This window comes from Perca fluviatilis, chromosome 14 (genome assembly GCF_010015445.1).
Source record: "Perca fluviatilis chromosome 14, GENO_Pfluv_1.0, whole genome shotgun sequence".
Taxonomy (NCBI): Eukaryota; Metazoa; Chordata; class Actinopteri; order Perciformes; family Percidae; genus Perca; species Perca fluviatilis.
The window spans coordinates 19511595-19645190 of record NC_053125.1 but is presented as its reverse complement, the minus strand read 5'-3'; the positions used below and the strand labels follow the sequence as shown (position 1 = coordinate 19645190).

At 40.3% G+C, this 133596-nt stretch overlaps 5 protein-coding genes, 4 long non-coding RNA genes and 1 pseudogene across 17 annotated transcripts; 4 read left to right on the top strand and 6 right to left on the bottom strand.

The window, feature by feature from the left end:
• Positions 1–5965: 5965 nt before the first annotated feature.
• On the bottom strand, positions 5966–11167 carry LOC120572477. Of its 3 annotated transcripts, XM_039821817.1 has the most exons (9): positions 10482–11167; positions 9729–10034; positions 8873–9142; positions 7791–7895; positions 7660–7675; positions 7478–7545; positions 6553–6603; positions 6161–6211; positions 5966–6074 (listed from the first exon to the last, which is right to left on the bottom strand). In XM_039821817.1, exons 1-9 carry the CDS (start codon positions 10546–10548, stop codon positions 6058–6060), a joined length of 951 nt encoding a protein of 316 aa, XP_039677751.1. In that variant the 5' UTR covers positions 10549–11167; the 3' UTR covers positions 5966–6057. The 3 variants fall into 3 exon arrangements, with proteins under 3 accessions (XP_039677751.1, XP_039677752.1, XP_039677753.1); XM_039821818.1 differs by lacking the exon at positions 6161–6211; XM_039821819.1 differs by lacking the exon at positions 7791–7895.
• An 82-nt stretch (positions 11168–11249) lies between these two features.
• Positions 11250–21712, bottom strand: LOC120572475. 5 transcript variants are annotated; one of them, XM_039821811.1, is made up of 11 exons: positions 21560–21711; positions 17338–17466; positions 15593–15721; positions 14447–14715; positions 14030–14335; positions 13184–13447; positions 12806–12913; positions 12686–12701; positions 12517–12599; positions 12210–12260; positions 11250–12128 (listed from the first exon to the last, which is right to left on the bottom strand). In XM_039821811.1, the coding sequence occupies exons 4-11, from the start codon at positions 14598–14600 to the stop codon at positions 12016–12018; spliced, it is 1095 nt and encodes a 364-aa protein (XP_039677745.1). In that variant the 5' UTR covers positions 14601–14715; positions 15593–15721; positions 17338–17466; positions 21560–21711; the 3' UTR covers positions 11250–12015. The 5 variants fall into 5 exon arrangements, with proteins under 5 accessions (XP_039677745.1, XP_039677747.1, XP_039677746.1 ...); XM_039821813.1 differs by having other exon boundaries at positions 15593–15673; XM_039821812.1 differs by having other exon boundaries at positions 17338–17418.
• A 29908-nt stretch (positions 21713–51620) lies between these two features.
• On the bottom strand, positions 51621–52313 carry LOC120572481. The gene is made up of 4 exons (XR_005641456.1): positions 52213–52313; positions 52013–52063; positions 51858–51923; positions 51621–51646 (listed from the first exon to the last, which is right to left on the bottom strand). It is a non-coding gene; the product is annotated as an uncharacterized LOC120572481 (long non-coding RNA).
• Positions 52314–57113: 4800 nt separating this feature from the next.
• Positions 57114–58061, top strand: LOC120572523 (tropomyosin-2-like). Its single transcript, XM_039821860.1, has 2 exons — positions 57114–57286; positions 57632–58061. The coding sequence occupies exons 1-2, from the start codon at positions 57114–57116 to the stop codon at positions 58059–58061; spliced, it is 603 nt and encodes a 200-aa protein (XP_039677794.1).
• A 7236-nt stretch (positions 58062–65297) lies between these two features.
• On the bottom strand, positions 65298–66411 carry LOC120572480. Its single transcript, XR_005641455.1, has 6 exons — positions 66282–66411; positions 66100–66115; positions 65890–65987; positions 65690–65740; positions 65535–65600; positions 65298–65323 (listed from the first exon to the last, which is right to left on the bottom strand). It is a non-coding gene; the product is annotated as an uncharacterized LOC120572480 (long non-coding RNA).
• A 4885-nt stretch (positions 66412–71296) lies between these two features.
• On the bottom strand, positions 71297–72908 carry LOC120572479. The gene is made up of 7 exons (XR_005641454.1): positions 72779–72908; positions 72597–72612; positions 72387–72484; positions 72187–72237; positions 72032–72097; positions 71755–71820; positions 71297–71536 (listed from the first exon to the last, which is right to left on the bottom strand). It is a non-coding gene; the product is annotated as an uncharacterized LOC120572479 (long non-coding RNA).
• An 11605-nt stretch (positions 72909–84513) lies between these two features.
• Positions 84514–90342, bottom strand: LOC120572522 (annotated as a pseudogene).
• Positions 90343–91349: 1007 nt separating this feature from the next.
• Positions 91350–116031, top strand: LOC120572473 (Fc receptor-like protein 4). 3 transcript variants are annotated; one of them, XM_039821809.1, is made up of 13 exons: positions 91350–91435; positions 91569–91595; positions 93972–94283; positions 94421–94699; positions 94869–95171; positions 95898–96161; positions 96737–96997; positions 97312–97431; positions 97547–97562; positions 114380–114459; positions 114612–114662; positions 115108–115167; positions 115557–116031. In XM_039821809.1, exons 1-12 carry the CDS (start codon positions 91378–91380, stop codon positions 115137–115139), a joined length of 1803 nt encoding a protein of 600 aa, XP_039677743.1. In that variant the 5' UTR covers positions 91350–91377; the 3' UTR covers positions 115140–115167; positions 115557–116031. The 3 variants fall into 3 exon arrangements, with proteins under 3 accessions (XP_039677743.1, XP_039677742.1, XP_039677741.1); XM_039821808.1 differs by lacking the exons at positions 91350–91435; positions 91569–91595 and adding an exon at positions 91613–91995 and having other exon boundaries at positions 97315–97431; XM_039821807.1 differs by lacking the exons at positions 91350–91435; positions 91569–91595 and adding an exon at positions 91613–91995.
• Positions 98768–101020, top strand: LOC120572478. The gene is made up of 4 exons (XR_005641453.1): positions 98768–98835; positions 98988–99038; positions 99663–99722; positions 100119–101020. It is a non-coding gene; the product is annotated as an uncharacterized LOC120572478 (long non-coding RNA).
• Positions 116032–121200: 5169 nt separating the features above from the next.
• On the top strand, positions 121201–133163 carry LOC120572474 (high affinity immunoglobulin gamma Fc receptor I-like). The gene is made up of 12 exons (XM_039821810.1): positions 121201–121279; positions 122449–122550; positions 122686–122712; positions 122878–123144; positions 123551–123805; positions 124069–124332; positions 130578–130679; positions 130806–130821; positions 131466–131545; positions 131698–131748; positions 132225–132284; positions 132681–133163. Exons 1-12 carry the CDS (start codon positions 121216–121218, stop codon positions 132686–132688), a joined length of 1296 nt encoding a protein of 431 aa, XP_039677744.1. The 5' UTR covers positions 121201–121215; the 3' UTR covers positions 132689–133163.
• The last annotated feature ends 433 nt before the right edge of the window (positions 133164–133596 follow it).

Below are 133596 nucleotides of genomic sequence, written 5' to 3'. Positions count from 1 at the left end.
AGACATAAAGGCTATAGTTACATAATGGGTGACGTGGAAGCTGTAATTACATGGTCACATCTCTCTCTCTCTTTAAAGGTCTGTGCTAAATTGCTCTCCATATTTGTACTTTTTAAAATCCAAAACGTGAATGTAATTTCAACAGCAGCACAACCTTACTACATAATATTTGTCTTATCTGATGCCATCACTAGGCTGATTTAAGAATTGAATTTAGGCTGCTATATTTAACAGTGACTTCATTTCATTCAGGTGTGAGGATGGTGGATCAGGAAAGACAGGGGAAGGCAACAGGTAGGACTAACATTAGGGGCCCTATCTTGCACTCGGCGCAATTGCCTTTGTACACCGACGCATGTATCATTCCTATTTTGCACCCGACGCACAGCGGACTTTTCCCTCCACAGACGCACGTTGGTAAATTAGGGAATGTATTTGCGCTCCCGGGGGCGGTTCAGTGAAAAGAGGAGGCGTGTTCCGGCGCAAACGTTACTTTGTGCTATTCTGCAGTTTCAGAAAACAATTCCACCACTGACCAGGAAAAACCTGGTCTAAAGTCAGTGGCGCTAGTCTAAAGTCAGTAGCGCGTTATTCAGATGCTATTTTTGGGGCGCATGCTTGGCCATGATGTAGCGTGTGCACAATGCGCATACACTTCTCTCATCTAAATGGATGCAGCAGTTCCCATTTTTGCAAACCATACATAATTACAAAGGAAAATATTACTGAAAATGCGCTTCAGGTGTTTGGATAGGTCAGATAGGTCTTCGCAGCATTCTTTGTGGCTTGTTGTGTTTTACACAACATTTCCATGAATCATGGATGTGTTGATGACATAAATGAGGAAATATTAGAGGACTTAAGGAGACGTGATGTTGAACTACGGCGGGATCTGGTCCGGGGATTAATCACGATCCCCCCCTGATGGGAAGCGGGGTGGACGGAGATGGAGTGGTGGGAGGAGGAAGGGGCACAACAGGAGCAGGTGGTGCGTTTGGAGGCCCACGCTCCATGGCTGCAGCAATCCTCTCCAGACTTGAGGAGATGCACCGGCCGGCCGCAGCAACATCGCCACTTGCGCCAAGACGGGCATTTATTACTTTGCTGCATCTCGCATCGGTAGCTCCCGCTGCGCGTCCCAGGCAACCATTGGCCATAGCAATCCGTCATGGAACAAGCGCCCTGCTCTTAAAGGAATGTGAGATGACGCTCTGATTGGTTTATTGCACGTTACGCCCAAACCACACCTAGCTACTTCAGACCAACCCATTTTAGAGTTGCGTCGGGCGCAAGAGTCATTTATCCCGCCGGTAAAATAGCAACAGCGCCCGAGATCCGCCCACAAAGCTACTTGCGTTTTGCGTTTCATACTTGCGTTTCAGATCGTTAAAATAGGGCCCTAGGTGTGTAAGTGTAGGGGGAGCCACTTTATACCAACAGATTCATTTCTTAATTTTATTAATATGGAACAACTAATATGGAAAATCAATTACATAATTTTGGTTTGACAATATGTCTTAGTGGAGAAGAACACAGGCAAGGAGTGAATGAGACAGACATGAGGTGGGAGATGGCATCAAGTAGAGATGAGACCAGTGATGACATCAGGTAGGCGTTCTATTAGACCACACAAAACTAAATGTCCAGTTCTGTTGACCAATCTATTCACTGAGTCCTTTTTAAGGGGAAAAAAAGTGCAGACAGAGATGGAAAATATTAGCCTGACGTGGTCATACTCAGATTCTAGTCAGAATATGAGTCTGAAACCGCTCCATTGGGCTGTGATTATGGGGCGTGTTCCAACCAAACCAGGAAAAAAAAATGCCTCTGCATTCATTGGATAGACCTACATCCAATCAGAGCAACGGAACTCAACTCAGCTGTCAACAGAACTCAACACTGTGTATCGTCTCCATAGCAACCACTCTTTGCACAATGCATTCGTTCTAACTTCCGACTTTTAGACCTTTTTGAAGCTGGATATATCATTTGTTGCGTGTAAATATAAATGTGGATAACGTTAGTGATAGTGACATGCTTGCTACAGTCGCATTTCTAGAGATGAATCGGCGAAAACACGTTTTATTTCTCTGATTCACGGCTTTGTTCTAGCGCCTCGCCTCTCTTCAGTCTCTCTCTATGTCTCTCCACCATATAATTCGCTTTTCTCTTCAGTCTCTCTCTATCTCTCTCTCACCCATATAACGCTCTCTCTCTTCAGTCTCTCTCTATCTCGCTCCACCATATAACGCTACCATGCTTTCGGGCAGTTGTTGAGGCTCCTCCGCTGAGGATTTTAAAATGAATGCGCTGTCGATATCTTCTGTAACAGACGCGGGGTGGAATCTACACATCTCAACAAAATCAACCCAAGCGTTCTTTGGTGACGTGGTTGATTCTGTTACTGTTGATCATCTGTCCGACAATCTGATTGGTCCGAACAGAGCCTGTTCGGGCAATAATTTCTTCTCAACGGAGCGACTCCAGACCGAACTTCCCGACCTCAAATTTTGTGGGCAGGGCTAAGTTCGGCTGGCATCCAGGCTAGGAAAATATAACAATTAGCCTATGTCTGACATAGTAAACAAATCAGAACACAAATGTAAACACCTGCAACGAATATGCTCGAATGCCATCAATGATGATTTATTTATTGTAATGAAAATACAGTACAAGAAAAAAGTAGGCTACAATAATGTGGTTGCCACGGGGGCAACCAGGGGTGATGATTAGGTTGCCACTTGTCACAATTTGGTTGCCAAGGGCAACCGTTAATGTTGAGGCCATATTTATATATATGTATGTAAATACATATATATATATATATATATATATATATATATATATATGTACATGTATACCATATCATTATTTATAATTATGGTAGGCCTACAGTGCTGATATACTTTAAAATAAACCTTTATTATTTAAAGCCGATGTCCGGCACACTTATTTATTTGTTTTTTGTGGGGGAAGGGGGTGGGGGTGCAAAATTGTTGCTGCATACCCCTCTGACACTGGGTATTTGCGCGCGCCAATACTCTGCGAAGAACACAACACAGGACTTTTTAACCTGGAAACCAGAAGTTGTGACCAATTTGAAAAGTAAACAGCAAGTTTCACTTTACCGAACAAACGGAGCTACATCACATTCTTTGTCATGTGTGTAACTGGCAGTGAAGTAATGTAACAAATGTACTAATTTTAAACCAAACCACAAACATTTTCTAAAATATTTGATGTAGTTTTGTGCTTAAAGCTAACTAAACTGCAAACAACGTGCTTCAAACCGGGACTATTAGGTTTAGATAAAAGGCTAAAAAAAAGCTATAGAGCAGAGCATTAAACATTGCACACAGTTGCTGAAAATATTTAGGGAGTTTGCAGGTGGGATATATTAAAGGTGCAGTAGGTAAGCCTTATAAAACTAACTTTCTGTCATATTTGCTGAAACTGACCCTATGTTCGAGTAGAACTACATGAAGCAGGTAATAAAAAAAAAAGAAATTCTGGCTCCAGTATGATTTGCAAAAATCCACGGCTCCCTGTTGCACCAATCAGGGCCCGGGGGGGGTTGTCTAACTGTGTGTCAATCACTGCTCATGCACACGCATTTAGGCCCCGTCCACACGTACCAAAACGATCTTTTTTTACCCGTCTTCCCTGGATTCGTTTCAAGAATAGTTGCGTCCAAACGAATCCACTTGTAAATGACTCAATACGCTACTTCATATGCCAGGCCTATAGGCAGCGCTGTTTCTGCTACAGAAATTCACCAAAAAACGGAGAAGAGAGCATAGTCACTTCTCCACTTCCCATCATAACATGAGTAGCTAGATTATCATTTTCTCTTAATACATCCGTGGACTATAATAACTTTCACCACTTCTCATTTTATAAAGGCTGCCGCAAGAAAATGTGTCTTTGTTTACGTTGTATAATGTGCTGTTAGATTGCTTTTTATTTTGCATGATTGCAGCACGCTAGCAGCGAGCTAACATTAGCGCGCTAACGTTCGCTAGCTCTAACATCGGCAGTTAAACAAACATCAATGATCCATGAATGATTTGTTTTTAATAATTTATACGTTTTTCTTGCAGTAGCCTTTCTACAATAAGCCGTGGTAAAAGTTACTATAATCCGTTCAAGGAGTTGATAAGCAGACAGATTAGCTAGCTAGTTGATAAGTTATCTACTTCCACTTTATAAACAGATAGCCATATCAGCTAACGTTAACGTTACTTCGCTGCTGGAGCGGTCAGCTGCTTTAGCAATGTTTAACGTTGGCTACATAATGTTAGCAATATATCTTGTGTAGAATCCAGAGGGAAGGGTCAGGGAGCAGAGACACAGTATTTAGATGAAGCGAGCTGGTTTGACCATGGAGATGGGAAATGCTCGCTTAGCTTCACCGCAGTTGTGTGCCGTGGGAGAGGGTGTAAAAGAGGGGTGTGGCGATGACATCATCGATTCGGATCCGTATTTACCATCCAAACGAAGCCAAACGAGAGCCGTTTTCGGATTTTTTCACCCTGAGACCTGGTTTAAAAAAAGTGCGTTTTCAGGCAGTGCGTTTGCAGGATTCGTCTGGACGGTCGGCCCAAACGATGCAAAACATGTGCGTTTGCACAAAAAAACGTTTCCGTGTGGACGGCCCCTCATTCTCCCTTGTGGGTGGAGGGGCCTAGGAGACTGTTTTGGGCTTTAGCAGAAAGGAGGGAGGGACTGAGAAGTTGTCGATGTTCAAATTTTTTGGCTAAGTCCTGGATCTTCCCAATCCTACCTACAGCACCTTTAAGTCATTTCTTTGTGTATGCACTGTGATCAGCTAGTGAATTAAATGTGTCAACTTCTATTTTAAGAACCTTTATACGGCCAGCACTCCAATTCTCTCAATATATCTCAACAATGTTTTATATTTCATCACATTTTTAAGTTGTCACTTTGGACACATAAGCTGACTGTTTACTTGGTGAAACCCTAAAGTGTATTACCATCAGTTTCCTGCCATTTCTTTTGAATGGAGAAGTGATACTGGGACAGTTAAATGACACTTGCCAGAGAGTCATCAAAGAAAGAGAACCAAAATGTAACAGACATGTTAAATGACCCACCCTGTCCCTTCACATCCTTTACAATAGCTCTGAAACACAAACCAGACGAGTTCAAAAGTGTACATGCATATATTTTTATTTCACAATAATATTTGTACCAAGTTCAGAATGCTCATTCATTTTTGACATACAACTAATTTGCTGACATACATACATAATTAATCTAAATGTAATTACGATACAACAAATAAAATATAACGCACATAGGAACATAGAATACTTTACATACAACGAGGATGTAGCCAGAATGGAGAAAAAATATTTAGAATTAAACATTTAAAATAGTTGAAAGTAACACTCTTATCCAATGATATAAGACATTAAATGTGCTCATGCATTAAGTTATGCATCATGCATGTACATACTGATGCAGCTGAAATGACCTGTGATCACATGAACCACCAAGCGGCGATTAACTGGAAGGAAAACCACATTGCACCACCAAGTGGCTAAAATTGTAAACCAGCATGGGGAATCATCAGTGTGAAAACAAATACTGACATCACTGACACTCTTTTGAAACACACTTCCTGGTGCTTATAACACTGTTAAAGACCTTTAAAAGATAGAAAATAAAAAGTCCACTTTGAAATACACATGAAATACACCAAGCGATGTTGGTCAGCATGAGTGAGAAGTCTTCGCAGTTCCTCTTTCAGAGAATAATTGCAGTAATGGCCACATTTAGACAGCGCTAACACCACAGTGACACAGTAATTCAAAATGTCACAGATCAGAGGAATGCAGTGCACTTGTATCTTTTAGGTGGCAATAATCTGGATTCTAAATATTTTTACATTTTTTAGAGTGTGTATGTAAATGTATTCTAATCTGGGAACATGATATTTCTATGCATATTTTGCATTCATTTGAATGTTTTTTTTTTTATATATTGTGCACTTACTCCGCTTGTCAAGATCTTGATCGCGATGTGATTACTGTATTAATTTGGTGGTCCACCTAAAATAAGAATATTTTTCATTACTTGAATTTAAAATGAACCACTGACCTATTAGAATGCTCGATGATAATCAAAGCTACTGTACCTGTTCCGGCATCTTCAGAGCCTCTCATTACTTCATAGACACAACCATCACCTACATGTCAGAGATAATCAAGGTATGGTCAAAAAACATTGAATGTTTGTGAGTGTACGAAAACACTTTCCAAATCATTTTTATCCAGATAACTAGTAATTACACGTCAATTTCCACCAGATATTTAGTAAAATACTTTTACCGAGATACTTACCAAATTCAACATTATTTAACTGTTGCTTTTATGATCATGTACTCATTTTTTTTGTTTAAATTTGATTAATATATTAAACCTATTTTTTACGAAAGTTGTGGTAGTTAAGGTCTATTGAATACATTATGTCTGTTGCCATACTTTTTTAAGTACCCATTGGTCACAATTTGTAAAATGTATACTGTACCTGTTCCGGCATCTTTAGAGCCTCTCAATGCTTCATAGACACAACCATCACCTACATGTCAAAGATAAACAAGGTATGGTCAAAAATATTGAATGTTTTTCAGTGTACGAAAACAGTTTCCAAATCATTTTTATCCAGATAATTAGTAATTACAAATCAATTTCCACCTGATATTTAGTAAAATACTTTTGCCAAGATACTTACCAAATTCAACATCATTTAACTGTTGCTTTTATGATCATGTACTGTTTTTGTTTTGTTTAAAGTTTAGTAGTAGTGTTAAATTGTTTTTAATCAAAGTTGTGGTAGTTAAAATCCATTCAATTACTGTATGTCTGTTGCCATACTTTTTAAAGAAGCCATTGGTCACAATTTGTACAATCTATACTGTACCTGCATCTTCAGAATGTGGAATGTTTGTGAGTGTATAAAAACAGTTTTATTTGGCAATTTTCTTTTAAAATACCAGCTGAGTGGAATACCAAAGGTATAGGGGTTGTTCTCGATATTTAGAACATTAACATAGCAAGAAAAAACAAACATTTGACATGAAATATAATACTCACCGTCACTCTCTCACTCGCTCTACCACACACCCCACACACACACACACACACAATGGCAGTGCTGAGATCAACGTACACACCAACGAACAAGTATATACTTCAGGCCAAAAGATTTGCGTGGAGCCGCCACAGGACCATAAATCAAGCTTTAGGCTGCACATGCATGTTAGTGGATGTAAGTTCCTTGTGTGTCGGTATTTGACGCTGAGGGCCATGACAAAGCATCGGTATTTGACAAATTTGGGAATGGTCTGTGAGAGCTGTGTGGAGGCAATCCCACAGCACTTTTTTTTCTGAATATCAAGTACAGCCCCTTTAAAATACTTATGAAAGCAAACAGAAGTGGATGGAAGGCTGACCATGGAGAAGAGACGAGTACACGGGCTGTTGAGTTTCATTTTGGTTGACCGTTTGAGACTGGGTGGCCCTGAAACATAATTAGCAGTCCTTTTTAAAAATGAGTTACAATAAAGAGTAAAATACTGAACAGTATATTACTGCTGTTTAGTTGTATGAGAGAAGAATTGAAAGAAGTCCCAACCTGTTACAACATGGATCTGTGAAAGAGAAAAACATTTTTTGTTACTTACTAAATCATTGACTTCAGAAGCATTCAGTGATTTTGGATAATCAGAATGTTAGCCATTTAATATTATCAGGAAGAGGTCTCACCCTTTAACTTTGTATAAAAAAGCAGCGAGAGCAGCAGTAGAAAAATCAGTAAAATTACAATAACCGGCCCAATAATCAACGGTACAAGAGATGAGGAGTTGGACACTGCAATTATAAATATATGAATACAATTAAATAACACTTTCCTTATGAAGAATGTTTAAAGTGTATTGTACAAAATTAAAGCAATTTATATTTTATTTTCTTCCTGCACAACCCATTCTCACTCCGAAGTTGTAAAATACGGACGCTTGGGCAGTGGCTGTTAGCGTCAGATAAGCACCATTCAGCGTGTGTGTAGGACGCTCCGGGCAGAGCAACAGCTACGCTACGCTTCAAGATGACGTAGTATTTGGAGCGACAACAGTAGCGAGTAGTACGAAAGCCTGAAATTCCACATAGGGAGGTTGGTCGGGGTGGTTGATAGATCAAACAACACAAGACTTTCACCCTGGAGACCGGGGATCATGTCTCGCGTGTCACGTTTCAATTCAATTAAATTCAATTACATTTTATTTATAGTATCAAATCATAACAAGAGTTATCTCGAGACACTTTACAGATAGAGTAAGTCTAGACCACACTCTATAATTTCCAAAGCCCCAACAATTCCAGTAATTCCCTCAAGAGCAAGCATTAGCAGTGGCTATTGCGGCAGTGGCTATTGGAACAGTGGCGAGGAGAAACTCCCTTTTAGGAAGAAACTTCGGCAGACCCAGACTCTTGGTAAGTGGTGTCTGACGGGGACGGTTGGGGGTGTGATGAACGATGGCAATAATAGTCACAATAAAGATAATGGAACAGTGACTACAATGGTAGTCGTAGTAGTTCATGTCATAGCAGGGCACAGCAGGGCGTTACAGGATGTAACGTGGGACAGCAGAGCATGGCTGGATGCAGTGGACGCAGCAGGACGCAGCCGGACATTGCAGGGAATCGCAGAGCGTAGTGCGCATAACACGTTTTATTTACATAAAACGTGTTTAGATATGACGCTGTAGGAGACTTTCTGCGTCAATAACAACGCCAAAGGCGTCCGAATTTTACAAGATGGTAGTGAGAATGTGTTGCCCTGCCCCTACCTGATGCTTGTGGGCTACACTTCACTGTTTCGGTTGCAGACATCTTGCTGACAACATTGGAAATCGTGCAGGAGAATTTGGTGTCTTGGTCCTGAGGTTTGATTGTGTATTCCAGTCCGGGGCCTACTATGGTTTGATTCCTCACGGCCCATTTGTAGGTGATGTCACTGTTGTTGATGTCAGAGGTTGCCTGGCACTCCAGCAAAACTGTACAGGATTTGTTTAAGGTGTGCCACGTAGAATTTGAAACAATTCTGACAGTTATGGGCTCTAATGGAACAGTTTGGAGAGAGAGAGAGAGAGAGAGAGAGAGAGAGAGAGATTTCAGCTAATCTCCATCAAAACAACAACAAATGCATCTTTAGCAGAACTCAGAACTAGACCCACAGAACAGAACATTCAGATCAGAATATTTTCACTGAACAAACTCTTTTGTTAAATTCTATTTCGAAACTAAGATCCACAATCTGGTGGGTTGTCTGTGTTTGCTTCCAAAACACAAATCTGTAGCCCAAAAAGCAGATTGTCGTTTAAATATCAGGAAAGAAGCAAGGGAAGTCCCTGACTAAGGACGGACTCAGTGACTACACACCATAAGTATAAAAGCATAACTAATATAGGCACAAAGAAACGGTGGTGTGTGGGCACAGTCTATAAGATTTGCTATTTAAATAAATATGCAAAATACATTATTATATTATATTTAACATTATTAAACTATGATGGTCAAGAGAGAACAGAAAACACGCAAATAAAGAAAACCTCTTCATGAGTTCTCTCTGCTACCATTATTATGACATCTGTTCTATAAGAACAAATAAATCAACAATTATTAGGTTACTTGGTTATGTCTTACCATGAACTTTCAGAGTGACAGTGACTGTTCCCCTTTGGCTGTCAGCCACACCCTCTGAGAGAAAACTGAAATTACCAGAGTCTTTGAGAGTCAGTCTTCTCACTGTTAAACTAAAGTTTGTGGGGTTTAGGTCTAATCTGCCTTTGAACTGATGTTCTCCAGAATAATTATCTTTGTCTGCTATTATTGATCCTTTATATTTCCATCTTGCTGTTGTGACCCCTTCAGTTGGTAAGCATGATGAAAACTCTACGGTGTCTCCAACGTTTTTATGGATGACACGTTGACAACTGGAAGCCTTCACATCTGAAACACATGAGCAAACAACAGACTGAGTATCATCCTTTTGTCTTTGTCAAATTGATCTTGTAATTATGGCTGATGGGTCACCACTGTTTACATGGTGAGAGAAGAAAGAGAAACACAAAGAAAAACATTTGGTCATTAAGAAATTAGAATTTATTAGAACAAAAAAAGAACATCTGCCATCTTACACAGAGGTAATCCTTTCTAAGGCAAATAAATGCATTATATTATTTGAAAATATAAAAATAACAAAAATGTAATTAAATTAGCATACGTGTAATTGAAAACATACAAGATACGGATGATATGCAGACATCCTGGAAATACTGTAAGGTCGCCATACATACAGTACAGCTCTGCAATTATAAGCTCATGCAAGAGTGCCACAGCCAAACAAATATTTCTTATAAAAAACTGCACAGCCTTACTGAGCAGAGTGGTACGTACCATAGACCCCAATCAGCAGCAGAGCACTGTATGTTAAGAAACGTGAGTATCGGATACCACCAGCCATCTTTGTAGGAAAGGGGAACAACTTCTGTTTCCTCTTCTGGTCTATCAAACTCTGCTGTGATGAGTAAAACAATTGACAGCAGGCAGAACATGCAGTCTGGTTGGGCCTGATAAAAAGTTGAATGAGAGTTGAAGAAGAGTTCCTTGGTTAGATCATTTGCAAATTTACAGCCAGCTGTTTTAGTGTACAATTTAACCATCACACTCTTTGACATTGGAAGGTGAATGTTAGATTTGCTGCATCCCTGACCGCATTATTAATTAGAAACTAAACTATACATTGTATTAATTTCCGCCTAAGAAACTGAATTTATAGACTTTTGTAAAGATACATATTTGATCTAGATGTGTAAAGCTTTGAGATTAGGGTCCACTTTTATCACATCCTGTCATCAGATATTCCTACAATTCAACAAAGTAGTGCTGTTTCTGTTAAGCACATGCAGAAGTGGTATGTGCTCTGTCTTCATAATTTTCTGTTATAAACATTATTTTACGATTGTTTCATGTTGACTTTAATGTAGTTCCTTTGGATATTTACTGTAACTGAATATATTTGGTGAAGCCAAGAAAGTGTAACACTACCAAGTTTACTGAAATGTCTTTTGAAAGAAGAAGTGACCCAGTAAAAATAACATTGGCATATTAAATGACACACCAGACTCTTCCTATTCTTTAGAAAAGCTCTGAAACACAAACCAGTTTAATTAAAAAGTGCATCAGTTTATTTGACAATATTTCCATATGGTGAGAGCTACTTTAATGATTTCTTAACATCAAAATGAATTTCAATTGACAGAGTACTTACTGTATAATACTATGTAAAACTATGTATGATCTCTTTTGCGCATTTGCGCAATAAATAGAAGAGATCATACATAGTTGCCTTATTTAAACAAAAAACAGGTAACATGGTATGCCAAAAGTTATGAAAACTAAAAAACCATTACATTATGCATTCAATCGCTGATGCATCTGCAAAGATATTTAGAGACCACATGAAATAAAAGCAAAAATGCAGGGCACCACCAAGTGGCTGATAATGTTAACCTGCAGACATGAGAAAGTGTATAAACATACTCACAGCTTGGTTCTTTAAACAAAATGTACAGAAGATTTTCCCTTTATGATAAACAGTAAGAAAGTACAGTTATAAAAGTATAGACACAATTACATATTATGTTTTTAAACTACAGTACTTTATATGTGAACGTATAATACTGCAAAAACTGGCCTAACATGAATGTAGTTGTTCATGTCATGTCATCTGTGCACTTTTCTTTATGGACCTGACACAAAATAACAGTCAAAAAGCTGGAAAACAGACATGCTGTGGAATACTAAATAGCCAGTAAATTGAATTGCATACTCTTACAGTTTCCTGTAGTGCAGTTATCAAAGATGATGTTAGCTAAAATTTTTATTTTAGACCGAGCAGATGAACAGCTGATGCTAATGTACATGGGGTTTAACGTTGATTCACATTATAGTAGATTGAGTTCTCCACTGGATCAGTCCTCTTGTCACCTTTGAGCTCAATCGATTTAAATGTGGCATAATTGTATTCTTCTGCATGTTCATCTAAAAATATGAATGTTTTCATTATCAATCAATCCGTTAGAAAAATGGCTCCATTATTATTAGAAAATGTTTGTACTGTACCATTTCCATTGTCTTTACAACCACCGATTGATTCGTAGATACAATCTTCACCTACAGGTCAGTGAAAATCAAGCCAAAGTCAAATTAGTCACTTCATCTCTGACATCTCCTTGACTTTGGGTAACATTTTAACAACTGGTTTAGTAAAATTCAACAGTGTTAAACCTGCAGCAGAGGAATGTTGAAAAGTGATTTTGGAGGAATATCCTTGAGAAACAAGGTCCAGTTGTATAGATTGGGGCATTTCTTTATTTAAAACCTAGCAGTGATATTAGAAAGAGTTGTAAAATCATTCAGAAAGGCTGACCTGGAAGAGGGGAGGCGTATACGTGCTCTTGAGTTTCCTCGTTTGCGTGTGCATCCTGATTGGTGCTCTGAGACTGTGGGGTTCTAAAACATTGGGGAATTGCAGTACATTTAGCAGAAAAACATTAAAAGTATTGCTTTAAAGTGGGAGAAAAGACAGTTGCACCAACCTGTCACCGCACAGACCTGCAAAAACAAACATTTTTTTTTTTTTTCATGTTTTTAATATTGCAAAATGTTCTTATAGTCAGTGCCATACAATGAGAACTCCTGAGAATTGTATTTCTCACCCTTGGACTTTATAAAGTGATACACTAAGAGCAGGAGAATAATAAAAGCTCCAGTGGTGACCGCAGTGAACAGCGCCAATAGAGATGACTTGCTTTCAGGCCTGTAGACTGCAGAAAGAAACTATTATTAAAATAGTATGCTACTGTAACATCAATTACTGATTTTATAGTTACAGTTAAATAGTTAAATATGCATTTTATTGACCGCAGAAGAAAGTGAATTTAACTCATCCAAATGTACACGTATTTAGTACTTTAAAAAGGCTGTACTAGGTTTTGGTCAGGAATATCCCAAAACTCTCAATTTCCTCATACGAATATATGTCAGTAGCATGGCAAGAAATATGAAACCTGGCTGAACTGTGTAACTGAACGTACAGTGTACAGATATGTTGACAGCGTTGCTGAAATCTCCAGATCCAGACTCACACCAGTACACTGAATCACTGTATAGTAAGCGCTCAATGTTGCATGTGGATCCGTTCATTACTCCCCAGCCATAACAGCGTGAGAGTTGGTCTGTTGCAGTAAACATCATCACTCTCCACTGGGTGGACTTTCCCTCACACCTCAGTGACACAGACTCAAATAAGTGTTGCACTCTATCAGGAGTCACTGTGAGAGAAGCTGCTGAGTTGAAATCTGAAAAACAAAAACATAAAATTGGGTGAAACCAAGCAAAAAGATATTTTACAATTAAGGACACCACAGTGAAAATGTGCCTTTAGCTTGTGTTGCATCCATTCAATTGTTAAAATATTGTCCTACATATGAAGGCAAAATAACAACATTTACAGACATTTTTGTATGTTACATGCTCAGTGGTGTCTCAGTTTTCAGACCAAAAATGTTTAATTACTAAATTATGTGTTACAGCAATTGTGATGTCATTTACTTTAAAAGAGGTGAAAAAAAAAATATTTTAAAAAAATTAAAAAAAAGGTTTTTATATTTTTTGGGTAAAAGGATTGGTGTGGGTTGTTATTTTTTTTTTTTTGGGACCCTGAAACATTTAGTGCTGAGTTCCTCTTTAAAAAGTCAATTACCAGTATTCCGTCTTATGTGTAGGTTTAAAAAAGAAAAAACATCTTGCCTGATGCTGGCAATAGTAGAGAGGTCATGGGGTTACCAACATCAACACCTTACATGACTGGGCTCAGTACATTTTTATTCTGAATAAATATGTTTTGTGAGAGAAACAAAGAAAGAAACAAACATACTGACCTCTAGACCAGACAAACCTACGTTTACTTTTTTGACTGTTATAGGCCGGGCTTCCTCTTTTAGCTGTACAGTAATATGCTGCAGTGTGTGGCTGTCCACGAACAATGTAGGAATCATTTTCAGACCCACTGTCCAAACCAGGTAGTAGCTCATGGATGTAGGTTGTTTCTGATTTGAGTTTGGGAACATCCTTATACCAGTAGAACCTCCATCCTGCAGATGGATGTTCAACCTTACAGTTCAGAGTTACAGAGTCTTCAGGATTCGGCCATAGTGGAGACACAGTGAGGACAGGCTCAGGTGTAGCTGTTGGGAAGGGATTTTTTTTAGTGGTTTCTTTTCTTAAAGCGCTATCATAAAATATATGAACTGTTAGAACTGACATTTTTTGTGTAAATTAAATATAAAGAAACTTACATTGATATACTGTCAGTTGTAAGGCATCACTCCACTCTGTTGAAGACAGTTGGTCTTTGTTTTTGCCCTTACATCTATAGGATCCACTGTGGTAGATAAAAGCTTTAAATGTATATTCTTTTTTGTCTGGTTTTTTGAGCTGGTTGTTGTCCATTCGTACTCCCACTTAGTGTCTCCTCCGTTCTGTATCTCACATATGAGGCTGATCGTCTCTCCCCTGTATATCTTCGGCCAGTTGGGTTGCAGGGTCACAACAGCCCTGTTTGTCTCTGTTCATATTAAATATTATTAACAATAAAATGGTAATAAGTAAGTAGCAATAATAAACTTTATGTAGCACTTTCTTTACAAGGTTCCAAAGTGGTTTACAAAAAAAAAAAAACTGTGATCATAATACGAATATAAACTTCACAATTAAAATGAGCAAAAGGTATTTGCTGAAACAGAGAAGGTTCTATTGGATAGGTATGAATATTAAAATGAGACCTGCACAAGGGCTGTGTCTGTGCTATGGCAAGCTCTAAAACCTGACGGAAAACTATTAAAGATTATGACAGTTCTTAAAAGAGATTCAGTAGACATGACTTTCTCCAGCACCTTAGATAAAAATCATTATTTTGAAAGTGGTCTGTAATTACTGAGTAATGGGGGATCCTGATTCCGTTTCTTTTTTTTTTAGTATCAGTTGAATAACTGCATATTTGAAATAATTTTGAAAATTGCCAGAAGTCAAAGAACTGTTTAAAATGAATAAAACAAAATGAACACATCTTTTGAAAACCTGTCAGCTCTGTCAGTTTTTTGGTGCACCAAGACATTACTGTAAGATATCTTAGCCATAGGGCAGCAGAATAGCAAATGTCATTGTAATGGGAATGTGCTGACAATGTGCCTATTTGTCATATAAAAAGGAGAATTTATTGGATATTATTAAAAATAAATAAAGTGTGATTTAAAAAAACTACAATTAGCTTTAAAACAGCTGCAAACACACAAAACACAAAGACAGGTCTTTCCCAGATGTCATGCAAACATTTGAAATACTGCTACTTACTAACCTATACATCACTTCTGCTATTCAGAGGTAAGCAAATATTGTACATCTCAAAGCATTGACCTGCATGAATTAACCAGAGGAGTACGTACCATGGAGGCAGACCCCAATCCGGAGCAGAATGCTGTATGCTAAGAAGCAGCTCAAGCATCGGAGGCGACCACCTGCCATCTCTGTGGGGAGAGAAACAACGTCTGTTTCCTTTTTTGGTCTATCAGACTCTGTGGTGATGAATAAAGAAAAAAAAATGGATGGGCGGAAAGTGGGACAGCAAGCCAAACATGCAGTCTGGCCGGGACTGATAAAAAAAGTGATCATTAGTTAGATCTTTGTGGAAAAATTACAGCCAGCTGTTTATTAAATTGTACCATTTTACCATCACGGTATATTATATTGGTAGGTGATAAAAAGTAAACGTTAGATTTGCTGCATCACTATAATCTCTGGTAATTGCAACCCTGTCCACTTTATTAGATATGCTAAATTCATTTTAGCTAATAAACTGAATAGAATAATTTTTGAATTTGTTCATAAACCCTACAGTGTGCCTCGGATTGTTTTTGAAGGATACTTGCATTTGAGACCTGATTACATGCAATGAGCCTTTCATGAGATGGAAATTTTCACAGTGCATCTGAAGTACGCAAAGAGTGCCTGTATGTGATCACCACAAAGACCCAGCAGCGCTTCTACAGTTATGTGGAGATTATGTAATGCGAGAAATGTACGGTGGCCCTGAGAGGCCACAGCACGCAACAATAAGACAACACGTGCAAATAAACCACAGCACGCACTAATAAGACAACACGTGCAAATAAGACAACACATGCAAATAAACCACAGCACGCACTAATAAGACAACACGTGCAAATAAGACAACACATGCAAATAAGACAACACATGCAAATAAACCACAGCACGCACTAATAAGACAACACGTGCAAATAAGACAACACATGCAAATAAACCACAGCACGCACTAATAAGACAACACGTGCAAATAAGACAACACATGCAAATAAACCACAGCACGCAACAATAAGACAACACGTGCAAATAAGACAACATGTGCAAATAAGACAACACGTGCAAATAAACCACAGCACGCACTAATAAGACAACACGTGCAAATAAGACAACACGTGCAAATAAACCACAGCACGCACTTACAAGACAACACGTGCAAATAAAACCACAGCACGCACAAATAAGACAAACGGCGCAAATAAGACAACACGTGCAAATAAGACAACACGCACTAATAAGACAACACACGTGCAAATAAGACAACACACACTAATAAGACAACACGTGCAAATAAGACAACACGTGCAAATAAGACAACATGTGCAAATAAGACAACACGCGCAAATAAACCACAGCACGCGACTAACAAGACAACACGTGCAAATAAGACAACACGTGTAAATAAACCACGCACGCACTTATAAGACAACACGTGCAAATAAACCACAGCACGCAACAATAAGACAACACGTGCAAATAAACCACAGCACGCACTAATAAGACAACACGTGCAAATAAGACAACACGTGCAAATAAGACAACACGCACTAATAAGACAACACGTGCAAATAAGACAACGCGCACTAATAAGACAACACGCGCAAATAAGACAACACGCACTAATAAGACAACACACACTAATAAGACAACACGTGCAAATAAGACAACACGCACTAATAAGACAACACGCACTAATAAGACAACACGCACTAATAAGACAACACGCACTAATAAGACAACACGCAGAGGTCAGCAAATATTGTACATCTCAAAGCATTGACCTGCATGAATTAACCAGAGGAGTACGTACCATGGAGGCAGACCCCAATCCGGAGCAGAATGCTGTATGCTAAGAAGCAGCTCAAGCATCGGAGGCGACCACCTGCCATCTCTGTGGGGAGAGAAACAACGTCTGTTTCCTTTTTTGGTCTATCAGACTCTGTGGTGATGAATAAAGAAAAAAAAATGGATGGGCGGAAAGTGGGACAGCAAGCCAAACATGCAGTCTGGCCGGGACTGATAAAAAAAGTGATCATTAGTTAGATCTTTGTGGAAAAATTACAGTCAGCTGTTTATTAAATTGTACCATTTTACCATCACGGGATATTATATTGGTAGGTGATAAAAAGTAAACGTTAGATTTGCTGCATCACTATAATCTCTGGTAATTGCAACCCTGTCCACTTTATTAAATATGCTAATATTATTTTAGCTAATAAACTGAATAGAGTAATTTTTGAATTTGTTCATAAACCCTACAGTGTGCCTCGGATTGTTTTTGAAGGATACTTGCATTTGAGACCTGATTACATGCAATGAGCCTTTCGCGAGACGGAAATTTTCACAGTGCATCTGAAGTACGCAAAGAGTGCCTGTATGTGATCACCACAAAGACCCGCAGCGCTTCTACAGTTATGTGGAGATTATGTAATGCGAGAAATGTACGGTGGCCCTGAGAGGCCACAGCACGCAACAATAAGACAACACGTGCAACAAAACCACAGCACGCACTAATAAGACAACACGCAAAAGACAAACATACGCAAATAAAACCACAGCACGCACTAATAAGGACAACACGTGCAAATAAGACAACACATGCAAATAAACCACAGCACGCACTAATAAGACAACACGTGCAAATAAGACAACACATGCAAATAAGACAAAACATGCAAATAAACCACAGCACGCACTAATAAGACAACACGTGCAAATAAGACAACACATGCAAATAAACCAGCCACGCACTAATAAGACAACACGTGAAATCAAGACAACATACGCAAATAAACCACAGCACCGCAACAATAAGACAACACGTGCAAATAAGACAACATGTGCAAATAAGACAATACGTGCAAATAAACACAGCACGCACTAATAAGACAACACGTGAAATAAGACAACACGCGTTAATAAAACCACAGCACGCACTTACAAGACAACACGTGTAAATAAAACCACAGCACGCACTAATAAGACAACACGCGCAAATAAGACAACAGCGTGCAAATAAGACAACCGCGCAAATAAGACAACACGCACTAATAAGACAACACGCACTAATAAGACAACACGCACTAATAAGACAACACATGCAAATAAGACAACACGCACTAATAAGACAACACATGCAAATAAGACAACACACACTAATAAGACAACACGCGCAAATAAGACAACACGCGTGCAAATAGGACAACACGCGGCAAATAAGACAACACGCACTAATAAGACAAACCCGCACTAATAAGACAACACGCAAAGACAAATACGCACTAATAAGACAACACGGACTAATAACACAACACGTGCAAATAAGACAACACGCACTAATAAGACAACCGCAATGCAAGACAACACGCACTAATAAGACAACACCCGCACAAATACAACTGCAAATAAGACAACACGCACTAATAAGACAAACACGAACTAATAAGACAAATACGCACACAACACGCACTAATAAGACAACACGCAAATAAACCACAGTACCCAACAATAAGACAACACGTGCAAATAAGACAACATGTGCAAATAAGACAACGACGCAAATAAACCACAGCACGCGACTAATAAGACAACCGCGCGCAAAAACCACAGGCACGCACCAACAAGACAACACGTAATAAACAACATCGCACGTGAAATAAACCACAGCACGCACTTATAAGACAACAGGTGCAAATAAACCACAGCACGACTAATAAGACAACACGTGCAAATAAGACAACACGTGCAAATAAGACAACATGTGCAAATAAGACAACACGCGGCAAATAAACCACAGCACGCACTAACAAGACAACACGCGGCAAATAAGACAACACGTGAAATAAACCACAGCACGCACTTATAAGACAACACGTGCAAATAAACCACAGCACGCACTAATAAGACAACGAGCAAATAAACCACAGCACGCACTAATAAGACAACACGTGCAAATAAGACAACACGCAAATTAGACAACACGCACTAATAAGACAACATCGCAAATAAGACAACACGTGCAAATAAGACAACACGCACTAATAAGACAACACGTACTAATAAGACAACACGGCAAATAAGACAACACGCACTAATAAGACAACACGGACTAATAACACAACCGCGCAAATAAGACAACACGCGCACTAATAAGACTACACGGCAAATAAGACAACACGCACTAATAAGACAACACCTGCAAATAAGACAACACCTGCAAATAAGACAAACACGCACTAATAAGACAACACGCACTAATAAGACAACACGCACTAATAAGACAACACGCACTAATAAGACAAACACGCGGCAAAAACCACAGCACACAACAAGACAACACTCGCAAATAAGACAACATGTGCAAATAAGACAACACGCTGCAAATAAAACCACAGCACGCACCAATAAGACAACACGTGTAAACAAAACCACAGCACGCACCAACAAGACAACACGCGGCAAATAAGACAACACGTGCAAATAAACCACAGCACGCACTTATAAGACAACAGGTGCAAATAAACCACAGCACGCACTAATAAGACAACAACGGCGCAAATAAGACAACACGCGCAAATAAGACAACATGTGCAAATAAGACAACACGCGTAAATAAACCACCGCACGCACTAACAAGACAAACCGCGCAAATAAGACAACACTGCGCAAATAAACCACAGCACGCACTTATAAGACAACACGCGGCAAATAAACCACAGCACGCACTAATGAGACAACATCGCAAATAAACCACAGCACGCACTAATAAGACAACACGTGCAAATAAGACAACAGCGTAAATACCGACAACACGCACTAATAAGACAACACGTGCAAATAAGACAACACGTGCAAATAAGACAACACGCACTAATAAGACAACACGTGCAAATAAGACAATACACACTAATAAGACAACACGCACTAATAAGACAACACGTGCAAATAAGACAATACACACTAATAAGACAACACGCACTAATAAGACAATACACACTAATAAGACAACACGTGCAAATAAGACAACACGCACTAATAAGACAACACGTGCAAATAAGACAACACGCACTAATAAGACAACACGCACTAATAAGACAACACACACTAATAAGACAACACGCACTAATAAGACAACACGCACTAACAAGACAACACCTGCAAATAAGACAACACCTGCAAATAAGACAACACGCACTAATAAGACAACACGCACTAATAAGACAACACGCAATAATAAGACAACACGCACTAATAAGACAACACGTGCAAATAAACCACAGCACACAACAATAAGACAACACGTGCAAATAAGACAACATGTGCAAATAAGACAACACGTGCAAATAAACCACAGCACGCACTAATAAGACAACAAATGCAAATAAACCACAGCACGCACCAACAAGACAACACGTGCAAATAAGACAACACGTGCAAATAAACCACAGCACGCACTTATAAGACAACAGGTGCAAATAAACCACAGCACGCACTAATAAGACAACACGTGCAAATAAGACAACACGTGCAAATAAGACAACATGTGCAAATAAGACAACACGTGCAAATAAACCACAGCACGCACTAACAAGACAACACGTGCAAATAAGACAACACGCGCAAATAAACCACAGCACGCACTTATAAGACAACACGTGCAAATAAACCACAGCACGCAACAATAAGACAACACGTGCAAATAAACCACAGCACGCACTAATAAGACAACACGTGCAAATAAGACAACACGTGCAAATAAGACAACACGCACTAATAAGACAACACGTGCAAATAAGACAACGCGCACTAATAAGACAACACGTGCAAATAAGACAACACGCACTAATAAGACAACACACACTAATAAGACAACACGTGCAAATAAGACAACACGCACTAATAAGACAACACGCACTAATAAGACAACACGCACTAATAAGACAACACGCACTAATAAGACAACACGCAGAGGTAAGCAAATATTGTACATCTCAAAGCATTGACCTGCATGAATTAACCAGAGGAGTACGTACCATGGAGGCAGACCCCAATCCGGAGCAGAATGCTGTATGCTAAGAAGCAGCTCAAGCATCGGAGGCGACCACCTGCCATCTCTGTGGGGAGAGAAACAACGTCTGTTTCCTTTTTTGGTCTATCAGACTCTGTGGTGATGAATAAAGAAAAAAAAATGGATGGGCGGAAAGTGGGACAGCAAGCCAAACATGCAGTCTGGCCGGGACTGATAAAAAAAGTGATCATTAGTTAGATCTTTGTGGAAAAATTACAGTCAGCTGTTTATTAAATTGTACCATTTTACAATCACGGGATATTATATTGGTAGGTGATAAAAAGTAAACGTTAGATTTGCTGCATCACTATAATCTCTGGTAATTGCAACCCTGTCCACTTTATTAGATATGCTAAATTCATTTTAGCTAATAAACTGAATAGAGTAATTTTTGAATTTGTTCATAAACCCTACAGTGTGCCTCGGATTGTTTTTGAAGGATACTTGCATTTGAGACCTGATTACATGCAATGAGCCTTTCATGAGACGGAAATTTTCACAGTGCATCTGAAGTACGCAAAGAGTGCCTGTATGTGATCACCACAAAGACCCAGCAGCGCTTCTACAGTTATGTGGAGATTATGTAATGCGAGAAATGTACGGTGGCCCTGAGAGGCCACAGCACGCAACAATAAGACAACACGTGCAAATAAACCACAGCACGCACTAATAAGACAACACGTGCAAATAAGACAACACATGCAAATAAACCACAGCATGCACTAATAAGACAACACGTGCAAATAAGACAACACATGCAAATAAACCACAGCACGCACTAATAAGACAACACGTGCAAATAAGACAACACATGCAAATAAGACAACACATGCAAATAAACCACAGCACGCACTAATAAGACAACACGTGCAAATAAGACAACACATGCAGATAAACCACAGCACGCACTAATAAGACAACACGTGCAAATAAGACAACACATGCAAATAAACCACAGCACGCAACAATAAGACAACACGTGCAAATAAGACAACATGTGCAAATAAGACAACACGTGCAAATAAACCACAGCACGCACTAATAAGACAACACGTGCAAATAAGACAACACGTGCAAATAAACCACAGCACGCACTTACAAGACAACACGTGCAAATAAACCACAGCACGCACTAATAAGACAACACGTGCAAATAAGACAACACATGCAAATAAGACAACACGCGCAAATAAGACAACACGCACTAATAAGACAACACGCACTAATAAGACAACACGTGCAAATAAGACAACACGCACTAATAAGACAACACGTGCAAATAAGACAACACGCGTGCAAATAAGACAACACCGGCAAATAAGACAACACGCACTAATAAGACAACACGCAATAAGACAACACGCGGCAAATAAGACAACACCCACTAATAAGACAACACGCACTAATAAGACAACACGCGTCAAATAAGACAAACACGCACTAATAAGACAACACGTGCAAATAAGACAACACGCACTAATAAGACAACACCTGCAAATAAGACAACACCTGCAAATAAGACAACACGCACTAATAAGACAACACGCACTAATAAGACAACACGCACTAATAAGACAACACGCACTAATAAGACAACACGCACTAATAAGACAACACGCACTAATAAGACAACACGTGCAAATAAACCACAGCACACAACAATAAGACAACACGTGCAAATAAGACAACATGTGCAAATAAGACAACACGTGCAAATAAACCACAGCACGCACTAATAAGACAACACGTGCAAATAAACCACAGCACGCACCAACAAGACAACACGTGCAAATAAGACAACATCGCAAATAAACCACAGCACGCACTTATAAGACAACAGGTGCAAATAAACCACAGCACGCACTAATAAGACAACACGTGTAAATAAGACAAATACGCGCAAATAAGACAACATGTGCAAATAAGACAACACGTGTAAATAAACCACAGCACGCACTAACAAGACAACACGCGGCAATAAGACAACACGCGTAAATAAACCACAGCACGCACTTATAAGACAACAACGTGCAATAAAACCACAGCACGCAACAATAAGACAACACGGCAACAAAACCACAGCACGCACTAATAAGACAACACGTGCAAATAAGACAACACGCGCAAATAAGACAACACGCACTAATAAGACAACACGTGCAAATAAGACAACGCGCACTAATAAGACAACACGTGCAAATAAGACAACACGCACTAATAAGACAACACGCACTAATAAGACAACACGTGCAAATAAGACAACACGCACTAATAAGACAACACGCACTAATAAGACAACACGCACTAATAACACAACACGCACTAATAAGACAACACGCACTAAAAAGACAACACGCAAATAAGACAACACGCACTAATAAGACAACACGTGCAAATAAGACAACGCGCACTAATAAGACAACACGTGCAAATAAGACAACACGCACTAATAAGACAACACACACTAATAAGACAACACGTGCAAATAAGACAACACGCACTAATAAGACAACAAGCACTAATAACACAACACGCACTAATAAGACAACACGCACTAAAAAGACAACACGTGCAAATAAGACAACACGCACTAATAAGACAACACGTGCAAATAAGACAACACTCACTATTAAGACAACACGTGCAAATAAACCACAGCACGCAACAATAAGACAACACGTGCAAATAAACCACAGCACGCACTAATAAGACAACACGTGCAAATAAGACAACACATGCAAATAAGACAACACGTGCAAATAAGACAACACGCACTAATAAGACAACACGCACTAATAAGACAACACATGCAAATAAGACAACACGCACTAATAAGACAACACGTGCAAATAAGACAACACGTGCAAATAAGACAACACGTGCAAATAAGACAACACGCACTAATAAGACAACACGCACTAATAAGACAACACGTGCAAATAAGACAACACCCACTAATAAGACAACACGCACTAATAAGACAACACGTGCAAATAAGACAACACGCACTAATAAGACAACACCTGCAAATAAGACAACACGCACTAATAAGACAACACCTGCAAATAAGACAACACCTGCAAATAAGACAACACGCACTAATAAGACAACACGCACTAATAAGACAACACGCACTAATAAGACAACACGCACTAATAAGACAACACGCACTAATAAGACAACACGCACTAATAAGACAACACGTGCAAATAAACCACAGCACACAACAATAAGACAACACGTGCAAATAAGACAACATGTGCAAATAAGACAACACGTGCAAATAAACCACAGCAGCGCAACAAGACAACACGCGGTAATAAGACAACATCGCAAATAAAACCACAGCACGCACTTATAAGAACAACGTTACGCAAATAAACCACAGCACGCAACAATAAGACAACACGTGCAAATAAACCACAGCACGCACTAATAAGACAACAGCGCAAATAAGACAACACGCGGCAAATAAGACAACACGCACTAATAAGACAACACGTGCAAATAAGACAACACGCACTAATAAGACAACACGTGCAAATAAGACAACACGCACTAATAAGACAACACACACTAATAAGACAACACGTGCAAATAAGACAACACGCACTAATAAGACAACAAGCACTAATAAGACAACACGCACTAATAACACAACACGCACTAATAAGACAACACGCACTAAAAAGACAACACGTGCAAATAAGACAACACTCACTATTAAGACAACACGTGCAAATAAGACAACACTCACTATTAAGACAACACGTGCAAATAAGACAACATGTGCAAATAAGACAACACATGCAAATAAACCACAGCACGCACTAACAAGACAACACGTGCAAATAAGACAACACGTGCAAATAAACCACAGCACGCACTTATAAGACAACACGTGCAAATAAACCACAGCACGCACTTATAAGACAACACGTGCAAATAAACCACAGCACGCAACAATAAGACAACACGTGCAAATAAACCACAGCACGCACTAATAAGACAACACGTCAAATAAGACAACACGTGCAAATAAGATAACACGCACTAATAAGACAACACGTGCAAATAAGACAACGCGCACTAATAAGACAACACATGCAAATAAGACAACACGCACTAATAAGACAACACACACTAATAAGACAACACGTGCAAATAAGACAACAGGTGCAAATAAGACAACACGCACTAATAAGACAACACGCACTAATAAGACAACACGCGCAAATAAGACAACACGTGCAAATAAGACAACACGCACTAATAAGATAACATGCACTAATAAGACAACACGCACTAATAAGACAACATGTGCAAATAAGACAACACGTGCAAATAAGACAACACGGCAAATAAGACAACATGCACTAATAAGACAACACGCACTAATAAGACAACACGCACTAATAAGACAACACGCACTAATAAGACAACATCGCAAATAAGAGAACACGCGTAAATAAGACAACACGTACAATAAGACAACACGCACTAATAAGACAACACGCACTAATAAGACAACAACACGCACTAAAAAACACGCACTAATAAGACAACACGCACTAATAAGACAACACGCGTCAAATAAGACAACACGCACTAATAAGACAACACGCGGCAAATAAGACAACACGCACTAATAAGACAACACGCGTGCAAATAAGACAACACGTGCAAATAAGACAACACGTGCAAATAAGACAACACGTGCAAATAAGACAACACGCAACAAGACAACACGGCGAATAAGACAACACGTGCAAATAAGACAACACGCACTAATAAGACAACAGCGGCTAATAAGACAACACGTGCAAATAAGACAACACGCACTAATAAGACAACACGTGCAAATAAGACAACATGTGCAAATAAGACAACACGTGCAAATAAGACAACACGCACTAATAAGACAACACATGCAAATAAGACAACACGTGCAAATAAGACAACATGTGCAAATAAGACAACACGCACTAATAAACCACAGCACGCACTAACAAGACAACACGCACTAATAAGACAACACGCACTAAAAAGACAACACGTGCAAATAAGACAACACGCACTAATAAGACAACACGTGCAAATAAGACAACACTCACTATTAAGACAACACGTGCAAATAAACCACAGCACGCAACAATAAGACAACATCGGCAAATAAACCACAGCACGCACTAATAAGACAACACGGCAAATAAGACAACACATGCAAATAAGACAACACGGTGCAAATAAGACAACACGCACTAATAAGACAACACGCACTAATAAGACAACACATGCAAATAAGACAACACGCCAATAAGACAACACGCAAATAAGACAACACGTGCAAATAAGACAACACGTGCAAATAAGACAACACGTGCAAATAAACCACAGCACGCACTTATAAGACAACACGTGCAATAAACCACAGCATGCACTAACAAGACAACACGTGCAAATAAGACAACACGTGCAAATAAAACCACAGCACGCAACAATAAGACAACACGTGCAAATAAACCACAGCACGCAACAATAAGACAACACGTGCAAATAAGGCAACACGCACTAATAAGACAACACGCACTAATAAGACAACATGTGCAAATAAGACAACACGTGCAAATAAACCACAGCACGCAACAATAAGACAACACGTGCAAATAAGACAACACGCACTAATAAGACAACACGCACTAATAAGACAACACGTGCAAATAAGACAACACGTGCAAATAAGACAACACACACTAATAAGACAACACGCACTAATAAGACAACACGCGCAAATAAGACAACACGCGCAAATAAGACAACACGCACTAATAAGACAACACGCACTAATAAGACAACACGCTCTAATAAGACAACATGTGCAAATAAGACAACACGCACTAATAAGACAACACGCACTAATAAGACAACACGTGCAAATAAGACAACACGTGCAAATAAGACAACACGCACTAATAAGACAACATGCACTAATAAGACAACACGCACTAATAAGACAACATGTGCAAATAAGACAACATGTGCAAATAAGACAACACGCGCAAATAAGACAACACGCACTAATAAGACAAAACGCACTAATAAGACAACACCTGCAAATAAGACAACACCTGCAAATAAACCACAGCACACACTAATAAGACAACACATGCAAATAGCCCACACCACAACGGAAGTGTTTCCAGGGGACACTTTTAAGTGATGCACATGTGCCTCAACCATTGGCTTTCCGGTACATAGACAGACCAACAACAGGACAATTTTAACGATTTTCGCCTTTTTATTCATCACTAAATTCACTTCTGAATACGTTTTAGGCGAGAAATGAACTCTTTAGATTTCGAATATAGGCAGTCTTGCGAAAATCGTTGCCGAATTGACAATTTGTTTCAAAGTTTTCGGAATTGAGGAGCTCCATAAAGTGACGCGACAGCCAGCTAGCGCCTACCGGGGCGTCGCTCAGACAGTCCTGCTCAGAGACCCCGCTCTAAGCTGGAGGTCTCTCAGACCGCTCTCATAAATAAGAGGCTTTTATTTCCCCGTTGATGGATTATTTGTTATTTGTTTAAGTATCACAACACATGTCCATTTTAAGAGTAACCTGTGGTTAGCTGCATTTTCGGAGTTACACTCCACAAGCGCTTGCAGGCTTAACAACCTTGCTGGCCGGCCGTCACACAAACACACACACACACACACACACACACACACACACACACACACACTCGCCGATACATAAAAATAAAATACTGAGCACCCTACATGTGCCAGACTACCAGTAGGCTACATTCATTTAAAATTAAACATTGCAGTTGGTGCTGAGTGGAGTGTCTGTCATGGTGTGATTGGTTATGTTGGTGGAATTGATTCTTAATTTCCCACGAAGCTGATCGCGGTTACGTGCCAGTTTAACTACTCATCTCCAATCCTATCTGTATTTGTGAGAAGTGGCGCTGTCCTGAGTTGAAAGCCTACTTTACGGCTTTATTATCAAGTTAATAGGTGTGTGTGTGTTTTTTTTTGAAGGGAGTGCGCCCGTGAGCACCCACTTTGGAAAACATAAATCCGTGCCTATGCAGACACACACACACACACACACACACACAGACGGCCAGAGCGCAGCAGGCAGATGCGGGAGACTTGTTTAAATTATGACATAGGCTATATACATTAGATTTGGTATTTAGCTCATACTTTTTTGTTGGTGTATTTGTTTTCTGATTTATTAGAAGTTGAGTTTCAGTCTGTATGATAAATGAACAGTTGTACATAAAGTGGTAACATGCTATGACATGTTATGTAGACTAAAGGGGAGACACCAACCTTTATAATTTGAATTGCTAATTTCCATCTGTTGTCCCTAGGCATTTACAGTGCACTACAATAATATATAAATGATAATTCCACATAACACTAAGGGACACCTAGGACATGCCAGTGCATATGCCTACTTCTTTTTATAATTTAAACTGACTTAAACTAATACACTAATACTAGTAGGGATCGCGTTCCACTCTTTTGAATAAGTTAGGGGTGTTAGAGCTAAACCATAAACAATAAAATTAAAGCTAATAATAATTTAATTAATAATAAATCATTTAAACAATTCTCCTGAAGAGAAACGGGTATCTCTCCCCCCCCCTCCACCCCCCACCCCCACGCTATGGCTGTGTGTGTGTGTGTGTGTGTGTGTGTGTGTGTGTAGGCGCCGATTTATGTTTTCCCCCGTGGGTGCTCACGTGCGCATGCCCTTCAAAAAAAAAGGTTTGCATTTCAGAATTTAAATAGGCTTTCAACTCAGGACAATGCCACTTCTCACAAATACAGATAGGATTGGAGATGAGAAGTTTAACTGACAACCGATCAGCTTCGTGGGAAATTAAGAATCAATGCCACTAACGCCCGCTACGCACCAACTGCAATGTTTAATTTTAAATGAATGTAGCCTACTGGCAGTCTGGCATAAGTAGGGTGCTCAGTAATTTATTATTATGTATCTTGTGTGTGTGTGTGTGTGTGTGTGTGTGTGTGTGTGTGTGTGTGTGTGTGTGTGTGTGTGTGTGTGTGTGTGTGTGTGTGTGTGTGACGGCCGGCCAGCAAGGTTGTTAAGCCTGCAAGCGCTTGTGGAGTTTAACTCCGAAAATGCAGCTAACCACAGGTTACTCTTAAAATGGACATGTGTTGTGATACTTAAACAAATAACAAATAATCCATCAACGGGGAAATAAAAGCCTCTTATTTATGAGAGCGGTCTGAGAGACCTCCAGCTTAGAGCGGGGTCTCTGAGCGGGACTGTTGGCGACGCCCCGTAGGCGCCTTGGCTGCTCGCGTCACTTTATGGAGCTCCTCAATTCGAAAACTTTGAAACAAATTGTCAATTTGGCAACGATTTTCGCAAGACTGCCTATATTCGAAATCTAAAGAGTTCATTTCTCGCCTAAAACGTATTCAGAAGTGAATTTAGTGATGAATAAAAAGGCGAAAATTGTTAAAATTGTCCTGTTGTTGGTCTGTCTATGTACCGGAAAGCCAATGGTTGAGGCACATGTGCATCACTTAAAAGTGTCCCCTGGAAACACTTCCGTTGTGGTGTGGGCTATTTGCATGTGTTGTCTTATTAGTGTGTGCTGTGGTTTATTTGCATGTGTTGTCTTATTTGCAGGTGTTGTCTTATTAGTGCGTGTTGTCTTATTTGCAGGTGTTGTCTTATTAGTGCGTGTTGTCTTGTTGTCTTATTAGTGCGTGTTGTCTTATTAGTGTGTGTTGTCTTATTAGTGCGTGTTGTCTTATTTGCAGGTGTTGTCTTATTAGTGCGTGTTGTCTTGTTGTCTTATTAGTGTGTGTTGTCTTATTAGTGTGTGTTGTCTTATTAGTGCGTGTTGTCTTGTTGTCTTATTAGTGCGTGTTGTCTTATTTGCAGGTGTTGTCTTATTAGTGCGTGTTGTCTTATTAGTGCGTGTTGTCTTGTTGTCTTATTAGTGTGTGTTGTCTTATTAGTGTGTGTTGTCTTATTTGCACGTGTTGTCTTATTAGTGTGTGTTGTCTTATTAGTGTGTGTTGTCTTATTAGTGTGTGTTGTCTTATTAGTGTGTGTTGTCTTATTAGTGTGTGTTGTCTTATTTGCACGTGTTGTCTTATTAGTGTATGTTGTCTTATTAGTGTGTGTTGTCTTATTAGTGCATGTTGTCTTATTTGCACGTGTTGTCTTATTAGTGCGTGTTGTCTTATTAGTGCGTGTTGTCTTATTAGTGCGTGTTGTCTTATTAGTGCATGTTGTCTTATTTGCACGTGTTGTCTTATTAGTGCGTGTTGTCTTATTAGTGCGTGTTGTCTTATTAGTGCGTGTTGTCTTATTAGTGCGTGTTGTCTTATTTGCACGTGTTGTCTTATTAGTGCGTGTTGTCTTATTAGTGCGTGTTGTCTTATTAGTGCGTGCTCTGGTTTATTTGCACGTGTTGTCTTATTTGCACGTGTTGTCTTATTTGTGTTACGGGGCGAGGGACGTTGAGGACCCAAAATGCAGAGAGAGCAGGCAGGCAGGCAGGAGGTTGTGGTACTCAGGAATTTAATAACAGAAGGCGGCAGTACAGGGACTGGAAACTCACAAAATAATAAACTGACACAGAAAACAGACATAAGGCACAGGGAAGAAACACAAAGGGCATGGACAAACGATCCGACAAGACACAAAGGGATTCACAGAGGTTAAATACATGAGGTAGGGAGCAAACAAGGAACAGGTGGTAACATCAGGTGAAACACATCAGGGCGGGGCAGGACAATCAACAAAGGCGGGAAAACTCAGGAAGTAAATTGGACAAGACAACCCAGACTATCACAATAAAACAGGAAACAGGAACACAGACAGAAAACATGACATAAACCAAAAGCAAGGCAAAACACCGAAACCATGACAGAACCCCCCCGTCAAGGGGCGGATCCCAGACGACCCTAAAAAACAAAATGGATGGGACGGACTGGGGCAAAAAAAAAACCAAACAAAAAAAACCACCCCCCCACCAAAACACCCCCCCCCCCCAACAAACACACCCCCCCAAAAAAAACACCCCCACCCCCCCCCACCAAGGACAGACACAGACAGGACAGACCCAGACACAGACACAGACACAGACGGGACAGACTCAGACACAGGCAGGACAGACTCAGACTCGGACAGACTCAGGCTTAGGGGCAGGGAAAGTAATGGGGACACAGATAGTGAAGGGGACAAAGACGGGCACGGTGACAGGGACAAGGATGGGCACGGTGACAGGGACAAGGATGGGCACGGTGACCAGGACAAGGATGGGCACGGTGACCGGGATGGAGACGGGCACGGTGACAGGGATGGAGACACGCACAGGAATGGAGACAGGGACGGCGACAGGGATGACGACAGGCACAGTGACAGGAATGGAGACAGGCACAGTGACAGGAATGGAGACAGGCACAGTGACAGGGATGGATTTGGGGGCGCCTGAGACTGGCATAGTCTTAGGGGCGGTCTCTGGGACGCCGAAGACCGGCAAAATCCCAGGGGTGGTCCCAGGGGCGCCAGGGACCGGCAAAGTCCCGGAGGTGGTCCCAGAGGCCGACAAAGTCCCAGAGGCGGTCCCAGAGGCGGACTCATGGGAGCCGGAGACCGGCAAAGTCACAGAGGTGCTGGGCATTGCTGGGACACTGGGCAGCTTGGGGACACAAGAGAGCTCGGGGACAGTAGAGAGGCTACCAGCTAGCTGGGAATCAGGGGGACTGTCAGCAAGCTGGGACTCAGGAGAGCTGCTGGCTAGCTGGGACTCGGGGAAGCTGCTAGCTAGATGGGACTCAAGGGGGTTACCAGCTAGCTGGGGCTCAGAGAGATCGCTAGCTAGCAGGGAATCAGGAAGGCTGCTAGCTAGCTGAGAGTCAGAGAGGCCACAAGCAGGCCGGGGGTCTGGGAAGGGACTGCACGTCAACTCAGAGTCTGGAGAGCTGCACGTCAGCTCGGGGTCAGGAGAGCTGCACGTCAGCTCGGGGTCAGGAGAGCTGCATGTCAGCTCAGAGTCAGGAGAGCTGTACTTCAGTTCAGAGTCTGGAGAGCTCCACGTCAGCTCAGAGTCTGGAGAGCTGCACGTCGGCCCGGGGTCGGGAGAGCCGCACGTCAGCGGCGAATCTGGGTGGCTGCACGTCAGCTCAGAGTCTGGAGAGCTGCACGTCGGCCCGGGGTCGGGAGAGACGCACGTCAGCGGCGAATCTGGGTGGCTGCACGTCAGCGGCGAATCTGGCACACAGATCGGCCCAGGCTCAGGCACCCAGGATAGGTCAGGCTCAGGTCCGCTGGGCAGCTTGGGCTCAGGTCCAATGAGAGGCTGATTAGGGACATTGCGCTGAGAACCGTGTCGTCCCTTCCTCCGTCCACGGCCTCCACGGGTCCCTGTGAAGACAGCCATGCGGGTTCCTTCATAGGACTGCTGGTGGTTGGGGGCGTACACTGACCGGGTAGCATCCGAGCAGTCCGATGAGAGTTCTGGGGGAGCCAGTAAGGTGGCAGGCTGGCTGACAAAGCATGCACCGACGGCCACGGTGTTGGCCGACTGGGGAGGAGGCAGGCTGGTGGTGGGTGAGTCACAGGAGGTGGTTTGTAGGAAGCAGTCCAGCTGGTGCTTGAAGCCCTCCAGCTGGGGAACCAAGTGACTCACCCAAGGTCTCTCTGATAGCCACTGCCGCTGAATGGCAAGCTTCTCCAGGAAAGGAGGACGCCCGGTCCCGCTCAGAGCAGAGCAAACACCGCAACAGTCCAGCCGAACTCCAACACCTTCTTAGTACACAGGAGTCTCTCCGCTGGGTCGTGGTCGGATTGTTATGTTACGGGGCGAGGGACGTTGAGGACCCAAAATGCAGAGAGAGCAGGCAGGCAGGCAGGAGGTTGTGGTACTCAGGAATTTAATAACAAAAGGCGGCAGTACAGGGACTGGAAACTCACAAAATAATAAACTGACACAGAAAACAGACATAAGGCACAGGGAAGAAACACAAGGGCATGGCCACAAAACGATCCGACAAGACACAAAGGGATTCACAGAGGTTAAATACATGAGGTAGGGAGCAAACAAGGAACAGGTGGTAACATCAGGTGAAACACATCAGGGCGGGGCAGGACAATCAACAAAGGCGGGAAAACTCAGGAAGTAAATTGGACAAGACAACCCAGACTATCACAATAAAACAGGAAACAGGAACACAGACAGAAAACATGACATAAACCAAAAGCAAGGCAAAACACCGAAACCATGACAATTTGCACGTGTTGTCTTATTAGTGCGTGCTGTGGTTTATTTGCACGTGTTGTCTTATTTGCACGTGTTGTCTTATTAGTGCGTGCTGTGGTTTATTTGCACGTGTTGTCTTATTGTTGCGTGCTGTGGCCTCTCAGGGCCACCGTAGAAATGTGTTGTATGCATCTTCATAGTTTAGCAAACATTTACATTTTTAAATCTATAATAGCTCATATATTAAATTATAATCTAACAAATCTATAACTCAGAATCTGCAAATACGTTAATTACATGTCTAATATCTTCTTAATACATTTCTCCTGTGTTGTTCTTTCACATACCGGTAACTAAGACTAGAAGTGTATAAAATAGGCCAATGTCAAATCATTCCAAGGGACGTACATGAGGGGGTGCCCGGTATATTCTCTCCCATAGCGGTCCTTGGCTGGAAAAAGATTCAGAACCTCTGAATAAGGAACTGAGGTTGTTGCTGTTGATTGCAACTAGACTATATACTGTATATATTGTGACACATGGTGGCAGTGCTGCCTAGAACCAAAGAACGGACATTTTAGTTCAGCCATCAAAGAACCTCACTGTTGTAAGGGTGGACATCTTGATCAGGGTATAATTACTAGGAAACTATTGTTAGTTTGTTAGCAGGTATCCTAACCTGCTCCATTAGTTTATAATTGCAAAAAAGCAATTGCCGATGTCCATCTCTGGCCTTTCTCACTGAAATTAAGATGCTTACTAGAAAGGACGCATTAGTCTACTTTTTTTTCCATCCATGGTTTATTTAGACTTTTACAGTTACAAAATCCATGCAATAAATTAATCTATAATTATAATACATATGTAATAGTATACATATATGATATTTAGATTTACAATACAGTCATATCAATAAAGAAAGACAATTATAAACCACACCCACATCCTTCCCTCCCACTCACCCCACCCACCCATCCACCCTCCCAGCTTAGGCTGTGCTAAACTAACTACAGGGGGACAACAAACAAACAAAACTGATTAAAAGAAAACAGCAACCAAAAAAAAAAATAGTTATGTTATGGTCAAGAACAAGTGTGTCAAGCATCAATATCACCAGGCTATAGGCTACATCATGGCAGTTACTGGATTATGAAGACTCTGGAGGCTGCAGGTCAAGGGAGTCAACATAAGAAAGACTGCCAGATTTGATCTAATTTTGACACAGCACCTCTCTTCAAGTATCTAATCTTTTCAAGTTTTAAGAACAATAGCACATCTCCTATCCATGAGGAATGTGCGGGAGGACGCTTAGCTTTCCAGTGAATTGAGATTAACCTCCTAGCTATGAGAAAAAGAAATGCAACAAAGTCTGATTTAGACCTGGATAATTTGACAGTGTCAGGGAGATTACAAGGCAAGATTACAATTACAAACAAGATTACAAACAAGATTACAATTACAAACAAGGCCGTAACAGGGCATGGCACACCAGTATGTGTATAAAGAGAGACATGTCCAAAACATATGAACCAGAGTGCCACGGTGCTGACGACATCTGTCACAAATTGGATCAGTGTTGGCATAAACGCGGGATAGTCTAGCCTTGGTCCAGTACACACAGTGTAGAACAGGGGTCATCAACTAAATTTTTTCAAGGGGCAGAATTTTTCTAAGCAGACACTCTGGGGGCCAGACTTTGAAATAAAATGAATTTATACCTAATACGCCTATTCTTGTTCGAAATGTTCACTTTCTTACTGAATTAATGCTATATATATATATATATATATATATATTTATTTATTTTCTTTTTTACATGTATTAGTGTGAGCAAACTCCTAAAAAAACATGGAAACTCCATAATGATAACTGTCTCTTTAACTAGAAGAAGATCTCAGACTAGGAGGCAGTTCACTGAGGAGTGATGGTTAAAGTCTGTGATTATGGAAACATTATTGTAGTGTGCAGCGTCCTGATTGGTGGAAAATGCTTGCAGAAAGAAATGGCTGTTATCATGTAAATATGTCACTGTCAAAGAGGCTGAAGGGAAATGTTGATGTGGAAAAGCCAAAAGCCCAGCTTTAATGATGAATGACTGATAAGCAGGCTATGCACTCGTCATGTAGGCCTATGCCTAAGTTGCAATGAAAGATGCTGTTGCAAAATAATACAACCAGCATCATCATCATCACCAATGAAGAACTCGAACATAACGATCGCGTCATTCACGTGCATATTAAGTAGCCACTTATAATATCTCCATAGAGTTACGGCTTCGCGCCGGAGTTTGGTTTGTTCTGCCAGCAGTGAGGTTTACAAGAATATGTCAACATTTCCAGATTCCCGGCAATCTAAGATAAACAGTTAGACTAAAACCGACAGCTTTTGTTTTAGCTTGTTTGTAAAAATTCGCTATTTGCAGAGTAGAGCTGTGTTAGAGTAAAACAGCCGGTGGACTGAGCAGACTGAGCAGATTGAAATATCGCTTACTACTGTTTATGCTGGTCTACACAGTGCATTGAAAAGTAGTGACTTTTACTCACGAAGGTTTAATTGTAGCCTATTTACAGAAAAGAGACCAGCGTGAGTTCATCTGCCCCAGCGGCCGTTGGTAACTCTGTATCGTTCCCAGTCAGGTGCTGCGTGTTTTAACCTTTAACGCACACACATCTCGGCTCAGCGGGGGTGTGTGTAACGTACTTATACCGCAATCTCGGCTCAGCTGTTGTGTGGAGCTCGGGCTCGCTGTAGCCTACAGAATCCCGGCATAAAAAGAGATGCAAATACAGGGGCTGGGGTTTTTGCTCTAAATGATAAATAACAGAACGCATGTTTTCCTCTTTACATTCTGTGAATTCATGATTATTCTGGCGGCCAGACTTAGGCCCCGTCCACACGCATCAAAAACGATCTTTTAACCCGTCTTCCCTGGATTCGTTTCAAGAATAGTTACCGTCAAAACGAATCCACTTGTAAATGACTCAATACACTACTTCATATGCCAGGCCTATAGGCGGCGTTTCTGCTACAGAAATTTACCAAAAAAAACGGAGAAGAAGAGCATAGTCACTTCTACTTCCCATCATAACGTGACTAGCTAGATTATCATTTTCTCTTAATACATCCGTGGACTATAATAACTTTCACCACTGCTCATTTTATAAAGGCTGCCACAAGAAAACGTGTCTTTGTTTACGTTGTATAATGTGCTGTTGGATTGCTTTTTATTTTGCATGATTGCAGCGCGCTAGCAGCGAGCTAACGTTAGCTCGCTAACATCGGCAGTCAAACAAACATCAATGATCCATGAATGATGTCTTTTTAATAATCTATACTTTTTTCTTGCAGTAGCCTTTCTACAATAAGCCGTGGTAAAAGTTACTATAATCCGTTCAAGGAGTTGATAAGCAGACAGATTAGCTAGCTAGTTGATAAGTTATCTACTTCCACTTTATAAACAGATAGCCATAGAGCACCGCACTTCGCTGCTGGAGCGGTCAGCTACTTTAGCGATGCTTAACGGCTACATAACGTTAGCAATATATCTTGTGTAGAATCCAGAGGGAAGGGTCAGGAGCAGAGACACAGTATTTAGATGAAGTGAGCTGGTGTAACCATGGAGATGGGACATGCTGCTTCACCGCAGTAGTGTAGCGTCAGCGTAGTAGGGGTGTAAAAGAGGGGTGTGGCGATGACATCATGGATACGGATCCGTATTTACCATCCATACCGGGCCAAACGGAGCGTGTTGGATTTTTTCACCCTGAGACCTGGTTTCAAAAAGGGCGTTTTCAGGCAGTGCGTTTGCAGGATTCGTTCGGACGGTCGGCCCAAACGATGCAAAACATGTCGCGTTTGCACAAAAAACGTTTCCGTGTGGATGGCCCCTAAAGCTTTGGCGGGCCGGATGTGGCCCGAGGGCCGCCAGTTGACGTTGACTGGTCTAAACTAAACTGTCTCCGCCCATGACGGTCAACTTCTGTCGGCTAAACTCAACTGCAACGAGCGACCGGCACCTCACTGTAATTTTGTAGTTTAGCACACAAATTATTGTGCATACGTTTTCGTATGATATCATAAGATCCAGTTCATAATGAATGCGTTGCACTCTGATATGTACTCAATGCAACAGTGTTTGCAGCTGCTTGGAGGATTCCATCACACACGTAACACACACACAGATCAAATGTTTTGGCTTATCTAAGCATGGCTGCATATTTGCCAGACTGCCCGACAACATACCCATTTTACTCATCACTGGTCTGAACAGCACTTATTATCAAAATATTTGATTTGCATAGCTTGGTTCCCATAAGTAAAAAGTAAAATGGCCCAACAATGGCAAATGTCTATCACTGTGATCATGAGTGGCAAAACATGACTTGACATGATACGTGTGTGTGACATTATTATCAGACTCCCACAGTATAACTCCTTCAACATCAGCAGACTCTTAAAGCTTGTTGATGAAAAATACTTCTCGGTTTAGCACAGAAATATAGAAGCAAACTGTATTGTCGGTGTTGAAGAAATGATAATCGATGCAGTAGCACAGTAAAACCGTTCACTTTCTTACTGAATTAATGCTATATATATATATATATATATATATATATATATATATATATATATATATATATTTATTTATTTATTTATTTTCTTTTTTACATGTATTAGTGTGAGCAAACTCCTAAAAAAACATGGAAACTCCATAATGATAACTGTCTCTTTAACTAGAAGAAGATCTCAGACTAGGAGGCAGTTCACTGAGGAGTGATGGTTAAAGTCTGTGATTATGGAAACATTATTGTAGTGTGCAGCGTCCTAATTGGTGGAAAATGCTTGCAGAAAGAAATGGCTGTTATCATGTAAATATGTCACTGTCAAAGAGGCTGAAGGGAAAAGTTGATGTGGAAAAGCCAAAAGCCCAGCTTTAATGATGAATGACTGATAAGCAGGCTATGCACTCGTCATGTATGCCTAAGTTGCAATGAAAGATGCTGTTGCAAAATAATACAACCAGCATCATCATCATCACGAATGAAGAACTCGAACATAACGATCGCGTCATTCACGTGCATATTAAGTAGCCACTTATAATATCTCCATAGAGTTACCGCTCCAGCGGAGTTTGGTTTGTTCTGCCAGCAGTGAGGTTTACAAGAATATGTCAACATTTCCAGATTCCCGGCAATCTAAGATAAACAGTTAGACTAAAAACCGACAGCTTTTGTTTTAGCTTGTTTGTAAAAATTCGCTATTTGCAGAGTAGAGCTGTGTTAGAGTAAAACAGCGCGGTGGACTGAGCAGACTGAGCAGATTGAAATATCGCTTTCTACATGTTTATGCTGGTCTACACAGTGCATTGAAAAGTAGTGACTTTTTACTCACGAAGGTTTAATTGTAGCCTATTTACAGAAAAGAGACCAGCGTGAGTTCATCTGCCCCAGCGGCCGTTGGTAACTCTGTATCGTTCCCAGTCAGGTGCTGCGTGTTTTAACCTTTAACGCACACACATCTCGGCTCAGCGGCGGTGTGTGTGTTTTAACGCACACACATCTCGGCTCAGCTGTGTGTGTGGAGCTCGGGCATCGCTGTAGCCTACAGAATCCCGGCATGTAAAAAGAGATGCAAATACAGGGGGCTGGGTTTTTGCTCTAAATGATAAATAACAGAACGCATGTTTTCCTCTTTACATTCTGTGAATTCATGATTATTCTGCGGGCCAGACTTAGGCCCCGTCCACACGTACCAAAACGATCTTTTTTTACCCGTCTTCCCTGGATTCGTTTCAAGAATAGTTGCGTCCAAACGAATCCACTTGTAAATGACTCAATACGCTACTTCATATGCCAGGCCTATAGGCGGCGCTGTTTCTGCTACAGAAATTTACCAAAAAAAACGGAGAAGAAGAGCATAGTCACTTCTACTTCCCATCATAACGTGACTAGCTAGATTATCATTTTCTCTTAATACATCCGTGGACTATAATAACTTTCACCACTGCTCATTTTATAAAGGCTGCCACAAGAAAAAGTGTCTTTGTTTACGTTGTATAATGTGCTGTTGGATTGCTTTTTATTTTGCATGATTGCAGCGCGCTAGCAGCGAGCTAACGTTAGCGCGCTAACGTTCGCTAGCTCTAACATCGGCAGTCAAACAAACATCAATGATCCATGAATGATGTCTTTTTAATAATCTATACTTTTTTCTTGCAGTAGCCTTTCTACAATAAGCCGTGGTAAAAGTTACTATAATCCGTTCAAGGAGTTGATAAGCAGACAGATTAGCTAGCTAGTTGATAAGTTATCTACTTCCACTTTATAAACAGATAGCCATAGCAGCTACGTTACTTCGCTGCTGGAGCGGTCAGCTACTTTAGCGATGTTTAACGTTGGCTACATAACGTTAGCAATATATCTTGTGTAGAATCCAGAGGGAAGGGTCAGGGAGCAGAGACACAGTATTTAGATGAAGTGAGCTGGTGTAACCATGGAGATGGGACATGCTGCTTCACCGCAGTAGTGTGCGTCAGCGGCCGTAGTAGGGGGTGTAAAAGAGGGGTGTGGCGATGACATCATGGATACGGATCCGTATTTACCATCCATACGAAGCCAAACGAGAGCCGTTTTCGGATTTTTTCACCCTGAGACCTGGTTTCAAAAAAGTGCGTTTTCAGGCAGTGCGTTTGCAGGATTCGTCTGGACGGTCGGCCCAAACGATGCAAAACATGTGCGTTTGCACAAAAAAACGTTTCCGTGTGGATGGCCCCTAAAGCTTTGGCGGGCCGGATGTGGCCCGAGGGCCGCCAGTTGACGTTGACTGGTCTAAACTAAACTGTCTCCGCCCATGACGGTCAACTTCTGTCGGCTAAACTCAACTGCAACGAGCGACCGGCACCTCACTGTAATTTTGTAGTTTAGCACACAAATTATTGTGCATACGTTTTCGTATGATATCATAAGATCCAGTTCATAATGAATGCGTTGCACTCTGATATGTACTCAATGCAACAGTGTTTGCAGCTGCTTGGAGGATTCCATCACACACGTAACACACACACAGATCAAATGTTTTGGCTTATCTAAGCATGGCTGCATATTTGCCAGACTGCCCGACAACATACCCATTTTACTCATCACTGGTCTGAACAGCACTTATTATCAAAATATTTGATTTGCATAGCTTGGTTCCCATAAGTAAAAAGTAAAATGGCCCAACAATGGCAAATGTCTATCACTGTGATCATGACTGGCAAAACATGACTTGACATGATACGTGTGTGTGACATTATTATCAGACTCCCACAGTATAACTCCTTCAACATCAGCAGACTCGTAATGATCAGTTAAAAAATGAATTAAATCAATGCAGCACAACCAGAGTTAACAACATTTTGATTCTTGCCTAGGTTACCCAAAATGCAACTCATTCCTTGTCACCAAGGCAACAGCTGCCTATAAGTTGCATCATAGAAACAGAATGTAGTGATGTCACATCCTGTGCATGTGCCTTTCATGTCAACATTCTAAGTGACACATTCTACCTTTACCAGGATCAGAGTTATCTGTCAGAAGGTTGGTTGACAAGCGATCACTCACTGAGTACTGAGAATCTCATCACGGTTTTACTGTGCTACTGCATCGATTATCATTTCTTCAACACCGACAATACAGTTTGCTTCTATATTTCTGTGCTAAACCGAGAAGTATTTTTCATCAACAAGCTTTAAGAGAGCAGAACATAAGTTGCAACCAAAACATGGTCCTTCCTCTGGAGTCCTTGAAGAACGACACCATGGCCCTCCGCCAGGAACCGACAGTTATGGGTAGCAACCAGGATGAAATGAGGGTGAGCCTACAGGCCATCACCCAAAAGCTGAATACCCTGCGCCACCAAATTCACAAGCGCCAGAGACAGTTCAACGGCTGGGAAAATTTGGAGGAAATGTTCACCGCAGGGAAGACAGAGGAAACCGCTGCAAAGAAGAAATGTGACTACCTTCAAAAAGAACTGAGGGAGCTCATCGACAAGGTCAAAAATTACAGCATTATTGAGGCTTTGTGTAAAGAAACCAAAGCTTCAAATGTGGCGATGGACCTGCAGCGTCAAAATCTGCAACAAATGGTCAGTGAGCTCAAAAGACGGCACAACAACTTCGATAAAGTGAAAAAAGAAAATAAGGCCGTGGGTCAAGAGAACGATAAGCTGAAGAGTGAGATTCGCTACCTGCAGGATGAACTCCAAAATGAGACTAGTGTGGACATAATGTGTGCTGCATTAAAACGGCAGACAGAGGCGATGAGCCAGCAAAATGCCGCCCTGCAAAGCCAACTCCTGGAGCTCAAGGAGAGGCATCAGCAATCCTACAACGATGCAAAAGCCGAGAAAGAGGCGATTAGCCAGCAGAATGAGGCTTTGCGACATGAGATTCAGGAGATGCATGAAAAGATCGAGAATGATAACAATTTGGAGGAAGAGATCGAGGCCGTGAAGGCATTAAGTGAACACATGAGCTGTGAAAACGCTGCCTTGCTGCAGGAACTCCAGGCTCTCAAAAATAAATCGGACAAATTAAACATCTGGCGTGACATGTGCAAGGAAACATTGGACCGCATGGGCGTTTTGAAGAAAGACAATGACAATTTGAATCAGCAAATCCAAGTCGTAAATGACCAGCTCAGGATTAAAAGACATTTAAAGGACAATTACGTAGAACTGGAAGCTGCAGAGAAGGTTCTGCAGGCACAAAACCGAGCCCTGGGTAAAACCCATTCTGATGGTTTTAAGAAGCTTCTCAATGAACAAGACTGGAAGCACAAATACGACGTTCTGAAACAACAGACAGACGCCTTGACGCTCCAGAACAACAAAGCCACGGAGGAAATCCAAAATTTTAATGAAAACCTCAGCGTTTTGAATGCCTTTAAGGCGAGTTATAAATCTCTGAAGGCAGAGAAAAAAGTTCTCACGAACCAGAACAACACTCTGCAGAAAGAACTTCAGAAGCTGGAGAAAAAGTTCTCCAAAGAAGAAACTCTGGAGGAAAGAACCAACGAGTGGAAGTCAGAGAACGAAGCTGTGAGCCAAGAGAACAGCGCTCTGCAGCTTAAAGTTCAGGAGCTCGGTGACACACTCCGAGGTGAGAGCGTTTGGGCCAACACATACGACTCCCTGAAAGTGGAAAAGAACACCTTGAACCGGCTGAATAAAAACCTTCATAAAGAACTAGAGAAGGTTACTAAAAAGGCGGACAAAGAAAAAGCTCTGGAGGGGAAGTGTACGGCGATGAGGTTGAAGACAGAGAACAAACGCAGACAACAGGACTCCCTGACAGAACAAATCAGCTCCCAGATGTGATACTGTGGTGTCATATTTTAGTAGCAGGGAGTCCCCCACACCAAACACACTTTCTTAATTTGGCAAATATCCCTAAAGTGGCCTCCATTCCTAAAAAGTTTATCCATTCTTGCAGTGACTGCATAGGTTTACACCCAGTTTCCTACCTCAACAATTTTCTTAATTTGGCAAATATCCCATGCAGTGATTGCATGTCCAAGTCCATTGGTCAATTCAATTCCTGCAGTGACTGCATGGGTTAACACCCAGTTTACAATCTTCTTAATTTGGCTATTTATTATAATAAAAAAAAAGTGAAAATCAATATACAGTTGTTGTAAGTGTCATGTGTAAATATGAATTAAGTTTCTTAAGTTTTGATCTGTCTCTCCTTATGTACTGTCAGAGGTCGACTTTAACAGCTCAGAAACACACTTTACATTGTTTTATCATCTTCATACTTTGTGACTGTCTTCTGTTTGGGGTTTTTGAGTCCCCAGCTGTAAAATGTTAAATAAGTTAAATAAATACATAATAAGTTTAATTGCATTAACGGTATTAGGGTTTTACGACGGTCTGTTTTTAAGAAGGTCAGAAGAAAATAGACAACAACAACCAACAGCTGTTCTCTCAAAATGTTTTTGTTTCTCATACTCTGAGCGAGAAGTCTACTTTAGTAGCACTACCATTTCAATCAGGAGAGACTTGTTTGCAGATATGCAAAGGTTTACTGTACATAAGCATATAAAAATGTACAGTCTTTGGAGCTTAGACTCCATCGTTATAAAATCATTTTTAAAGGGGTAAGGAAGCCAAGATAATCCCCCGATGGAGTCTAGACACTGGAGGTGGCGGCGAAGGAGCCTGAAGACCAGACTGAAGGAGACAATAGAGTGTCCTGCAGGAGGAAGACCCAGGGCGCCTTTGGGTGACGATGACTGGAGGTGGCAAGGGAGGTGGAGGTGTGCACGCTTTGCCTGAAATGACAGCTGACAGCAGCAGGGAGAGAAACAGATTTAAAGCAGGGTTGTGACGCTGTGATTGGCCCTTGAAATTTGTGGCCGATTCGGTTTGGTTTAACACGAAGGTGAACGCCTCCAACAGCTGATTCGATTTAGGAAGAGAGCAGTGATTAAGCGTTAGGTCTTCCTGAAAGAATTTACGCCGAGCTACATATGCCGCTATATTCAAGGTTTTTCCAGAGGGGTTTGTTGATATGTCATCCAAAGCTTGATTAATATAACATTTTAGTCCTAAAAACAGGGCAAGAAAAGGATTTCTTTTCATGGCCTGTGTTAGTATTTTCTGATTCATGGAGTGTTAAAAGAGAGATCCAAAATGACCTAAAAACCTTTGACTAATGTGTCAACAACATGAAACAAGAATTGGAAACTTGGCTTCATCCAAAGTTCACATTGCTGTTCTAGAAATGGATGCAAATTAGCGCATATTTAATTAGATCATGCTTGTGCAATGTGCATATTAAAGACTACAATTTCAAAACACTTAATAAATAAATAAATAAAAAACTCGTATTAATGCAAGTAATCAACTGAGATAGTTTAATGGTGATATGCATTATTTTTACCCTATTCTTGTGTAGTGCCTTGCCTTATTGAGGCTCTAAAAAACATAACAATAATGTAACATTCATATAGACGAGAGTGGTATTAATCTTCTCAATTAATTCTCAACAAAAAGCAAATACAACATTTTTTCAAATTTTCCTTCAAGCCGTCTGTTATCAGAAATTGCATTTATTAGGAGTGAGTCCACACAAATTACAAAAAGAACAATTCATTGTTTACATCAAATGGTATCTAAGAAGCTTACATTGAATTACCCCATGCCTAGCACACAGTCTACATTTTTTAAACTCCCTAATAAAATACAGACCCTTAGCAGAAAAAATATATTACAAAATATAACAAATATTGTAAAATAGATGGAATATTTAAAACTTGATTATTTACCATTATACAAGCATCACATAAGTCTCTCAATTTGTAAATTTACATACAAAGTTGACATGTAGCTACATTTATGCTGGTGTTCACTGTAAAATGTCAGTATTTGTAATACAATCTTACAGCTGAGCACGTGAAATTCAGAATAAAAAAAAAGTTACCTTTAATGGATATTGGCAATATAAATATCTCAGTCCATTATAACTCCAAACTCCATTACTGTCATTAAAGACTCATATATAGTTCTACGCCATCTAATCTATTAAAATACTACATTATTGTAACATAAATATTCAAACTAAGTACAAATACAAAAGCAAATCTCGCAGTACTCAACAGGAAATATAACAGAATTGTAATTCTTTCATATGATCTGCTATCAAACTGCGCAACATACCATGTGTCTGATGTTTGGATGGCAGCAGTTGTTTAAATGCTCTCAACACTGTTTAAACATGAATCTTGTTTTGCATGTTGCTGATGATGCACTTCTCTTTATGGACCTGAAACCACATCATAATTAATACAACTGAAAAATGTTCTTGAAACACTGACCCTATAATATTCAGAATCAACAAAAAAATCTTCAGTTTTTAAAAATTATTTTTAAATGCATTTGAATTTGAGAATTATAGACCTACAGTTCTATTTCGTATAGGCTTCGCCCTCTAAGCCACGCTATGGGTTTATCCCTTCGCGCATGCGCAGTCGTGAAGATTTTCTTTCCCGCCCTTGCGTGCCGCACGGGCTTCAACTACGTCCGCAAATACTGTATAAAAACAGGGCGGACCCGTTGCTCTGCTCCCACTTTTTCTTCAAGCAAGAGCAGTTATGAAGAAGGTAATGAAGACTACCAGCTCCAGCGGCGTCCGCCGCTGCCCCACCTGCCGGACCGGCTACATCTTCTCGCCGGACCTCCACCCCCGCTGCGAGACCTGCCTCGGCGTCCCCCACGCCGGCAAGGCTCTCACCTCCGACGCCTCCTGCCCGTTCTGGCAGAGCCTGGCGTCGATCCTGCTTCCGAAGGCTACCTTCTTCGGCCACCGGAAGCCGACCCCCCCGTCCCCCCAGGACCAGGTTTGCGCCCAAGTCACTGACCAGTCTCACCAGTGTGCAGCCCAGGGCTTAGCGGCGCAAAACAACATAGCCTTGCTAGCCTCCGCCGTCTCCGCCATGGCCACCAACCCGGAGGCGCTCCTCGGAGCTAGCTACGGAGATCGGCAAGGCTATGACCGCCATCCTCACCCTCACCTCAGCGACCACTGTGGCGTTGTCGAGGATCCAGGCGTGGCAGACTGTGGCCCAGCGAAATATCTGGCTCCACATGTCCCAGCTACCCACGGAGGTCAGGCGCGAGCTACTGTACGGTCCCATAGCTCCCGATGGACTATTTGGACCTCGTTTACAGACAGCCACTTCCCACCTCCACCAGGCAGCCGAAGAAGCAGAGCGGCTACGGCAGCTGGGCTCCTGGAAGGCGGCGCCTCAACAACAGCGCCACCGCTCCACCAACCGCCATAAGAGGAAACGCCCCACAGCCTCTGCTGCGGCTGCGCCTCCCAGGCTTCGGCCTCCGCCATGCCCCAACCGCACCCCCCACCGCAGCGACAGCCGCCCCGACTGGCAGGCTTCACGGGGTCGAAGGACCAGAAAGCGTCCCACCTGGTCTAACCCGCCCCGGAGCCACCCACCAAGCGCGGCGACGGTGGGGCAATGACGGGGGGGGGGGAACCGTCTGTCCCTCCACGGTTGAAAACCGAAAACACAACGGCCTTTTTAAGGCGCCACACGTCTTTCTAAAGAGCAGTTTCCCTTCAACCTAGCAGCCCTTGTTCCCAATGAACATTACGCTGATAATATGACAGATGTTCCCACACAAAGCACAAACACACACCAGGTCACCGCTGCTCGCGGGGCTGCACCGCTCTCTCACTATGCAGACAGCGGGGCAAACGCCATGCCGCTTACACTTGCGCCGCTCAGTTCTCCTTCTCCCCCTGGCTATGCTAGCGGGATGATGACGGACGATGACCCGCCACCCTTTCGACAGGGCCCTACCATGGGCTGGGCGGCACGTTCTACCCATCGCCTCGCCTAGCGGCGGGACGGGCTCTGCGCTTCCTGCTAGCTATGTCTGTAAAAAACACACAGACATGCGCGACCCGCTCTCAGAGCACAGCGCGGCATGGATCAGACTGACACACATGGACTCGTGGATGTCAAAACTGATATCACGGGGCTACACACTCCAGTTCGGCCCTCCCCGCTTATGGGGCGTGTTGGAGACAACTGTGTCGTCCCAGGCGGAATCAGCACGCCATACGTCAGAATTACGGGAACTGCTCTCAAAAGGAGCAATTTCCCGAAGTTCCTCGGGGAGGAGAACGAGGGTTTTACTCCCGATACTTTCTCACTCCAAAAAGTCCGGCGGGTTTCGCCCCCATCCCCGACTTGTCCCAGTTCAACCGTTGCCCATGGTACGCCACTTCCACATGTTGACTACCAAACATATGTTGGAATGCGTGCGCCACCAAGAGTGGTTTACGTCCGTGGATCTGAAAGACGCTTACTTTCACATCCAAGTCATCCCCAGACACAGGAAATTCCTGCGCCTTCTTTTTCCAAAGGGGCTCGTTTTCAGTACAACCAACTGCCATTCGGTTACTCACTGGCCCCTCGCACTTTTTCCAAGTGCGTGGAGCCGGCACTTCAGCCGTTGGCAGAGCGCGTCGGGTCCTGTTTTATCTCCACGATTTGCTCATCCTGGCTCCTCTCCGAAACGGGCGGGCGCTTACACACCGTGTCAGTCCTGCAGCACCTGCAGACACTCGGTTTCACCATAAACTGGCAGAAAAGCGCATTGGTTCCCTCATAATCGATAGTTTATCTGGGCGTAGTGCTAAACTTCGATTGTGATGAGGGCCAGGCTGTCAACGCCGAGGCAAGAAACGCTGCTTTCTCTCCTGTCGACACCCAGCGCAAAAGGTGTCAGCGCCTGTCTATCATCGCCTTCTGGGCATGATGTCCGCGGGCTACATGGTAGTACCCGCTGGGCTTCCACATGAGGAAAATCCAGAGGTGGTTCTTCCGTCAGCGCTGCCGACCCCATAACGCCACAAGTGGCGAATGCTGATTATCCCTCCCTCTCTGCAGTCAGACCTGTCATATTGGGAAACCCCCAGACCCTGTCAGCTGGGGTCCTCCTGGGCAGAGTGACGTCATAACGTGACAGTGTACACAGATGCGTCCCTCACTGGCTGGGGAGGAATGTGCGAATCACAGGTGGTGGGATGGAATGGCCTCCTCCTCCCCTCCCCCACACATAAACTGCCTGGAGCTGTCCACGGTGCTGAAGGTCTTGAAGCACTTCGCCGAAGGTAGCAGGGAGACATGTGGTGGTGCAGACAGACAATGTCACAGCAGCGGTGTTCATAAATCGCCAGGGCGGCGTACATCGGCCCGGCTATTGGAAATAGCCAGGAGCCTCCTGCTGTGGTCTCACAGTCATCTGCTGTCCCTCAGGGCCGTCCACATCCCCGGGATACTAAACCGGGCGGCAGACCTAATGTCGAGGGGGGGACCCTCTCACAACGAGTGGAAATTGAATCCCACTATCGTTCGGAAGCTGTGGAGCAGGTTCGGGGAAGCGGAGGTGGACCTGTTCGCCTCACGAGAAAACACACAGTGCGCTCTGTGGTTTTCCTTGAGCTCACGGGACAACCCACCCCTGGGCGCGGACACTTTCTCCCACCATCCTTGGCCCAGAACCCTCCTTTTACGCTTTCTTTCCCGGGTCCCTCTGATCCCTCGCCTCCTGGAACGTACACCCCAGGAGGAAGGCCTGTCGGTCATCCTGGTGGCACCGGAGCGCACGAACGCATCCTGGTTCCCGACGCTGGTCCAGCTGCTGGCGGCTCCCCCCTGGCAATTGCCGTGGCAAGAGGACGCCCTGTCACAGCTGGACAGCGCGATAGCCCACCCCCCGGTGATAACCCAGCGACTGTGGGGCTGGCTGCTGAGCGGGAACGCTTGCAGAGGTTAGGCTTGCCACCTGCCGTGGTGCGCACCATTCAGAGCGCGAGAGCCCCCTCTACAACAGCGTGTTACGCGGCGCGCTGGTCCGCTTTCCAGCGCTGGTGCACAGAGAGGGAGTCAGACCCCATATGCGTGCCCCCCTGCCCGTCGTACTGACTTATCTCCAAACACTGGTAGATAACGACTTGGCCCCATCCACGGTCAAAGCCTACGCGGCGGCCATTTCATCTTGCCACGGGCTATGGAGAGAGAACGGTTTTTGCGCACCCCTAGTTAAACGATTTTTGAAAGGGGTCCGACGGCAGAAACCCCCCGTCGCGTTCTCTCACCCCCAATGGGATCTGGCCCTGGTATTCGAGCTCTGGGGAAGCCCCCTTCGAGCCCCTGGCACAAGCCCTCTCAGGTTGCTGTCTCTAAAACGGGCGCCCTCCTTGCACTGACATCAGCCGCGAAGTGAGCGACTTATGTGCGCTTGTCAGTATCGCCATCCTGTCTCTCAATCAGAGGGGACGGAGCGCAGCCACCCTACAGCCCAACCCTTCCTTCACACACAAAAATTTTAACAAATTCCTTTCGGTCGAGGGTTTTTCCCTCCAGGGTTTTTTCCCCCCGCCTCATAACAACGACGCGGAGGAGGCTTCCCACAGATTGTGCCCGGTTTGTTCACTACAGGGAACACTCCCAAGGGGCGGCCCTGTCGAAACAACGCCTGTCCCACTGGCTGTGCGAGGCTATCACCCAGGCCTATAACACAAAGGGGGCGGTGACCCCCAGGGCATTCGGGCACACTCTACACGGGCTCTGTCTGCATCGACAGCCCTGTTCAGAGGCATGTCAGTGGCTGAAATCTGTGCTGCGGCCTCTTGGGCATCTCCATGCCCTTTCATCCGCTTCTATTTGCGGGATGTGTCTGAGCCCTCCCTGACTCACTTGGTCCTCTTTCACAACGACGATTGAGGCCCCGTCGTATGTATAATTGTATATATTATGTACATATGTATATGTTTTGTCACTATTATACAATCACGACATGTGCCGCTTTATGTTTTCTTATGCCCCTCCCCCCCACTCTGGGTGTCTGGGAGGAACTCGCGTCCCATAATTATCAATCATGTATTTCCCTCATCAATCATGCACGCTGCATTCCTTCGGGCTGAGCTTTCAGCCAGCTAACAGGTCGCTATGGCGGCACATGAGAGATAAGTGACAGTAAGGGAAAATAGTCTATAGTCTATGTTCCACTTGTGGGATCTGTCACAGGTGGCATTGACTACATCAGCTTCGCCCTAACCCATAGCGTGGCTTAGAGGGCTAAGCCTATATGAAATTAGTAACGTTATAGTAACTCCAGATTCTATGAGTATAGGCGTAAACCCTCTAAGATTCGGGCCACCTGCTCCTATTGCATTAGCTGAAGAAAAAGCTGATGTTGGGAGCAGAGCAACGGGTCCGCCCTGTTTTTATACAGTATTTGGCGGACGTGAAGTTGAGCTCCGCGGCGCATGCAAGGGCGGAAAGAAAATCTTCACGACCGCGCATGCGCGGAAGGGATAAACCCATAGCGTGGCTTAGAGGGCTACGCCTATACTCATAGAATCTGGAGTTACAATAACGTAACTATCGTTATCTAGTGTCTTTAATAAAATGTGATTCAAATGCAGATGACCCAGTAGCTAAATAGCTAGTGGTAATATGTAGGGGTGTGACGAGACACTCGCTCACGAGACAAGACGAGACACGAGATTGGGGTCACGAGAGCGAGACGCGATTTTAACACTAATTTAAAGAAAACTTCAGTTAAGAAATATGACTGGGAAAAATAGTCTTTACTCAGAGAACCAAGGTTACAAGCTAGGGGTGTGGACGACGGTTACCCTAACCGAGACCAAACACATCACGAGATTGGGTTCATGAGAACGGACGAGATTTCGTCCGCGGTGAAAAGTTGTCTCGTGAGGCGATGTGATGTCAGCGTGATGGAGCGTGGAATTACTATTGAAAATCCCCCTGCCACTTTTAAATCATTTGTGTGGCAACATTTTGGTTTTCCTGCGGAAATAATAAACGGCGAAAGAGTGACAGACAAGACGAACACAATATGTAAACATTGTAAGAAAAAAATGCCGTATACCGCGGCTAACACGAGCACTATGCAAAAACACTTACATCACCACCACAGCTCTCTACTAACTACTGCACCCGCAACTCGCGGGTGCAGTAGTTAGTAGTACGGCATTTCTTTCTTACAATGTTTACATATTGTGTTCGTCTTGTCTGTCACTCTTTCACTCTTTTCACCTCGACGAGAGATCTCGTCACGCGAGATCTCGCGAGATCTTGTAAAACGAGATCTCGTCACACCCTTAGTAATATGTGTACCTGCAGTTGAATCTGGATTCACATTGCTGTAGTCAGTGCCCGCCGCTGTATCATCACGCATCATTCCTGTAAAAACAATATGATTTAAAACTAAATGAAGCTGTCTTTTACACTACACAACAAAATGTGTATAACAATGTATACTATGGCAATTGTATGGCTTTGATATCTGGCTTTCACATACTTTTGGCCATGTAATTTATGTACATTTGGGGATTGCTTGTTGAATTAACAACCATTGAATTTATTTTTGATGTTCCATTTTTCGTGTACTTACTCCTCTTTCCAAAATCTTTGAGCTGAATCTTAGATGTGCCATTTCCGTATTCATCTGCTTGTTCACCTGAAATTAGAATGTTTTTAATGGCTTGAATTTGAATCCTTCCATTAAAATCTCTGCTCTGCACGTTGATACTGCAGTTTAAACTGTACCACATCGAGTGTTCCCAGAGCTGACGATTGTTTCGTAGACACAAACATCACCTAAATAAAATCAAACATAAAATTTGTCACTTTAAGTCCATGGTACCGTATAACTTGTTTTAGTTTAAAAAGTGTCAAATCTGCAGCACAGGGAATATTATTATTCAAAATATAATAGCTGAATAAACAAAGTGAAAGTGTGAGCTGACCATGGAGAAGAGAGGAGTATAGTTGCTGTTGAGTTTCATCTTGGTTGACAGTTTGGACTGTAGTGGAGCTCTGATTGGTTCTCTGAGACTGGATGAGCCTGAAACATGAAGCAGTAATACATAAAACCAATAAAGTAAAAAAAAAATAATATGAATAATGATGAATAAATGGAGTTTCTAAAATGAGACTTGAGTTTTGTACCAACCTGTGACAACATGTATTCGTGTAAAAAAAATCAAGTCAGTAATTATTAAGTTACATTATACAACAGGTTTAAGTTTATTTTGCAAACTGAATCGCTGCTCCATGTCGTGCTATCAGAATTCCTCAATGATTTTAGCGATTTTTGAGTGTAATTTATCTAAAATAAACAGAAACAGGTCTTACCCTTTGCTTTTGTATACCAACACAGCAGCAATAATGGCAGGAGAACTATCACTAAGATACCACTAACCAGCCCAGCAACCAACGTGAACGATTTATTTCTGCCATTGACCGAGTTATTTCAGCTTGTTTTTCCAGCCCCTCTGCTGTCAGAAAACAGGGTCGGGGTGGTGGTCCAGCATGGGGGGCGGAGGACACGCACTCTCCCTCAGCTGTTGCCTCGTTCTGACTCATGAAAAAAAACATGAGTAAAATAAAAGACACTACATAAACTCTGCTACTGTGTGTTTATTTAAATATAAGTACACCTATATGTAGGCCTAAGAGATTGCAATATAAGTCTGTATATTATTAGGACTATAGAATACATGTGTCAAGGATGTAGGCTATAAATTAAATAAACTTCAGCTGGAGTCCGATTTACTACGGCAACACTGTTGACCGCATCAGTGATCTCTTTCCATTCCGCATTCTTTATACAGTCTTTAATAACAGTTTTCAGGCTGCCAAATAGTACACACGTTAGTACAAATGAACCTGAGATATCAGGGTTTCAATCTCCACCTCTGAAAAGTGCCGCTTCTCAGCCGGATTACGTCTCGCCATGTCGTAAATTGTAGGGGCGAGGCCTCAAAACCGAGAATATATTGGGGCGTGATATTTAAACACAACTCCTCCAGACAATCTCTCGGGGTATCTGTCAGTATCCATGGATGTATTAAGAGGGGGTATCTAGTGTCCGATTTACAAACGCCGTGGGCGCACCGCTTCACCATCTTGCTTGGAGTCAATGTTTGTCGGACCTGCTCACATAGTAACGGTTGCTATGATGTGTGATTGGACAATGGACGTTTTGGGGGAGGAACCGGCGAGAGGTCATTCCTTGTCACCAAGGCAACAGCTGCCTATAAGTTGCATCATAGAAACAGAATGTAGTGATGTCACATCCTGTGCATGTGCCTTTCATGTCAACATTCTAAGTGACACATTCTACCTTTACCAGGATCAGAGTTATCTGTCAGAAGGTTGGTTGACAAGCGATCACTCACTGAGTACTGAGAATCTCATCACGGTTTTACTGTGCTACTGCATCGATTATCATTTCTTCAACACCGACAATACAGTTTGCTTCTATATTTCTGTGCTAAACCGAGAAGTATTTTTCATCAACAAGCTTTAAGAGAGCAGAACATAAGTTGCAACCAAAACATGGTCCTTCCTCTGGAGTCCTTGAAGAACGACACCATGGCCCTCCCGCCAGGAACCGACAGTTACGGGTAGCAACCAGGATGAAATGAGGGTGAGCCTACAGGCCATCACCCAAAGCTGAATACCCTGCGACACCAAATTCACAAGCGCCAGAGACAGTTCAACGGCTGGGAAAATTTGGAGGAAATGTTCACCGCAGGGAAGACAGAGGAAACCGCGCAAAGAAGAAATGTGACTATCTTCGAAAAGAACTGAGGGAGCTCCACGCGCAAGGTAAAAATTACAGCATTATTGAGGCTTTGTGTAAAGAAACCAAAGCTTCAAATGGGATGGCGGACCTGCAGCGTCAAAATCTGCAACAAATGGTCAGTGAGCTCAAAAGACGGCACAACAACTTCGATAAAGTGAAAAAGAAAATAAGGCCGTGGGTCAAGAGAACGATAAGCTGAAGAGTGAGATTCGCTACCTGCAGGATGAACTCCAAAATGAGACTAGTGTGGACATAATGTGCTGCATTAAAACGGCAGACAGAGGCGATGAGCCAGCAAAATGCCGTCCTGCAAAGCCAACTCCTGGAGCTCAAGGAGAGGCATCAGCAATCCTACAACGATGCAAAAGCCGGGAAAGAGGCGATTAGCCAGCAGAATGAGGCTTTGCGACATGAGATTCAGGAGATGCATGAAAAGATCGGAATGATAACAATTTGGAGGAAGAGATCGGAGCGCGGAAGGCATTAGAACACATGAGCTGTGAAAACGCTGCCTTGCTGCAGGAACTCCAGGCTCTCAAAAATAAATCGGACAAATTAAACATCTGGCGGGACATGTGCAAGGAAACATTGGACCGCATGGGCGTTTTGAAGAAAGACAATGACAATTTGAATCAGCAAATCCAAGTCGTAAATGACCAGCTCAGGATTAAAAGACATTTAAAGGACAATTACGCATAACTGGAAGCTGCAGAGAAGGTTCTGCAGGCACAAAACCGAGCCCTGGGGTTAAACCCATTCTGATGGTTTTAAGAAGCTTCTCAATGAACAAGACTGGAAGCCAAATACCAACGCCGGGATACAACAGACAGACACGCCTTGACGCTTCCAGAACAACAAAGCCAATGGAGGAAATCCAAAATTTTAATGAAAACCTCAGCGTTTTGAATGCCTTTAGCGAAGTTATAAATCTCTGAAGGCAGAGAAAAAAGTTCTCACGAACCAGAACAACACTCTGCAGAAAGAACTTCAGAAGCTGGAGAAAAAGTTCTCCAAAGAAGAAACTCTGGAGGAAAGAACCAACGAGTTGAAGTCAGAGAACAAGCTGTGAGCCAAGAGAACAGCTCTGCAGCTTAAAGTTCAGGAGCTCGGTGACACACTCCGAGGAGAGCGCTTTTGGGCCAACACATACGACTCCCTGAAAGTGGAAAAGAACACCTTGAACCGGCTGAATAAAAACCTTCATAAAGAACTAGAGAAGGTTACTAAAAGGCGGACAAAGAAAAAGCTCTGGAGGGAAGTGTAAGGCGATGAGGTTGAAGACAGAGAACAAACGCAGACAACAGGACTCCCTGACAGAACAAATCAGCTCCCAGATGTGATACTGTGGTGTCATATTTTAGTAGCAGGGAGTCCCCCACACCAAACACACTTTCTTAATTTGGCAAATATCCCTAAAGTGGCCTCCATTCCTAAAAAGTTTATCCATTCTTGCAGTGACTGCATAGGGTTTACACCCAGTTTCCTACCTCAACAATTTTCTTAATTTGGCAATATCCCATGCAGTGATTGCATGTCCAAGTCCATTGGTCAATATTAGGACTATAGAATACATGTGTGTCAGGGATGTAGGCTATAAATTAAATAAACTTCAGCTGGAGTCGATTTACTACAGCAGCACTGTTGACCCGCATCAGTGATCTCTTTCCATTTCCATTCTTTATACAGTCTTTAATAACAGGTTTCCGGGCTGCCAAATGGGTACACGTTAGTACAAATGAACCTGAGATATCAAAGGGTTTCAATCTCCACCTCTGAAAGTGCCGCTTCTCAGCCGGTTACGTCTCGCCATGTCGTAAATTGTAGGGGCGAGACCTCAAAACCGAGAGTATATATTGGGGCGTGATATTTAAAGCACAACTCCTCAGACAATCTCTCGGGGTATCTGTCAGTATCCATGGATGTATTAAGGGGTATCTAGTGTCCGATTTACAAACTTGCCGTGGGCACCCTTCTGGCATCTTGCTTGGAGTCAATGTTTGTCGGACCTGCTCACATAGTAGCGGTTTGCTATGATGTGTGATTGGACAATAGTTTGGGGAGGGAACGGTGAGGTCATTCCCTTGTCACCAAGGCAACAGCTGCCTATAAGTTTGCATCCTTAGAAACAGAATGTAGTGATGTCACATCCCTGTGCATGTACTCGCTGTCAACATTCCTAAGTGACACATTCTACCTTTACCAGGATCAAGGTTATCTGTCAGAGGTTGGTTGACAGCGATCACTCACTGAGTACTGAGAATCTCATCACGGTTTTACTGTGCTACTGCATCGATTATCATTTCTTCAACACCGACAATACAGTTTGCTTCTATATTTCTGTGCTAAACCGAGAAGTATTTTTTCAACAACAAGCTTTAAGAGAGCAGAACATAAGTTGCAACCAAAACATGGTCCTTCCTCTGGAGTCCTTGAAGAACGACACCATGGCCCTCCGCCAGGAACCGACGTTATGGGTAGCAACCAGGATGAAATGAGGGTGAGCCTACAGGCCATCACCCAAAAGCTGAATACCCTCGCGACACCAAATTCAAGCGCCAGAGAACAGTTCAACGGCTGGGAAAATTTGGAGGAAATGTTCACCGCAGGGAAGACAGAGGAAACCGCTGCAAAGAAGAAATGTGACTATCTTCGAAAAGAACTGAGGGAGCTCATCGACAAGGTCAAAAATTTACAGCATTATTGAGGCTTTGTGTAAAGAAACCAAAGCTTCAAATGTGGCGATGGACCTGCAGCGTCAAAATCTGCAACAAATGGTCAGTGAGCTCAAAAAGACGACGACAACAACCCGATAAAGTGAAAAAAAGAAAATAAGGCCGTGGGTCAAGAGAACGATAAGCTGAAGAGTGAGATTCGCTACCTGCAGGATGAACTCCAAAATGAGACTAGTGTGGACATAATGTGTGCTGCATTAAAACGGCAGACAGAGGCGATGAGCCAGCAAAATGCCGTCCTGCAAAGCCAACTCCTGGAGCTCAAGGAGAGGCATCAGCAATCCTACAACGATGCAAAAGCCGAAAGAGGCGATTAGCCAGCAGAATGAGGCTGCGACATGAGATTCAGGAGATGCATGAAAAGATCGAGAATGATAACAATTTGGAGGAAGAGATCGAGGCCGTGAAGGCATTAAGTGAACACATGAGCTGTGAAAACGCTGCCTTGCTGCAGGAACTCCAGGCTCTCAAAAATAAATCGGACAAATTAAACATCGCGTGACATGTGCAAGGAAACATTGGACCGCATGGGCGTTTTGAAGAAAGACAATGACAATTTGAATCAGCAAATCCAATTCGTAAATGACCAGCTCAGGATTAAAAACATTTAAAGGACAATTACGTACAACTGGAAGCTGCAGAGAAGGTTCTGCAGGCACAAAACCGAGCCCTGGGTAAAACCCATTCTGATGGTTTTAAGAAGCTTCTCAATGAACAAGACTGGAAGCACAAATACGACGTTCTGAAACAACAGACAGACGCCTTGGCGGCTCCAGAACAACAAAGCCCGCGGAGGAAATCCAAAATTTTAATGAAAACCTCAGCGTTTTGAATGCCTTTAAGGCGAGTTATAAAATCTCTGAAGGCAGAGAAAAAAGTTCTCACGAACCAGAACAACACTCTGCAGAAAGAACTTCAGAAGCTGGAGAAAAAGTTCTCCAAAGAAGAAACTCTGGAGGAAAGAACCAACGAGTTGAAGTCAGAGAACGAAGCTGTGAGCCAAGAGAACAGCGCTCTGCAGCTTAAAGTTCAGGAGCTCGGTGACACACTCCGAGGTGAGAGCGTTTGGGCCAACACATACGACTCCCTGAAAGTGGAAAAGAACACCTTGAACCGGCTGAATAAAAACCTTCATAAAGAACTAGAGAAGGTTACTAAAAAGGCGGACAAAGAAAAAGCTCTGGAGGGGAAGTGTACGGCGATGAGGTTGAAGACAGAGAACAAACGCAGACAACAGGACTCCCTGACAGAACAAATCAGCTCCCAGATGTGATACTGTGGTGTCATATTTTAGTAGCAGGGAGTCCCCCACACCAAACACACTTTCTTAATTTGGCAAATATCCCTAAAGTGGCCTCCATTCCTAAAAAGTTTATCCATTCTTGCAGTGACTGCATAGGGTTTACACCCAGTTTCCTACCTCAACAATTTTCTTAATTTGGCAAATATCCCATGCAGTGATTGCATGTCCAAGTCCATTGGTCAATTCAATTCCTGCAGTGACTGCATAGGTTAACACCCAGTTTACAATCTTCTTAATTTGGCTATTTATTATAATAAAAAAAAAGTGAAAATCAATATACAGTTGTTGTAAGTGTCATGTGTAAATATGAATTAAGTTTCTTAAGTTTTGATCTGTCTCTCCTTATGTACTGTCAGAGGTCGACTTTAACAGCTCAGAAACACACTTTACATTGTTTTATCATCTTCATACTTTGTGACTGTCTTCTGTTTGGGGTTTTTGAGTCCCCAGCTGTAAAATGTTAAATAAGTTAAATAAATACATAATAAGTTTAATTGCATTAACGGTATTAGGGTTTTACGACGGTCTGTTTTTAAGAAGGTCAGAAGAAAATAGACAACAACAACCAACAGCTGTTCTCTCAAAATGTTTTTGTTTCTCATACTCTGAGCGAGAAGTCTACTTTAGTAGCACTACCATTTCAATCAGGAGAGACTTGTTTGCAGATATGCAAAGGTTTACTGTACATAAGCATATAAAAATGTACAGTCTTTGGAGCTTAGACTCCATCGTTATAAAATCATTTTTAAAGGGGTAAGGAAGCCAAGATAATCCCCCGATGGAGTCTAGACACTGGAGGTGGCGGCGAAGGAGCCTGAAGACCAGACTGAAGGAGACAATAGAGTGTCCTGCAGGAGGAAGACCCAGGGCGCCTTTGGGTGACGATGACTGGAGGTGGCAAGGGAGGTGGAGGTGTGCACGCTTTGCCTGAAATGACAGCTGACAGCAGCAGGGAGAGAAACAGATTTAAAGCAGGGTTGTGACGCTGTGATTGGCCCTTGAAATTTGTGGCCGATTCGGTTTGGTTTAACACGAAGGTGAACGCCTCCAACAGCTGATTCGATTTAGGAAGAGAGCAGTGATTAAGCGTTAGGTCTTCCTGAAAGAATTTACGCCGAGCTACATATGCCGCTATATTCAAGGTTTTTCCAGAGGGGTTTGTTGATATGTCATCCAAAGCTTGATTAATATAACATTTTAGTCCTAAAAACATGGCAAGAAAAGGATTTCTTTTCATGTCCTGTGTTAGTATTTTCTGATTCATGGAGTGATAAAAAGAGAGATCCAAAATGACCTAAAAACCTTTGACTAATGTGTCAACAACATGAAACAAGAATTGGAAACTTGGCTTCATCCAAAGTTCACATTGCTGTTCTAGAAATGGATGCAAATTAGCGCATATTTAATTAGATCATGCTTGTAAAATGTGCATATTAAAGACTACAATTTCAAAACACTTAATAAATAAATAAATAAAAAACTTGTATTAATGCAAGTAATCAACTGAGATAGTTTAATGGTGATATGCATTATTTTTACCCTATTCTTGTGTAGTGCCTTGCCTTATTGAGGCTCTAAAAAACATAACAATAATGTAACATTCATATAGACGAGAGTGGTATTAATCTTCTCAATTAATTCTCAACAAAAAGCAAATACACATTTTTTTCAAATTTTCCTTCAAGCCGTCTGTTATCAGAAATTGCATTTATTAGGAGTGAGTCCACAGAAATTACAAAAAGAACAATTCATTGTTTACATCAAATGGTATCTAAGAAGCTTACATTGAATTACCCCATGCCTAACACACAGTCTACATTTTTTAAACTCCCTAATAAAATACAGACCCTTAGCAGAAAAAATATATTACAAAATATAACAAATATTGTAAAATAGATGGAATATTTAAAACCTGATTATTTACCATTATACAAGCATCACATAAGTCTCTCAATTTGTAAATTTACATACAAAGTTGACATGTAGCTACATTTATGCTGGTGTTCACTGTAAAATGTCAGTATTTGTAATACAATCTTACAGCTGAGCACGTGAAATTCAGAATAAAAAAAAAGTTACCTTTAATGGATATTGGCAATATAAATATCTCAGTCATTCAGTACATTATAACTCCAAACTCCATTACTGTCATTAAAGACTCATATATAGTTCTACGCCATCTAATCTATTAAAATACTACATTATTGTAACATAAATATTCAAACTAAGTACAAATACAAAAGCAAATCTCGCAGTAATCAACAGGAAATATAACAGAATCAGTTCACACGGGTTCATGGCGACACAGAGGCAGGTTTTCCTTCGGTCCCCCCTCTGGAGCAGAGCCTGGCGTCGATCCTGCTTCCGAAGGCTACCTTCTTCGGCCACCGGAAGCCGACCCCCCCGTCCCCTCAGGACCAGGTTTGCGCCCAAGTCACTGACCGGTCTCACCAGTGTGCAGCCCAGGGCTTAGCGGCACAAAACAACATAGCCTTGCTAGCCTCCGCCATCTCCGCCATGGCCACCAACCCGGAGGCGCTTCCTCCGGAGCTAGCTACGGAGATCGGCAAGGCTATGACCGCCATCCTCACCCTCACCTCGGCGACCACTGTGGCGTTGTCGAGGATCCAGGCGTGGCAGACTGTGGCCCAGCGAAATATCTGGCTCCACATGTCCCAGCTACCCACGGAGGTCAGGCGCGAGCTACTGTACGGTCCCATAGCTCCCGATGGACTATTTGGACCTCGTTTACAGACAGCCACTTCCCACCTCCACCAGGCAGCCGAAGAAGCAGAGCGGCTACGGCAGCTGGGCTCCTGGAAGGCGGCGCCTCAACAACAGCGCCACCGCTCCACCAACCGCCATAAGAGGAAACGCCCCACTGCCTCTGCTGCGGCTGCGCCCTCCCAGGCTTCGACCTCCGCCCCTCCGCACGCCCCACCGCACGCCCACGCAGACGACAGCCCCCCGACCGGCAGGCTTCCGGGGTCGAAGGACCATGAAAGCGGCTCCCACCTGGTCTAACCCGCCCCGGAGCCACCCACCAACCAGCGGGCACGGTGGCGAAGACGTAGCGGGCGAAGAACGTCTGTCCCTCCACGGTTGAAAACCGGAAACACAACGGCCCTTTTAAGGGCCACTCAAGTCTTTCTAAAGAGCAGTTTCCCTTCAACCTAGCAGCCCTTGTTCCCAATGAACATTACGCTGATAATATGACAGATGTTCCCCACACAAGCACAAACACACACCAGGTCACCGCTGCTCGCGGGGCTGCACCGCTCTCTCACTATGCAGACAGCGGGAGCAAACGCCATGCCGCTACACTTAGCGCCGCTCAGTTCTCCTCTTCCCCCTGGCTATGCCAGCGGGATGAGGACGACGATGACCCGCCACCCTTTCGACAGGGCCCTACCATGGGCTGGGCGACACGTTCTACCCACGTCTCGCCCAGCGGCGGGACGGGCTCTGCGCTTCCTGCTAGCTATGTCTGTAAACAACACACAGACATGCGCGCGCGCCCGCTCTCAAGAACACCGCGGCATGGATCAGACTGACACACATGGACTCGTGGATGTCAAAACTGATATCACGGGGCTACACACTCCAGTTCGCCTCCCCCCCGCCTCGCTTTGCGGGCGTGTTGGAGACAACTGTGTCGTCCCAGGCGGAATCAGACGCCATGACGTCAGAATTACGGGAACTGCTCTCAAAAGGAGCAATTTCCCGAGTTCCTCCGGGGGAGGAGAACGAGGGTTTTTACTCCCGATACTTTCTCACTCCAAAAAAGTCAGGCGGGTTTCGCCCCATCCTCGACTTGTCCCAGTTCAACCGGTGCGTCATGGTACGTCCATTCCACATGTTGACTACCAAACATGTGTTGGAATGCGTGCGCCACCAAGAGTGGTTTACGTCCGTGGATCTGAAAGACGCTTACTTTCACATCCAAGTCATCCCCAGACACAGGAAATTCCTGCGCTTCTTTTTCCAAGGGGCTCATTTTCAGTACAACCGACTGCCATTCGGTTACTCACTGGCCCCTCGCACTTTTTCCAAGTGCGATTGAAACGGCACTTCGCCGTTGCGGAAAAAAGCGTCAGAGTCCTGTTTTATCTAGACGATTTGCTCATCCTGGCTCCTCTCGGAAGCGGCGGCTACACACCGTGTCAGTCCTGCAGCACCTGCAGACACTCGGTTTCGCCATAAACTGGCAGAAAAGCGCATTGGTTCCCTCTAAATCGATAGTTTATCTGGGCGTAGTGCTAAACTCGATTGTGATGAGGGCCAGGCTGTCAACGCCGAGGCAAGAAACGCTTTCGCTTCTCTCTCACCACGCGCCCGCCCCGCGCAAAGGTGTCAGCGCTGTCTATCATGCGCCTTCTGGGCATGATGTCCGCGGGCTACATGGTAGTACCCTTGGGGCTTCTCCACATGAGGAAAATCCAGAGGTGGTTCCTTCGTCAGCGCGTCGACCCCATACGCCACAAGTGGCGAATGCTGACTATCCCTCCCTCTCTGCAGTCAGACCTGTCATACTGGGGAAACCCCCAGACCCTGTCAGCTGGGGTTCCCTTGGGCAGAGTGACGTCATACGTGACAGTGTACACAGATGCGTCCCTCACTGGCTGGGGAGGAATGTGCGAATCACAGGTGGTGGGATGGGAATGGCCTCCTCCTCCCCTCCAACACATAAACTGCCTGGAGCTGTCCACGGTGCTGAAGGTCTTGAAGCACTTCGCCCCGAAGGTAGCAGGGAGACATGTGGTGGTGCAGACAGACAATGTCACAGCAGCGGCGTTCATAAATCGCCAGGGCGGCGTACCCACGGCCCGGCTATTGGAAATAGCCAGGAGCCTCCTGCTGTGGTCTCACAGTCATCTGCTGTCCCTCAGGGCCGTCCACATCCCCGGGATACTAAACCGGGCGGCAGACCTAATGTCGAGGGGGACCCTCTCACAACGAGTGGAAATTGAATCCCACTATCGTTCGGAAGCTGTGGAGCAGGTTCGGGGAAGCGGAGGTGGACCTGTTCGCCTCACGAGAAAACACACAGTGCGCTCTGTGGTTTTCCTTGAGCTCACGGGACAACCCACCCCTGGGCGCGGACACTTTCTCCCACCATCCTTGGCCCAGAACCCTCCTTACGCTTTCCCCCGGTCCCTCTGATCCCTCGCCTCCTGGAACGATGCCAGGAGGAAGGCCTGTCGGTCATCCTGGTGGCACCCGAGCGCCGCGACGCATCCTGGTTCCCGACGCTGGTCCAGCTGCTGGCGGCTCCCCCTGGCAATTGCCGGTGGCAAGAGGACGCCCTGTCACAGCTGGACGGTGCGATAGCCCACCCCGGTGATAACCCAGCGACTGTGGGGCTGTGCTGGGGAGCGAACGCTTGCAGAGGTTTAGGCTTGCCACCTGCCGTGGTGCGCCACCATTCAGAGCGGCGAGCCCCTCTACAACAGCGTGTTCGCGGCGCGCTGGTCCGCTTTCAGCGCTGGTGCACAGAGAGGGAGTCAGACCCCATATCGTGCCCCCTGCCCGTCGTACTGACTTATCTCCAAACACTGGTAGATAACGACTTGGCCCCATCCACGGTCAAAGCCTACGCGGCGGCCATTTCATCTTGCCCCGAAGGCTATGGAGAGAGAACGGTTTTGCGCACCCCTAGTTAAACGATTTTTGAAAGGGGTCCGACGGCAGAAACCCCCGTGCGCGTTCTCTTACGCCCCAATGGGATCTGGCCCTGGTACTCCGAGCTCGGGGGAAGCCCCCTTCGAGCCCCTGGCACAAGCCCCTCTCAGGTTGCTGTCTCAAAAAAACAGCGGCTCCTCCTTGCACTGACATCAGCCAAGCGAGTGAGCGACTTATGGCGCCTGTCAGTATCGCCATCCTGTCTCTCAATCAGAGGGGACGGGAGCGCGCACCCCTACAGCAGCCAACCCTTCCTTCACACCAAAAATTTTAACAAATTCCTTTCGTTCGAGGGTTTTTTCCCTCCAGGGTTTTCCCCCGCCTCATAACAACACGACGCGAAGAAGAGGCTTCCCACAGATTGTGCCCGGTGCGTGCGTTATCACAGTATGTTTTACGCACGGCGGCCATAAGGCGGACACAGCAGCTGTTTGTTCACTACAGGGAACACTCCCAAGGGGCGCCTGTCGAAACAACGCCTGTCCCACTGGCTGTGCGAGGCTATCACCCAGGCCTATAACACAAAAGCGGTGCCCCCAGGGCATTCGGGCACACTCTACACGGGCTCTGTCTGCAACGACAGCCCTGTTCAGAGGCATGTCAGTGGCTGAAATCTGTGCTGCGGCCTCTTGGGCATCTCCATGCCCTTTCATCCGCTTCTATTTGTGGGATGTGTCTGAGCCCTCCCTGACTCACTCGGTCCTCTCTTCTCACAACGACGATTGAGGCCCCGTCGTATGTATAATTGTATATATTATGTACATATGTATATGTTTTTGTCACTATTATACAATCACAACATGTGCCGCCTTATGTTTTCTTATGCCCCCTCCCCTCCCCCCCACACTCTGGGTGTCTGGGAGGAACTCGGGCGTCCCATAATTATCAATCATGTATTTCCCTCATCAATCATGCACGCCTGCATTCTCGGCTTGGGCTTTCAGCCAGCTAACAGGTCGTTGCCATGGCGGCACATGAGAGATAAGTGACAGTAAGGGAAAATAGTCTATAGTCTATGTTCCACTTGTGGGATCTGTCACAGGTGGCATTGACTACATCAGCGCGCTTCCCATATAGCGTGGCTAGAAGGCTCGAAGCCTATACGAAATAGAACGATAGTTACGTTATTGTAACTCCAGATTCTATGAGTATAGGCGTAGCCCTCTAAGATTCGGGCCACCTGCTCCTATTGCATTAGCTGAAGAAAAAGCTGATGTTGGGAGCAGAGCAACGGGTCCGCCCTGTTTTTATACAGTATTTGCGGACGTAGTTGAAGCCCGTGCGGCATGCAAGGGCGGGAAAGAAAATCTTCACGACTGCGCATGCGCGAAGGGATAAACCCATAGCCTGGCTTAGAGGGCTACGCCTATACTCATAGAATCTGGAGTTACAATAACGTAACTATCGTTATCTAGTGTCTTTAATAAAATGTGATTCAAATGCAGATGACCCAGTAGCTAAATAGCTAGTGGTAATATGTGTACCTGCAGTTGAATCTGGATTCACATTGCTGTAGTCAGTGCCCGCCGCTGTATCATCACGCATCATTCCTGTAAAAACAATATGATTTAAAACTAAATGAAGCTGTCTTTTACACTACACAACAAAATGTGTATAACAATGTATACTATGGCAATTGTATGGCTGTGATATCTGGCTTTCACATACTTTTGGCCATGTAATTTATGTACATTTGGGGATTGCTTGTTGAATTAACAACCATTGAATTTATTTTTGATGTTCCATTTTTCGTGTACTTACTCCTCTTTCCAAAATCTTTGAGCTGAATCTTAGATGTGCCATTTCCGTATTCATCTGCTTGTTCACCTGAAATTAGAATGTTTTTAATGGCTTGAATTTGAATCCTTCCATTAAAATCTCTGCTCTGCACGTTGATACTGCAGTTTAAACTGTACCACATCGAGTGTTCCCAGAGCTGACGATTGTTTCGTAGACACAAACATCACCTAAATAAAATCAAACATAAAATTTGTCACTTTAAGTCCATGGTACCGTATAACTTGTTTTAGTTTAAAAAGTGTCAAATCTGCAGCACAGGGAATATTATTATTCAAAATATAATAGCTGAATAAACAAAGTGAAAGTGTGAGCTGACCATGGAGAAGAGAGGAGTATAGTTGCTGTTGAGTTTCATCTTGGTTGACAGTTTGGACTGTAGTGGAGCTCTGATTGGTTCTCTGAGACTGGATGAGCCTGAAACATGAAGCAGTAATACATAAAAACCAATAAAAGTAAAAAAAAAAAATAATATGAATAATGATGAATAAATGGAGTTTCTAAAATGAGACTTGAGTTTTGTACCAACCTGTGACAACATGTATCTGTGAAAAAAAATCAAGTCAGTAATTATTAAGTTACATTATACAACAGGTTTAAGTTTATTTTGCAAACTGAATCGCTGCTCCATGTCGTGCTATCAGAATTCCTCAATGATTTTTAGCGATTTTTGAGTGTAATTTATCTAAAATAAACAGAAACAGGTCTTACCCTTTGCTTTTGTATACCAACACAGCAGCAATAATGGCAGGAGAACTATCACTAAGATACCACTAACCAGCCCAGCAACCAACGTGAACGATTTATTTCTGCCATTGACCGAGTTATTTCAGCTTGTTTTTCCAGCCCCTCTGCTGTCAGAAAACATGGTCGGGGTGGTGGTCCAGCATGGGGGGCGGAGGACACGCACTCTCCCTCAGCTGTTGCCTCGTTCTGACTCATGAAAAAAAACATGAGTAAAATAAAAGACACTACATAAACTCTGCTACTGTGTGTTTATTTAAATATAAGTACACCTATATGTAGGCCTAAGAGATTGCAATATAAGTCTGTATATTATTAGGACTATAGAATACATGTGTCAAGGATGTAGGCTATAAATTAAATAAACTTCAGCTGGAGTCCGATTTACTACGGCAACACTGTTGACCGCATCAGTGATCTCTTTCCATTCCGCATTCTTTATACAGTCTTTAATAAAAGTTTTCAGGCTGCCAAATAGTACACACGTTAGTACAAATGAACCTGAGATATCAGGGTTTCAATCTCCACCTCTGAAAATTACCGCTTCTCAGCCGGATTACGTCTCGCCATGTCGTAAATTGTAGGGGCGAGGCCTCAAAACCGAGAATATATTGGGGCGTGATATTTAAACACAACTCCTCCAGACAATCTCTCGGGGTATCTGTCAGTATCCATGGATGTATTAAGAGGGGGTATCTAGTGTCCGATTTACAAACGCCGTGGGCGCACCACTTCACCATCTTGCTTGGAGTCAATGTTTGTCGGACCTGCTCACATAGTAACGGTTGCTATGATGTGTGATTGGACAATGGACGTTTTGGGGGAGGAACCGGCGAGAGGTCATTCCTTGTCACCAAGGCAACAGCTGCCTATAAGTTGCATCATAGAAACAGAATGTAGTGATGTCACATCCTGTGCATGTGCCTTTCATGTCAACATTCTAAGTGACACATTCTACCTTTACCAGGATCAGAGTTATCTGTCAGAAGGTTGGTTGACAAGCGATCACTCACTGAGTACTGAGAATCTCATCACGGTTTTACTGTGCTACTGCATCGATTATCATTTCTTCAACACCGACAATACAGTTTGCTTCTATATTTCTGTGCTAAACCGAGAAGTATTTTTCATCAACAAGCTTTAAGAAGGAGAGAAAACATAAGTTGCAACCAAAACATGGTCCTTCCTCTGGAGTCCTTGAAGAACGACACCATGGCCCTCCGCCAGGAACCGACAGTTATGGGTAGCAACCAGGATGAAATGAGGGTGAGCCTACAGGCCACCCCCAAAAGCTGAATACCCTGCGCCACCAAATTCACAACGCCAGAGACAGTTCAACGGCTGGGAAAATTTGGAGGAAATGTTCACCAGGGAAGACAGAGGAAACCGCTGCAAAGAAGAAATGTGACTATCTTCGAAAAGAACTGAGGGAGCTCATCGACAAGGTCAAAAATTACAGCATTATTGAGGCTTTGTGTAAAGAAACCAAAGCTTCAAATGTGGCGATGGACCTGCAGCGTCAAAATCTGCAACAAATGGTCAGTGAGCTCAAAAGACGGCACAACAACTTCGATAAAGTGAAAAAAGAAAATAAGGCCGTGGGTCAAGAGAACGATAAGCTGAAGAGTGAGATTCGCTACCTGCAGGATGAACTCCAAAATGAGACTAGTGTGGACATAATGTGTGCTGCATTAAAACGGCAGACAGAGGCGATGAGCCAGCAAAATGCCGCCCTGCAAAGCCAACTCCTGGAGCTCAAGGAGAGGCATCAGCAATCCTACAACGATGCAAAAGCCGAGAAAGAGGCGATTAGCCAGCAGAATGAGGCTTTGCGCAGCGAGATTCAGGAGATGCATGAAAAGATCGAGAATGATAACAATTTGGAGGAAGAGATCGAGGCCGTGAAGGCATTAAGTGAACACATGAGCTGTGAAAACGCTGCCTTGCTGCAGGAACTCCAGGCTCTCAAAAATAAATCGGACAAATTAAACATCTGGCGTGACATGTGCAAGGAAACATTGGACCGCATGGGCGTTTTGAAGAAAGACAATGACAATTTGAATCAGCAAATCCAAGTCGTAAATGACCAGCTCAGGATTAAAAGACATTTAAAGGACAATTACGTACAACTGGAAGCTGCAGAGAAGGTTCTGCAGGCACAAAACCGAGCCCTGGGTAAAACCCATTCTGATGGTTTTAAGAAGCTTCTCAATGAACAAGACTGGAAGCACAAATACGACGTTCTGAAACAACAGACAGACGCCTTGACGCTCCAGAACAACAAAGCCACGGAGGAAATCCAAAATTTTAATGAAAACCTCAGCGTTTTGAATGCCTTTAAGGCGAGTTATAAATCTCTGAAGGCAGAGAAAAAAGTTCTCACGAACCAGAACAACACTCTGCAGAAAGAACTTCAGAAGCTGGAGAAAAAGTTCTCCAAAGAAGAAACTCTGGAGGAAAGAACCAACGAGTTGAAGTCAGAGAACGAAGCTGTGAGCCAAGAGAACAGCGCTCTGCAGCTTAAAGTTCAGGAGCTCGGTGACACACTCCGAGGTGAGAGCGTTTGGGCCAACACATACGACTCCCTGAAAGTGGAAAAGAACACCTTGAACCGGCTGAATAAAAACCTTCATAAAGAACTAGAGAAGGTTACTAAAAAGGCGGACAAAGAAAAAGCTCTGGAGGGGAAGTATGCGGCGCATGAGGTTGAAGACAGAGAACAAACGCAGACAACAGGACTCCCTGACAGAACAAATCAGCTCCCAGATGTGATACTGTGGTGTCATATTTTAGTAGCAGGGAGTCCCCCACACCAAACACACTTTCTTAATTTGGCAAATATTCCTAAAGTGGCCTCCATTCCTAAAAAGTTTATCCATTCGTGCAGTGACTGCATGGGTTTACACCCAGTTTCCTACCTCAACAATTTTCTTAATTTGGCAAATATTCCATGCAGTGATTGCATGTCCAAGTCCATTGGTCAATTCAATTCCTGCAGTGACTGCATGGGTTAACACCCAGTTTACAATCTTCTTAATTTGGCTATTTATTATAATAAAAAAAAAGTGAAAATCAATATACAGTTGTTGTAAGTGTCATGTGTAAATATGAATTAAGTTTCTTAAGTTTTGATCTGTCTCTCCTTATGTACTGTCAGAGGTCGACTTTAACAGCTCAGACACACACTTTACATTGTTTTATCATCTTCATACTTTGTGACTGTCTTCTGTTTGGGGTTTTTGAGTCCCCAGCTGTAAAATGTTAAATAAGTTAAATAAATACATAATAAGTTTAATTGCATTAACGGTATTAGGGTTTTACGACGGTCTGTTTTTAAGAAGGTCAGAAGAAAATAGACAACAACAACCAACGGCTGTTTTCTCAAAATGTTTTTGTTTCTCATACTCTGAGCGAGAAGTCTACTTTAGTAGCACTACCATTTCAATCAGGAGAGACTTGTTTGCAGATATGCAAAGGTTTACTGTACATAAGCATATAAAAATGTACAGTCTTTGGAGCTTAGACTCCATCGTTATAAAATCATTTTTAAAGGGGTAAGGAAGCCAAGATAATCCCCCGATGGAGTCTAGACACTGGAGGTGGCGGCGAAGGAGCCTGAAGACCAGACTGAAGGAGTCGATAGAGTGTCCTGCAGGAGGAAGACCCAGGGCGCCTTTGGGTGACGATGACTGGAGGTGGCAAGGGAGGTGGAGGTGTGCACGCTTTGCCTGAAATGACAGCTGACAGCAGCAGGGAGAGAAACAGATTTAAAGCAGGGTTGTGACGCTGTGATTGGCCCAGGAAATTTGTGGCCGATTCGGTTTGGTTTAACACGAAGGTGAACGCCTCCAACAGCTGATTCGATTTAGGAAGAGAGCAGTGATTAAGCGTTAGGTCTTCCTGAAAGAATTTACGCCGAGCTACATATGCCGCTATATTCAAGGTTTTTCCAGAGGGGTTTGTTGATATGTCATCCAAAGCTTGATTAATATAACATTTTAGTCCTAAAAACATGGCAAGAAAAGGATTTCTTTTCATGGCCTGTGTTAGTATTTTCTGATTCATGGAGTGTTAAAAGAGAGATCCAAAATGACCTAAAAACCTTTGACTAATGTGTCAACAACATGAAACAAGAATTGGAAACTTGGCTTCATCCAAAGTTCACATTGCTGTTCTAGAAATGGATGCAAATTAGCGCATATTTAATTAGATCATGCTTGTGCAATGTGCATATTAAAGACTACAATTTCAAAACACTTAATAAATAAATAAATAAAAAACTCGTATTAATGCAAGTAATCAACTGAGATAGTTTAATGGTGATATGCATTATTTTTACCCTATTCTTGTGTAGTGCCTTGCCTTATTGAGGCTCTAAAAAACATAACAATAATGTAACATTCATATAGACGAGAGTGGTATTAATCTTCTCAATTAATTCTCAACAAAAAGCAAATACACATTTTTTTCAAATTTTCCTTCAAGCCGTCTGTTATCAGAAATTGCATTTATTAGGAGTGAGTCCACACAAATTACAAAAAGAACAATTCATTGTTTACATCAAATGGTATCTAAGAAGCTTACATTGAATTACCCCATGCCTAGCACACAGTCTACATTTTTTAAACTCCCTAATAAAATACAGACCCTTAGCAGAAAAAATATATTACAAAATATAACAAATATTGTAAAATAGATGGAATATTTAAAACTTGATTATTTACCATTATACAAGCATCACATAAGTCTCTCAATTTGTAAATTTACATACAAAGTTGACATGTAGCTACATTTATGCTGGTGTTCACTGTAAAATGTCAGTATTTGTAATACAATCTTACAGCTGAGCACGTGAAATTCAGAATAAAAAAAAATGTTACCTTTAATGGATATTGGCAATATAAATATCTCAGTCCATTATAACTCCAAACTCCATTACTGTCATTAAAGACTCATATATAGTTCTACGCTATCTAATCTATTCAAATACTACATTATTGTAACATAAATATTCAAACTAAGTACAAATACAAAAGCAAATCTCGCAGTAATCAACAGGAAATATAACAGAATTGTAATTCTTTCATATGATCTGCTATCAAACTGCGCAAAATACCATGTGTCTGATGTTTGGATGGCAGCAGTTGTTTAAATGCTCTCAACACTGTTTAAACATGAATCTTGTTTTGCATGTTGCTGATGATGCACTTCTCTTTATGGACCTGAAACCAAATCATAATTAATACAACTGAAAAATGTTCTTGAAACACTGACCCTATAATATTCAGAATCAACAAAAAAATCTTCAGTTTTTTAAAAATTATTTTTAAATGCATTTGAATTTGAGAATTATAGACCTACAGTTATCTAGTGTCTTTAATAAAATGTGATTCAAATGCAGATGACCCAGTAGCTAAATAGCTAGTGGTAATATGTGTACCTGCAGTTGAATCTGGATTCACATTGCTGTAGTCAGAGCCTGCCGCTGTATCATCACGTATCATTCCTGTAAAAACAATATGATTTAAAACTAAATGAAGCTGTCTTTTACACTACACAACAAAATGTGTATAACAATGTATACTATGGCAATTGTATGGCTGTGATATCTGGCTTTCACATACTTTTGGCCATGTAATTTATGTACATTTGGGGATTGCTTGTTGAATTAACAACCATTGAATTCATTTTTGATGTTCCATTTTTCGTGTACTTACTCCTCTTTCCAAAATCTTTGAGCTGAATCTTAGATGTGCCATTTCCGTATTCATCTGCTTGTTCACCTGAAATTAGAATGTTTTTAATGGCTTGAATTTGAATCCTTCCATTAAAATCTCTGCTCTGCACGTTGATACTGCAGTTTAAACTGTACCACATCGAGTGTTCCCAGAGCTGACGATTGTTTCGTAGACACAAACATCACCTAAATAAAATCAAACATAAAATTTGTCACTTTAAGTCCATGGTACCGTATAACTTGTTTTAGTTTAAAAGGTGTCAAATCTGCAGCACAGGGAATATTATTATTCAAAATATAAAAGCTGAATAAACAAAGTGAAAGTGTGAGCTGACCATGGAGAAGAGAGGAGTATAGTTGCTGTTGAGTTTCATCTTGGTTGACAGTTTGGACTGTAGTGGAGCTCTGATTGGTTCTCTGAGACTGGATGAGCCTGAAACATGAAGCAGTAATACATAAAAACCAATAAAAGTAAAAAAAAAAAATAATATGAATAATGATGAATAAATGGAGTTTCTAAAATGAGACTTGAGTTTTGTACCAACCTGTGACAACATGTATCTGTGAAAAAAAATCAAGTCAGTAATTATTAAGTTACATTATACAACAGGTTTAAGTTTATTTTGCAAACTGAATCGCTGCTCCATGTCGTGCTATCAGAATTCCTCAATGATTTTTAGCGATTTTTGAGTGTAATTTATCTAAAATAAACAGAAACAGGTCTTACCCTTTGCTTTTGTATACCAACACAGCAGCAATAATGGCAGGAGAACTATCACTAAGATACCACTAACCAGCCCAGCAACCAACGTGAACGATTTATTTCTGCCATTGACCGAGTTATTTCAGCTTGTTTTTCCAGCCCCTCTGCTGTCAGAAAACAGGGTCGGGGGGGTGGTCCAGCATGGGGGGCGGAGGACACGCACTCTCCCTCAGCTGTTGCCTCGTTCTGACTCATGAAAAAAAACATGAGTAAAATAAAAGACACTACATAAACTCTGCTACTGTGTGTTTATTTAAATATAAGTACACCTATATGTAGGCCTAAGAGATTGCAATATAAGTCTGTATATTATTAGGACTACTATAGAATACATGTGTCAAGGATGTAGGCTATAAATTAAATAAACTTCAGCTGGAGTCCGATTTACTACGGCAACACTGTTGACCGCATCAGTGATCTCTTTCCATTCCGCATTCTTTATACAGTCTTTAATAACAGTTTTCAGGCTGCCAAATAGTACACACGTTAGTACAAATGAACCTGAGATATCAGGGTTTCAATCTCCACCTCTGAAAATTGCCGCTTCTCAGCCGGATTACGTCTCGCCATGTCGTAAATTGTAGGGGCGAGGCCTCAAAACCGAGAATATATTGGGGCGTGATATTTAAACACAACTCCTCCAGACAATCTCTCGGGGTATCTGTCAGTATCCATGGATGTATTAAGAGGGGGTATCTAGTGTCCGATTTACAAACGCCGTGGGCGCACCACTTCACCATCTTGCTTGGAGTCAATGTTTGTCGGACCTGCTCACATAGTAACGGTTGCTATGATGTGTGATTGGACAATGGACGTTTTGGGGGAGGAGCGGGCGAGAGGTCATTCCTTGTCACCAAGGCAACAGCTGCCTATAAGTTGCATCATAGAAACAGAATGTAGTGATGTCACATCCTGTGCATGTGCCTTTCATGTCAACATTCTAAGTGACACATTCTACCTTTACCAGGATCAGAGTTATCTGTCAGAAGGTTGGTTGACAGGCGATCACTCACTGAGTACTGAGAATCTCATCACGGTTTTACTGTGCTACTGCATCGATTATCATTTCTTCAACACCGACAATACAGTTTGCTTCTATATTTCTGTGCTAAACCGAGAAGTATTTTTCATCAACAAGCTTTAAGAGAGCAGAACATAAGTTGCAACCAAAACATGGTCCTTCCTCTGGAGTCCTTGAAGAACGACACCATGGCCCTCCGCCAGGAACCGACAGTTATGGGTAGCAACCAGGATGAAATGAGGGTGAGCCTACAGGCCATCACCCAAAAGCTGAATACCCTGCGCCACCAAATTCACAAGCGCCAGAGACAGTTCAACGGCTGGGAAAATTTGGAGGAAATGTTCACCGCAGGGAAGACAGAGGAAACCGCTGCAAAGAAGAAATGTGACTACCTTCAAAAAGAACTGAGGGAGCTCATCGACAAGGTCAAAAATTACAGCATTATTGAGGCTTTGTGTAAAGAAACCAAAGCTTCAAATGTGGCGATGGACCTGCAGCGTCAAAATCTGCAACAAATGGTCAGTGAGCTCAAAAGACGGCACAACAACTTCGATAAAGTGAAAAAAGAAAATAAGGCCGTGGGTCAAGAGAACGATAAGCTGAAGAGTGAGATTCGCTACCTGCAGGATGAACTCCAAAATGAGACTAGTGTGGACATAATGTGTGCTGCATTAAAACGGCAGACAGAGGCGATGAGCCAGCAAAATGCCGCCCTGCAAAGCCAACTCCTGGAGCTCAAGGAGAGGCATCAGCAATCCTACAACGATGCAAAAGCCGAGAAAGAGGCGATTAGCCAGCAGAATGAGGCTTTGCGACATGAGATTCAGGAGATGCATGAAAAGATCGAGAATGATAACAATTTGGAGGAAGAGATCGAGGCCGTGAAGGCATTAAGTGAACACATGAGCTGTGAAAACGCTGCCTTGCTGCAGGAACTCCAGGCTCTCAAAAATAAATCGGACAAATTAAACATCTGGCGTGACATGTGCAAGGAAACATTGGACCGCGGGGCGTTTTGAAGAAAGACAATGACAATTTGAATCAGCAAATCCAAGTCGTAAATGACCAGCTCAGGATTAAAAGACATTTAAAGGACAATTACGTAGAACTGGAAGCTGCAGAGAAGGTTCTGCAGGCACAAAACCGAGCCCTGGGTAAAACCCATTCTGATGGTTTTAAGAAGCTTCTCAATGAACAAGACTGGAAGCACAAATACGACGTTCTGAAACAACAGACAGACGCCTTGACGCTCCAGAACAACAAAGCCACAGAGGAAATCCAAAATTTTAATGAAAACCTCAGCGTTTTGAATGCCTTTGAGGCGAGTTATAAATCTCTGAAGGCAGAGAAAAAAGTTCTCACGAACCAGAACAACACTCTGCAGAAAGAACTTCAGAAGCTGGAGAAAAAGTTCTCCAAAGAAGAAACTCTGGAGGAAAGAACCAGCGAGTTGAAGTCAGAGAACGAAGCTGTGAGCCAAGAGAACAGCGCTCTGCAGCTTAAAGTTCAGGAGCTCGGTGACACACTCCGAGGTGAGAGCGTTTGGGCCAACACATACGACTCCCTGAAAGTGGAAAAGAACACCTTGAACCGGCTGAATAAAAACCTTCATAAAGAACTAGAGAAGGTTACTAAAAAGGCGGACAAAGAAAAAGCTCTGGAGGGGAAGTTGTAGCGCGATGAGGTTGAAGACAGAACGAACAAGCGAACAACAGGACTCCCTGACAGAACAAATCAGCTCCCCAGATGTGATACTGTGGTGTCATATTTTAGTAGCAGGGAGTCCCCCACACCAAACACACTTTCTTAATTTGGCAAATATTCCTAAAGTTGCCTCCATTCCTAAAAAGCTCCATTCGTGCAGTGACTGCATGGGTTTACACCCAGTTTCCTACCTCAACAATTTTCTTAATTTGGCAAATATTCCATGCAGTGATTGCATGTCCAAGTCCATTGGTCAATTCAATTCCTGCAGTGACTGCATGGGTTAACACCCAGTTTACAATCTTCTTAATTTGGCTATTTATTATAATAAAAAAAAGTGAAAATCAATATACAGTTGTTGTAAGTGTCATGTGTAAATCTCTCCTTATGTACTGTCAGAGGTCGACTTAAACAGCTCAGAAACACACTTTACATTGTTTTATCATCTTCATACTTTGTGACTGTCTTCTGTTTGGGGTTTTTGAGTCCCCAGCTGTAAAATGTTAAATAAGTTAAATAAATACATAATAAGTCTAATTGCATTAACGGTATTAGGGTTTTACGACGGTCTGTTTTTAAGAAGGTCAGAAGAAAATAGACAACAACAACCAACAGCTGTTCTCTCAAAATGTTTTTGTTTCTCATACTCTGAGCGAGAAGTCTACTTTAGTAGCACTACCATTTCAATCAGGAGAGACTTGTTTGCAGATATGCAAAGGTTTACTGTACATAAGCATATAAAAATGTACAGTCTTTGGAGCTTAGACTCCATCGTTATAAAATCATTTTTAAAGGGGTAAGGAAGCCAAGATAATCCCCCGATGGAGTCTAGACACTGGTGGTGGCGGCGAAGGAGCCTGAAGACCAGACTGAAGGAGTCGATAGAGTGTCCTGCAGGAGGAAGACCCAGGGCGCCTTTGGGTGACGATGACTGGAGGTGGCAAGGGAGGTGGAGGTGTGCACGCTTTGCCTGAAATGACAGCTGACAGCAGCAGGGAGAGAAACAGATTTAAAGCAGGGTTGTGACGCTGTGATTGGCCCTTGAAATATGTGGCCGATTCGGTTTGGTTTAATACGAAGGTGAACGCCTCCAACAGCTGATTCGATTTAGGAAGAGAGCAGTGATTAAGCGTTAGGTCTTCCTGAAAGAATTTACGCCGAGCTACATATGCCGCTATATTCAAGGTTTTTCCAGAGGGGTTTGTTGATATGTCATCCAAAGCTTGATTAATATAACATTTTAGTCCTAAAAACATGGCGAGAAAAAGGATTTCTTTTCATGGCCTGTGTTAGTATTTTCTGATTCATGGGTAGTAAAAGGAGATCCAAAATGACCTAAAAACCTTTGACTAATGTGTCAACAACATGAAACAAGAATTGGAAACTTGGCTTCATCCAAAGTTCACATTGCTGTTCTAGAAATGGATGCAAATTAGGCATATTTAATTAGATCATGCTTGTGCAATGTGCATATTAAAGACTACAATTTCAAAACACTTAATAAATAAATAAATAAAAAACTCGTATTAATGCAAGTAATCAACTGAGATAGTTTAATGGTGATATGCATTATTTTTACCCTATTCTTGTGTAGTGCCTTGCCTTATTGAGGCTCTAAAAAACATAACAATAATGTAACATTCATATAGACGAGAGTGGTATTAATCTTCTCAATTAATTCTCAACAAAAAGCAAATACACATTTTTTTCAAATTTTCCTTCAAGCCGTCTGTTATCAGAAATTGCATTTATTAGGAGTGAGTCCACACAAATTACAAAAAGAACAATTCATTGTTTACATCAAATGGTATCTAAGAAGCTTACATTGAATTACCCCATGCCTAGCACACAGTCTACATTTTTAAACTCCCTAATAAAATACAGACCCTTAGCAGAAAAAAATATATTACAAAATATAACAAATATTGTAAAATAGATGGAATATTTAAAACTTGATTATTTACCATTATACAAGCATCACATAAGTCTCTCAATTTGTAAATTTACATACAAAGTTGACATGTAGCTACATTTATGCTGGTGTTCACTGTAAAATGTCAGTATTTGTAATACAATCTTACAGCTGAGCACATGAAATTCAGAATAAAAAAAAATGTTACCTTTAATGGATATTGGCAATATAAATATCTCAGTCCATTATAACTCCAAACTCCATTACTGTCATTAAAGACTCATATATAGTTCTACGCCATCTAATCTATTCAAATACTACATTATTGTAACATAAATATTCAAACTAAGTACAAATACAAAAGCAAATCTCGCAGTAATCAACAGGAAATATAACAGAATTGTAATTCTTTCATATGATCTGCTATCAAACTGCGCAAAATACCATGTGTCTGATGTTTGGATGGCAGCAGTTGTTTAAATGCTCTCAACACTGTTTAAACATGAATCTTGTTTTGCATGTTGCTGATGATGCACTTCTCTTTATGGACCTGAAACCAAATCATAATTAATACAACTGAAAAATGTTCTTGAAACACTGACCCTATAATATTCAGAATCAACAAAAAAATCTTCAGTTTTTTAAAAATTATTTTTAAATGCATTTGAATTTGAGAATTATAGACCTACAGTTATCTAGTGTCTTTAATAAAATGTGATTCAAATGCAGATGACCCAGTAGCTAAATAGCTAGTGGTAATATGTGTACCTGCAGTTGAATCTGGATTCACATTGCTGTAGTCAGAGCCCGCCGCTGTATCATCACGCATCATTCCTGTAAAAACAATATGATTTAAAACTAAATGAAGCTGTCTTTTACACTACACAACAAAATGTGTATAACAATGTATACTATGGCAATTGTATGGCTGTGATATCTGGCTTTCACATACTTTTGGCCATGTAATTTATATACATTTGGGGATTGCTTGTTGAATTAACAACCATTGAATTTATTTTTGATGTTCCATTTTTCGTGTACTTACTCCTCTTTCCAAAATCTTTGAGCTGAATCTTAGATGTGCCATTTCCGTATTCATCTGCTTGTTCACCTGAAATTAGAATGTTTTTAAGGGCTTGAATTTGAATCCTTCCATTAAAATCTCTGCTCTGCACGTTGATACTGCAGTTTAAACTGTACCACATCGAGTGTTCCCAGAGCTGACGATTGTTTCGTAGACACAAACATCACCTAAATAAAATCAAACATAAAATTTGTCACTTTAAGTCCATGGTACCGTATAACTAGTTTTAGCTTAAAAAGTGTCAAATCTGCAGCACAGGGAATATTGTTATTCAAAATATAATAGCTGAATAAACAAAGTGAAAGTGTGAGCTGACCATGGAGAAGAGAGGAGTATAGTTGCTGTTGAGTTTCATCTTGGTTGACAGTTTGGACTGTAGTGGAGCTCTGATTGGTTCTCTGAGACTGGATGAGCCTGAAACATGAAGCAGTAATACATAAAAACCAATAAAAGTAAAAAAAAAAAATAATATGAATAATGATGAATAAGTGGAGTTTCTAAAATGAGACTTCAGTTTTGTACCAACCTGTGACAACATGTATCTGTGAAAAAAAGTCAAGTCAGTAGGCCTAATTATTAAGTTACATTATACAACAGGTTTAAGTTTATTTTGCAAACTGAATCGCTGCTCCATGTCGTGCTATCAGAATTCCTCAATGATTTTTAGCGATTTTTGAGTGTAATTTATCTAAAATAAACAGAAACAGGTCTTACCCTTTGCTTTTGAATACCAACACAGCAGCAAAAATGGCAGGAGAACTATCACTAAGATACCACTAACCAGCCCAGCAACCAACGTGAACGATTTATTTCTGCCATTGACCGAGTTATTTCAGCTTGTTTTTCCAGCCCCTCTGCTGTCAGAAAACAGGGTCGGGGGGGTGGTCCAGCATGGGGGGCGGAGGACACGCACTCTCCCTCAGCTGTTGCCTCGTTCTGACTCATGAAAAAAAACATGAGTAAAATAAAAGACACTACATAAACTCTGCTACTGTGTGTTTATTTAAATATAAGTACACCTATATGTAGGTCTAAGAGATTGCAATATAAGTCTGTATATTATTAGGACTATAGAATACATGTGTCAAGGATGTAGGCTATAAATTAAATAAACTTCAGCTGGAGTCCGATTTACTACGGCAACACTGTTGACCGCATCAGTGATCTCTTTCCATTCCGCATTCTTTATACAGTCTTTAATAACAGTTTTCAGGCTGCCAAATAGTACACACGTTAGTACAAATGAACCTGAGATATCAGGGTTTCAATCTCCACCTCTGAAAATTGCCGCTTCTCAGCCGGATTACGTCTCGCCATGTCGTAAATTGTAGGGGCGAGGCCTCAAAACCGAGAATATATTGGGGCGTGATATTTAAACACAACTCCTCCAGACAATCTCTCGGGGTATCTGTCAGTATCCATGGATGTATTAAGAGGGGGTATCTAGTGTCCGATTTACAAACGCGGCCCGTGCGCACCACTTCACCATCTTGCTTGGAGTCAATGTTTGTCGGACCTGCTCACATAGTAACGGTTGCTATGATGTGTGATTGGACAATGGACGTTTTGGGGGAGGAACCGGCGAGAGGTCATTCCTTGTCACCAAGGCAACAGCTGCCTATAAGTTGCATCATAGAAACAGAATGTAGTGATGTCACATCCTGTGCATGTGCCTTTCATGTCAACATTCTAAGTGACACATTCTACCTTTACCAGGATCAGAGTTATCTGTCAGAAGGTTGGTTGACAGGCGATCACTCACTGAGTACTGAGAATCTCATCACGGTTTTACTGTGCTACTGCATCGATTATCATTTCTTCAACACCGACAATACAGTTTGCTTCTATATTTCTGTGCTAAACCGAGAAGTATTTTTCATCAACAAGCTTTAAGAGAGCAGAACATAAGTTGCAACCAAAACATGGTCCTTCCTCTGGAGTCCTTGAAGAACGACACCATGGCCCTCCGCCAGGAACCGACAGTTATGGGTAGCAACCAGGATGAAATGAGGGTGAGCCTACAGGCCATCACCCAAAAGCTGAATACCCTGCGCCACCAAATTCACAAGCGCCAGAGACAGTTCAACGGCTGGGAAAATTTGGAGGAAATGTTCATCGCAGGGAAGACAGAGGAAACCGCTGCAAAGAAGAAATGTGACTACCTTCAAAAAGAACTGAGGGAGCTCATCGACAAGGTCAAAAATTACAGCATTATTGAGGCTTTGTGTAAAGAAAGCCAAAGCTTCAAATGTGGCGATGGACCTGCAGCGTCAAAATCTGCAACAAATGGTCAGTGAGCTCAAAAGACGGCACAACAACTTCGATAAAGTGAAAAAAGAAAATAAGGCCGTGGGTCAAGAGAACGATAAGCTGAAGAGTGAGATTCGCTACCTGCAGGATGAACTCCAAAATGAGACTAGTGTGGACATAATGTGTGCTGCATTAAAACGGCAGACAGAGGCGATGAGCCAGCAAAATGCCGCCCTGCAAAGCCAACTCCTGGAGCTCAAGGAGAGGCATCAGCAATCCTACAACGATGCAAAAGCCGAGAAAGAGGCGATTAGCCAGCAGAATGAGGCTTTGCGACATGAGATTCAGGAGATGCATGAAAAGATCGAGAATGATAACAATTTGGAGGAAGAGATCGAGGCCGTGAAGGCATTAAGTGAACACATGAGCTGTGAAAACGCTGCCTTGCTGCAGGAACTCCAGGCTCTCAAAAATAAATCGGACAAATTAAACATCTGGCGTGACATGTGCAAGGAAACATTGGACCGCATGGGCGTTTTGAAGAAAGACAATGACAATTTGAATCAGCAAATCCAAGTCGTAAATGACCAGCTAGGATTAAAAGACATTTAAAGGACAAGTACGTAGAACTGGAAGCTGCAGAGATGGTTCTGCAGGCACAAAACCGAGCCCTGGGTAAAACCCATTCTGATGGTTTTAAGAAGCTTCTCAATGAACAAGACTGGAAGCACAAATACGACGTTCTGAAACAACAGACAGACGCCTTGACGCTCCAGAACAACAAAGCCACAGAGGAAATCCAAAATTTTAATGAAAACCTCAGCGTTTTGAATGCCTTTAAGGCGAGTTATAAATCTCTGAAGGCAGAGAAAAAAGTTCTCACGAACCAGAACAACACTCTGCAGAAAGAACTTCAGAAGCTGGAGAAAAAGTTCTCCAAAGAAGAAACTCTGGAGGAAAGAACCAGCGAGTTGAAGTCAGAGAACGAAGCTGTGAGCCAAGAGAACAGCGCTCTGCAGCTTAAAGTTCAGGAGCTCGGTGACACACTCCGAGGTGAGAGCGTTTGGGCCAACACATACGACTCCCTGAAAGTGGAAAAGAACACCTTGAACCGGCTGAATAAAAACCTTCATAAAGAACTAGAGAAGGTTACTAAAAAGGCGGACAAAAGAAAAAGCTCTGGAGGGGAAGTGTACGGCGATGAGGTTGAAGACAGAGAACAAACGCAGACAACAGGACTCCCTGACAGAACAAATCAGCTCCCAGATGTGATACTGTGGTGTCATATTTTAGTAGCAGGGAGTCCCCCACACCAAACACACTTTCTTAATTTGGCAAATATTCCTAAAGTGGCCTCCATTCCTAAAAAGTTTATCCATTCGTGCAGTGACTGCATGGGTTTACACCCAGTTTCCTACCTCAACAATTTTCTTAATTTGGCAAATATTCCATGCAGTGATTGCATGTCCAAGTCCATTGGTCAATTCAATTCCTGCAGTGACTGCATGGGTTAACACCCAGTTTACAATCTTCTTAATTTGGCTATTTATTATAATAAAAAAAATGTAAAAATCAATATACAGTTGTTGTAAGTGTCATGTGTAAATATGAATTAAGTTTCTTAAGTTTTGATCTGTCTCTCCTCATGTACTGTCAGAGGTCGACTTTAACAGCTCAGAAACACACTTTACATTGTTTTATCATCTTCATACTTTGTGACTGTCTTCTGTTTGGGGTTTTTGAGTCCCCAGATGTAAAATGTTAAATAAGTTAAATAAATACATAATAAGTCTAATTGCATTAACGGTATTAGGGTTTTACGACGGTCTGTTTTTAAGAAGGTCAGAAGAAAATAGACAACAACAACCAACAGCTGTTTTCTCAAAATGTTTTTGTTTCTCATACTCTGAGCGAGAAGTCTACTTTAGTAGCACTACCATTTCAATCAGGAGAGACTTGTTTGCAGATATGCAAAGGTTTACTGTACATAAGCATATAAAAATGTACAGTCTTTGGAGCTTAGACTCCATCGTTATAAAATCATTTTTAAAGGGGTAAGGAAGCCAAGATAATCCCCCGATGGAGTCTAGACACTGGAGGTGGCGGCGAAGGAGCCTGAAGACCAGACTGAAGGAGACAATAGAGTGTCCTGCAGGAAGAAGACCCAGGGCGCCTTTGGGTGACGATGACTGGAGGTGGCAAGGGAGGTGGAGGTGTGCACGCTTTGCCTGAAATGACAGCTGACAGCAGCAGGGAGAGAAACAGATTTAAAGCAGGGTTGTGACGCTGTGATTGGCCCTTGAAATTTGTGGCCGATTCGGTTTGGTTTAACACAAAGGTGAACGCCTCCAACAGCTGATTCGATTTAGGAAGAGAGCAGTGATTAAGCTTTAGGTCTTCCTGAAAGAATTTACGCCGAGCTACATATGCCGCTATATTCAAGGTTTTTCCAGAGGGGTTTGTTGATATGTCATCCAAAGCTTGATTAATATAACATTTTAGTCCTAAAAACAGGGCAAGAAAAGGATTTCTTTTCATTGCCTGTGTTAGTATTTTCTGATTCATGGAGTGTTAAAAGAGAGATCCAAAATGACCTAAAAACCTTTGACTAATGTGTCAACAACATGAAACAAGAATTGGAAACTTGGCTTCATCCAAAGTTCACATTGCTGTTCTAGAAATGGATGCAAATTAGTGCATATTTAATTAGATCATGCTTGTGCAATGTGCATATTAAAGACTACAATTTCAAAACACTTAATAAATAAATAAATAAAAAATCGTATTAATGCAAGTAATCAACTGAGATAGTTTAATGGTGATATGCATTATTTTTACTCTATTCTTGTGTAGTGCCTTGCCTTATTGAGGCTCTAAAAAACATAACAATAATGTAACATTCATATAGACCAGAGTGGTATTAATCTTCTCAATTAATTCTCAACAAAAAGCAAATACACATGTTTTTCAAATTTTCCTTCAAGCCGTCTGTTATCAGAAATTGCATTTATTAGGAGTGAGTCCACACAAATTACAAAAAGAACAATTCATTGTTTACATCAAATGGTATCTACCATGTAGAAGCTTACATTGAATTACCCCATGCCTAGCACACAGTCTACATTTTTTTAACTCCCTAATAAAATACAGACCCTTAGCAGAAAAAATATATTACAAAATATAACAAATATTGTAAAATAGATGGAATATTTAAAACTTGATTATTTACCATTATACAAGCATCACATAAGTCTCTCAATTTGTAAATTTACATACAAAGTTGACATGTAGCTACATTTATGCTGGTGTTCACTGTAAAATGTCAGTATTTGTAATACAATCTTACAGCTGAGCACGTGAAATTCAGAAGAAAAAAAAAAAGTTACCTTTAATGGATATTGGCAATATAAATATCTCAGTCATTCAGTACATTATAACTCCAAACTCCATTACTGTCATTAAAGACTCATATATAGTTCTACGCCATCTAATCTATTCAAATACTACATTATTGTAACATAAATATTCAAACTAAGTACAAATACAAAAGCAAATCTCGCAGTAATCAACAGGAAATATAACAGAATTGTAATTCTTTCATATGATCTGCTATCAAACTGCGCAAAATACCATGTGTCTGATGTTCTGATGGCAGCAGTTGTTTAAATGCTCTCAACACTGTTTAAACATGAATCTTGTTTTGCATGTTGCTGATGATGCACTTCTCTTTATGGACCTGAAACCAAATCATAATTAATACAACTGAAAAATGTTCTTGAAACACTGACCCTATAATATTCAGAATCAACAAAAAAATCTTCAGTTTTAAAAAAAATATTTTTAAATGCATTTGAATTTGAGAATTGTAGACCTACAGTTATCTAGTGTCTTTAATAAAATGTGATTCAAATGCAGATGACCCAGTAGCTAAATAGCTAGTGGTAATATGTGTACCTGCATTTGAATCTGGATTCACATTGCTGTAGTCAGAGCCTGCCGCTGTATCATCACGCATCATTCCTGTAAAAACAATATGATTTAAAACTAAATGAAGCTGTCTTTTACACTACACAACAAAATGTGTATAACAATGTATACTATGGCAATTGTATGGCTGTGATATCTGGCTTTCACATACTTTTGGCCATGTAATTTATATACATTTGGGGATTGCTTGTTGAATTAACAACCGTTGAATTTATTTTTGATGTTCCATTTTTCGTGTACTTACTCCTCTTTCCAAAATCTTTGAGCTGAATCTTAGATGTGCCATTTCCGTATTCATCTGCTTGTTCACCTGAAATTAGAATGTTTTTAATGGCTTGAATTTGAATCCTTCCATTAAAATCTCTGCTCTGCACGTTGATACTGCAGTTTAAACTGTACCACATCGAGTGTTCCCAGAGCTGACGATTGTTTCGTAGACACAAACATCACCTAAATAAAATCAAACATAAAATTTGTCACTTTAAGTCCATGGTACCATATAACTTGTTTTAGTTTAAAAAGTGTCAAATCTGCAGCACAGGGAATATTATTATTCAAAATATAATAGCTGAATAAACAAAGTGAAAGTGTGAGCTGACCATGGAGAAGAGAGGAGTATAGTTGCTGTTGAGTTTCATCTTGGTTGACAGTTTGGACTGTAGTGGAGCTCTGATTGGTTCTCTGAGACTGGATGAGCCTGAAACATGAAGCAGTAATACATAAAAACCAATAAAAGTTAAAAAAAATAATAATACCAACCTGTGACAACATGTATCTGTGAAAAAAAGTCTGGAAGTCAAGTCACTAATTATTAAGTTACATTATACAACAGGTTTAAGTTTATTTTGCAAACTGAATCGCTGCTCCATGTCGTGCTATCAGAATTCCTCAATGATTTTTAGCGATTTTTTGAGTGTAATTTATCTAAAATAAACAGAAACAGGTCTTACCCTTTGCTTTTGTATACCAACACAGCAGCAGTAATGGCAGGAGAACTATCAATAAGATACCACTAACCAGCCCAGCAACCAACAGCACAGGAAATGGAGAGCTGGACGCTGCAATCACAAAGTATGAATTCACTATGTATGACCCAAGGGAGATCAGTGATGTCAGGGAAGTGGTAGTCTCTACCACTTCCTTAGAGAGACTCGGGTACCTCAGAAGCATCTTATTTGGGTTTTTTTTGTGCCATTTTTTCCTTCCATCACCAGTACCTTGGATTCTGTAGACTGTGGCAAACCATGTGTGCTTGAAGCAGGAATTCAACTTTTAATTTATATTTCTTGGAGAGGAACATTTTTATTTCTTCTGCAAAGGAGGTTATGTTTTTCGTTTTGGTTTGGTTGTTGGTTTGTTTGTCATCCGGATTATGGAAACATTACTGGCCCGATTTTAACAATACTTTAAGGAAGGGTGTAGCATGAGCAAAGGAAGAACTTATTTCACGTTGGAGGGGATCTGAAACACGGAGCGGATACACTTTTGTTACCATTACCAATAGGGCATGGCCTTGGTGGAGGTCTGTTCTCTCCGACTGTCCTTCTAGTTTAAGAATGTTTGTAGAATGTAGCTAAGTACCACATAACTGCACAGGTTTTCTTTTACACAAACCATGGGCCTTTTTCATGTAAGACATTTTGACACAGGTGTAGATATGAAATGAAAATGAAATGAATTGTGGCTCAAACCCATTTAGCTGCTTCAGTTTCAGGGTCCTGGTATTGGCTCACTGTCACACTGTCAATCAATTAATTTAACACCTGTGCTTTTCTTATTATGACAACTCAAAATGTCTGCAATGAAAAGGGCCTACTGGATGAAATCTGTGGTAAGGCTAGGCTATTGTAGCACATGTAAACAATTGAAGACTGGCTGTATCAATCATACTCACATTTTACTGACATCCAACTCTGTGGAGACAAATTTCCTGAATATTCACACCTGTAGAAGCTTTCGTCTGACTTTGACACTGCAGAGATCTTCATGTCCACTCTGGTATCATATTGGATGAGTTTGTCATTTTTGTAGAAAGTCACATTGGAAAGTATATTTTCTGTCCGGCACTTGCAGCCAAGTGTAACCGACTCTCCCTCAGTGAAAGGATGGACAGGGCTCACCAGGATAATATGATCTGTAAAATCGTTAAAGATTATGAATATGACAGGCCCGACAAATTAACATTGTCACAGGTCAAAATGAGTTTGGTTTATTCTAGTCACCTACATTTTAATGTAGCTAATAAATGGATAAGTGCACTCCTCAGTATGTCCAATGCATATGAATAGTACAATATAATTCTACAATATTAAATGTAAAATCACGTAACGAAATGTTCCAAACATGTACGAAGAAATGTAATGAAAACCTACAATGTGCAGTGATGTTGACTGCATTGCTGAACTCTCCTGATCCTGACTCACACCAGTACACTGTGTTCCTGAGCCAGGAATAGAGACGGTCTAGGTAGCATGTGGATCCAGCCATTGTCCCCCAGTGAGAGCAGTGTGACAAATATGAATGGTAGACATTCACAGAAAACCTTTTCACTCTCCACTTAGTAGAGTTTCCCTCACAGCTCAGTGACACAGAGTCAGAGGGGAAGTGTTGCCCTCTGTCAGGACTCACTGTGAGAGACGCTAATGAATGAACATCTGAAAAACAACATTAATGTGGAGTAAAACAAATAAAAAAGAAATTATCAGATGGAAAACACAGCAATTCAACTAATACTCTGGTTTAAAACATGTTTGAGCATTAAAACAGTCACAAGGGTTACTTTCTGTTGCCAGATTTTTCCCATTTTGCAACTGTCTCCTGTATGGTTTGTTTTATATTATAACTTTAAATAATTACTTTTTAACTTTGATTCATATATTTAAGTATGTACAAAATTATTTTGATAATTCAAATAGTAAATAAACCCTTCTGATGGGATCAGGATAATCCTGTTTTTTGGATCAAATAGATCCCAAACCGAGTTGAAAGTTTTGAAAAACCCAAAGGGCAGGTTTGATCCAGATCAAATTTTAAATCGGATTACATGGTCTGATCTTAGTTCAGAATCCCTCTTTTGCTTTTGAAAAACCCATTTCCAAGATTTGATCCAATCCGTGATCCAAAATCCCACTGGATTACTTTAGAAAAACTGGGCCCAGTGGAGTTGTTAAGGCAATTCAGCTGCAAATATTTTGTGTTTAGCCCAAAAACATATTTTCCCAATAAATACTTTTCTTCATGAGAGAGAAAAAAGGAAGCAAGAAAGAAAGAAACTAACTGACCTCCAGACCAGACAAACTTTGGTTCACTGTAATGAGTGTAAAACACTGGATCTCCTCTTGCAGCTCTGCACACATATCCTGCTGTGTGTGTCTGTCCATCAATAATGTAGGAATCCTGTTCAGTCCCATTGGTGCTGCCAGGTAGCAGGCCATAGCTGTAGGAGTCACGAACGCCATGATAATTGATCCAACCTGGATGTCGGTTGTGGTAGGAGTCATGCATGTCTGACAGTCTGGGAACAGCCTTATACCAGTAGAACCTCCATCCTGCAGATAGATCTTTAACACTGCAGCTCAGAGTTACTGAGGCTCAGACTGTTGAAAAGAGATTTTACAGAATGAAAACATGTTACAATATATAGTGTTGATATGTTTGTGGATTACATGCAATGCTCGGATACTACACATTTAACAAATGAAAACGCATTGCGAAAAATCCATAATATTTAGCCCAAATTTAAAGGTTTTATGATTTTTTCATGTGAATGAAATATAATCAGACTTACTGTATGATGCTGTCAATGTGAAGGAAATACTCCACCCTGTTGAATTCTGTTGTGCTCTTTTCAGTCTGCCCTTACACCAGTAGTCTCCACTGTGTGATGGAGAAACAGATCTAATCCTGTATTCATTTAGGTTTGGAGGTTTATATGAGCTGGTTGTCATCCACTCATACTCCCATTCAGTGTCTCCTCCCTGGATCTCACATTGAAGAGTGATCGTCTCTCCAGAGTATAGCTCAGGCCAGTTGGGTTGCAGAGTCACAACAGCCCTGTTTGTGACTGTTCATTATCACAAATCATCAATAAAGGCACAAAAATGACAAATGAAAAAGGTATATCGAAATCAACCAGATCTCAATCACCAATCATGGATTTAGAATGAATAGTTAAATCCCACGCTCACCAAGTTTGTGAATATTGATTGAATCACTGTACTCTGTGTAGTAGACAGGGTTTCCTCTTCCTCCTCTGCACCAACAGAATCCTTCCTTTGAGACACGGATCTGTCCAGTTGAGAGGAAGACAACATCTTGTGGTGTCAGGGGTTCAGGGGTTTTATCTCCTCTGTACCAGAAGTATTTCCAACCAGATGAAGAAGATGATGATAATGAGGATGGGTTCACAGAGCAGGTCAGTGTTTCATTGCCCCCAATTGGTATGGTTCTCCTATCTGCCATAACTGTGGGCCTGGGTGTATATGCTGTTGATTTTTGTGAGAAAGACAGATGGAAACACAGTATTAATGAAAGACAATCTGACTTACATGATACTCTCAGTGGGAAGGGATTACTCCACTCTGTTGAGGAATACGGGTCCCATCTACCCTTACACCAGTAGTTTCCACTGTGGGAAACAGAAGCACTGCTAATTCTGTATTCACTGTGTGTTGGAGGTGTGTTTGAGCTGGTTGTTCTCCATTAATACTCCCACTCAGCGTCTCCTACTCCTTTAATCTCACATCTGACAGTGATCGTCTCACCGCTGAATATCTGAGTCCGGTTGTGTTGCACGGTCACAAAGACCCTGTTGGACACTGTTCGCACCACAAACAAACAATTAACATTCAAACAGAAATGTAAAATCAACAGAAAAAAACAATATAGTGCTCAGTACTATTCTAGGTAATCATAAATGCATGCTACTGTTTTTTAAAAAAAGTAAATGAACCTCTAACTTGTGAAAAGTGTTAAATATTTCTCCAACAGACAGAATTACATCCACATTTGTTATGATTGGCTTTGACTTACAGTATGATAGAAGTGTATGTTGGATATTTGAATATTTTGTCTTGTTGCTTCCAAGACTGCTTAAACATGAATATGTTTTTTATGTTGTCATATTTGCCTCTATTGATGATGCACAACTATTCATATACCTTAAACAAAATCACAACAAATATAAAAAAAAGTAAAATCAGGGATATGAAGATTTAAGTGCTCTGTTGTACATTATTTCATATAATGTACTTGATGAAGCGCCATGATCATTAATTATTATCAACGTTGTTCCCAGTTAGACCTTGAAATAAACAGTTATCTTTAGTTTTACTTAAATTGTTTTTAAATGCATTAGAAATTTGAGATGCCCATGTTTTAAAGCAACAGAAGCTGATCATTAAAAAATACAGAAACAAACTATAGTGTGAGTTTGCTCTGTTGTGTAACTGATTCCATTTAGAGTAAGAAAAGCAACAAGCCAATACACTGCTGGTAACCATGAGTGGGCAAAAATTAAACTTCCTCAGTTCCTCTTTACACATATAGAGAGGTGTTGCTGTGAAAGCCATATTATGTAAGACATAGTTGACACCACTGCTACTAAGTTTAGGCTACACACTACCATCTGAAAGAATGCTGTTTGATCTAAAGATTTTGAGGTGGCAAAAACAAGTTGAAAACACACTGCTCTCTATTTCTGTCTCTCTATTTCACAATCTGCTTAATCTAATACAAATGTCAAGAACAGGCTTTATTTTTACATTTAAATGAATGGTATGAAAATACTTGAATCAGCATGACACTCAGGGCCAAACATACATGGAGAGAGAAATATTACGATAAGCCTATGAACCCGGGTTTTATATATGTAATTTTGGCCTTTATTGCAATATGATACATTTTTATCCTCTGACTTTGTTACAGAAATCTTACAGTTAGTGGTATTGTTGAATTTTCTGTTACATATAAGTTGTGGTGAAAAAGTCCTGAAAGCATTCAGTATTGTATGGGAGGCTGACTGTGGATAAGAAAATAGAATGCATGCTGTTGATTTTTAATCCTGGTTGACTGTAGCAGAGCCCTGATTGGTGCTCAGAGAAAGGATCAGTCTTAAATATGCACGAAAATATAAGATATAAGAAATATGCATTGTTCTGTTTTTACATTCAAGATGAGAGAGTTGTACCAACTCAGTGATTTAAGACACCAAAGTTTTAAACAGATTTCATATCACACATTATTCTGGAGTGTGTTAGACGAACAAACAGGATGTTCTGTACATGCATACAAAGATATGTTTACAACCCACATCACAATACAGGCAATATGGTTGCAAGAGTAGTGGGCTTTATATGCCTTTTAATATACTTTATTATATTTTTACATACACATATTAATGCAACATTAAGGGTTACAGGTATGTATGTTTATGATATTATATTATTAAATGCAATGGTCTTATTTCTTAGATGTGTGCAAAACATATCCTGTGGTCAAACCCAAAGGGGAAGGAATGGAAAGCAGAAGTTGAAAAAAACTTTCAATCCAATGCTGCAGTTTGAAGCTTTACACAAAATCGACGCATTCAGAAGCAGAGTAACAGAATGTCGGTGCTGGATGTGAACATTAGACACACTGTGCTCTGTGTGCTGGGGTTATTCTGTGAGTACATGAGTGAATTTCGCTGTTTAAATCATAGTTACCATTGATAACACTTGTTAAATGTCTGAGGTTATTATGTATTTGATAGTTTCTGTCAGTTTGATGTCTGATGAGATTTCAAACTTTATTTTAGCACTCCTCTACTGTGGACATGCTCAAGGTAATTGAATCATTTTATTTCTTTTTATATATTCACTCATGACAAATCACCAACTGCATCACTTTTCACCACATCCTCTTTCTGTGTTCTGTTTTGTCAGTGTATGATAAATACACTGAATAAAAAAAACACTTTTTACTCTGTATCTTGTGTTGGTTTCTAAACTGGTCCACTTTATTTACCGGAGAGTCTGTTACCTTCATATGTGACATGAGGGAAGGAGAAGACACCGACTGGTATTACTCAATCTGGAAGGATGGTGGAGAATTTATCCGCTCCAAGAACTATATATTACAACCACTAGTTATAGGTTACAGTGGTGAATACCAGTGCTTTGGTGATCACAAAATCTCCCCACCTTTTAGAAAAGAAAGTAATAAAGTCTCTCTAACTGTATCAGGTAAGTTACTTATTATTATATACTTATTTATTAAGAGCCTTGTTGATATGATTACCCTGTTTGGCAAAGTGCTAATATATAATGTATACATGTTGTTAATCTAGTGTAAACACTAGTTTAAGATTAAGAGACCTTAAAGTTTGACCCTGATGCTGTATATGAAGCTGTGTAACTGTGTAATCATGTACTTTGTGTAAATGACCAATGATCACATAATCATGAGAACTAAAATAAGAAGAAAGATGGACAGGGGTCAGCTGTTCACATCATGTAATGATAAAGATGATCAACTCAAAACATATTGAAAACATTAATCGCTGATACTTTTTAAACATTTATTCATACTATATGTTAATTTAATTGAGTTCATTTAGTAAAACAAGGTATGACCTTTGTTACAGACAAAGATGTGATCCTGGAAACTCCTGCATCCACTTTGTTTAAAGTGCTCATATTATGCTTTTTGGCTTTTTCCTTTTCTTTTATTGTGTTACATATATGCCTTTACTTAGTAGTCCAGCCTTTACTTCAGGGACGAACGTATGTCACTTTATAACACACGTTATAATGCTCTCCTAGCGTGGCGCGCCCTCATACTCTGCTTCTGACTGGCTAGTAGTCCTTACCTAGCTACTGCACATGTGTGACTCCCAACAAAGATGGAACAGAAGTGATATGTCTCACTCTGTAGCTAAAACAGAGAGCTCAACACACAGGGTGAAAAGAGGAGCTGCAGCAATGTGCAGTACAACAAGAATATGGTGTTTTTTGAAAATGAAACCATGTAAAGCTATTCTGATATAACCTCTAAATACAATTATGAACCTGCAAATGAACATAATATGAGCACTTTAAAGGAGAATCAGTGACTCTGCGCTGTAGACATCGTACTCAGACAGAGGAGACGAATGCTCTATTCTACAAAGATGGATCACCTATTCAAATAGACACAAACCATCAGTCACTGAAAATATCAAAAAACACAATTCAAGTAAAATCAAAATTAAATTTGAGGATGAAGAATTCAAACCAATAAAACTGAAAATGGAACGTAAGTAGTTTTTATACTAAGGCAGGCATTCCAAGAGTGAAGCAAAGTGATGATTTCTCTGCATTATAGTAGAGACACTGAAAACTTAACAAAGGGAAAAAGTCTGAGTTTAAATTATCATTTAAAGGGGAACTATGCAGGTTTTTTAGCTTAATTTACCTTAACTGAGCAGCTTCAGAGTCATTGTAGTGGAAATATGACTTTTTTCGGGTTGAATTGTGGTCGTTTCGCTCCCCTCTAGCTTGTGAGCGGAAAATCCACCCTTGCAACTTTCAGCGTTAAAGATGTCAGGTCTCGCGATGTAACCAATTGCTTCACGGTACTACACACATACGCCCATTCAGGAACCGGTTAACAAGGTAGCGATGGAGTTTTACACACTATGGTCATGGCTGAGTCGGCAAAAAAAGAAGCAGAAAGCTAGGAAAGCATTGTCGGAGGAACAGAGAAAGAGGGAAACGGCAGACTGACCGAGTGAGGAGTTAGACACAAGTAAACATAGGAGCTTCCAAATATCTATTCCAAATGGCCAAAACTGCATAACGCCTCTTTAAAGTGTTTTGGTTCTCACTTGTTTCAATGTTAGGTTAATTTTACCAACAACTTCAGTGGTTAAGTGTGATAACCTAGTTGTTATTGATTGACATCAGTTTACTATACCACATAAGTGATTAAATATTTTCTGTATTATTTCCTATAATTAGTTGTAACACCACCAAGAATACTGGATAAAAATGTATTATTTAGTTGAATTATCTTTCAAGTCACAGGGACAATAATTACTACTTTTTATGTCTTTGTTCTAAATGAAACAGCCCAACCAAAGGCCCAACTGAGCAAAGACGTTTCAGCAGAGGGCAGCGTGACCCTGACCTGCTCTGTGAACACAGCATCATTTTTATTTCTTTGTTCTAACTTGAAACAGCAAACAAACCCCGGGCCGAACTGAGTGCTGACAACAGAGACATTCCAGTAGGGGGCAGTATGATCCTGACCTGCTCTGTGAACCCATCATCATCATCATCATCTTCATCATCATCATCAACATCATCTGGTTGGAAATACTTCTGGTACAGAGGAGAGAAAACCTCTGAACCCCTGACCACACAGGATGTTGTCTTCCTCTCAACTGGACAAATCAGTGTCTCAGTAGGAGGAGTCTACTCGTGCAGAGGAGGAAGAGGACAGCCTGATTACTACACAGAGTACAGTGATTCAATCATTGTCAACAAGAAATGTGAGTTTTCTTTTTTCACCTGAATTAAAAACATATTTTGTATTCATAATTATTGATTGATAAAAGTAAATTACGTTTTGGTGTAGATTTAATGTTGTGTCTTTTTTTATCATTACTGGATTATTGACTACGAACAGTTGCAAACAAGGCTGTTGTGACTCTTCAACCAAACTGGTCTGAAATATACGAAGGAGAGAAGCTCACTCTCAGATGTGGGATCACAGATGAAGGAGACTCTGAGTGGGAGTATGAATGGACAACAACCAGCTCAATAAAACCTTCAAATCAAAATGAACACCATATTAGATCTGCTGATGCATCCCACAGTGGGACCTACAGCTGTAAGGGCAGAATGAAAAGTGCACAGCAGTCTTCAACAGAGTGGAGTGATCCCATTACATTGACAGTATCAAACAGTAAGTGACATCACATTTATTTAAAAGTGAATAGTAAATAATTCATGTTCAGGTTGTTTTGGTTCACATGTTTTTGGTAAATATTCAAGTTTGTATTTACTGATTTCAAAGGATGCTTTTGATCCACTGTCATAACATGTTTTCATTCTGTTAAATCTCTTTCTAACAGATAAACCTCAGCCTGTCCTCACTGTGTCTCCATCATGGCTGAGTCCTGGAGCCTCAGTAACTCTGAGCTGCAGTGTTAAAGATCCATCTGCAGGATGGAGGTTCTACTGGTATAAGGCTGTTCCCAGACTGTCAGACATCTCCTACAGCTATGATCTGCTACCTGGCAGCACCAATGGGACTGAACAGGATTCCTACATTGTTGATGGACAGACACACACAGCAGGATATGTGTGCAGAGCTGCAAGAGGAGATCCAGTGTTTTACACTCGTTACAGTGGACCAAAGTTTGTCTGGTCTGGAGGTAGGTTAGTTTGACTTTTCCATTCTTGCAAAATTAAGGTAATCTACTTATTGTGATGACTTTTTCCTTCACTCCAGCATCAGGTCAAAGGTTTCTAAAACAGAATGTTGTTGTCTGATTCTTCTGCTGAACTGAATTTTAACGAGTGAATCTCCTGACCCCCCTTTACATCCTGACACATAGTTTGTTGCACGTTCGTTAAAAACCTCTGACTTTGGAAATCCATGAGCTCATCTTGTAAGGTTAACACGTTACATTTTAATTTGGTTGAGATACTTTTTTTTTTCCTTATTTCCTTCCATCCATCCCTTCATTCCTTAATTTTTCCTTTCCTAATTTGTCTTTTCTTAATTCCTTCTTTTCACATTTGCTTGTTTCCTTCTCTCTTTCCCTCAAACTCTTAAGTACAGGGCATTTAGTTGTAATGGGGCATTTGTCTATTTTGGTATTACTACTTTACATAAAGGTACCCTGTGGTGCATCAGCTGTTTTACAATGAAAATAAACTTTTAAGCTTAAAAAATGAAAAAGATTAAATCCACAGTAAACCTAAAAGTTTTCATTGTGGTCTTTTTAACTGAAAATATACCTGTGTAGGTGTGATCCTTTGATTTTATTCCCCATCAACTTAAATGATTATAAAAAATAAAACCAAATGACTGTTTTCATTATGATCTTCTTAATCTTACTTTTATACATTGCTTTTCCCTACATGATGTTTTTCAGATGTTCATCCAGCAGCGTCTCTCACAGTGGGTCCTGACAGATCGCAGCACTTTGACCAAGAGTCTCTGTCACTGAGCTGTGAGGGAAACTCCACTGAGTGGAGAGTGAAGATGTTTAATGAACCTAGCACTGTGTATCCCTGTTCTATCTTTGCGAAAATGAATGGATCTACATGCAACATAGACCGTTTCTGGTTTAGTGGAGTGTACTGGTGTGAGTCTGAAACAGGACAGATCAGTAATGCAATCAACATCACTATACAGAGTGAGTTTGAATTAAATTAAAAGATTTTTGTTTCTGATATTTAATAATATAGTTTTGAAATGTGTAGGTGACTAAGAATCAAACTTCTTTTCAAAATGAGTTAAACGTTATTTCTCTTTTAACAAACCATTAAACAAGCTCAACAGCTTTAGTTCATTCAAGCGTCATTTCTCAATATTATCCAAGAAAATGTCATTAAGATTGTATATGTCGCTGACATCTTTATGACAGTAGCGATCTAGCTCGACTTCTACGATACACCGGCAGTCAGAATCAACACTTTTGTTCCCTCAGTAGACCATTCTGTAGTACACTGACACAAAATTCACGTTGGCTGCCTACAAAAACATTTGTTAATGTGTGAGCACATTCAACATTCAATATAGCTGTAATTTGTAACTATATAAAAGCCCGAAGTGTCACCTTCTCCATCATTTAAATATCATGAAATTTGCTCAGCATCTGTATGCAGCTGTAGAATTTTTTTATTTCTCCTCATCATGCACTTCAGCTTGTTCACCCTGCACCAGCTGATCTCTCTGACCTAAACCTCTTATTCCTTGATCTTTTTACAGATGGTGATATTATCCTGGTGAGCCCTGTCCTTCCTGTGGCTGAGGGACATTCTGTCACTCTTGGCTGCAAGTTGAATACAGAAAATGTTCTTTATAATGTGGATTTCTATAAAAATGACGAACTCATCCAAAAAGGTACCAGAGGGGAGCTGACTATCTCTGCAGTGTCAAAGTCACATGAAGGCTTTTATAAATGTGAAGGAAATGAGTCACCAGGTCGGAGGAGTCAGACGTCACAAGAGAGTTGGATGTCAGTAAAACGTGAGAATGATTAAAGTTTCTTTCTTGTAAGCTGTGTTACAGTCTGAGATAGAAAAGTTATAACTGAATTAGAAGTCGGCTTAGTTCCAGCTGATTAAATTATTGTTTTATACATTTGGCTGCATTTTTTAGGGTGTATTTGTACAAAGTATTTGTGTAGATGTATGTGTGCATGGATGAGAGTCATCGTTTCTTACTCTTGGGAGATGTTTTGTTACTGAGGCTTAATGTGACTTTTCACTCTCTGTTTCTTAAAGCACTTTGGAAAACCTATTCGAGAAAAGTATTATATAAATAAATATTTTTTATTTTAGCAGCGTCCAGGCTTGAAGAAATCTCTCCATTTCCTGTGCTGTTGGTTGTTGGGATGGTTGGTGGAGTTTTACTGATTCTTCTCCTGCTGCTGTTTCTGTATCGCTACAGAAAGTCAAACGGTGAGATGGTTTCCTTCTGACGTTAGATTGATTCTGATCTAATTACCTGTCCTGTAGTAACAATACAACATTATGCAATACAAAACAATGTAACAGCAAATGTCTTTTTTTACAGATTCATGCTTCAGCAGGTTGGTACAACACTCTCTTCTCTCATTCTGAACATAACAGCAGCACATCACATATTCCTTATTAAATCCACTGGATTGACTTGCAGTGGTGGAATGTAACTAAGTACATTAACTCAAGTACTGTAGCCTACTTAGGTACAAATGTTGAGGTACTTGTACTTTACTTTTTTTTCTTTTGATGCCACTTTCACTTTTAATGTTGTACTTTTTATTCCACTACATTAATCTGACAGATTTAGTTACTAGTTACTTTATACATTAAGATTTTTGCACACAAAACACATGTAGTTTATAAAACGGAGTGTCTATTTGCACCCCCGGTACGAATAGCCTCGGCCACACAGCTGAGCTATTCACACCCTGTGACGTAACAACAAAAACATGTTGCTCGCGTGCACCGAAATCATGGCGGACGTTCATCTTCCATGACCGCAGAAACTGGCAAAGTTTTGTCTCTAATTGAATTTCTAGCGGAAATGGATACTACAGTTGCACTTTCTGTCTTCAGTGAAAGCATACAACCGTTGGTTTGTTAGTTAGTACCTATTTTTTATGTACAGTACGGTTACCTAGCAACCGAGGCTTGAAGAAAGGAAGTGGTAAACAGTTGTTCAAGATCTTGTAAGAATTGCTAGGTGGGTGTTTAGAACGCTTACCTTTGGTATGGGAGTTAGGAGTTTGATTCCCCTGTGAGGTGGTCTTGATTTTTGTAATTTTTGTATATGCCAAGGTACTGTAAATGCACAGGGGTGCAAATAGCATGCATTGATATTTGTACCAGACGGGGTATTAATAGAACACATTGCTGTGTGCACCGGCGGTGTACAAATAGCATTCATTTCTAATTGTACCAGGGTACAAATAGCATACACTGCTAATTGTACCAGGGGTGCAAATAGCCTCAACCTTTGTAAAATCTTATGTTTTATTATAAATCAAACTACCCAACAATATAACGGCCTACAAGTCCAGCTGAAATGATTACACCATTAAACACACAACTGTTTGGATCGTTTCCAGTTTCTAAAATGGGAGGATTTTTCCTCAAAAACTTTTACTTAAGTAGCCTAATATTTTCAACACAGGACTTTTACTTGTAACAGAATATATTTTACAGTGTGTATTAGTACTTTTACTTAAGTAAAGGATCTGAATACTTCTTCCACCACTGTTGACTTCATGTTTCTGGCCCACCAGGTCTCAGAGCACCAGAGCCCTGCTACAGACCACATGACCAACCAGGTGGAAGCTCAATATGCTTCTCTTCTCAATGGTCAGCCTCAATCCTGAATAACTTTATCATTTATCGTTAGTTCTAAGCCTAACATTTACATTAATGGTGATCTCTTTTAGAAAAGTATAGAATTCATATAATGGGGTTAAAGTTACTAATATGACCGTAGCTTGATTTTCACTGCTCTGTAGGTGATGCTTGTCTCTATGAAACAATCAAAGGCCCTGAAGAACCTGAACATGGTACAGTAAATAGGCTACTTTGTTTTTTGTTTTTTTTTAATTTTCCAAGACAAAAAGGACACAAAAAGATAAACACATCAAGACAATAATAATAATAATAATAATAATGTATACTTTATTAATCCCGCAAGGGGAAATTCCAATGTTTTCACTCTGTTGTTATTACATACATTACACACAGGTCTGAATTACACAAACATGCTCAGTACCTATACATGCACTAATGGAGAGATATCAGAGTGAGTGACAACAATGACAACAACATAATTCACAAGATACCTTAAAGACATGCATATAACACTCACATTGAAGACAAGGGTGGGGGGGGGTACTCATATTCATGTAACACAAACACTACACAGTCAAATTGTTGCTCTATTGTATTGTTCATATATTCTCTCTTGATGATCCCTTACGTTTAAAAAAGTTCTATTTGAAATTAATCTAGTGATGTCTCATATTCTTTGATTGAGCTTAAAACACTCACTTGCTAAGACGGCTGAGTACTTTGTTTGATTTAGTGAGAACTACATGCAATAGTTGGGACAATTTTGGTGGGCCAGCAGTGCCTAAATAAAGTTCAGGAAGTTGTCTTTTCATGCATCCATCTGATCCTTCTAACAGGGAGGAATAAAGAACCAGAGGACAGCCTTTACTCCAATGTGACGATAGGATCAGCTGCAGGTACAGTCAAGTACAACGGACTGTACTACGTATAAATATTCTATATAATGAGTTTGTATTGGCTGCTGTGCTGCCTGACACAGTGTAGTTCTTTAACACTGGCATTGAGAGTGCACTGCAACACATACAGTAAATAGAGGCTTTTAGACTTTTGGGGATTTTCACGTTTGTCTGTTTCTTATACTGTACAGCATGTTGCTTTTCAGACATGATTGATTTAATAAATATGACACAAATCTGATTATTAAATCTGACATTTACATCTCATCTCACACAAAGTAGTTGGCACCACAATATAGATGTATTCAATAGCATTCTGTAACATGAGTAAAATGTGATAAAGCACCCTTTTTCTCAAATAACCTTAAATCTCTTTTTCCTTTGGTTTTCTTCTAGATCAATAAAGACATCTGAGGACAAAACAAATGGAATTGGTGACAATTTATATGACCACTACCCTCCTGAGAACCAAGGAAAATAATTTTTTTCCTAATCATATTTTTTGTGATTCCATATCTGTTTAAGGTTAAAAAAGAAAACATCCTACAATTTACACATTTTGATTTTTATTTATTTACAGCATGTCCACTGTAGTGGACAACAGGATCATTTGAGTACGAAAACAGACACATTTGTTGGATGTGGAGTCATTATTTACATGAAGATAGTCCTGATGTCCACTATAATTAACATTCATAAAATGGCAAATTTTTCAAAAGATACATAATGTAGTTGCTATCAGAACTCAATATATGATTCCTAACACCTTAATGAACAAGAAAATATATGATTATAACAAAACCATAGACAAACAAGATTTGACTCATCTCTTATCTTTCCATAAAATGTGCTTGTTCCTATGCCGTCCATTTTGGATTGAAAGATAGAGGCGGTTCCCGGGAATTAAGAGATTTGCACAAAAGATTCCAAGGAGAGGAATGAAACTCAAATGTCCACTACAGTGGACATAAGTCAATGGGCTGGATCTCAGCAGGCAGTATTTGCAACTTAAATAAAAAGTGTGATTATTGTGTGCACCTCTGCTATTACATAGTATTTTGTACAGTTGACCTAATAGCAGATAATTGAAAGGAAATACATCATATGGCTGTAATCTTTTGTTGTAATTGGTGAAAGGACTACAGAGTTTTACATATGATAATGATATACCAACTTGTATCAGGTCTCTCCACACCCGTATTCCAGCAGGTTCAGAGGAAGCTTCTTTCATACTATTCATCCTGCACATAGTAATTCTTACTACTCTTATAATGTTACCACACTGCACATAGTTGTACATACTGTACATATCTGTCTATATGGTTAATTCAGAATATCCATATTTATTCAGTTTTTCTTAATATATACTCTGTTAATACACTGCATATATCTATATTATTCTTACTACTAGTATAATGTCACTGCTACTACATTGCACATATCTGTACATGTTGTTTATACATTGTTCATATTACATAGCCACATTTATTCTGCTCTTATAACACTGCAATATATTTCTTGTCCTGCCTATGCACCACCTGTCTATACTTTGTATATCACATTGCACTTTTCTGCTTTTTTTTTGCACTTCTGGTTGGACACAAACTGCATTTCGTTGTCTTTGTACTTGTACTCTGCACAATGACAATAAAGTTGAATCTAATCTAATCTAAAACCCTCTAACTTGTGAATTCAGTGTTACATATTTCTCCAGCAGATAAAAGCACTGTCCAGACAACATTACATATTTTCTCTCATTAGATCAACATTAGATCTTTTTTTTTCTCTTGTAACTTTGTCATAAACATAATAAACTATAAAGAAATCACCAAATAATACTTTTTAAACGCTATTTTTTTGCTCCAACTAAAACCAAGGAGAAAAAAACAAAATGTATTGCTGGATATATGTTTAGACAGTGTTTTAGACCATTTGACAGTTGTAAACATTCTATTTGCCCCAAGTATATTTCCTGTTGCAGTGTATATGAATGACATCAACTGACAGGAAGTTAACAAATGTTTAGGCTGTTGCCTAGCAATGAAATTCCACTGAAAAGGTCCATATAACCCTTGCTCCGTCATTACAGTGGTTTTGAATGTATCTCTGGTGTTGCTGCTTAAAAAAAAATGATGAAGAGGATGGCAACATTTTATAGAAAACTTGTATGCAAGATTGTGCAGCAATATATCAGGGCTTGAATTGGATTGATTGACTACAACTTCACTCATACACCAAGACATGTCAAAAGAAAAATATGTGTAAAACCTCAGCTGAAAATTAAAGGTCAAACATTTTTTTTAATTCAATTTAATTCAAGATAAATGAATAGTAGCATCAGAAAATTGCTGGTGACTAACACTGGTTACTACTACTACTATATACATCTCAGCTTTATGTACAAAGTTACAGAATTTAGCTTTAAGCTATATGAATGTGATGATATTTTAAATATCAATGTTTGAATTGAATTGAGTGATACTTCTCTCTATACAGTGGAACTGCAGTTCAACATATTCCCCACTGAGTGAGAAAGCCCATGAATTACTAAATGAGTATGACAGCTGCAGTTTTTTTCTGTTCCTTTAAAACAGCATGCTGGTGGGCAGTTTATTTATTCTAGAAGAAAACTCTTGACTTTAACATTTTATGCAGCAGCAGTTGCCTACAGGATGAAAATAGATATATCAAGAAGGAATTTAAAAGGTATATCTCTCCATTATGAGATGATTTCCATTCAATAGTATCATGTCTTATATATGCACAAAAAAATATCAAATCAGTCTGTGCGATCTTCATTTGAAAGGGAAGGAAGTACACACTGTGTAAACTCAGAAGAAGTTAGAGAACACTTCCGATCCCATATTCAAAAATTCATATGCTACAGTTTACAGCTTTCTCTTTACACCAAGCAGAAGCAGAGTAACAGAATGTCAGTGCTGGATGTGACCATGAGACACACTGTGCTCTGTGTGCTGGGGGTTTTCTGTGAGTACATCGGTGACTTTCTCTGTTTAAATCATAGTTACCATTGATAACACTTTTTAAATGCCTGAGGTTATTATGTATTTGATAGTTTCTGTCAGTTTGATGTCTGATGAGATTTCAAACTTTATTTTAGCGCTCCTCTACTGTGGACATGCTCAAGGTAATTGTATAATTTTATTATTGTCACCAACTGCATCACTTTTCACCACATCCGCTTTCTGTGTTCTGTTTTGTCAGTGTATGATAAATACATTGAATAAAAAGAAAAGGCTTTTTACTCTGTATCTTGTGTTGGTTTCTAGATGCTGTGTTGACCATTGAACCAAACTGGTCCACTTTATTTACCGGAGAGTCTGTTACCTTCATATGTGACATGAGGGAAGGAAAAGATACCGACTGGTATTACTCAATCTGGAAGGATGGTCGAAATATTCTCTCCTTCAACTTAAATAAGAGATATACTTTACAACCGCTAATTATAGGTTACAGTGGTGAATACCAGTGCTTTGGTGATCACAAAATCTCGTCACCTTATAGAAAAGAAAGTAATAAAGTCTCTCTAACTGTATCAGGTAAGTTTTACCATCAGGACCAACTTTACGACTTATTTATTAAGAGCGTTGTTGATATGATCACCCTGTTTGGCAAAGTGCTAGAGAATCAGTGACTCTGCACTGTAGACATCGTACTCAGACAGAGGAGAAAAATGCTGTCATCTACAAAGACGGATCACCTATTCAAATAGACACGAACCATCAGTCACTGATAATATCAAAAAACACAGTTCAAGTAAAATCAGATGGGTACGGAGCCCCCCTGGTCCCACTTTGTCAAAAAAATTATTTATAACTATCTTGTGGCCTCAAGATAGTGTAGAGATGAAGTGTAGTGCAATACTTCACATTCTGTGCAATATTCTCTGTTTTAATATTCAGTGTGCAATATAGTTTGCTGCAGTTCTGCTTCTACAATATTTACTAGTACTGTTCATCACAATTCTGTTAATACAGTAATGTAAATCTTGTAGGCTGCATATCCATAGTCCTTTATAATTCTTCATATTCTATAGCCTATATTTATACTTTTTACATGTATATATGTCACAAAGTGAAGCCAGGCAGCCAGAGTTTTCTTATGTTGTATATGGTGTGGTGTTTCGGGTGTATTATTTTGTATATAGTGTGGTGTTTCGGGTGTTTTATTTTGTATATAGTGTGGCAAACCAAAACACCACAGATAGACGGGCAGAACAGCGATGCCGGAGCAGAACAGCTGTGGATGTTTGGCGGATCGGCGCGTTGTGGCCCGAACGGGAAAAGCAGAGTGGACGTTGCGTGCTGCTGGCCCTCTTCCCCCTCCCTCAAACAGAAAAGGGTAAAGACTGTAGTCCCTTTCTCTATAGACTGGTTGAAATCAGATTTCTATTTTTGCCCAAATCGCACTCGCACAACGCCAACGCGCCGATCCTCAAAACATCCACAGCTGTCCTCCGGCTCCGGCTCCGCTGTCCTGCCCGTCTATCTGTGCCCCGTCCCCAACGTTTCTTTTTCGCTCTCTATCCGCTCGGATTTCCTCCTTGTGTCTCAGCCATTCATAATACAAAATAAAACACCCGAAACACCACACTATATACAACATAAGAAAACTCTGGCTGCCTGGCTCCACTTTGTGACATATATACATGTAAAAATTATAAATATAGACTATAAAATATGAAGAAGAATTATCTCGTGGCCACGAGATAGTTATAATTAATTTTTTTTGACAAAGTGGGACCAGGGGGGCTCCGTAGATGGGAGCTCTTACATGTGTAAATTTGAGGAGGAAGACCAATAAAACTGAAAATGGAACGTAAGCAGTTTTTATACTAAGGCAGGCATTCCAAGAGTGAAGCAAAGTGATGATTTCTCTGCATTATAGTAGAGACACTGAAAACGTAACAAAGGGAAAAGAGAAGGCAGAGTTTAAACTATCATTAAAAATGTCTTGGTTCTCACTTGTTTTCATGTTAGGTTCATTTTACCAACAACTTCAGTGGTTAATAAGTATGATAACCTAGTTGTTATTGATTTCCATCAGTTTACTATACCACATAAGTGATTAAATATTTTCTGTATTATTTCCTACAATTAGTTGTAGCACCACCAAGGATGCTGGATGAAAATGTATTATTCATTTGAATTATCTTTCAAACTGGACTAAGTCACAGGGACAATAATTACTACTTTTTATGTCTTTGTTCTAAATGAAACAGCCCAACCAAAGGCCCAACTGAGCAAAGACGTTTCAGTAGAGGGCAGTGTGACCCTGACCTGCTCTGTGAACCCATCATCATTATCATCATCATCAACATCATCATCATCATCATCATCAGGTTGGAATTACTTCTGGTACAGAAGAGAGAAAACCTCTGAACCTCTGACCACACAAGAAGGTGTTCTCCTCTCAACTGGACAAATCAGTGTCTCAGTAGGAGGAGTCTACTGGTGCAGAGGAGGAAGAGGAGAGCCTGTTTACTACACAGAGTATAGTGATCTAGTCGGTAAAGCAAATAGTTGGTAATATGATATGAAATACAAAATGCAGAATAAATGCATTCTGTATTTATGAATACGAATTAAGACTAACACTAAGAATGTTACGCTTGATTTTTAACTTTTCTAATTTTTGTATTGGGGCATGTTGATCATGAACAGTCACATACAGGGCTGTTGTGACTCTACAACCCAACTGGCCTGAGCTATACTCTGGAGAGACGATCACTCTTACATGTGATATTCAGGATGGAGGAGACAATGAGTGGGAGTATGTATGGAGAACATCCAGCTTCTACACTCCTCAAAAACAAAAGGAATACATGATTAGAGATGCTTTGTCATCACACAGTGGAGTCTACAGGTGTTTGGGCAGACTGAACGGTGAACAGTCTTCAACGGAGTGGAGTGATGCTTTCACATTGAGAGTATCTGACAGTAAGTCATCAGCCATATTTTTATTTTGCTGAATGTAACAAAATACAGTACAGTGCATCTTCACATTGGTATTATGTATTAGGAGATAGGGAGATAGGGAACATATGTAGGATACAAGCAGTGCTTGTAATCCACCAACAATACATCATAACATGTTTTTATTCTGTTAAATCTCTTTCCAACAGAGCCTGTCCTCACTGTGTCTCCATCATGGCTGAGTCCTGGAGCCTCAGTAACTCTGAGCTGCAGTGTTAAAGATCCATCTGCAGGATGGAGGTTCTACTGGTATAAGGCTGTTCCCAGACTGTCAGACATCTCCTACAGCTATGATCTGCTACCTGGCAGCACCAACGGGACTGAACAGGATTCCTACATTGTTGATGGACAGACACACACAGCAGGATATGTGTGCAGAGCTGCAAGAGGAGATCCAGTGTTTTACACTCGGTACAGTGAACTGAAGTTTGTCTGGTCTGGAGGTAGGTTTGTTTGACTTTTTCCATTCTTGCATAATTAAAGTAATCTACTTATTGTAGTGACTTTTTCCGTCAGCATCAGGTCAAAGCTTTCTAAAACAGAATGTTGTTGTCTGATTCTTCTGCTGAACTGAATTTTAACGAGTAAATCTCCTGACCCCCTTTTCATCTTGACACATAGTTTGTTGTGCACATTCGTTAAAACCCTCTGACTTTGGAAATCCATGACCCATGCCCGGTAGACCTGTTCGAGTCGTGATTCACTCGGTTCTTTAACCCAAGTCTTTAAATTGACTCACGAATCACGAGTCTCTATCATCATTAACCCGGTTCAGTTGAGGCCTACTACAATTAAATCTAAAACGATAACAGCACCACACACAAACCTCTTGCAACATTAGCTTCTACTATTCCTAGCCATCTTAGCTGCAAAAAGCTTCATAACTTACAATTTCGTAGGCAACAGCAACTCCACAAGTCAACTCAAGCGCCTGAGTGAGCAGAGAGACAGTCCCGACCTGCAAACTCAGAGCCGGAAGCTCACAGACCATGGGATTCACTCGAGAACTCACGAGCCCTCGATAACTCGTTAGTTTTTAGTGATTCATGAGTTCTCGATGACTCGTGAGTTCTCGCGGGAGTCAGTAAATCCCGCGAATCAGCCGAATCAGCCGGCTACGTTGTCATGAGTGTATCATCTGATTCAGACGAGCGAGCATAGCGAGCGCAGCCTCTCCTCGAGCTCAGGGTAAAGCAAATCAACAACAAAAGCCATTCTTTCACTTCTGAAATAACATACAATGTTCTGCACGTAGCCTAGCTAGGCCTACTGTAGGTTTGGTGTATAAATGTAGTATATTAAAATCCAATTAGGTTGAGCAGACAGTCCGAAACATTGTAAGCTCGCCTCGCTGACAACTCATGTTTTTTTTTGTCTTCACAAAACTTTATTATTCAAGTACAGATACACATACACATTGAAAACATTAAATGCATACATACAGTACACATGAAAAAGGGATTTTGGAATTTACATTAAAGAGGTTGTAAGTCATTGTAAATGTTCAGAGTCCAGATGGCTTTCTTATTTGTCAGTCCTATTAAAGGTGCAATATGTAATATTGTGTGTAATACTGGCAGCTAGCGGTTAAAATAGTTACTGCACTACCAATTCCTCCTGCCCGGACTCGAAGTTCACGGGGGTTGCCAGGCTGAGACCGCAGCATTCACAACAACGTTGCTAGACACTTTTCTCACATAGCCAGACATTACTCCACAGCACAGCGGAGTAGCTAACGGTAGATGCTGGCTATATTGACAGTCATAAAAGCCCGTGCTCACGCGGAGCTCTGTAACCAACTGACAGACACACTTTTACGGCTTAAAATTACACGTTCCGTGTTCCTCCAGCATCTCTCCTGATGAGATCTGCCTCAGGTGCGCTGGGAGGAGTCTTCCGTTCTGTGCCAGGCAAACCAAAACACCACACTATATACAACATAAGAAAACTCTGGCTGCCTGGCTCCACTTTGTGACATATATACATGTAAAAAGTATAAATATAGGCTATAAAATATGAAGAATTATCTTGTGGCCACGAGATCGTATCTTGAGGCCTCAAGATACTATCTCGTGGCCACAAGATAGTTATAATTAATTTTTTTGACAAAGTGGGACCAAGGTGGCTCCGTATGATTCAATGTAATTGGCAAGCAAATAAAAACATTTATCACACACACCCCCCCACCTCTGGCTGAGACCGGTGCGCTTCGTGAGTTTGGTTTATTCAGTATGCAGAGAAGTGTAAAAAACTGGTCCACAGTCTGCGCTTCTTTACCTAGAACTCGTATTTCTTTCAGAGGACTTTGTGCAATAAACCCATATTCTTAGATCTAATATTGATAGTCTTTTGTCTTTTGTCTATATCTTATTCATTTTCGGTCCTTTTATTGTCATTAGCTGTGATGCTAAAGCAATTTTAGCTTTCCTATGATGCTTTTGAAAGTTTTTGACCAATCAGATGAGCTGCTTTCAGGGCCCGTGAAATAAAGTCAGAAAAATACATATTTGTCCTACCCACAATGCTGCAATATATAGTATTGATTTTGGCTTTTTTAATTGAGAGACATTTTGAATTGAGACATTTGAATAAAGCGCTCACTGCTCATATGCCTACATGTATGTAGTTGGATAAATTAGTAAATTACATTTGAGAAATCCCCTTGATTATGTCTGATATTTTTGGCAGGGGGAAAGCAAGTGTTGGTTTCTCTTTGCATAGTGAAAATGCTTTGTTTTTTATTATTTTTTTTGGCTTGTCTGCTGGGCTGATGTACTGATGTGTATTGATTTTTACATTTTGAATTGAATGCTGTGCTTTTTGAAATAGACATTTTGAATTGAGACATTTGAATATAGTGCTAACTGCTCATATGCCTGGTAAAGCACAGGTAAAGGGGGTGGTGGACGGGGACGGGGGGGGGGGCACTTTGAGGTATAGTGCCCAGGGGCACCACATTGTCTTAATACAGGTCTGCCATGACCTCATCTTGTAAGGCTAATACATTACATGTTTAATTAGATACCACAAGTGCTCATGATGATAGTTTATATTTTGAAGACGTGTTTAATTTAAAGACATGCCAACAATGCCCAGATCAGGAAAATAAACAAATAAATATGCACTGTAGTGTAAGGTTGAGATACTTTCTATTTTTTTCCTTATTTCCTTATTTCCATCCATCTATCCCTTCCTTCCTTCATTTTTCCTTTCCTAATTTGTCTTTTTTTAGTTCCTTCTTTTCACATTTGCTTGTTTCTTCCTCTCTTTCCCCCAAACCCTTAAGTACAGGGCATTTAGTTGTAATGGGGCTGTCAGGGTTGCAGCAGGTGGACCCAAATGCAAGACTCCTCCAGCGAATGTGCAGAACAAACTCTTTATTATACCTCCCACAACTAACAAACTCAAAACTACAAATTACCAGGACTCACACAGGACTGACAGGGAATGACGAACCGACAAGAGACAAAAGGAAACGGAGAGACTAAATACACAGGGTAACGAGGACTAACGAGGAACAGGAGGCACAACAGGTGAAACAAATCAGACAATCACAAGGGAGGGAAAACCAAGGACAGGAAGTAAACTAGACAAGACAAGGGAGACAAGACAGACTACAAAATAAAACAGGAAACAGAACATCACAGAACCCACAACCATGACAGGGGCATTTGTCTATGTTGGTATTACTACTTTATATAAAGGTACCATTAGCTGTGTTAAAATGAAAATAAACTTTTAAGCTTCAACAATGAAAAGGATTAAATCCACAGTAAACCTAAAAGTTTTCATAGTGGTCTTTTTAACTGAAAATATACCTGTGTTGGTGTGATCCTTTGATTTTATTCACCAACAACTTAAACGATTATACACAATAAAACCAACCAACTTACTTTTATATGTTGCTTTTCCCTACATGATGTTTTTCAGATGTTCATCTAGCAGCGTCTCTCACAGTGAGTCCTGACAGATTGCAGCACTTTAACAAAGAGTCTCTGTCACTGAGCTGTGAGGGAAACTCCACTGAGTGGAGAGTGAAGATGTTTACTGAACCTAGCACAGTGTATCCCTGTTCTTCCTTGGGGAAAATAAATGGATTCACATGCAACATAGACCGTTTCTGGCTTAGTGGAGTGTACTGGTGTGAGTCTGAAACAGGACAGATCAGCAATGCAGTCAACATCACTATACAGTGTGAGTTTGAATTAACTTAAAAGATTTTTGTTTCTGAAGTATTTAATAATATAGTTTTGAAATTTGTAGGTGATTAACAATCAAACTTATTTTCAAAATGAGTTAAACGTTATTTCTCTTTTAACAAAACAATTAACAAGCTTAACAGCTTTAGTTCATTCAAGCATCATTTCTCAATATTATCCAAGAAAATGTCATTAAGATTGTATATGTCGCTGACATCTTTATGACAGTAGCAATCTGGCTCTAGCTCGACTCCTACGCTACACCTGCAGTCAGAATCAACACGTTTGTTCCCTCAGTAGACCATTCTGTAGTACACTGACACAAAATTCACGTTGGCTGCCAACATAAAAATTTGTTAATGTGTGAACACATTCAACATTCAATATAGCTGTAATTTTTAACTATATAAAAGAGTGTCACCTACTCCATCATTCAAATATCGTGAAATTTGCTCAGCATCTGTATGCAGCTGTATAATTTTTAATTAATCCTCATCATGCATGTCAGCTTGTTTACCCTGCACCAGCTGATCTCTCTGACCTAAACCTCTTATTCCTTGATTTTTTTTTTATTTACAGATGTTGGTATTATCCTGGTGAGCCCTGTCCTTCCTGTGGCTGAGGGACATTCTGTCACGCTTGGCTGCAAGTTGAATACAGAAAATGTTCTTTATAATGTGGATTTCTATAAAAATGACGAACTCATCCAAAAAGGCACCAGAGGGGAGCTGACTATCTCTGCAGTGTCAAAGTCACATGAAGGCTTTTATAAATGTAAAGGAAACGAGTCACCAGGTCGGAGGAGTCAGACGTCACAAGAGAGTTGGATGTCAGTAAAACGTGAGAATGATTAAAGTTTCTTTCTTGTGTTACAGTCTGAGATAGACAAGTTATAACTGATTTAGAAGTTGGCTGGTAACACTTTACAATAAGGTACACAAAAAAGTAGGTAGTTAATGATTAACGAATGAGGAACGAATGAGGAATGAATGGTTAGTTAATGAGTAGTTACTGATTGACTGTGATTCAAGCACTTATGATTATTTACTGTTAAACAGACTGGTAGTTACTGTTAAATGAATGAGTAACGAATGAGGAACTACTGGTTAGTTAATGATTAATTACTGAATGGCGGACTCAAGCACTAATGATTAGTTACTGATAAACAGACTGTGTGTGTTACTGTATTAATGAAGCATTAGGAAATCTGTTCATTAACGAATAATTAGTTAAGCTTTCACTACATTAGTTAAGCATTGTGCATACCTGGAGATAAATTGATATATCATACTGAGTGGTTAATCATTAACAAATGATTGTTGAAGCATTCACTACCATTGGTACTGAGTGGTGGTTAATCATTAACGAATGATTAGTTTCAAAAAAAAAAAAAAAAAATATTGTACTAAGTGATTAAGGAATGATAGGTTAAGCATTCACTACCATTGATACTGAGTGGTGGTTAATCATTAACGAATGATTAGTTAAGCATTCTGAATGCTTTATCTCCAGATACGCCCAATGCTTAACTAATGGTAGTCAATGTTGAACTAATCATTCGTTAATGATTAACCACCACTCAGTACCAATGATAGTGAATGCTTAATTAATCATTTTTTAATGATTAACCACTCAGTATGATATATCACTTTATCTAGGTACACACAATGCTTAACTAATGGTGGTGAATGCTTAACTTATCATTCTTTAATGATTAACCACTCAGTATGATGCATCACATTATTTGCTTCAGTAATAGTAAATAATGGTTAGGTAATCATTCGTTAATAAGTAGCAGCTAACTAAGGATCAATCCTTTGGTCTGTAACTACCGCTCAACAGCGCACGAAACCCAGGGTGGCAGGATTAAAGCATGCCCTGAAGCAGCATGCAGTTGCTTTTAAGCCTTCAACAATGTCAATGCTACAGAATATACCTTGTTTGTCAATGTAAATGTTTTTTGAATATCATTATTAAAATGTATCCTGTATCATGTCTATTCTTTTTATTATTATGAATCCCATGAACAGATTTCCCAATGCTTCATTAATACAGTAACTCATGCACAGTTTGTTTATCAGTAACTAATCATTACTGCTTGAGTCCGTCATTCAGTAACTACTCATTAACTACTAACTACTAACCTTCAGCTTAACACCAGCAAGACGAAGGAGATGATCGTCAACTTTAGGAGGAAAACATCCCACTTCACACCGGTTTGTTTGTTTGTTTATTTAGGATCCTCATTAGCTCCTGCATTGCAGGTGCTATTCTTCCTGAGCATCCAGGGATTGAACATTGAGGTAGTGGAGAGCTACAAATTCCTGGGCGTTCACCCAAACAATAATCTGAACTGGACTGATAACACCCATGCTCTTGGTGCGTTCTTTTTGTCCACTGAAGTCGATTTACGAGTCGTTTTGCGGAGTTACAAACCCGACAGTTGCAAAAAGAACTCCCCCGAGGTCATATAAACGACTCGTCAAGTCGTCTGAACTCCGAGGACCCCGAGTTCACTTTCAAAGATGGCTACGTCGTGCATCACACGTAGTAAACATTGTGGTTTTCTACAATTTTAAGCACTTTTGTCTTTGTTGTAACTAAATGAAGAAGTCGTACACATAGCGCTGTATACTGCTACCTATATCGCTACAGTCTTATTAGGAGTTGAATACCGCCTAATTAGTTATTTTGTAGCTTGTGCAGCTGAAATTGGCTAGAGACGCTCGGTTGCTATATGACAACAATGGCCGAGTCTTGAGCAGAAAGCAGAGCAGTAGCCTACCCGCGGTTATTCGTTTTTCGACACGGATGTGACGTCACACTCGAGCTACTAGTCGCGATTACAATACAAAAAGAACGCACCATCTTTACAAGAAGGGCATCTGCTACTTTTTCAATATTATTTATATTATGGCCACACTTCAATATCTTTTATATTATGGTTAATTACTTTTGCTATGTTATTTAATTACATATTATTCAATTTAATTTCAGTCGTCAATTACTTACTTACATTACAACATTTTTCGCATTTTGGCCACTTTAAAATACTCTTTATATAATGCCACTTTACATTCATTCAGTACTTTTTGCACATTTTCTGTTGTTTGACAGTTGTTTGTTTGTTTGGTTGTTTGTTGTTTGTTTTTAATGTGGAAAAACTGCTGCTGTAACAAGTGAATTTCCCCATTATGGGATGAATAAAGTATTATCTAATCTAACTAACCAGTAGTTCCTCATTCATTTAACAGTAACTACCAGTCTGTTTAACAGTCACTAATCATTAGTGCTTGAATCACAGTGAATCAGTAACTACTCATTAACTAACCATTCATTCCTCATTTGTTCCTCATTTGTTCCTCATTCGTTCCTCATTCGTTAATCATAAACTACCTACTTTATGGTGTACCTTATTGTAAAGTGTTACCGTGTGCATGGATGAGAGACATCGTTTCTTAATCTTGGGAGATTTGTTACTGAGGCTTAATGTGACTTTTAACTCTCTGTTTCTTAAAGCACTTTGGGAAAGCTATTTGAGAAAAGTATTATATATTTTACTATATTTTAACAGTGACCAGACCTGAAGAAATCTCTCCATTTCCTGTGTTGTTGGTTGTTGGGCTGGTTGGTGGAGTTTTACTGATTCTTCTCCTGCTGCTGTTTCTGTATCGCTACATAAAGTCAAACGGTGAGATGGTTTCCTTCTGACGTTAGATTGATTCTGATCTAATTACCTGTCCTGTAGTAACAATACAACATTATGCAATACAAAACAATGTAACAGCAAATGTCTTTTTTTACAGATTCATGCTTCAGCAGGTTGGTACAACACTCTCTTCTCTCATTCTGAACATAACAGCAGCACATCACATGTTCCTTATTAAATCCACTGGATTGACTTCCAGTGGTATAAATGTAGATAATAATGTAATGTAAATAAGTACATTAACTCAAGTACTGTACTTAGGTACAAATGTTGAGGTACTTGTACTTTACTTGAGTCTTTTCTTTTGATGCCACTTTTACTTCTACTCCACTACATTTCAGAGAGAATTGTTGTACTTTTTATTCCACTACATTAATCTGAAAGATTTAGTTACTAGTTACTTTACGCATTAAGTAGTTTATAAAATCTGATGTTTTATTATAAATCAAACTACCCAAAAATATAACTGCCTATAAGTCCAGCTGAAATGATTAGACCATTAAACACACAACCGTTTGGATCGTTTCCAGTTTCTAAAATGGGAGGATTTTTCCTCATTGAGTACTTTTACTTTTAATACTTTAAGTAAATTTTTCTGATGATAATTAAAAACTTTTACTTAAGTAATATTTTCAACCCAGGACTTTTACTTGTAACAGAATATTTTTACAGTGTGGTATTATTACTTTTACTTAAGTAAAGGATCTGAATACTTCTTCCACCACTGTTGACTTCATGTTTCTGGCCCACCAGGTCTCAGAGCACCAATCAGAGCCCTGCTACAGACCACATGAACAACCAGGTGGACGCTCAATACGCTTCTCTTCTCCATGGTCAGCCTTAATCCTGAATAACTTTATCATTTATAATTAGTTCTTAGCCTAACATTTACATTTCTGGTGATCTCTTTTAGAAAAGTATAGAATTCATATAATGAGATTAAAGTTATTAATATGACCGTAGCTTGATTTTTACTGCTCTGTAGGTGATGCTTGTCTCTATGAAACAATCAAAGGCCCTGAAGAACCTGGACATGGTACAGTAAATACTTTCTTTGTTAGTTTTTTATTTTTTATTTTCCAAGACAAAAAGGACACAAAAAGTTTGTTACATACTCATGAAAATACTCATATTCATGTAACACAAACACTACACAGTCAAGTTGTTGCTCTATTGTATTGTTCATATATTCTCTTATAAATACTATGTGTTTTACACAGAGGAGTTACAAGTACTAGAACAAGATGATTAATGATTGATTGACAATACCTTTACGTTTAAAAATATCTCTTTCAAATTAATCTAGTGATGTCTCATATTCTTTGATTGAGCTTAAAACACTCACTTGCTAAGACAGCTGAGTACTTTGTATGATTTAGTGAGAACTACATGCAATAGTTGGGACAATTTTGTAGGCCAGCAGTGCCTAAATAAAGTTCAGGAAGTTGTCTTTTCATGCCTCCATCTGATCCTTCTAACAGGGAGGAATAAAGAACCAGAGGACAGCCTTTAATCCAATGTGACGATAGGTTCAGCTGCAGGTACAGTCAAGTACAACGGACTGTACTACGTGTAAATATTCTATATAATGAGTTTGTATTGGCTGCTGTGCTGCCTGACACAGTGTAGTTCTTTAACACTGGCATTGAGAGTGCACTGCAACACATACAGTAAATAGAGGCTTTTAGACTTTTGGGGATTTTCTGTTTGTCTGTTTCATATACTGTACAACATGTTGCATGTTGTTTGATTTAATAAATATGACACAAATCTGATTATTAAATCTGACATTTACATCTCATCTCACATAGATTGGGTGGCACCACAACAGAGATGTATTCAATAGAATTCTATAACATGAGTAAAATGTCATAAAGCACCCTTTTTCTCAAATAACCTTAAATCTCTTTTTCCTTTGGTTTTCTTCTAGATCAATAAAGACATCTGAGGACAAAACCAATGGAATGGGTGACAACTTATAGGACCACACTGTTGTTTAAGCAGTATTTGCAACTTAAAGAAAAAGTGTGATTATTGTGTGCACCTCTGCTATTAGACATTATTTTGTACAGTTGACCTTATAGCAGATAATTGGAAGGAAATACATCATATGGCTTTAATCGTTTGTTGTAATTGGTGAAAAGACTACAGAGTTTTACATAAAATAATTATATACCAACTTGTCTTGGATGGACACAGAACTCACATTACACTGTGTCCAAGACAAACTTGCTGGACAATAACAGATGCCGGTTAATTTAGGCTTTACTTACCTGTATCTTTCTTGGCTTGAGTGTGGGAGTGTACTTGGGCATATAACAGGTTGTCGTCTAAAACAGAAGCCACATTTTGGGTTATATATGAATGGATGGATCGATAGGCAGAATAAAGCTAAGTTAAATGCGTCATGCCCTCATGTTTATTTCAGGACTGCCTGCAGTAGGTTCAGACATTAAAATGCATAAATGGAGAATACAATTTACAAAAAGTCTCAAAGCTTTAATGTACTGTATGTGTAGGATTTGATAATTGCTGACTAGTGGTTGTATGAAAAGATTACACTGTGGCAGGCAGCACCCAATAAAAACTTCAGGCGAGTCTGTTGTACTTGACTGTACCTGCAGTTGATGCCATCTTCACAGTCGAGTAAACAGCGCTCTCTTTTGGCTCATTATTCCTCCCTGTTAGAAAATCACATGAATTTTTTTAAAGACAGTCAGCACTGCTGGCTTACAAAAGCATCTTAAAGTGCTCATATTATGCTCATTTTCAGGTTCATAAAACTCTCCAGAAAATAAATAGGGCGAGTTGGGTTGAAAGGTCAGCTCAGCATCTAGAACCCAACAAAGACATAAATCAACAGTTAGATACACAGAGCATAACGACGTAGAAACATGAAAAGATGTTTGAGCACTATGCCATAACAATCTTAAACACTACTTTAGTAATAATTTATGACTAGATTAGACATTACACAGTAGCTGGAGATTTATCTTAAGTGAATAAACACGCAAAAAAAGAGAAGAAAGACAATTGTTCACCTTGAGCGTGTCCACAGTAGAGCAGTGTATTCAGCACTATAATCAAGACATTACAATAGGATTGCAATAAGTAGTTAATAATTATTGTAATAAATAATTGTTGGACTTTTTGCCTTATATAATATCTATTATAGTGGTGTTTGTTCACAGATCACTAAGAGCAATAATGAGACATGAGAAGACACCGAACCTGGAACTTTTAAAAACAATCAAACAAAAGACATAGAGTACAATACCGCTTTATGTTAGACTAGCCCAAAAAATGACCAGTTCCTGTTGTTAAAATGTGTCCGTAAACCCTCTATCTTGTGAATCCAGTGTTTAATATTTCTCCAGCAGATAAAAACACTCTGTCCAGACAACATTAGATCTTTTTTCTCTCATTAGATCAACATTAGATCTTTTTTTTCACTTTTAACTTTGTCATAAACATATTAAACCATAAAGAAATCACCTGTTTACCAAATACTACTTTTTAAATGCTATGTTTTGCTCCAACTAGAACCAGGGAGAAAAAAACAAAATGTGTTGCTGGATATATGTTAAGACAGTGTTTTAGACCATTTGACAGTTGTAAACATCCTAATGGCCCCAAGTTGATTTCCTGTTACAGTGTATATGAATGACATCAACTGACAGGAAGTTAACGAATGGTTAGGCTCTTGCCTAGAAATGAAATCCCTTTGAAAAGGTCCATGTAACCCTTGCTCCATCATCACTGTGGTTTTGAATGTATCTCTGGTGGTGCCACTTAAAAAAAATGAGGAAGAGGATGGCCAAAATCTCACACAAAACTTGGGGCTTGAATGAGCTTGATAGACTACAACTTCACTCATACACCAAAACATGTCAAAAGAAAAATATGTGTAAAACCTCAGCTGAAAATTAAAGGTCAAACATGTTTTTTTAAATTCAATTTAATTCAAGATAAATAAATAGCAGTAACTGCAGGTGACTAACACTAGTTACTACTTCTACTATATAGCTCTCAGCTTTATATACAAAGTTACAGAATTCAGCTTTAAGCTATATGAATGTGACATGAGGATTGATATAAAAATACTCTACTGACTGCAATTTGTGCACTTGTAATTCCTGTATAATAAAATATACATATATACAAAAGCAAAACACCCTTTTGTGCTGAGATCCAGACAGAATTACATCCACATTTGTTATGATCAGCTTTGATTTACAGTATGATAGAAGTGTATGTCGGATATTTGAATATTTGTCTTGTTGCTGCCAAGACTGCTTAAACATGAATATAGTTTTTGAATGTTGTCTAATGTTTTTGCCTCTGTTGATGATGCAATTCTATTCATATACCAGAAACAAACCAATATTTAAAAAAAGTAAAACCAGGGATATGAAGATTTAAGTGCTCTGTTGTACATTATTTCATAAAATGTACTTGATGAAGCGGCATTGGTCATTAATTATGATCAACGCTGTTCCCAGTTACACCTCAAAATAAGCAGTTATCTTTACTTAATTTTGTTTTTAAATACATTCAAAATTTGAGATGCCCATGTTTTAAAGCAACAGAATGCAAGTAGGGTAAAATCAGAAGCTGATCATTAAAAATACAGAAACAAACTATAGCGTGAGTTTGCTCTGTTGTGTAACTGATTCCATTTACAGTAAGAAAAGCAAGAAGCCAACACACTGCTGGTAACCGTGAGTGTGCAAGAACTAAACTTCCTCAGTTCCTCTTCACACATACAGAGAGGTGTTACTGTGAAAGCCATATTACACTTTTTCTTATTGCTAAACAACCGTGGGCACAACTCTAACCACAGTCTGCACAGCAGCAGTTCATGTGGACCAAACTCTAGTTTGTTTTTCATTGCTTGAACACAGTTTTCAAAACTCTACAGACTTATCCCATGGCTTCAACCACAACGTGCACAACACTGTAGATTTACAGCACTTTGTTCAAATGCTAACACACTGCTGTCAAAACTGTTAACCACGCATTCAAAATAGTATGGATTTACGCCTGGTGCATTTCAAACACTGATGATTGGAATGGTGTCTTGTTTTAGACTTGTTAGTGAACACATACTGTATATACAGTATATAGGGAGAGCTCTTTTGGGAAATAAAGAACCACCAAATAAGAATGAAACAGTTATACATTGTACTATTTGAGAGAAACAGTGAACAGGTAAAAGAGCAAAGATACCAATATGTCCAGGTAAGATATCTGAGGTTACATACACAGTTGTGAAAACGTGAAAAACACTACCTTTATTATAGTAAGACTGCGCACTTATTTTTTTTTTTTTAGAAATTAATGGAGGTGGAAGCAATGGAAACACCACACTCATTTGTATTTAGAGATGATGCAGATGCATGACAAGAGATGACATCCAATTTTCATTGTTATTACGTATCTTTAATTTTTAACCTTTTTTCCAGTCATTACATATCTATTGAAGCAAACTGCTGATATTCATTCCTTTTTGTTTCCTAAAAAAACTGGTATGTTATAAAATAAAAATTTTCAGAATTTCACTCTTAAAAGAAACTATTGAGTAGTGTGAAGTCACTAAAATTATTCAAACTGTAAAGAAGAAAATGAGTTGTAATTTCTGTAGTGGTGTTTGATGCTAGTGTTTTTACTCTCATTGTGTTCTGAGTGACAGTGTGTGTTATCTCGATGATGATGGTTCATATCGTTTGGCTGCACTGAGCCTGTTTTGAGACGTGTGTGAAGAGTTGTGTTGCCAGGAATGAGTTCTGCAGGTGATGTGAACTGTTTAGCTCAGGTGACTGTTGTTAATGCAGACTGTAGTTAGAGTTTTGCACATGTGGCTTCAGTTGTGACCACTGTCGTTTAGCAATAAAAAAAAACTGTAAGATATAGTTGACACCACTGCTACTAAGTTTAGGCTACACACTACCGTCTGAAAGAATGCTGTTTAATCTAAAGATTTTGAGGTGGCAAAAACAAGTTACAACACACTGCTCTCTATTTCTCTCTCTCTATTTCACAATCTGCTTAATCTAATACAAATGTGAAGAACATGCTTTATTTTTACATTTAAATGAATGGTATGAAAATACTTGAATCAGCATGACACTCAGGGCCAAACATACATGGGGAGAGAAATATTAAAATAAGCCTATGAACCCGGGTTTTACATATGTAGTTTTGGCCTTTATTGAAATATGATACATTTTTACCCTCTGACTTCATTGCAAAAATCTTACAGTTAGTGGTATTGATGAATTTTCTGTTACATATAAGCTGTGGTGAAAAAGTCCTGAAAGCATTCAGTATTGTATGGGAGGCTGACTGTGGATAAGAAAATAGAATGCATGCTGTTGATTTTTAATCCTGGTTGACTGTAGCAGAGCCCTGATTGGTGCTCAGAGAAAGGATCAGTCTTAAAGCTGCAGTAGGTAAGATTGTGAAGAGCCAAGACTTTGCCAACAAATTTGAACATCGACAACTTCTCAGTCCCTCCCCCCTTTCTGCTGAAGCCCAAACCGTCTCCTAAGCCCCTCCCACACAAGGGAGTTTGACAGAAATGCCGGCATGTCAGACAGACAACATTTTCAATAACTAAACACTAACACAACGTTAACTTTACTCACCAACCGTAAAACGATGCTAACTAGCAGGCTACCGTTATCCATTTCAGCATCATATCAGACCGACCACTGTGCTAACGTTACTATCATCCTCACCAACGTAGCTTTGTGGACTTTTGACTACTAATAACCAAGTGAAAGATAAATCATTCATGGTAATTATGTTACCTGTTGAGAGGAAATGTGGCTACGTCTGCATCGTTCTTCAGATCTTTAAAATCCTGCAGCCACGCCACCTCTGAAAAGCTACTCCATTATTCACCGGAGTTTTGAAAAACTTTTCTGCAGCTCGTGCGCGGGGAGGGGGGAGGGGAGAACGCTATATATGCGTGTGCCTGAGCAGTGATTGACAGGCAGATAGACCCCCTGTGGCCCTGATTGGAGAAAATCGACCGGGAGCGGTGGAATTTTGCCAATGGCACTACAGGCTGTAGGAGGTGCCAGAGGAGCTGTCTTTCTTCTTTTTTTTACATAATTCATGTAGTTCTACTGGAACATAGGGTCAGTTTCAGCAAATAAGACAGAAAGTTAGTTTTATAAGACTTACCTACTGCATCTTAAAATATGCACTAAAATATAATAAATGTAACAAGAAACATGCATTGTACTGTTTTTACATTCAAGATGAGAGTTGTACCAACTCAGTGATCTAAGACACCAAAGTTTTAAAGTGTAAATTGCAGGTTAAATTTTTCATGAAGTTAAGCAATGTGTTTATTAAACATAACGATTAGAGCCGCCCACCATTGTTTTTATAACAAAATGCTGAATTTAATATGAAAACTTGGTACTTTTTACAGTGGTTTTAAGCACTCCCCCTCCCTTCCACTAGGCGGAGTATGACGTCATAAGTGGGACTCCAAGAGTCTAACGGCTAGTAGGCTAGCAGTTATATTGGAGACCTAGCTAGCTAGCAAAAATGGTAAACTATTGTGTTTGTGCGGGATGTACGAGTACATCAGAAACAGGGCAGAGGGTCCACTAGGACAAACGGCTGATTGGTGCCTGGGTGAGGTTTGTGGCTACGAAGTGGGCTGATTTTACTGCTGCCTCTGGGACCCACTCTCTCCGCTGCTGCGCTGTGGCGCTGTGGCTCGGTGTGTGTGTGTGTGTGTGTGTGTGTGTGTGTGGCCGAGTGTGTGTGTGAGAGACGGCTGGCCAGCGAGGTTGTCAGGTGCTTGTTGAGTTAACTCTGAAAAGACAGTTGACCACAGGTTCCCGTTAATCTTATGATGGACATGTGTTGTGATATTTAAACAAACGATCCGTCAACGGCGAAATAAAAGCTTCTTATTTACGAGAGCGGTCTGAGAGACCTCCGGTTTACAGCGGGGTGTGTGTGTGTGTGTGTGTGTGTGTGTGTGAGTGAGAGAGCGGTCTGAGAGACCTCCGGTTTACAGCAGTGTGTCCGAGCGAGACTGTCCGAGCGACGAGCCAGTGGCCGGGGCAGGCGCTGCTGGTTGTCGCGTTACTTTACAGAGCTTCTCAACTCCGAAAACTTTGAAGCAAATTGTCAATTTAGCACCGATTTTCGCAAGACAGCCTATATTCGAAATCTAAACAGTTAATTTCTCGCCCAAAACGTTGTCAGAAGTGAATTTAGCGATGAATAAGATGGCGAAAATGGATAAAATTGTCCTGTTGTTGGCCTGTCTATGTACCTGCTATGGGTTGCTACTCCCTCTTATGACGTCATCACCCAGTTACTGTAAAAAACATGCTACCTTTGAAGAAACCCCAATAAATGTTATTTTAACGCATTTTAAGAAAGAAATGTTTTAATATGTACATATTGAGCAATTTATTTACACATTAATTGGTTGTGGTGGTTAACCTGCACTTTACACTTTAAACATCACACATTATTCTGGAGTGTTAGAAGAACAAACAGGATGTTCTCTACATGCATACAAAGATATGTTTACAACCCACATCACAATACAGGCAATATGGTTGCAAGAGTAGTGGGCTTCATATGCCTTTTAATATACTTTATTATTTTTTTACATACACATATTAATGCAACATTAAGGGTTACAGGTATGTATGTTTATGAGATTATATTATTCAATTCAATGGTCTTATTTCTTAGATGTACAAAACATATCCTGTGGTCAAATCCAAGGGGGAAGGAAGGGAAAGCAGAAGTTGAATAAAACTTCCGATCCAATGTTGCAGGTGTTACACAAAATCAACGCATTTCCCAGAAGCAGAGTAACAGAATGTCGGTGCTGGATGTGAACATGAGACACACTGTGCTCTGTGTGCTGGGGTTATTCTGTGAGTACTGATCAGTGACTTTCTCTGTTTAAATCATAGTTACCATTGATAACACTTGTTAAATGTCTGAGGTTATTATGTATTTGATAGTTTCTGTCAGTTTGATGTCTGATGAGATTTCAAACTTTATTTTAGCACTCCTCTACCGTGGACATGCTCAAGGTAATTGTATAATTTTATTTCTTTTTATATATTCACTCATGACAAATCACCATCTGCATCACTTTCCACCACATCCTCTTTCTGTGTTCTGTTTTGCCAGTGTATGATAAATACACTGAATAAAAAGAAAAGCCTTTTTACTCTGTATCTTGTGTTGGTTTCTAGATGCTGTGTTGACCATTGAACCAAACTGGTCCACTTTTTTTACCGAAGAGTCTGTTACCTTCATATGTGACATGAGGGAAGGAGAAGACACAGACTGGCAATACTCATTCTTGATGGATGGTCGAGTATTTGTCTCCAACTCAAATAAGAGATATACTTTAGAACCACTAGTTATAGGTTACAGTGGTGAATACCAGTGCTTTGGTGATCACAAAATCTCGCCACCTTTTAGAAAAGAAAGTAATAAATTCTCTCTAACTGTATCAGGTAAGTTTTACCACCATGACCAACTTTACAACTTATTTATTAAGAGCCTTGTTGATATGATTACCCTGTTTGGCAAAGTGCTAATATATAATGTATAAATGTTGTTAATCTAGTGTAAAAACTAGTTTAAGATTCTTAAAATTTGACCACTGGTGCTGTATATGAAGCTGTGTAACTGTGTAATCATGTACTTTGTGTAAATGACCAATGATCACATAATCATGAGAACTAAAATAAGAAGAAAGATGGGCAGGGGTCAGCTGTTCACATCATGTAATGATAATGATGATATAAATTCAAAATATATTGAAAATATTAATCGCTGATACTTTTTAAACATTTGTTAATATTATATGTTAATTTAATTGAGCTCATTTAGTAAAACAAGGTATGACCTTTGTTACAGACAAAGATGTGATCCTGGAAACTCCTGCATCCACTTTGTTTGAAGGAGAATCAGTGACTCTGCGCTGTAGACATCGTACTCAGACAGAGGAGAAGAATGCTGTCTTCTACAAAGACGGATCACCTATTCAAATAGACACAAACCACCAGTCACTGATAATATCAAAAAACACAGTTCAAGTAAAATCAGATGGGAGCTCTTACACGTGTAAATTTGAGGAGGAAGAATCCGAACCAATAAAACTGAAAATGGAACGTAAGTAGTTTTTATACTAAGGCAGGCATTCCAAGAGTGAAGCAAAGTGATGATTTCTCTGCATTATAGTAGAGACACTGAAAACTTAACAAAGGGAAAAAGAGAATGATTAAATAAGTTATGTATTATTTCTTACAATTAGTTGTAGCACCACCAAGGATGCTGGATGAAAATGTATTATTCATATGAATTATCTTTCAAACTGGACTAAGTCACAGGGACAATAATTACTACTTTTTATGTCTTTGTTCTAAATGAAACAGCCCAACCAAAGGCCCAACTGAGCAAAGACGTTTCAGCAGAGGGCAGTGTGACCCTGACCTGCTCTGTGAACCCATCATCATTATTATCATCATCATCTGGTTGGAAATACTTCTGGTACAGAGGAGAGAAAGCCTCTGAACCCCTGACCTCACAAGATGTTCTTCTCTCAAATGAAACAATCAGGGTCTCAGTAGGAGGAGTCTACTGGTGCAGAGGAGGAAGAGGAGAGCCTGTTTACTACACAGAGTACAGCGACCCAGTCGGTAAAGCAAATACAGTGCTTTGCGAAAGTATTCGGCCCCCTTGAACTTTTCGACCTTTTGCCACATTTCAGGCCTCAAACATAAAGATATAAAACTGTAATTTTTTGTGAAGAATCAACAACAAGTGGGACACAATCATGAAGTGGAACGAAATGTATTGGATATTTCAAACCTTTTAAACAAATAAAAAACTGAAATATTGGGCAAAATTATTCAGCCCCCTTAAGTTAATACTTTGTAGCGCCACCTTTTGCTGCGATTACAGCTGTAAGTCGCTTGGGGTATGTCTCTATCAGTTTTGCACATCGAGAGACTGACATTTTTGCCCATTCCTCCTTGCAAAACAGCTCGAGCTCAGTGAGGTTGGATGGAGAGCGTTTGTGAACAGCAGTTTTCAGTTCTTTCCACAGATTCTCGATTGGATTCAGGTCTGGACTTTGACTTGGCCATTCTAACACCTGGATATGTTTATTTGTGAACCATTCCATTGTAGATTTTGCTTTATGTTTTGGATCATTGTCTTGTTGGAAGACAAATCTCCGTCCCAGTCTCAGGTCTTTTGCAGACTCCATCAGGTTTTCTTCCAGAATGGTCCTGTATTTGGCTCCATCCATCTTCCCATCAATTTTGACCATCTTCCCTGTCCCTGCTAAAGAAAAGCAGGCCCAAACCATGATGCTGCCACCACCATGTTTGACAGTGGGGATGGTGTGTTCAGGGTGATGAGCTGTGTTGCTTTTACGCCAAACATAACGTTTTGCATTGTTGCCAAAAAGTTCGATTTTGGTTTCATCTGACCACAGCACCTTCTTCCACATGTTTGGTGTGTCTCCCAGGTGGCTTTTGGCAAACTTTAAACGACACTTTTTATGGATATCTTTAAGAAATGGCTTTCTTCTTGCCACTCTTCCATAAAGGCCAGATTTGTGCAGTATACGACTGATTGTTGTCCTATGGACAGAGTCTCCCACCTCAGCTGTAGATCTCTGCAGTTCATCCAGAGTGATCATGGGCCTCTTGGCTGCATCTCTGATCAGTCTTCTCATTGTATGAGCTGAAAGTTTAGAGGGACGGCGGGTCTTCGTAGATTTGTAGTGGTCTGATACTCCTTCCATTTCAATATTATCGCTTGCACAGTGCTCCTTGGGATGTTTAAAGCTTGGGAAATCTTTTTGTATCCAAATCCGGCTTTAAACTTCTCCACAACAGTATCTCGGACCTGCCTGGTGTGTTCCTTGTTCTTCATGATGCTCTCTGCGCTTTACACGGACCTCTGAGACTATCACAGAGCAGGTGCATTTATACGGAGACTTGATTACACACAGCTGGATTCTATTTATCATCATTAGTCATTTAGGTCAACATTGGATCATTCTGAGATCCTCACTGAACTTCTGGAGAGAGTTTGCTGCACTGAAAGTAAAGGGGCTGAATAATTTTGCACGCCCACTTTTTCAGTTTTTTATTTGTTAAAAAAGTTTGAAATAGCCAATGAATTTCGTTCCACTTCATAATTGGGACCCACTTGTTGTTGATTCTTCACAAAAAATTACAGTTTTATATCTTTATGTTTGAGGCCTGAAATGTGGCAAAAGGTCGAAACGTTCAAGGGGGCCGAATACTTTCGCAAGGCACTGTAGTTGATATTTATTGAAAGATTTCTGTTACAGGATATACAATCCGCTATTCCAGACTCTAAAAACACAGAAAAAAAATATAATATAATATGATATTCACATTTTAACATCTTATTTTCATAAAACACATTAATTTCATAATTAAAGTTTTCTAACAATTCATAAATAAATTACATAAATTACTGACAAGTTTTATAATTATACATTACATCCAGGGTTCGAAATGACTTAGGACTCTTGGGGGGTCCCCTAAAATGTAATTATAAAAAATACTGAAGACTACCTTTGACATATTTTGAAGGTGGGATAATGGTCTTGGGATGTTTTTCATGGTTTGGGCTAGTCCCAGTATTGTAGTGGTGTCTGGAGAAGTGGATTGGCTATAATCTAACAGGTAACCCTCTAATTCTGGAGCAACAAAGTTACAGCACCTTATATAAATCCCTGACATGACAAAGTGGATAACAGGTCATTCTTTCCTTGAGCAAGGAAGTTAACTAAGTTACCTAAATCCACCAGGTGTACTCATTATGGCAGCACCATGCACCTTCAAAGGGTTTGATCAAATACAAATGGCATTTCTCATCCCTTAAGTTAATGGAATTTGTAAAACAACTAGCCGCTGGATTGAATAATAATGATGTCTATAAAGACTGTACCTACATTAGATGGTTTACTTTGTTTTAAAGTAGTCAATCTATAACCTGAACTAAAATTTAATAATAATGTAATAACTATAACAATAACTTATTTCACCAGTAAATTGCTGTTTAACCCCAGATGGGAAAAGGGTATTTTACAAATACTGTGAATGCACCACGAGGCTACCTGTTTTAAGTGAATGCACCGTCTGTGTTGTTTAATTCCGACAACGGCAGCTGCGAGTGAATGCACCGTCTGTGTTGTTTAATTCCGACAACGTCAGCTGCAAGTGAACGCACCGTCTGTGTTGTTTAACTCCGACCATATAAACATACTGTATATCTATGAATTGCGACAACGGCAGCTGCTGCGCTGCAGAGCAGACTGTTACATCGCGCTGTTGAAGTCCTCCACAGTGAAATACAGTCACACTTTACACTGTTTAACGTTAGCTGTCAGCACTTTACCGGTGTTTAATCCAGCTGCTAGCTAAAGGTAGGCTAACGTTACATGCTGTCAGGTGTAGTGTAAAGTCAAGCACCGAAATGAGGCACCGAAACTTTCGTTCTTATTCGGTCTCGTTACTACCGTTTACGTCGGCACCAGTTCCCTATTGGCACCGAGTTTCGGTACCCAACCCTACTGGACAGTTAGGTTGTTATGCTAGCTTTGAATAACTATCTAGTCTAACTGCTATATGTCTGCTGTTAGCTGACAGATTATTTGGCTTCATACCTATGCTTCATACACATACAGCTAGCAAGAAACGTTGACAAACGCACTCTAATCATTACGTTACACTGGGTATCTAAGTTAGTTAATGCAACTTTTGATATAGGAACACCAACTCCAAATATTTTACTATAATAAGCAATTATTATGGAGATGTAAACACATTATCGAAGCACTTACAGGATTTTCATTAGGGATTTCACTCTTTGTGAGGCTTCGTTTTTGCCGCGTTCAACAATAACATACGTGTCTGCGCCATAGACTGTACTGTATGCGCCGGAGGACCACAACAACAATCTGTGATGCTATTAGCTGCCCTGATTGCTGCCCAATCGCGCTAGGAAATAAATAAATAATTGTTATAAATATAAAAACGTCACTAAAGACCTATAATTTTCACAATCATTTTTAATGTTAAAAATATTTGTCGGGGACCCCCCAAAATCTAAAAATAAATTCTTATAGGGGGTCCCTAATGACTTATGGGTCCGGGACCCCCCCAGACCTCCCTCATTTCGAACCCTGATTACATCTTTTGGCAGGCAAAATGCCTCCAACCTATTCTTAAAGGAATTAATAGAAGTGGACCGCACCACTTCTTCTGGAAGCTCGTTCCATGATTTTACCGCACTGAGTGTGAAAAAGTTCTTTCTCTTTTCAGTCAGGCATGTTCTAGGGTAAAGTTTTAAAGAATTCCCTCGTGTCTTATACCTATTGTTCCAAAACTGAAAGATAGGCTCAACTGTTACATCATATATTCCCTGTACAAGCTTATACACCTGAATCATATCACCTCTGTATCTCCTAAATATGAAAGTCTGTAAACTTAATTTCCTCAATCTATCTTCATAAGACATATTTTTCATTCCTGGAATTAATTTAGTAGCTCTTCTCTGGACCCTTTCAATTTTGTCTACATATTTTATTTTTATATGGACACCAGACTGAGCTTGCATATTCAAGATGGGATCTTACCAGGGATTTGTACAATGGTAAAAATATATCCTTGCATACATTTTAAAAAGTTCTTTTTATTATTGCATTCATAGATGTTGCTTTTTTAACTTTTTCAGAAATATGTGAGTGAATTCAAGTGAACCATCCACCACAACACCTACGTCCTTCTCCTCTTGTACAGGAGCAACCACTATATCCCCAACTACATAATTGGCCAAAATGTCTTTTTTTCCCCAATATGTACATTTTTCCACTTTTCGGGGTTAATTTCTAATAGCCACTGGCCACACCATTTGCCCATACTACATAGATCTTCTTGAAGATGGGCTCGGTCTGTGTCACTTGTTATTATTCTGAAAATTTTAGTATCACCCGCAAAAAGGTATACATCAGACTGTATCATATCTGGCAGATCATTTATATATATGTTACAACCCAGTCTAGGGGTGCCTAGGACAAACATGAAAAGGCCCCATCTTCCCCGTCTCCCAAGTAGCCACAAACAATTATTTGTTTGAATATCAGAAAAACTTTTATTTTACAAAAAAAAGAAAATATATAGATAAACATATAGATATAGGTAAATTATACAAGGTATCAGGGTGGCCTACCACCAAAATAACAAATGATCATGTCTAGGAGATAAGAAACTGACCTAACAAACAAAATGGCAAAAAGAATACAAAAAAATAACCTCCCTAACTAATTAAACAGGAGAAAACAAGATTAACACACCAGGCAGTCCACCCTTACTATTCAAAAGAAACGGTACCTAATCTAAAACAAGGTTGAACAAAGGCAGAAGTGTGGCTGGTTGGGAGATGAGGAGGATGAGAAATGCCTGCTGCCAGCAGTTGGCCGCCATCTTTGCTCCTTATATATCAGGTGGTTTCCCCAGCTGCAGCCAATCACAGGTTCGGGCATGAAAGCTTTCCACCAATTATCTCCCGGCTATGGCACACACCTATTTGCATGTGAAATTAAAAACAAGAGAAAAAACACAGGGCACACACAGCAGGCTAAAGAAAAAATATGACCACAGTCATAACAATATATTACAAAGAGAACAAGGCCCAAGACTGATCCCTGTGGGACTCCAGATGTTATCGGCTTCCAATCTGAGGTGGCACCATTCACTACCACCTGCTGTTTTCTATTGTGCAAAAAATCCTGTATCCAATAAATAACTCTGTTGTCTAAACAATAGGATTTTAACTTTGATAACAGTCTTTTATGAGGAACAGTATCAAAGGCTTTTTGAAAGTCCATATATATACACAGTCAACTGTCTGTCCTCTATCCAAAGCTTGTGACCATTTGTCAAGAACTGTGAGTAACTGAAGAGAGGTTGACCGCCCGGATATGAAGCCATATTGTTTACTACTAAATAATGTATTACTTTTCATATGGTTTAACTATATATGTCCTTATCAAATTTTCCATTGTCACAACTGACATCAAACTAACTGGTCGATAATTTCCCGCTAGAGATTTATTTCCTTTTTTTTTTTTTAAATTGCACTAATTTGAGCCTCTTTCCAGTCATTTCGTAAAACTGAATCCTCTAATGATTTGTTAAATAGTCCGGTTAACGGTTCAGCAATCTCAATCGCCAGTTCCTTCAAAATCCTAGGGTGTATCAAATCCGGTCCAGGGGATTTATATACATACATTTTCTGTAAAAGACGTTTTATGTCTTCAGTTGTTATTTTTATTTGTAGATTTTCTGTTTGCTGAACATCCAACCTTGGTACGTCGGGTATCTGCCCGTCAGGCTCTTCAACAAATACTCTGCAGTATTCTGAAAATATATCTGCCTTTTTTATCTGTTTTTATAGAATTAGTATTATTCTGATTACAATATAGATCACCCACTGCTGTTTTTATTTCTGTACTTTTATTTATGTAGTTCCATATAACCTTTGGTTTATATTTAGATTGCTTGGCTAATTCCTCTTCATATTTTTGTTTTAAATTTTGCGTTCGCATCCTCACAATGTTTCGAACTTTCCGGTAAGCCTGCTGTATTTCTGGTCTTCTACTTTGTAATGCTTTCCTTCCAAGATTATTTTTTTCTTTGATTTTTGTTTTTGTAATGTCGTCTAATGGAAAGGAATATTTTTTACTATTATGAGACCTCATTTTACCAAAAGGTACAAACTCTATTCCCTTCAACTTAGACTTTATTAATACCAATTTTCTGTATTCTATTTTCTGTATTCTATTCTATATTACTGAATGTTATGCTTGATGTTTAACCTTTTCTATTTTTTTCAGAAATCTCTCCATTTCCTGTGTTGTTGGTTGTTGGGCTGGTTGGTGGAGTTTTACTGATTCTTCTCCTGCTGCTGTTTCTGTATCGCTACAGAAAGTCAAACGGTGAGATGGTTTCCTTCTGACGTTAGATTGATTCTGATCTAATTACCTGTCCTGTAGTGACAATACAACATTATGCAATACAAAACAATGTAACAGAAATTGTCTTTTTGTGTTTTCTTTTTACAGATTCATGCTTCAGCAGGTTGGTACAACACTCTCTTCTCTGATTCTGAACATAACAGCAACACATCACATATTCCTTATTAAATCCAAAGGATTGACTTCCAGTGGTGGAATGTAACTAAGTACATTAACTCAAGTACTGTACCCAGGTACAAATGTTGAGGTACTTGTACTTTACTTGAGTCTTTTCTTTTGATGCCACTTTTACTTCTACTTCACTACATTTCAGATAGAAATGTTGTACTTTTTATTCCACTGCAATCATCTGACAGATTTAGTTACTAGTTACTTTCCATATTAAGATTTTTGCACACAAAACACATGAAGTTTATAAAATCTGATGTTTTATTATAAATCAAACTACCCAACAATATAACAACCCACAAGTCCAGCTTAAATGATTAGACCATTAAACACACAACAGTTTGGATCGTTTCCAGTTTCTAAAATGGGAGGATTTTTCCTCATTGAGTACTTTTACTTTTAATACTTGAAGTAAATTTTTCTGATGATACTTAAAAAAATTTACTTAAGTAATATTTTCAACGCAGGACTTTTACTTGTAACAGAATATTTTTACAGTGTGGTATTAGTACTTTTACTTAAGTAAACGATCTGAATACTTCTTCCACCATTGTTGACTTCATGTTTCTGTCCCACCAGGTCTCAGAGCACCAATCAGAGCCCTGCTACAGACCACATGACCAACCAGGTGGAAGCTCAATACGCTTCTCTTCTCCATGGTCAGCCTCAATCCTGAATAACTTCACGATTTATCATTAGTTCTAAGCCTAACATTTACATTTCTGGTGATCTCTTTTAGAAAAGTATAGAATTCACATAATGGGATTAAAATGATCAATATGACCGTAGTTTGATTTTCACTGCTCTGTAGGTGATGCTTGTCTCTATGAAACAATCAAAGGCCCTGAAGAACCTGGACATGGTACAGTAAATACTTTGTTTGCTTGTTTGTTTTTTTAAATTTTCCAAGACCAAAAAGACAATGACAAATATATAATTCACAAGATACATTAAAGCCATGCATATAACATTCACATTGAATACTCATATTCATGTAACACAAACACTACACAGTCAAGTTGTTGCTCTATTGTATTGTTCATATATTCTCCTATAAATACTATGTGTTTTACACAGAAGAGTTACAAGTACTAGAACAAGATGATTAATGATTGATTGACGATCCCTTACGTTTAAAAAATATCTATTTCAAATTAATCTAGGGATGTCTCATATTCTTTGATTGAGCTTAAAATACTCACTTGCTAAGACGGCTGAGTACTTTGTTTGATTTAGTGAGAACTACATGCAATAGTTGGGACAATTATGTAGGCCAGCAGTGCCTAAATAAAGTTCAGGAAGTTGTCTTTTCATGCATCCATCTGATCCTTCTAACAGGGAGGAATAAAGAACCAGAGGACAGCCTTTACTCCAATGTGACGATAGGATCAGCTGCAGGTACAGTCAAGTACAACGGACTGTACTACGTATAAATATTCTATATAATGAGTTTGTATTGGCTGCTGTGCTGCCTGACACAGTGTAGTTCTTTAACACTGGCATTGAGAGTGCACTGCAACACATACAGTAAATAGAGGCTTTTAGACTTTTGGGGATTTTCATGTTTGTCTGTTTCATATACTGTACAGCATGTTGCTTTCCAGACATGATTGATTTAATAAATATGACACAAATCAGATTATTAAATCTGACCTTTACATCTCATCTCACACAGATTAGTTGGCACCACAATAGAGATGTATTCAATAGAATTTTGTAACATGAGTAAAATGTCATAAAGCACCCTTTTTCTCAAATAACCTTAAATCTCTTTTTCCTTTGGTTTTCTTCTAGCTCAATAAAGACATCTGAGGACAAAACCAATGGAATGGGTGACAACTTATAGGACCACATTGTTGTTTAAGCAGTATTTGCAACTTAAATAAAAAGTGTGATTATTGTGTGCATCTCTGCTATTAGACATTATTTTGTACAGTTAACCTTATAGCAGATCACTGAAAGGAAATACATCATATGGCTTTAATCTTTTGTTGTAATTGGTGAAAAGCCTATGGAGTTTTACATAAAATAATTAAATATTTATATTGAGTTTTTATGTCCTGTATTTCTTCTTTGGTAAACTGTCCCTCTGTTTTTTAAAGCTCCTATACTTCGAATGGATGGTGTCTCCAAAAGCAGCAAAAATAATCTGTTTGAAATATTTGGGCTTCATGTGATAGTTCAGCTACAAAGTCAGCATCTCTTTCATTGATGATGAAAAAGCTTTACACATTCATAATATTGGATTTCAAAAGAAATAAATCCTTTTGCACACAGTTTCCCTCTGTCTTTGTTTCTACAAATAGTTTGATAGGTACTGTATGTATTTTAGTTTTACCTGGATGGCTTTAGTATGTGTTATGTTTGACCATTTTATGCTTCAATAAACTTCCAGCACTAAGCTGTCAGCAGTGTTTCTATTTGTCATTACCTTCTCTAAAAAAAGATTTGAGATCAAGTCTAAAAATCTACATAATCATAAACAAAGTCAGAGTTGCTGGACTACAGCTGCCTCAATCCATTAGTTTGTTTGTAGTGTGTCTGTATTTTTCTTAGCTGAAGTTCAAAGGAGACGTGTGGTAGATGACATAATTCAGTTTTAAGTACTGCAGTTAGTATTTTAAAGGGCCATTTACTCATTTTCAACCTGAATCTTGAATGAAAATTGAATGTGGTTATGAAATAACAATGTGTTACTACTGCGTCCTAT

Coding starts and splice junctions, on each gene's coding strand:
- LOC120572477 (XM_039821817.1), bottom strand. CDS start 10,548: ATGGCTGGTGGTATCCGATACTCACGTTTCTTAACATACAGTGCTCTG. Junction 10,035..10,481: donor GCTGCTGATTGGGGTCTATG/GTACGTACCACT, acceptor CATGTGTTTCAG/ATGTGAAGGCTTCCAGTTGT. Junction 6,212..6,552: donor CTCTAAAGATGCCGGAACAG/GTACAGTATACA, acceptor TCTGACATGTAG/GTGATGGTTGTGTCTATGAA.
- LOC120572475 (XM_039821814.1), bottom strand. CDS start 14,600: ATGGACAACAACCAGCTCAAAAAACCAGACAAAAAAGAATATACATTT. Junction 14,336..14,446: donor ACAACTGACAGTATATCAAT/GTAAGTTTCTTT, acceptor CCTTCCCAACAG/CTACACCTGAGCCTGTCCTC. Junction 12,261..12,516: donor ATACGCCTCCCCTCTTCCAG/GTCAGCCTTTCT, acceptor ACTGACCTGTAG/GTGAAGATTGTATCTACGAA.
- LOC120572523 (XM_039821860.1), top strand. CDS start 57,114: ATGAGGCTGCGACATGAGATTCAGGAGATGCATGAAAAGATCGAGAAT. Junction 57,287..57,631: donor TCGGACAAATTAAACATCGC/GTGACATGTGCA, acceptor AATGCCTTTAAG/GCGAGTTATAAAATCTCTGA.
- LOC120572473 (XM_039821807.1), top strand. CDS start 91,806: ATGAGGGAAGGAGAAGACACCGACTGGTATTACTCAATCTGGAAGGAT. Junction 95,172..95,897: donor AAAGTTTGTCTGGTCTGGAG/GTAGGTTAGTTT, acceptor GATGTTTTTCAG/ATGTTCATCCAGCAGCGTCT. Junction 96,998..97,311: donor GAGTTGGATGTCAGTAAAAC/GTGAGAATGATT, acceptor TTTTTATTTTAG/CAGCGTCCAGGCTTGAAGAA.
- LOC120572474 (XM_039821810.1), top strand. CDS start 121,216: ATGTACGAGTACATCAGAAACAGGGCAGAGGGTCCACTAGGACAAACG. Junction 123,806..124,068: donor AATAAAACTGAAAATGGAAC/GTAAGTAGTTTT, acceptor TAAATGAAACAG/CCCAACCAAAGGCCCAACTG. Junction 124,333..130,577: donor AGAGTACAGCGACCCAGTCG/GTAAAGCAAATA, acceptor TATTTTTTTCAG/AAATCTCTCCATTTCCTGTG.